The 138,193-nt window shown below is 51.1% G+C and overlaps 7 protein-coding genes, 1 long non-coding RNA gene and 1 other non-coding gene across 34 annotated transcripts in view; 4 read left to right on the forward strand and 5 right to left on the reverse strand.

Moving 5' to 3' along the window:
* Nucleotides 1-3,485, forward strand: part of PFKFB4 (6-phosphofructo-2-kinase/fructose-2,6-biphosphatase 4) — a gene marked incomplete in the record, with an annotated part of 32,173 nt that extends 28,688 nt beyond the window's left edge. Inside the window, 2 exon segments of the mRNA XM_044933749.2 lie at nt 845-909; nt 1,554-3,485. Coding sequence (XP_044789684.2) covers nt 845-909; nt 1,554-1,613 — 125 coding nt within the window.
* A 1,395-nt stretch (nt 3,486-4,880) lies between these two features.
* Nucleotides 4,881-38,064, forward strand: SHISA5 (shisa family member 5). 9 transcript variants are annotated; one of them, XM_044933757.2, is made up of 9 exons: nt 4,881-5,975; nt 6,066-6,182; nt 7,418-7,623; nt 8,463-8,588; nt 15,539-15,695; nt 30,525-30,572; nt 36,462-36,577; nt 36,725-36,901; nt 36,982-38,064. In XM_044933757.2, exons 5-9 carry the CDS (start codon nt 15,556-15,558, stop codon nt 37,059-37,061), a joined length of 561 nt encoding a protein of 186 aa, XP_044789692.1. In that variant the 5' UTR covers nt 4,881-5,975; nt 6,066-6,182; nt 7,418-7,623; nt 8,463-8,588; nt 15,539-15,555; the 3' UTR covers nt 37,062-38,064. The 9 variants fall into 9 exon arrangements, with proteins under 9 accessions (XP_044789692.1, XP_044789691.1, XP_006065233.2 ...); XM_044933756.2 differs by having other exon boundaries at nt 4,881-6,182; XM_006065170.3 differs by lacking the exons at nt 4,881-5,975; nt 6,066-6,182; nt 7,418-7,623; nt 8,463-8,588 and adding an exon at nt 11,803-12,052.
* A 232-nt stretch (nt 38,065-38,296) lies between these two features.
* Nucleotides 38,297-40,940, reverse strand: TREX1 (three prime repair exonuclease 1). 2 transcript variants are annotated; one of them, XM_044933755.1, is made up of 2 exons: nt 40,807-40,940; nt 38,297-39,314 (listed from the first exon to the last, which is right to left on the reverse strand). In XM_044933755.1, the coding sequence occupies exon 2, from the start codon at nt 39,291-39,293 to the stop codon at nt 38,346-38,348; it is 948 nt and encodes a 315-aa protein (XP_044789690.1). In that variant the 5' UTR covers nt 39,294-39,314; nt 40,807-40,940; the 3' UTR covers nt 38,297-38,345. The 2 variants fall into 2 exon arrangements, with proteins under 2 accessions (XP_044789690.1, XP_006065231.2); XM_006065169.3 differs by lacking the exon at nt 40,807-40,940 and adding an exon at nt 39,606-40,188.
* Nucleotides 40,251-57,940, reverse strand: LOC102407265 (ATR interacting protein). Its single transcript, XM_006065166.4, has 13 exons — nt 57,582-57,940; nt 55,177-55,307; nt 54,349-54,519; nt 52,309-52,427; nt 50,224-50,381; nt 48,740-48,835; nt 48,293-48,422; nt 47,413-48,105; nt 42,413-42,549; nt 42,152-42,243; nt 41,283-41,363; nt 40,807-41,059; nt 40,251-40,400 (listed from the first exon to the last, which is right to left on the reverse strand). Exons 1-13 carry the CDS (start codon nt 57,820-57,822, stop codon nt 40,333-40,335), a joined length of 2,370 nt encoding a protein of 789 aa, XP_006065228.4. The 5' UTR covers nt 57,823-57,940; the 3' UTR covers nt 40,251-40,332.
* Nucleotides 57,941-60,515: 2,575 nt separating this feature from the next.
* LOC102409319 lies at nt 60,516-62,528 on the reverse strand. Its single transcript, XR_328132.4, has 4 exons — nt 62,441-62,528; nt 62,296-62,351; nt 62,125-62,212; nt 60,516-60,710 (listed from the first exon to the last, which is right to left on the reverse strand). It is a non-coding gene; the product is annotated as an uncharacterized LOC102409319 (long non-coding RNA).
* Nucleotides 62,529-62,549: 21 nt separating this feature from the next.
* On the forward strand, nt 62,550-71,923 carry CCDC51 (coiled-coil domain containing 51). Of its 6 annotated transcripts, none has more exons than XM_044933750.2 (5): nt 62,550-62,671; nt 63,023-63,101; nt 68,789-69,093; nt 70,256-70,420; nt 70,949-71,923. In XM_044933750.2, exons 3-5 carry the CDS (start codon nt 68,797-68,799, stop codon nt 71,699-71,701), a joined length of 1,215 nt encoding a protein of 404 aa, XP_044789685.2. In that variant the 5' UTR covers nt 62,550-62,671; nt 63,023-63,101; nt 68,789-68,796; the 3' UTR covers nt 71,702-71,923. The 6 variants fall into 6 exon arrangements, with proteins under 6 accessions (XP_044789685.2, XP_044789689.2, XP_044789687.2 ...); XM_044933751.2 differs by lacking the exon at nt 62,550-62,671 and adding an exon at nt 62,676-62,776; XM_044933754.2 differs by lacking the exon at nt 68,789-69,093.
* Nucleotides 71,924-73,277: 1,354 nt separating this feature from the next.
* Nucleotides 73,278-103,110, forward strand: PLXNB1 (plexin B1). Of its 11 annotated transcripts, none has more exons than XM_044933758.2 (39): nt 73,278-74,176; nt 74,282-74,418; nt 78,815-78,867; nt 79,528-80,640; nt 81,601-81,783; nt 82,104-82,232; nt 82,359-82,459; nt 82,737-82,869; nt 83,035-83,191; nt 83,452-83,560; nt 83,650-83,758; nt 84,196-84,876; nt 85,066-85,188; nt 86,038-86,160; nt 86,517-86,610; nt 86,695-86,867; nt 87,018-87,169; nt 89,038-89,143; nt 89,305-89,441; nt 89,749-89,925; nt 90,312-90,483; nt 90,637-90,879; nt 92,437-92,613; nt 92,691-92,839; nt 93,306-93,406; nt 93,502-93,719; nt 93,864-94,042; nt 94,197-94,263; nt 94,453-94,599; nt 95,454-95,622; nt 95,911-96,014; nt 96,097-96,181; nt 96,391-96,575; nt 96,724-96,884; nt 96,990-97,137; nt 99,417-99,481; nt 99,624-99,699; nt 100,699-100,773; nt 102,328-103,110. In XM_044933758.2, exons 4-39 carry the CDS (start codon nt 79,534-79,536, stop codon nt 102,463-102,465), a joined length of 6,453 nt encoding a protein of 2,150 aa, XP_044789693.2. In that variant the 5' UTR covers nt 73,278-74,176; nt 74,282-74,418; nt 78,815-78,867; nt 79,528-79,533; the 3' UTR covers nt 102,466-103,110. The 11 variants fall into 11 exon arrangements, with proteins under 11 accessions (XP_044789693.2, XP_044789696.2, XP_044789698.2 ...); XM_044933761.2 differs by having other exon boundaries at nt 74,282-74,407; XM_044933763.2 differs by having other exon boundaries at nt 74,282-74,370.
* A 1,308-nt stretch (nt 103,111-104,418) lies between these two features.
* On the reverse strand, nt 104,419-104,490 carry TRNAW-CCA. The gene has a single exon. It is a non-coding gene; the product is annotated as a tRNA-Trp (tRNA).
* Nucleotides 104,491-130,450: 25,960 nt separating this feature from the next.
* LOC123330937 overlaps nt 130,451-138,193 on the reverse strand; it is a 16,331-nt gene continuing 8,588 nt past the window's right edge. The window contains exons 3-4 of one of the 2 annotated variants that reach the window (XR_006547230.2): nt 131,564-131,693; nt 130,451-130,595 (exon numbers count right to left, since the gene is read on the reverse strand). Coding sequence is in view for 1 of the 2 variants with exons in the window: in XM_044933612.1 (XP_044789547.1) it covers nt 130,897-130,997; nt 131,564-131,693 (231 nt within the window). In the remaining variant the exon portion in view is untranslated. The other variant, XM_044933612.1, reaches the window with a different exon arrangement.

The following is a 138,193-nucleotide window of genomic DNA, read 5'->3' on the forward strand; positions in this document are numbered from 1 at the left end:
TGATCCCATGGACTGGAGCCCACCAGGCTCCGCTGTCCATGGGATTTCCTAGGCAAGATCCAGTTTGCTTTTTTTTTCCTTTGAAGGATAACACCCCAGTTTGCTTTTTAATTTTTTTGTTTTGATTTCTGTGGCCCCCTGGTGATCTTTTCCTTAACCATCACCCACCCACAGAAAGGGCTTTTCTACTGATTTTTCTAGAATCCCCTACAAAGCCCCATGGCACCCAGTACCTGAACCTTAGAATATGTGCCCCTGCCTTGGGCTCTGCCAGCGGAGGCCTCGGGCGGCTTCCTAACCTCCTCGGTCTCGATTTTTCCCCTTTAGCACTAGGAGAGGCACCCCCATACACGGTTGGGTCCTTGGGGAAATACTTGCAAAGCTCAGTGGTAGCCGATATCATTATGTGTGTGTTAATCCCCTCGTCCCCCTTTGCATTGAGCGCCTGGTACCATGGTGATTTGGCCTCGTGTGTGCGACAGGGCTGGGTATGGTGGTTTGGGGGCCCTGAGGACTGTGCATAATGACCCCTCACTGAGCTCGGCTTGTTGCTCCTTGGACTGTCCTCAGCCCCCAAGGAGGCTTCTTGTCCTCAGCGTGGCCCTGCCTGGTGCCTGGGCTCCTTGCTGAGCCTGCACTGGGCAGTCACATGGAGACTTGGACCTGACAAGGTGCCTCATCCTTCCCCAGGGGGCCCCCAGAAATGCCTAAGGTGGGAGGTCTGGGGTGAGGCTGAGGCTGTGCTCGGTCCCCAGCACCCCAAGCCACCTCCTCGGGGAAACTTCTACCTGAGGCCTAGTTGCCTTTCAGGAGGGGAAATGGATGTGTGTCTTCCCTTTGGCAGGTTGTAAAGTGGAGTCCATATTCCTGAATGTGGCAGCCGTGAACACACACCGAGATAGGCCTCAGGTACCAGCGGGGTCACTGCTGGGGTGGTGGGCACGTTCCTGGGGGTCCAGACACAGCCAGCACCACGGCCAGGCCCAGCTGGGGGCCTCCTGAGTGAGCTTGAGTTCTCTGTTGGTTTCGGCGGGGGCAGTGGTGGTTTCAGGACATGCAGGGGGCCCGGGGCCCCAGCTCTCAAGGGACAGATCAGCTGCAGACCAAGAGATGCCTACAGGCTGCTGGGCCCATATCTGACATCTACCCACTGACACAGCCAGGAGAAGGGCATCCCCAGGAGCTGGTCCCCTTCCTGCCCCCCTGATGAGGATATAATCCCCAGCTAGGTGTTTCTCCCCACCTGACCCAGACCTGAGGCAGGAGGAGGGGATGGCCTCTTACTGGGTAACTACTGACCTGTCTGCAAGGAGCACGCGGTAACTGGAGGTGTCTTCTCCCTCCCACCTTTGTTCTGGTGTCTGTCCACCCACCATGTGCCAAGTGACTCTTGACCCCTGGCTCTTAGGGACGGCTGGGCTGTAAGTCCTGCAGCTGGGGCTCCTCAGGGTGAGAATGTGAGTCCAGCAGCTGCAGTGATGAGCAGAGCAGACAGCAGTGTCTGTCTCTTCTTGGCACAGGGTCAATGCTCTTGTGTATCTATTTTTGTGCAGAATGTAGACATCTCTCGGCCTCCAGAGGAAGCCCTCGTCACGGTCCCAGCTCACCAGTGACCGTATCTCGTCCACTGTGACCCCCGGGCTGGCGTTGATCCCTGTGGACAGCGGTCATTCCAGGCCCACTGGTCTGTGTGACAGTCACCGCCCAGGAAACGCCCTCAGAGCCATGATTGGCTGGTGGCGCCCAGAAGCCCCGCCCCAGCCCATCTGTTTCCTTGTTAGCAGCCACAGGGCTGTATATGTGGTGTCTGACCTGCTGCTGAGCATCGCTGGCCTGACCGCGTCTGCCCCCAGCCGGTGAGAGGGCTCCCATACCTGCTCCTCCTGTTCTCTCTCACCGGCTGGGGGGCCTTGTGAAGCATGAAACCCCAAAAATGTGAAACGGAAAGCACTTGCTGTGATGTTTTCAGCCACCGAGGCTGCGCTGCCTGGGTGGACCTGGGGACCCTGTCAGGGTTCTGCTGACCTCTCTGCAGCCACTTCTGGAGCCAGAGGCAAAATCTTCAGGGAATCCTGAGCTGCTTCTGCCTCAGTCAGCAGGAGTAAACCCTCTCCAGCCCACGCTGCCAGGAGCTGAAGAGCCTCCAGCACGGCAGGCAGCCCCCTCCCTGGGCTAGACCCTGGGGTCCCTGTGTCTGCATTGGCAGACGCTTGGGAAGCAGTGTGTTCACTTCTGCACGTGGGGACACCCAGAAACACACAAGGAGGGGGGCATTGGCAGTCACCCTTTCCCAATGATGCCTACACTGGAATACTTGTAGGAGCCGGTGGCCAAGGCCACCCCTGCCCCAGCTGCTCTCATGGTGCAACATGTAAGCTGGAGCAACACAGAAAGACATACGGATAGAGCTCTTGTACGCATCCCCCTTCCCAGTGCTCGAGGGAGAGGCTGCCCTCTTCAGCTCCCAGCTGTGCCACCGGCTACCTCGACTGCTGCTGCCGGTGTCCACGCACGAGTATACACCGGTGGCCACACCTGCGTTTGCTGTGAAGGATTGAAAAGCCTGTCCTGGCATTCGTTGACTTCCACCTGGGGGATGAAGCCTGGGAAAGGCAGGAGCCGGAGTCAGCCCCTGGCCTGGGAGGATTTTCCCAGCCACGTCATCACTTTTGATTCTTGTACTAAAGAGCCTGATGAAAACGACCTCGGGAAGCCTGCCATCATGCCCCTGAGTTCTCTGGGGCCCAGAGAGGTGGGCTGGGCAGTAGATTCCAGCTCCATTTTGTAGCTGGGAGAACAGACTAGCCAGCACCTTGTGAGGCTGGGTGAGAACGTGTGTGGATTTGTAGTTGGATGTGCTGCTGTCCATGGGTGGTGGTCCTGGGTGAAGTCAGGCCCGAGGATCCCGTGACCCTGGCCTGGGCTGATGGCCTCAAGTGCCGCAGCAGCTCTGGCCAAACCCGGGTGGGAGATGCCCAGGACAGGGCTGTGGCCGGACGTTCCATCGGAGACCCAAGCTCCTTAGATCTGGGGCCAGTGGGCCACGCTGCTGCCTTTGAGACTCAGGGACTGCAGCCTTTGCTTCTGTGGCCGCGGGAGTCTTGGTATGCTTGCTTGTTGCCCATAGTGGGTCCCTTTGGTGAGTGGCATGAGCATCTAGATGTCACCACCTCTCCAGGACCTCAGGCTCACTGAGGTGAAACCAGCGAGGCCCCTCCTCTCTGTTCAGAGGGCCACCAGGGCCAAATGTGTCACGGGACTGGGACGGGGCAGAGGGAGGTCTGGGATCCCAGCAGGGGCTCACCCTGAGCTGGTTCTCTGCCTGGACAGCATCCACCTGGCCGGCTGCTCACTTACAGCCGGGATGGTCCATGTGGTCCTGTTGCAGATGTTTTTCCTCCTCGTCCTGGAATGGATGTTGTTGGAACTCAGCCACTCGTCACACTGTGTCCAACATTCTCTGCAATAAATACTTAAAAAAAGAACACTCCTAATGTTGTGTCTTGTGGCCAGGTCTCCCTTGGTGAGGTATTCTTTCCAACAGCTTACAGACCCCCATGCTGTGCTGTCTCCCAGAAAGTCTGGGTGGGACCCTTCGTCCAGCTCCCACTGCCATGCCTACTCATCCTGGGAGCAGAAACTGTTCTGCCCTGGAATGAGCCCTGGGCAGGGCCCAAGTTTTCTCTGGGCCGACCCAGGTTGCTGGGCCCTCACCACTGGGTGAGAAACAGACATAGTGGGGATCTGGGGTCCCTAGAAATGTGGGTCCCTAATACTGGCCTCCTTGGGGAGGGGTCGAGGATGGAGGGGGTACACAAGGCTGTGGGTGGAGCGTGTTGGCTGGTTCTCTGGTATGCTTTGTTGCTTCTGGCCTGGGGAAGATGGTGACAAGGGGCACCCTTTCCTCTGCCTCAGAATTTCTCACCCTTGTGGAATAAAAACAAATGTTTTTTCAGATTTTGGGCAGAATAGGGAAGAATATTTTTTTATAGTTGATTTATGTGTTTCAGGTGTACAGCGTAGTGATTCACTTGTGCATATATTCATTGTTCTCATGTTCTTTTCCCATTTAGGTTATTACAGAGTGTTGAGAAGAGTTCCCTGTGAACTACAGCAGGTCCTCGTTATCTATTTTATATATGGTGCATGTTAACCCCAAGTTTCTAATTTATCCTTCCCTCCCACGCCTTAGGATTTTGTTTGACTTCATACACCTTCTTCCCTGATAGGGCTTCCCTGGTACCTCAGTTGGTAAAGAATCCGCCTGCAAGGCAGGAGACTCCAGTTCAATTCCTGGGTTGGGAATATCCGCTGGAGAAGGGATAGGCTAACCCACTCCAGTATTCTTAGGCTTCCCTGTGGCTCAGCTGGTAAAGAATCCACCTGCAATGTGGGAGGCCTGGGTTCAATCCCTGGGTTGGGAAGATCCCCTGGAGAAGGGAAAGGCTACCCACTCCAGTATTGTGGCCTGGAGAATTCCATGGACTATAGTCCGTGAGTGGGGTCCAGACACGACTGAGTGACTTTCATTTTATTTATTTATACGCCTTCTGCCCCGGGGCTGGGGTGCTGGCAGCATGGTTCCTCCAGGGACATGGTGAAGCTGGGTGTGGCTGGGTGCCCGCACGTGCCTCTCCTAGTGTGTCAGGGCAGAGGATGCCTGTGTCACAGCGGATGACGGGAACTAGGCTCAGAGTGATGTCGCTATGACCATCTCCTGATATGTGAGGTTACTGTCCCCACCTTGTCCCTGGGCATAGAGTTCCTGGAGTGGATACCTGACCTCCTTGAAGGGTTCCTAGCACTTTTTTTTTTTTTTTTGAAGTTTTTATTGAATTTGTTACAATATTGCTTTTGTTTTATTCTTTGGTTTTTTTGGCTGCAAGGTATGTGGGAATCTTAGCTCCCAGACCAGGGATCGAACCTGTATCCCCTATGTTGGAAGGCAAAGTCTTAACCACTGGGCCACCAAGGAAGTCCCCTTCCTAGCACTTTTTGAAGAAGTTTTGAAGATTTTCAACAGCAAAGCAACCACAGAAGAAATGAAATATAACACTACCAGAATTTTAATTCAGGTCCACTAGTCTACCACACACACACCCAACCAATTTAGAAAGAACAATGATGTATGGTTATGCTAAAGAATTTTAAGATAGGATCAGAGGGTATTTGGATAGAAATGTTACAAAGACATAGATTTCAACAACATTTGAATTATCTTTATAATTGGCTTGTATATTACATGTTAATAATATATAATTATCACCTTTAAGGTGAGTGTTGCCATGTTTGGTTTAGACCAGTCACTATTCAACCCCTGAGGCTGGGCACATTTGTTGTTTAAGCAAAAATTGTTTCATTAAAAGTGGAAAATGGCTTTGTGGTGGACCAAAAGTGGTGTCTGCCAAACCCTGGCGAATGGCCACAGGTTGCTTTGGGAAGGCTTGTGGGGAAAGTGCTGGCATGAAGCTGGGCCGTTTTCACAGGGCCACCTTAACGGGCACCCACCCTGCTTCCTTCTAGGACCTCTGGGTTTGTGAACTGACCTGATCTGGAAAATTAGTGAGGGAATCTTCTCCTCCGCAGTTAGGTCTCTGGTCGTCAGACCTCTGGTTCTCTTGTCATACATATCCAGTAGGATTCTACTGGCTTCCCATCAGTTTTGGTCCTAGGGGTCTGTTGATCCTGGCCAAAGGCAGGTGTCGTAAATTAAGATGAAGTCATACCGGAGTCGGCTGTGACCCTAAACCAAAATTCCCTAGCACCTTCAGAGACAGCAGGGTCTGACTGACATCTTGGCTTCAAACGTCCAGCCTCCACAACTATGAGACGGTAAGTTTCCGTGGTTGGAGCCACTCAGAGTCTAGTACTTTGTTATAGCTGCCCTAGCGAATGGAAACTTCTCAGCAATGAACCTTCCAAAGCCTCGGTGAAGGGAGTATCTCCTGGGTCCTCTCCAGGGACTCAGGGAAAAGGTGAGTTGTCCTGGATCAATTCCGTCCAACATTTATTTTGAATGAATGTGTGAATCTTTCTGAAGCTTTGGATTCTTTACATTATACCAGGAAGCAACTGTCATCTCAACTGCATTTAGTGGGACCCAGTTTTCATTCAGTCAAGCAACCAGACTTGCAGAACAACCTCCAGTAGCTTATGCTAGCACATTGAATCCCAAGTTCCGGGTAAGATCACCTATATTGATAAATTCTGCCCTCTTTAAGACGCCTACATAAAGTCTCTGCCCACGTAAAGTCTGTATATTTTAGCTAATGTAAAATACCAAAGTCTTAAGATTCCTTTGATATGTAAGCCCTCCCCGGGTTTGACTTTGTAATAAGGTCTCCACACATGCTGGAATCCATCTCTAATTTAAGGAGTTAGGGAGAGGGGCTTGAGAAGACTTGACTCCCCTTGCAAAGAAACGACGTCATGAGGTATCAGGGGAGAACACCTTGGTTAGGTGGGTAAGGGACATGGAGAAGGGGTGGAAGTTGGTGGCAATCTGATTGCTCTGATTCTTTCATATGCATCTTCATCTCACTTAATTCATCAACTTGGCACATAAAGTACCTGCTATGTACTAAGCAGTAGGAATATAGCAGTAAGTAAAAGTGTTAGTCACTCAGTCTTGTCTGATTCTTTGTGACCCCATGGACTGTAGCCCGCCAGGCTCCTCGGTCCATGGGATTCTTCAGGCAAGAATACTGGAGTGGGTTGCCATTTCCTTCTCCAGGGAATCTTTCCAACCTGGGTCTCCTGCATTGCAGACAGATTCTTTACCATCTGAGCCACTAGGGAAGCCCCACAGGGGCAAACCCCCTGCCTCACAATGCTGACTTTCTGGTGTTGGGAGACACAGCAAAGAGATGAGTGAAGATGTAGTACATTAGGACGTCCCTGGCAGTTCAGTGGTTAAGGCTCCATGCTGCCAGTGTGAGGGGTAGGGATTTGATCCCTGGTCAGTGAACTAGGATCCTACATAACACGGGGTGCAGCGAAAAGTTTAAAAACAGAGAAAGATGTAGTAGAGGGTGCTGGGACAGAGCGGAGGGCTTGGGACAGGGTTGTAAGGATGTAAGAAGGCCTCACTGAGAAAGCAGTCAATGTCCTGAATGTATTAAGTACATTTTCGCCTTATGACATTTTCAACTTACAGGGGGTTTATCAGGACGTAGCCCCATCGTAAGTCAGGGAAGACCTGTCCCACACTGGCAGTGATGGCTGTTCTGGTTTTGTCTCAGCCTGCCAAGGCTGCCAAAACCTCTCCCTTCGTCCTGGCTGGATTTCCACTGCCTCTGGCTCCAACCAGGCAAACGTCCAGTCCTGATGCACCCCCATTTCCCTGGTCACCTGCTGACAGCTTTATCAGGTGGAAGAAACTGTGGAATTTATGAAAAGGACCGTGTGTTCCTCCCAGGACCACCGAGGGTGCAGGAGGACAAGACAGAGAGGTCATGCCCACATCACAGTTCTTCTCTGGCAGACACTGTGGGCTGCTCCCCAGCTGCCAGGACCCCCACCACAGCAGAGGCTCTGCTGTCCTGCCGCTGGTCATCAGCCCTCTGAGCATGCCTCATGGAAGGGACCTCTGACTCCAGGGAAGGGACATCTGACCCCAGGAGGGTACGTCTGATTGGCTGGACAAAGGAAGCTGAAAAGTGGGTCTGGCGTTTCTGCCTTCCGATATGGAGGAAGCCGGGGGGCAGGTGCTGGTGAAGAGGAACAACATGGGCCCTGGGCTGCGCTCCACCTAGCTCTCACGCTCCTGGCATGACAGTCCTGTAGAGCACGGGTTTTCTGGGCATCACTGGGTATTGCTCTGGCCGCAGGCAGAGTTCCCATCTATAGTGTGGCTGCCACACTCTGTGTGTAAAAGTTCCAGCAGAAAATAGTCATTCTTTTTTTTTTTTTTAATGTTTATTTATTTTTGGCTGCGCTGGGTCTTCGTTGCTGTCCAGGGTTTTCTCTGGTTGTGAGTGTGGGCGACTTTCTCGTTGTAGTGCACGGGCTTCTCATTGTGACGGCTTTTCCTGTCGCAGAACATGGGCTCCAGGGCACGTGAGCTTCAGCAGTTGCAGCACACAGGCTTGGCTGCCCCGCTGCATGTGCAAGCTTCCCAGACCAGGGATTCAATCCATGTACCCTGCATTGGCAGGCAGATTCTTAGCCACTGGACCACCAGGGGAGTTCCTTTTATTAAAAAGAATTATTTATTTGGCTGTGCTGGGTCTGAGTTGCAGCACGTGGGATCTAGTTCCCTGACCAGGGATTGAACCCAAGCCCCCTGCATTGTGAGCATGGGATCCCAGCCACGGGACCACCAGGGAAGATCTCAGGAAATAGTCATTCATAACAATGCACATTAGAAGAGAGCTCGCTAAAAGGGCCCTTTACAGAGCTGTGGGTGGATCTGGGTGACAGCACTCAGGGCTAGCATCATTGGGAGCCTTTTTCATCCCTAGGCTGTGTGGACTGAAGAAAAATGCGCAACCTGAAAGTTGTGAGTTAAATTTTATTTGGGGACCTTAATGAAGACAAAAGCCCAGAAGACAGCATCTCAGAAAGCGCTGAGGAGTTGCTCTGAAGAGGTAAGGGAGGACCCAGGATATACAGGCATATTTTGCTAGCAAAAACAAAAACATGTAGATTACTATCACAAAGAACCGACACCTCAAATGAATGATTCCAGCCCTGGTTTTTCTATGTAAGGGAAGATGCAAGGACTGGGTTTGTTGGAATTATTCCTTTGATATGCATCTTCACTCTGCAGAGTCAGTATCCAGAGCACAGAAGGCTTCTTGATTTTTTCATCTCGAATTGTCCTCAGGTGCACTGCCCATGGTCTGCTGCAGTAGCTAATGGCTAGATTCTTGCAGAACTGGGATGAAAGTGAAAGTGTTAGTTGCTCAGTTGCATCCGATTCTTTGTGACCCCAAGGACCTTAGCCCCACCTTGTCCATGGGAGTCTCCAGACAAGAATACTGGAGTGGGTTGCCATTCCTTTCTCCAGGGGATCTTCCCAATCCAGGGATCAAACCCTGGTCTCCTGCATTACAGGCAGATTCTTTACCACCTGAAGCCACCAGGGAAGAAGGAAAGAGAACTGAGATAGTGGGCAACGTTCTTCACAGGAGAGTTGGGTAATGTTTCTTGTCCATAGCCTGCAGGGCCAAGGCTCAGGAGGGAAAGGGTTACTGGAACCTGGTGGGAACCCCCCTTTCCCACTGGCCCCTGATCTCCTATTCAGTTGCTATGAGCTGAGTTACAGAGGGGTCTCTTCAATCAGTCCCTCCCTGGGGCTCTCAAGATAAAATCTCAGTTTCTCAGATTGTGGCTCTGAATGGAAGGAGGCGGGAGCTGTAGCTGAGGGAGTGGGGTGGAGGGGTGTCAGATTGCACCCAGGAGCTTTCAGCAAGGATTAGGGAAGGAAGAGCCCCACCCATGTACTCTCCTCCCACCTTGTGAACTCCTGCCGCTGCCTTCTGTTGACTCTAGAGGAAGGGAGATAGAGAGGCAGCCCCAGGACAGGGTAGGGTAGAGGAGGGATGCAGAGGGACGAGGAGAAGACAGGCTCACTGGCAGAGGTAGATGCCCCAGCCTGGCGAGTGCTGGGGCAGTGAGGGTGGGGTCAGTGCAAACCACAGAGAGGACTGTGGGTGCTGTCAGCCCATCCCCTGGGGGGAGTGATTTCCCGGCTGGTGCTCAGGGGAAAGTGGTCCATGGGCTAAAGGAGATCTTTTATTTCCTTTTCCAGTTGTTATCAAGCACCCTCTGTGGGCATGGCCCTGTGCTGGATAACAAGACATAGTCCCAGCCTCACTTAGCCCCCAAAGTAGCAGAAGACACCCACATAACCCAAGGTGTGGTGCTGGGCTGGGGGTCACAAGGGCTGTGGGAACACCTAGGGGAGTCCTAACCCAGACTTGGCATCTCCAGAGTCATCTTAGAGTAGGAGCTGTTTAAGTTGGGAGCCAGGGAGGGTGGGGGAATGTGCCTTAAAGGAGGAGCTGTTTAAGTTGGGAGCCAGGGAGGGTGGGGGAATGTGTGTGGTGGATGCACAGAGCAAGGAGGCACATGGAGCCCCAGTCAGTGCAGGAACCGAAATCAGGACTTTGTCTTAAGAGCTGTGGGCTTCCCAGGTGGCTCAGTGGTAAAGAATCCACCTGCCAATGCAGGAGACCTGGGTTCGATCCCTGGGTTGGGAAGATCCCCCTAGAGAATAAAATGGCAACCTACTCCAGTATCCTAGCCTGGGAAATCCCATGGACAGAGGAGCCTGACGGGCTACAGTCCATAGGGTCACAGAGTCAGACATGACTAAGTGACTAACACTTGCACAGCACTTTCACATGGTCAAGCTAGGTCCACAAATTAGTGTTTGGTTTTTTTTTTATTTATTTTGGCTGTTCTGGGTCTTTGTTGCTGTGAGGACTTTTCTTTCATTGTGGAGAGAAGGGGCTGCTCTCTAGTTCTAGCTCTCATTGTTGTGGAATGGGCTTCCCTGGTGGCTCAGACTGGAAAGAATCTGCCTGCAATGCAGGTGGACCCAGAACGGATCTGTGTGTTGGGAAGGTCCCCTGGAGGAGGGCGTGACAACCCACTCCAGTGTTCTTGCCTGGAGAATTCTATGGACAGAGGAGCCTGACAGGGTCGCAAACCAGTCGGACACGACTGAGCGACTAACACTTTTCACTTTTCAGTCTTGTGGAGCATGGGCTCTAGAGCACAGGCTCAGTAGTTGTAGAGCACGGGCTTAGTTGCTCCGCAGCATGTGAGATCTTCCCAGATCCGGGATCAGACTGGTGTCTCCTGCATCACGGGTGGCTTCTTTACTGCCAAGCCACCAGGGAAGCCCCTCAGCAAAGTGTTTTCAAAGGCCAGGTGAAGGACAGAATCGCAGGATATGTGATCAGCACATGTGCAGTTCGGATTGATGGATGGTGAGGTAACAGGGTGGCCTCACAGGTGTTAACCATCCTGGGGCTACCTGGGCCTGATCATCAAGTGGTTACTTTCTCCCATTTGGTGGTAGTTTTAGCAACTGTAAAACAACTCAGGAAATGTGGATCAGATAGTATTATCTAGGTACTTCTGAGAAGAGTGACGCAGCAGAGGACATGGGGAAGAGGTCTGTCCTGAGAAGTCCCCATTGGGTCCTGTTCCTTTCCATCCTAACCCACAGTGAGGGGGCAGTCAGCCTGGACCCCAGCTCAGGGTGCCCTGTGAGAGCCCAGTGCTCCGGCAGCCGGCAAGGATTTGGGCCAGCTGGCCCAACCCTGAGGCAGGTGGTGGCTTACAGTGTGTCTGGAAGCAGCTAGTTCCTTTCCCTCAGGCTGAGCCAGTCGAGCCAGGCTTGCCCTGAGGCAGGGGGTGATCCTGCCTGTCGGCAGGGTAAGGAGACCTCCGGGATAGGGGTGTCACCCTAGGAGGCAGGGCGATGGAGTATCCTCAGAGATGGGGTCTCCCGGAAGCCTCCGAATTAGGCTTTCAGAAGGGAACCTGTGTCTGTTGTCTCTGGGCGCTGTCGCGGTCCCACTCCGTCCTCAGGTAGCTCCCGAGGGCCGAGGATGTCCGGGCAGGTGGGGAACCGCAGGGGCGGGGAAGGGCTCCGTCCGGGCTTAGCCCGCAACACCCAACGGGCGCTCAAGTGTTAGGAAGCTGATTCCCGCGAAGACCCCTCTGCGGACCCGAGGGCGGGGGCCCGGGGTCGGGGCGCGCAAGGGCCAGAGTCGAAGGCAACTTGGGTGGTCTCCTGCGTCCGGGAGCCTGTCCCCAGAGGGGCCGACACCGGACGCGTCCCAGGCCCCGAGGCTGGGAGGCGCGTCCGCTTCCCCTCCTCCCGTCCCTCCTCTCGCCCCGGGCGGGGTTCCCGGAACGGCCGGGGCGGGGCGAGGAAGCCTGCGGCCGCGCGGGTCGCTGAGGTTTGCGGCCACAGCGGGACCGTCTGCCGGTCCGTCCGTCCGTCCCCCTCCGCTCCCAGCCATGGCCGCGCCGGCCCCCGCGCCCCGCATCCTGGTGCTCTTGCTGTTGTTGCTCCCGGCGCCTGAGGGAGGTGAGTCTTGGCGGGTGCCGGGGAGTTCGTCCCGGGCAGGCAGGGGAGGCGGCCATGTCCGCGCCGTCCCTGGTTGCAAGCCCAGGCGGCACCGTCCCCCCAGGGACCCCAACCGAGCTTCATAACCCCGAGGCAGTGTGCGGACCCCACGACTAGTCTGTCCTCCACCCCAGCCTCTCTCCTGTCTGCACTGACACTGCCCAGACCCCGGGCATCTGCCGTCATTGTTCTGCCCTGGCGTGGTGGTGGTGGTTGCGGGGGAGGTCTGTCCTCTAGGGTCCCAAGGGCTTGCCTTCTCAGAGGCTGGGGTGGGATTTCCTGCCTGGCCTTAGCGAGGGGTGGTGGCTGCAGGGAGGCCTGGCCGCTGCAGGCCCCTTCCCTGGCCTCAGTTTATTGGCTGGGAGCCTCCACCTTCTGCCTCCATTGCTCTGGCCTTCCTGGAGACCACTCAGGCTGGTCCCCAAGGTTGGTTGAGACACTTAACTGTTGTAGGTTGATTGTAGACTGATGAATCCCAGACGGTGGAGGCCTGGCTGGGGAACTTTTAAAGGTAGGGAAGTAGAAGAGTGCCCTCCCCCTGCCCCACCCATCTCCCTAGGAAGCTGAAGATCCTTCTGGGGTGGGTGTTTTTCTCCAAGGGAAGGACTTTATTCCTGGGGACTGGGAGGAATCTGGAGGGCTTGGGGTGGGAAGTTCCAGTGAGGACTGGAGACTGGTTCAGAGTGTCTGGGGTTCAGAAGAACATTTGTGTCATGGACTTTTGGCTCAAACACTTAACCTGTCTGTGTTTCAGGCCCAGCTTAGAAGCTTGGGCTGGGCTGTGGCTGGAAAGTCTGTAAAAGGAGGTAGGTCACCTGAGCTACCCAGTAGGATGGGCTGTGCTGGCCTTACCTGCGGCCAGGTGGACGGCTGGCTGGGTTGGCCCTGTTGGTGGGCCTACCCTCTGCCCTGCAGCTTTGCCCAGAGCACCACCTACCACCTAGTTGACCCTTCTCAAGGAGGTCAGTCAATGCCTCTGTCTTTGGACTTTGCTCCACCAGTGGCCCCAGGGTGCTTGATACTATTGGGATGGAAAGATTTCCTCTTCTTGCCCTGTAAGGTTCTTTGGCTGGTTTACTAATTACATTGACGTGAGACAAATGAAGGCAATGGCACCCCACTCCAGTACTCTTGCCTGGAAAATCCCATGGATGGAGGAGCCTGATAGGCTGCAGTCCATGGGGTCGCTAAGAATCGGACACGACTGAGCGACTTCACTTTCACTTTTCACTTCCATGCATTGGAGAAGGAAATGGCAACCCACTCCAGTGTTCTTACCTGGAGAATCCCAGGGACGGGGGAGCCTGGTGAGCTGCCGTCTATGGGGTCACACAGAGTCGGACACGACTGAAGCGACTTAGCAGCAGCAGAGACAAATGAACAGGAGCAAAACAAAAGTTTAACAACATTCCAGGTATGCCTCTGGAATGCATGAGCGATCCAAAGAAACTGAGTAACTTGGTAAAATGGTGGACTAGGTCTTTCCTGTAGCTCAAACGGTAAAGAATCTGCCTGCAATGCAGGAGACCCAGGTTCGATCCCTGGGTCGGGAAGATTCTCTGGAGAAGGGAATGGTAATCCACTCCGTATTCTTGCCTGGTGAATCCAATGGACGGAGGAAGGAGCCTGGCAGGCTACAGTCCATGGGTCACAAAGAGTCGGACATGACTGAGTGACTAACATTACCACTATACCTCCGGTATGCATGGGAGACCCAAGGAAACAGTAACTTGTCTAAATGGTGGAAGCCCTCACCTTGAATGCTGTCTTGAACTAAAGGTGAAAGAGTCACGATATTGGGAGTCACAAGGAAAAACCCAGTAAAGAAGGGGTAAAATTGTTCCACAGATTGAAATCTGTGCCTGCAGCCTTGATAGGTTTCTAGAGATATGGTCCTTACCCTCTTCCTAGTAAGGCAGTGAAGTTGTTTCTTAGTTTCTTTTGTGACCCCCATGAACTGTAGCCTGCCAGGTTCCTCTGTCCATGGGATTTCCCAGGCCAGAATACTGGAGTGGGTTGCCATTCCCTTCTCCAGAGGATCTTCCCTGCAATTGCAAGTGGATTCTTTACCACTGAGCCACAAATGGAGATTTCCTTAATACTTGCAAATATCTATTACAAAAGGGTAACTCCTACTCAGTTTTCAGAGCTTCTCCTTTGTTTGCAATTGCTTAAAAATAAACTGCTGAAAATCATCCTTAGCCCAAAGAGGAATGTTTGGGAGTGACAAATATACTGACCAGGCTGGGTCTCCAGATGCTGCCCGCTGCCCTGGGGGTGAGGTCAGACAGGGTTCTTAGAGTCCCACTGCTGTGCCAGGACTTTCTACCTCAGGGTTTATCGTCAGGACCATCCCCAGTCTACTGTAGTTGTCTGGGCCTTGCTGGACTGGGTGTTCCATTTAGGGTCTGTCAGGGTGGCATCCGGGACCGTTCTCTCCTGCTGGTGGACACCAGATCTGTGCTGATGTAGCCCAAGGATGCTGGAAACATTTGGCTGTAGCAGCTTCCTGGAAGTTGGCAAACTGTGGTCTATTTCCACACCTGTCAGCCAGGTGTACTTAAATCCCAGCCCTGGCTAAGAGCCGTGTGATGGTTCTGAGGCTCCACATGGTGCCTGGCTACTGAGGGCACGGACATTTCCTAGCTGCCTGCTGCAGGCCCAGCAGGAGTGCTGGGACACGACCTGGACACTTCTGTGGTGGGAGTGACTGTGGCCGATGGTGAACTGGTCAGGAGACAGCCTGCTGTAAGGCTATGGTCTATGAGGGCTGGCCCCTGGAGTCGGAGTGTCCAGCCGGGGCCGAGGCTGCCATGGCTGAGCAGTGGGGACAGGACGTGAGGATTAAGAACAGCTCAGTCCACTCTGTGCTTCCAGTGCAGGGGTCATGGGTTCGAACTCTGGTCGAGGAAGTAAGATCCCACATGCCATGTGGCATGGCCAAAAAGAAGAAGAAAAAAAGAACGTGTCAGTCTAGTCCCCAGCTTACAGGGGGGACTGCTTTTTGGGGGTGTGACTGCTGGACTTGGGTGGCTCCCATAGAAGGGGGCCTAGAGGAAGACCTCGATGGGTGGTAAGTTGATTTGAAGGTGGAGGATGGGGTGACCTTCAAGGTCCTTTGTAGTCTGGATGCTGCTTTGTGGAGCCTGGGCTTGATCCCCTGGCTTGAGGCTGAGGAGTGGCCGAGTCAGACCCACATGTAGAAAGTTCACCATCCCATCTGGAGGGCAAATGGACTGATGGGAGAGGGAGGGGGCCCAGGTGGGTGCCTCTGCTGTGGCCCACGGGAGAGGGCGAGGTTGGTTGGGGCAGTGGCCAGAGGATGCTGCGGAGATGGCCCGGCTGGCTCAGGCCTACTGGCCTTGCTGGGGAAGGGGCGGTGTGGGCTGGACAGGGCTGAAGGCTGACCCTGTGGCCATGGGTGAACAGTATTTTTATGTGTTCCAGCCCAGAGTGAGCTGTGTATGATTTCTCACGGGCGCAAGGTCGACCCTTGGGTCTGTCCTGATTTCTGCTGCGGCAACTGTAACGACCAGTACTGTTGCTCGGATGTGCTGAAGCAGGTTATGTGGATTGAGGAAGATTGCCATGCTCTGGAGGCCAGGTGAGTGCACCTGAGGTCACGAGGTGGGCAGCCTGAGCCTGTCCATCCAGCCTGTCAGTCCTCTCGAGCTGATGGTGGAGCACTCGCTGGACTCCTCCGGACCTTCTGTTCCCGTGAGCCCTTGCGCCTCTCCCCCAGCCTCGAGTGCTGAGCATGTTTCTCAGGGGTTGGTGGCCTCAGCCAGCCCTGTGGCTTACCCCTGGTGTGTACCAGCATGTCCTCAGGGTGGCCCCCTTGGCGCGAGTGTATCCCGCAGTGTTTGCACGCACCTGGTGGGGGTTGTGTGTGATTTGTGCAGGTCTGTGTGTATCCCACTGTGGGCCATACTTGTGTTCTCTTGCCATGGCCCATGGATTTACATTGCATCTGGGGTTTGAATGTTTTGTAGGCAGGAACCAAGGGGCTCCCATGTGTGTCTTCCTTTGCCATTCTGTGTTTCTTGTGTTTGGCCCCAGAGAGTTGAGGTGGTCACACGCCTCAGCTCATGGCAAGTGATCATCGTTGGTTTTGGGCAAGTCCAAACCCCCACCATCTTACACATCTTATTTTAATCGTCCATGACCATTGCATTCCCTTCGTTCCATAGGCAACCACTCAGTCTGTTGTGTTCTTTCGTTTCTGTGTGTTGCAAAGTTTATAGTCTGTGGGCAAAATGAACCCCCTTACTTTTTATTCTAAATTTTTATTTATTTATTTTTGGCTGTGCTGGGTTTTCATTGCAGTGCACAGGCCTTTTTTTTTAGCTGTCCCATGGACAAAGGAGCCTGGTAGGCTGCAGTCCATGGGGTCACTAGGAGTCGGACACAACTAAGCGACTTCACTTTCACTTTTCACTTTCATGCATTGGAGAGGGAAATGGCAACCCACTCCAGTGTTTCTGCCTGGAGAATCCCGGGGACGGGGGAGCCTGGTGGGCTGTCTCTGGGGTCGCATAGAGTCGGACACGACTGAAGCGACTTAGCAGCAGCAGCAGCAGTGGGGGCTAGTCTCTAGTTGCAGTGTGAGGGCTTCCCAGTCTGGTGGCTTCTCTTGTTGCAGAGCATGGGCTCCAGGGCATGGGGGCTTCAGTAGTTGGGATTCCTGGGCTCTAGAGCCAAGACCCAATAGTTGTGGTCCACGGGCTTAGCTGCTCTGAGGCATGGGGGATCTTCTCAGACCAGGGATTGAACCTGTGTCCCCTGCATTGGCAGGTGAATTCTTATCCACTGCACCTCCAGGGAAGAGGACTGCAAAATCTATTCTGATAGCTTTAAAAAACAGGAAGATTTATTCCATTAAAGTTTAAGGTAATTATTGGATTTCTGGGATTGTATTCAATATTTCCTGTCTTATTTTGTGCTTTATATTTGTCCTCTCTGTTCTAAATTTCTTTCTTTCTCACTTACTGTATTGCCTTTTTTTTTTTTAATTCCATTTTTTCTTCTACTGTTTACTTCTTTTTCAATTTGTATGCTTTCATTGTTTTTTTCTTGCCTTATCACACTGGTCAGAATCTCCAGTACAATGATGAAAAAAGTGAGAACAACAAAAAAAAGTAATAAGAGACATCATTGTCTTGTTCTCCATTTCAGGGAGAAAGCATTCACTATTAGGTACATTAGCTGTGGCTTTCCATGCTACTGCTAAGTCGCTTCAGTCGTGTCCAACTCTGTGTGACCCCATAGACCGCAGCCCATCAGGCTCCCCCGTCCCTGGGATTCTCCAGGCAATAACACTGGAGTGGGTTGCCATTTCCTTCTCCAATGCATGAAAGTGAAAAGTGAAAGTGAAGTCGCTCAGTTGTGTCTGACTCCTAGTGACCCCATGGACTGCAGCCTACCAGGCTCCTCCGTCCATGGGATTTTCCAGGCAAGAGTACTGGAGTGGGGTGCCATTGCCTTCTCTGTGGCTTTCCATACCTGCCCTTTATCAGGTGGAGGAAGTTCCTTTCTGTTCCTAGTTTCCTTGGACTTTTAATCATGAAGTAAGTTTGCATTTAGTTAAGTATTTTCTTGCATCTTTAGAGATAATTAGATGATTTTTCTATTTTTATTCTGTTAATATGGTAAATTACATTCATCTCATTCTTAAGAAATATTTTCTCTGAGCTGGATTTAAGTTGATGGTTATTTTCTCTGGCTTCCTTTATCTCTGTAGAGGTACCAGTTCAATAGTCAGTTGTCCAGCATTTAAAAAAACTCTTTTTTCTTCCCCTTTGACAGATTTGTAAGATTATTTTTTTTCTTGACTTTGGTATTCTTCAGTTACACCATGATATATTGAAGTATAGATTTATTTTTATAAGATTTTTTTTTTGATGGAGACCATTTTTTAAAAATCTTTATTGAATTTGTTACAATATTATTGCTTTTATTTTATGTTTTGGTTTTTTGTGAGATCTTGCCTTCCCAACCAGGGATCTAACCTGCTCCCTCTGCATTGGAAGGCGAAGTCTTAACCACTGGACTGCTAGAGAAGTCCCTAGATTTCTTTTTATTTATGCTATTGTGGATTTGGTGAGCTTCTTAAATCTGTGGTTTAGTGTCTTTCATTAGTTCTAGAAAATTCTCTGCTACTCTTCAATATTAGCCTTCCTTCTCCTTTCCTTCTGGAACTCATTTAGACATGCTGCATCTTCTGCTCAAGTGTCCACATTTCCTAGTCTGTCTCTTCCATATTTTTGTCTCTGTGTTGCATTCCAGATTATGTCTTCTAACCTTTTAGTTAATTTAATTCTTCATATATGTTTAATCTGCTATTAAACTCATTCCTTGAGGTTGTTTTTTATTCTGTTGTAACATAAAATTCACATGCAGAAAAGTGCATTAAAATAAATGTACAGCTCAGTGATTTATCATAAAGCAAATATCTATATAACCACTATTCAGGTCAAGACAGCAGATGTCCCCTTGAGCTCACTCTCAATCACTGTCTCTCATCCCTCTAAGATACTGTTGGTTCTGTTATATATAGCCTTGCTTTTCTTTAGAGTTATAATACCCAAACATGCATCTCTAAGTTCTACAGCTTAGTTTTTTTTTTATGTTTCTTTTAATTTTATTTATTTGTCTGCATCAGGTCTTGGTTGGCTGGGTCTTAGTTGCACCATGAGGGATTTTTTTATGCGGCATGCAAACTCTTAGTTGTGGCATGTGGGATATGGTTCCCTGAGCAGGGATCAAACCCAGGCTTCCTGCGTTAGGAGCATGGAGTCCTAGCTACTGGACCACCAGGGAAGTACCTATGCTATGCTACGCTAAGTCACTTCAGTCGTGTCTGACTCTGCGCGACCCCATAGACGGCAGCCCACTGGGCTCCCCCGTCCCTGGGATTCTCCAGGCAATAACACTGGAGTGGGTTGCCATTTCCTTCTCCAATGCATGAAAGTGAAAAGTGAAAGTGAAGTCGCTCAGTTGTGTCCGACTCTTAGCGACCCCATGGATTGCAGCCTAACAGGCTCCTCCGTCCATGGGATTTTCCAAGCAAGAGTACTGGAGTGGGGTGCCATTGCCTTCTCCAGAAGTCCCTATAGTAGAGTTTTTATTGGGGTTGGAGGCAGTATATATCATACATTCATAAAAGTACACAAATATAAAGCATACAGCTCAGTAAATTATTGAAATTTAAACACATTTAACTCCACGAAGCCACCACCTGTCTGGGGCAAGAATTAACACATCATGGAATCTTGGAAACCCCCTCCGGTTACTTCCCAATCTGTATGCCCTCTGTTATCCCCAAGCGTAACGTTTAACTGCTCTGTTACTCAACACTCATAGACATACACGTGACATCATACCTCTGTTTCTTATCTGGTTTCTTTCACCATGTGAGTTTCATCCATACTGTGTTGTTTGTTCCTTTCCATTGGTGTATGTTAGGTTTTTAGACCACAGTTGATTCATTGTAATGTTGGTGGATATCTGGATTGTTTCTTTTTTGGGGAGGGGTATTGCAAATAATGCAGCTCTGAGCATCTTTGTACATATCTTTTGGTGCACATATATATGCATTTCTGTTACTTTTAAAATGATTTTTATTTATTCATTTATTTTTTGGCTGTGCTGGATCTTCCCTGCTGTGTGGACTTCTTCTCTAGTTGCAGTGGCAAGTGGGGGCTATTCTCCAGTTGTAGCGCGAGGGCTTCTCGTTGTGGTGGCTTCTCACTGCAGAGCACAGGCTCTGGGCGTGTGGGCTGCAGCAGTCGCTGCACATGGGCTTCGTAATTGTGGCTCCTGGGCTCTAGAGCATGGCCTGAGCAGTTGGGGCACACCAGCTTAGTTGCTCCTTGGCATGTGGGATCTTCCTAGACCAGGGATCAAACCTGTGTCTGTTTTGATTTGGCAGGTAAATTCTTTGCCACTGAGCCACCACAGAAGCCCCTGTATGTTTTAAGTACGCATAGTAGTAGTTGTATAAGTCAGTAGAGATCGTTTCATTTGTTAATACATTATTGACTAGAGACGTATCAATACGTTTTTAGAAAATGATACAATCACTGTGTGAAGTTGTTGGAGCTTAAAATTGACCAAGGGTTTATTATGTGACTTAGGACTGTTGTTACCATTCACATTTTGCTTTGATTTTGTTCCAACCTGTGTATATTATAAACACAAAGTTATTATTGTGAAATTTTCAGAACTGACACATCACGAAATTTTCAGTGAAGAATTTTTCAGTGAATTTTATAAAGATACTTTCTCTGATTGTCCAAGCAACATGTATACTATAGTGTCTCAGAAAATGATAGTTCTCTCACTCTACAATGACAGGTTTGCTACAGATTGAGTATCCACATGTGTAGATGTCTCTAGGCTCCCTATTACATTATGTTGACTGTCCTTGGGCTAAAGCAGACTTATAATTTCTGTGTCTATATTATGCTTTGATAGTCTTCAATATTGTCTTAGTTATTTTTAGTCTTTTGTATTTCCATGTAAATTTTAGAATCAGCTTCTCAAGAAAACCAGCTTAGATTGCATTGATTTATACTGTTTTTGTAGAATTGACTTTTCAATGAGTTTTCCAGTCCATCAGCATAGCATATCTGTCCATGTATGTAGGTTTTCTTTCGGTTATTCATTTTTTCTTCTTCTGTTTGGCAGCTCAGTGTGGCTTGTGGAATCATAGTTCCCAACCAGGGATTGAACCCAAGCCCTTGGCAGTGAAAGCACGGAGTCCTAACCGCTGGGAGTTCCTGGCTTCTGCTGTTTTGATAGTGATGCTAAGAACCCTCTTTTATAAATCTCTGGTGCCTTTTAAAAGGAATATCTTCCTTGTGGGAAAATATCTAGGAGTAGAAATCCTGAGGCACTGGGGGCATGTGTCCAGTTTTGACAGATACATCCAGCACTTGTTACCATTTACACTCCCACCAGCCAGATGAGAGCGTCAGATTTGCTCCACACCCTCTCCAAACTTGGTATTGTAAATGTTTCTTTAAAAATTGAGGTGTAAGTACATAAATGCTTCATTTGAATCAAGTTTTAATAAATGTATACTTCTCATATTTAACACTTTAGTTAAGATACTGTTTAGTTGCTAAGTCATGTCTGTCTCTTTGCGACTCCATGGATAGTAGCCTATCAGGCTCCTCTGTCCGTGGGATTCTCCAGGCAAGACTACTGGAATAGGTTTCCATTTCCTTCTCCAGGAGATCTCAACCCAGGGATCGAACCTACATCTCCTGCATTGGCAGGAGGATTCTTTACCACTGAGCCACCAGGGCACCAGGCAATAAGATACAGATTATTGCTGATTCCTAGAAAGGTTCAATGTCTGCGGTTTTGGAGGCTGGATAGTAATATCTCATTGTGTTGTTTTCTTTTAAGATTTTGGTTTTTTGGGACTTCCCTGGTGATCCAGTGGTTAAGAATCCGCCTTCCAATACAGGGGGTGCAGCCTTGATCCCTGCTTGGGGAACTAAGATCCCCCACGTTGTGGGGTGACTAAGCCTGTGTGCTACAACCAGGACCTGACGTGGACATATAAATGAAAACTTTTTTAAAAAGATTTCAGTCTTTTGAAATTTATTGAGACTCAGTTTATGGCTTAGAATATCCTGTACCTTGGTGAGTGTTTCAGATATATTCTGCAGTTGTTACTGCTACTGCTACTGCTAAGTCGCTTCAGTCGTGTCCGACTCTGTGCGACCCCATAGACGGAAGCCCACAAGGCTCCCTCGTCCCTGGGATTCTCCAGGCAAGAACACTGGAGTGGGTTGCCATTTCCTTCTCCAATGCATGAAAGTGAAAAGTGAAAGTGAAGTTGCTCAGTCGTGTCCGACTCTTAGCGATCCCATGGACTGCAGCCTACCAGGCTCCTCCATCCATGGGATTCTCCAGGCAAGAGTACTGGAGTAGGGTGCCATTGCCTTCTCCCTGCAGTTGTTAAGTGTACTCTTGATAAGTGTCAGTTAGGTCAAGTTGTTGATAATAGTGTTTAGATCTTTTTTATCCTTATTGGTTTTTGTTATTCTTGTGTTGTTGATTACCAAGAGATTACAGATATGTTTATTCTTTTAGTTCTATCAGTATTCCGCTTCATGAGGTCTAATACTTTGTTATTAGGTGCATACGTATCTAGGATTGTTTCTACTTTCTGATGAATTGCTCATTTTATTATGTCTGATACTCCCTTTATCTCTTGTAATACTATAAACCCCAAAGACAGTATTTTATTCCCTTTCTTTTTTAAATTTATTTAGATTATAGTTGATTTACAATGTTGTGTTAGTTGCAGATATTCAGCAAAGTGATTCAGTTATACATATACATATATACCTTCTTTTTCAGATTCTTTACCCATATAGGGTATTACAGAATATTGAGTAGAGTTGCGTGTGCTGAACAGTAGGTCCTTGTTGGTTATCTATTTTATATGTAGTAATGTGTATATGTTAATTTCAAGCTCCCGATTTGTTCTTCCCACCCTGATTTCCCCTTTGGTAACCATAAGTTTGTTTTTGAAATCTGTGAGTCTGTTTTGTATATAAGTTCGTTCAGGTTGTTTCCATGTCTTGATATTATAAATAGTCGTGCAGTGAGCATTGGGGTCCATGTATTTTTTCGAATTGTGGTTTCTTCCAGATATATATCAAGGAGTGGGATTGCTGGATCATAGAGTAGTTCTGTTTTTATTTTTTTAAGGAACCTCCATACTGTTCTCCATAGTGATTGTCCCAATTTACATTCCCATCAACAGTGTAGGAGGGTTCCCTTTTCGCCACACCCTCTCCAACATTTATTGTTGGTAGACTATTTTTTTGGCCATGGGGCGTGTGAGATCTTACTTTCCTGACCAGATTGAACCTGTGCCCCTACAGTGGAAGTGCAGAGCCCTCACCCCTAGACCATCAAGAAAGTCCCCCGCATTATTAATTCCATGTTGTTTTTGGCCGTACTACACGGCACGTGGAACTTCCCTACCCAGGGACAGAACCCGTGCCCTCTCCCGTGGAAGCCTGCAGTCAACTCCTGGAACACCAGGGAAGTTGCTAGACCTTTCAACGATGCCCATTCTGACTGGTGTGAGGCGAGACCTTGTTGTAGTTTTGATTTGCATTTCTTTATGATGTTGAACATCTTTTCATGTGCTTTTTGGCTATCTGTATGTCTTCTTTAGAGAAATGTAGAATTTTTTTCATGGTTATCTAAAAAAATTTTATACAATTTTTAAAGGTTACTTTCCATTATAGTTATTACAAAATATTGGCTATATTTCCCATGTTGTACAATACAACCTTGAGCCTATTTTATATCCAATAGTTTGTACTCCCACACTGCCACCCGTGTGGTGCCCCTCTCCCGTCTCCCCACTGGTAACTACTACTTTGTTCTTTGTATATGTGAGTCTGCTTCTCTTTTGCTGTATTCACTGCTGCTGCTGGTGCTAAGTCGCTTCAGTCATATCCGACTCTGTGCGACCCCACAGACAGCAGCCTACTAGGCTCCTCTGTCCCTGGGATTCTGCAGGCAAGAATACTGGAGTGGGGTGTCATTTCCTAGCTGTATTCACTAGTTTGTTGTATTTTTAGATTTCCGCATATAAGTGATATCCTACAGTATTTGACTTATCTCACTTAGCATAATGCTGTCCAAGTCCATCCATGGTACTGTAAATGGCAAAATTTCATCCTTTTATGGCTGAATAGTATTCCATTGTGTACATGTATGTGTGCACACACACATGTATGCACACACCACATCTTCATCCATTCATCTGTGGATGGACACTGGTTGCTTCTATACCTTAGCAATTGTAAATAATGCTGCTGTGAACACTGGGGTGCATGTATCTTTTTAAATTAGTGTTTTTTTTTTTTGTTTTTTTTTTGATGTATACCCAGGAGTGAAACTGCTGGGTCATATGTTAGTTCTCTTTTCAGGGTTTTTGTTCTTTTGTTTTGACTATGTCGAGTAGCATGCAAGATCTTATTTCCCCAACCGGGCGTAGAAGCCCAGCCCTTGGCAGTTAGAGCCCAGAGTCGTAGCCTCTAGACTGCCAGGGAATTCCCTATTTTTAATTTTGTGAGAAACCTCCATACTGTTTACCACAGTGGGTACACCCATTCCCAGCAATAGGGCCAAAGAGTTCCCTTTTCTCCGTATCCTTGCCAACATTTTTTATTTGTGTTCTTTTGATGATAGCTGTCTGGATTGGTGTGAGGGGATATGTCATTGTGGTTTTGATTTGCATTTCCCAAAGACAGTATTTTAGTTGTCTTTTTTGCCTTTATCAGTATATTTTTCTCTTCCTTCATGTTCAAGTTTCATCTGAGACATCTTCCTTCTACCTTTCATACAGGTAGACTGGTGTCAAATTTTCTTGGCTTTTGTTTGTTTGAAAATGTCTTTGTTTTACATTCCTTCTTAAAGGATTTTTTCCTGGTATGGATTAATAGGTTGGAAGGTATAAAGTTTCAGCAAAGTTCAGCATTTTGCAGCTTTCATTCCATTGTCTTCTAACATCTGTTGTTTCTGTTGAGAAATCAGATAATGGTTTTATTATTGCTCCTTTGCCAGTAGCATGTCTTTTCTCTAATTTTCAAGTTTTTTCTCTTCATGTTTGGTTTTTGCGTTTTACTGTAATGTACCTAGGTGTGTTTTTCTTTGAATTTTTGCTGCTTGGGGCTTAAGATATTTCTGAAATCTGGCTTGGTTTTTTTGTTTGTTTTCCGCCAGTTTTGGAAAATTTGCAGCCATTATCTTTTTTTGTTTTATCATTTTTGCTAGGAGAAAAATAATTTTAATAGCATGCATACCTCTTTTTAAAGATTGCTTCTACTCCATTCTCACATTTCTTCCTCTGGGACTTTAATTACACATATGTAAAACCTTTTCTTTGAGTCCCTTGGACTGCAAGGAGATCCAACCGTCCATTCTAAAGGAGATCAGTCCTGGGTGTTCTTTTGGAAGGAGTGATGCTAGAGCTGAAACTCCAGTACTTTGGCCACCTCATGCAAAGAGCTGACTCATTGGAAAAGACTCTGATGCTGGGAGGGATTGGGGGCAGGAGGAGAAGGGGACGACAGAGGATGAGATGGCTGGATGGCATCACTGACTCGATGGACGTGAGTCTCAGTAAACTCCGGGAGTTGGTGATGGACAGGGAGGCCTGGCGTGCTGCGATTCATGGGGTCGCAAAGAGTCGGACACAACTGAGCGACTGAACTGAACTGAACTGAAGACCTTTTCTACAGCTGTTTTCCATATTTCACCTATTGTCTTCTGTATGTACATTTACCATCTTTTGTGTCTCTAGGCTTTAGTGTATATATATTTGTTTGGGTTTGTCTTCTAGTTGATTGATTATATTGAGCTGTCTAATAAATTACTGATTTTTGCATGATTTTTTAGTTCTAGAATTTTTATTTGTTTCATTTTTGTTTGCAGTACTTGTAAACTGCTGCATCTTTTTTCCTTTGATCTGCTTGAACAAAGGTCAGAGTCTGAGAACGGCAGTGTTTGGACCCCTGTGGATATTTCTCCTGTCGGTTGTTTCTGTTGTTTCTTGTTGTCTAATGTTCTCGTGTTCCTGGAAATCATCAGTTGTGTGCCAAACATTGTATTTGCAGAATGAATTATAGCCATTTGGAGCTCAGGACTTCCTCCAGGAAGGACTGATAACTGCTTTTGCCAGGGACACGAGCAGTCTAAGGTCATTTTGGCCTGATTGCAGAGACTGAGACGAGTAGAAGCTGAGCTCCTTGCAGAGTTTCTCCTTGCTGTTCAGGACCTCAGTGGTTAAGGATCTTCCTGCCACTGATTTATGTCAATGTATGGAAAAAACCACCACAATATTATAAAGTGATTAGCTTCCAATTAAACAAACTAAAAAAAAAAAAACCCAAAAGAAAGGCAGAATAGAATGAATAAACATGTGAAACTTTCGGCTAGATACAGAATTTATATGGAACAGAGAAAAATCTTGATTTATGATCTAAAATATAAAATTATCTTAAAGGCATTTAAAATAAAATTTGAATTAATAATTAAACGAATTTAAACTGTAAGTAGGTTAGACCTCAATAAAATAGTTTTGTTTTAAAAACAAAAAAGAAAAAGGAGAATCTACCTGCCCCTGCAGGAGATGAGAGTGCAATCCCAGGAAGATCCCTAAGAGTAGGAAATGGCAACCCACACCCGTCTTCTTGCCTAGAGAATTGCCCTTCTGAAATAGGCTGGTGCCCCTAGGAGAAAGGAGGCTTTAAATGCCAGGCCCACCTCCATGGAAGTCTCTTCCCACTCCGCCCCTGCCCCCCTTATCCCAACTTGGTGTGCTTTACTCTGTTATTGCTGGCCAAAGCCGGCACACTGATTTTTTTGAAAATATTTTTTCCTTAGCTTTACTTGTCCTTCAAATTGAGGATATAGTTATGCCTAATTCTCTTGACTTTTTCTGTTTGTTTCTCAATTCTTTTTTTTTTTTGAGAATTTTCAAATACATACAAAAGCAGAGAGAATAATAACCCCATATACCCATTGCTTGCCCCTCTGGTTAGCAATACTCTGCTGCTAATGTTCCACCTACCTCCCACTACTTTTGTTTCCTGGGTCTTTTAAAACCGATCCCAGACATGAAAATGTCTCCTTAAATGTTAGTTTTTTTTATCATACAAGTGAGTCCTTTATTATGATTATTTTTTAAATAATTATTTATTCAGCAGCGTTGGGTTTAGTTCCATCATGCATGATCTTCTGTCGGGTGTGTGGGCTCTGTAGTTGTCGTGTGTACTCAGGCTTAGTTGCCCACCACGGCATATGGGATCCTAGTTCCCCGCCCAGGGATCAAACCCATGTCCTGTGCATTGCCAGGCAGATTCTTAACCGCTGGACCACCAGGGAAGTCCCAAGTGAGTCCTTTAAAAAGAAATATGATCGTATATCTGGAATACACTTAGCACAATTACCACAGTTTATTTAATAGCTTTTAATATTAGTCTTCAGTTGCCTTCACTTGTTTCCCAAATGCTTTTTTTGCAGATGGTTTGTTCAGTTCAAAGTTAATATTATTTTTTTGGGGGGTGGGATGCTGCGTCACACAGCTTGCAGGATCTTAGTTCCTCTACTAAGGATTGAACCTCGGGCCACAGCAGTGGAAATGCCAAGTCCTAGCCACTGGACCTCCAGGGAACTTCCAGTTACTACTTTTTTTAAAGCTCTGTTGTACTTATTGCTATTTCAGTTCATTTCAGTCGCTCAGTCGTGTCCAACTCTTTGCGACCCCATGAATCGCAGCACGCCAGGCCTCCCTGTCCATCAGCAACTCCCAGAGTTCACTCAGACTCACGTCCATCGAGTCAGTGATGCCATCCAGCCATCTCATCCTCTGTCGTCCCCTTCTCCTCTTGCCCCCAATCCCTCCCAGCATCAGAGTCTTTTCCAATGAATCACTCTTTGCATGAGGTGGCCAAAGTACTGGAGTTTCAGCTTTAACATCATTCCTTCCAAAGAAATCCCAGGGCTGATCTCCTTTAGAATGGACTGGTTGGATCTCCTTGCAGTCCAAGGGTCTCTCAAGAGTCTTCTCCAACACCACAGTTCAAAAGCATCAATTCTTTGGCGCTCAGCCTTCTTCACAGTCCAACTCTCAGATCCATACATGACCACGGGAAAAACTATAGCCTTGACTAGACGAACCTTAGTTGGCAAAGTAATGTCTCTGCTTTTGAATATGCTATCTAGGTTGGTCATAACTTTCCTTCCAAGGAGTAAGTGTCTTTTAATTTCATGGCTGCAGTCACCATTCGCAGTGATTTTGGAGCCCAGAAAAATAAAGTCTGACACTGTTTCCACTGTTTCCCCATCTATTTCCCATGAAGTGATGGGACCGGATGCTATGATCTTCGTTTTCTGAATGTTGAGCTTTAAGCCAACTTTTTCACTCTCCACTTTCACTTTCATCAAGAGGCTTTTGAGTTCCTCTTCACTTTCTGCCATAAGGGTGGTGTCATCTGCATATCTGAGGTGATTGATATTTCTCCCAGCAATCTTGATTCCAGCTTGTGTTTCTTCCAGCCCAGCGTTTCTCATGATGTACTCTGCATATAAGTTAAATAAGCAGGGTGACAATATACAGCCTTGGCGTACTCCTTTTCCTATTAGGAACCAGTCTGTTGTTCCATGTCCAGTTCTAACTGTTGCTTCCTGACCTGCATACAAATTTCTCAAGAGGCAGGTCAGGTGGTCTGGTATTCCCATCTCTTTCAGAATTTCCCACAGTTTATTGTGATCCACACAGTCAAAGGCTTTGGCATAGTCAATAAAGCAGAAGTAGATGTTTTTCTGGAACTCTCTTGCTTTTTCCATGATCCAGCGGATGTTGGCAATTTGGTCTGTGGTTCCTCTGCCTTTTCTAAAACCAGCTTGAACATCAGGAAGTGCATTGTTCATGTATTGCTGAAGCCTGGCTTGGAGAATTTTGAGCATTACTTTACTAGCGTGTGAGATGAGTGCAATTGTGCAGTAGTTTGAGCATTCTTTGGCATTGCCTTTCTTTGGGATTGGAATGAAAACTGACCTTTTCCAGTCCTGTGGCCACTGCTGAGTTTTCCAAATTTGCTGGCATATTGAGTGCAGCACTTTCACAGCATCATCTTCCAGGATTTGAAATAGCTCAACTGGAATTCCATCACCTCCACTAGCTTTGTTCGTAGTGACGCTTTCTAAGGCCCACTTGACTTCACATTCCAGGATGTCTGGCTCTAGGTCAGTGATCATACCATCGTGATTATCTGGGTTGTGAATATCTTTTTGTACAGTTCTTCTGTGTATTCTCGCCACCTCTTCTTAATATCTTCTGCTTCTGTTAGGTCCATACCATTTCTGTCCTTTATCGAGCCCATCTTTGCATGAAATGTTCCCTTGATATCCCTAATTTTCTTGAAGAGATCTCTAGTCTTTCCCATTCTGTTGTTTTCCTCTATTTCTTTGCATTGATCACTGAGGAAGGCTTTCTTATCTCTTCTTGCTATTCTTTGGAACTCTGCATTCAGATGCTTATATCTTTCCTTTTCTCCTTTGCTTTTTGCTTTCTTCTTTTCACAGCTATTTGTAAGGCCTCCCCAGACAGCCATTTTGCTTTTTTGCATCTCTTTTCCATGGGGATGGTCTTGATCCCTGTCTCCTGTACAATGTCACGAACCTCATTCCATAGTTCATCAGGCACTCTATCTATCAGATCTAGGCCCTTAAATCTATTTCTCACTTCCACTGTATAATTATAAGGGATTTGATTCAGGTCATACCTGAATGGTCTAGTGGTTTTCCCTACTTTCTTCAATTTCAGTCTGAATTTGGCAATAAAGAGTTCATGGTCTGAGCCACAGTCAGCTCCTGGTCTTGTTTTTGTTGACTGTATAGAGCTTCTCCACCTTACCTTTTTCATTCTGTATTTTTGTCTTCTTGCATCTTTTCTCCTTTTCTTCATTAGTCTGGCCAGAGGTCCACCAGCTTTGGTTCTGTTCATCTTCTCCGTTATTTTCTGTGGCTACTATTCTCTTTGACTTTTTCACTTATGTTTATTAATTCCTTCCTTATTTTGGGAGTCTGTTCTATTACGTTTTTCCTGTCTTCTTTGGTTTCCTACCATATCACTATCAAAGCTATAAATTTCCTTCTAAGAATTCTTTAGCTGTGTGTCACCCGTTTTGACCAGCGGTGTTTTTATTTTCATTTGGTTTTACAGATTTCTCAATATCTTCTATGATTTCTTATTTAAGCTACAGCTCTTCTGTTGTAATCTGTTGCTTTCTCAAGGTATGCGAGTTTTTGTTTTTAGCATTTTGTTTTTAACTTTATGACGTGGGTCTTTTGTTATTGATTTATAACTTCATTCCATTGTCGTTGGAGAAGATAATTTGTATGATAGCTATCTTTTCAGATCTCGAGACTGGTTTTGTGGCCTCAAACGTGTTAGTGTTTAGTTACTCAGTCGTGTCCGACTCTTTGCGACCCCATGGACTGTAGCCCACCAGGCTCCTCTGTCCATGGGGGTTCTCCAGGCAAGAATACTGGAGTGGGTTGCCATTTCCTTCTTCAGGGGTCTTCCCAACCCAGGGATTGAACCCAGGTCTCCTGGATTGCAGGGTGGAGTCTTTACTGTCTGATCCACCTGGGTGGTCTCTCCTAGAGAATGTCCCATGTGTGCTTTAGAAGGATGTGTGGCTTTCTAGCCTGAAATCCTGGTATGTGTGATATCTGGCCTCTGGAGGCCACCAGGGCCCCACCTTTCTGGCCCATTGTGGGGTTGGCTTTCGTGCATGTTCTGTGTGTGTGTGCTAAGGTTGTGTTTGTTCCTGGTGTGCTGAGTGGGGTGCAGGTGGTTAATTGTGAGATTTCCTGTTTGCAGTATCCTCACTGAGTTCGACTCCAGCTTCGACAGCGAGCCCGTGGCCAGGTACGTAACCTGCAGTTTCGGTACATCTTCCTGGCAGAGGTGACGGGGGCTCAAGAGGGCTGCAGGGACTGGGGTGGCACAGAGTCCTTGGGGTATGGCCCCGGAGAAGCTGTCACCATGTCTGAGCTCCAGGAGCTTTGATTCTTGTGTTGGGAAGTTGTCTTCACCATTGTGCTGGGGATTGGGGTGACGGGTTGACAATTGAAACGCTGAGGGTGGAGGTTCACATTGAGCTTGGTGATGGTGTGGGCTGTAGGTGTAAGTGATGGGAAGGGGGTGACCGTGATGGGGGCGATAGTGGCAAAAGGTGCTAGTGATCAGGTGGTGGCAGCAGGGAAGAGGTGTTGGCTACAAGGCTGAGTGTGTGGTGATGGCACAGTGGTGGTGGGCATAGAGTGGTGATGAATGATGGTGGCCGTGTGGTACTGGGGCAGGCATGCGTGTTCATGTTGATGGTGGAGAGGTTGATGGTAACGGCCGCTGTGGTGGCGTGTAGTGGGGTGACAGGCAGATGTATGATAGTAGGTCGGGATGTGGCGATGGGGGACAGTGGCAGGGAGGTGTTGGCGTAATGATGGCGGTGGTGGTGGTGAGGGGGCAGTGGTGGCGCCGGGGGCATAGTGATGGGGGGTACAGGTGTGGTAAAGGTGCTAGGATTGCGGATAGTGCACCATGGCATCTCACGGTCTGACATCCAGCCAGTGTGGGCCTCTTCCTGGGGGGGCACCAGGGAGGGCTCGGGGCAGTGCTGGGGTCTGAATGGCATTTCCGATGAAGACCACCACTTCCTGGAGGATGACAGGAACGGGTGGGGCGGGCGTGTTAGGGTCGGGAGGGCGTGGCAGGCCATGTGGGAGGCAGCCATGGTTTCCCGGTCTGGCCAGAGGGAGGCTGCCTGCTAGCCTGGAGGGGCTGGGGGAGGGGCCGGGGTGGCGTGCCCTGCCCTCCACCCTGCTCGGGGATCCAGGACAGAGAACGAATGGGGTTCGCATGAAGGGCTTGGGTTTGGGTGGGATTGAGTGTGTTGAGGGTCGGTGACATTTGAAGAATGGCTGTAGGAGGTGCTGAGAGAGAGGGTTCAGAGAAGGGCAGGAAAGAGTAAGGTGGCCTGGTTGGTGAGTGAGCACTGGGCCCTGTGTGAGAAATGTGGATTCCACATCGCAGAACAAGGTCCCCCGGGAGCAGAGGAGATGTGGGTTCCTGGGGGAAGCTCAGGGGCACCCTCCCTGCCCTCCTTGAGGTGCCCGAGCCCTGCAGCCTCCCCACTGGGCCATCTTGCCTGTCCATTGGGCGGATCCTTCTCCCCTCTCTGGGCCTTCTCCCCATCCTGCCCCGCCTCTCCTCTGCTTCTGAGCGGAGCCCCAGCGTAGAGTCCAGCGCCTCCCTTACAGGGTTGAGTCTCCAGGAGCAGGTACTGGGAGATGGAGGGACAGGGGTGTGTCTCCTTTGGGTGCCCCCTTGACCACCCATCAGGGCCCTAAGGGGCCACCCTCTCGGGTGAGCATTTGTGTGCTGCCTCCTCAGCCGGGGGCACCATTGATTGTCCATTGGTGCGATGGTTCCTTGTGGGGGGTGTCCAGCCCTTTTTGGAAGCTTCTGCGAATGCTCCACAGCGGAAGGACCCGATGTGCTGAGGGGTTCTGGGCCAACTCCACCCTTTCCCCACCTCTGCCCGCTCCTTCACTCTTGGTCCGCCCCCACCCCGGCTCTTCGTTTGAGCAACTCCCTGGGTTCCCCAAGAACAAGGCAGCAGGTCAGAGCACAGCAGTGCAGTTGGGACTCCATCTGCCTTCAGAACCTAGGCTCTCCCTGTGCTCCCCACAGAGCGGACATGTTATTGGTGGGTCTTCCTGCCACTTTAGTAGGTGACTCCTGTCCTGCCCTGCTGATGCTCGGTGGCTGGTCCATGTATGTAGTCCCCTCCGACCCCTGAGCTATCTTGGTTCCCCATCACGGTCCTTTTGGGTTCTGATGTCATTGTCCCTTCCCAGCTCCTTTCACTCACAGGATCATCCAGCAGGAATGGCGTGTTTTGAAGCACCTGAGCGGTGGAAACTCGGGCTGAGGGCCCCAGGCTGGTCACTGCTGACCCTCTATGCCATCTTTGCCGTGACAATACACCAGGAAGGCAGGGAGGTCTGGTAGCTGAGGAATGGGCATGGCCAGCCTGTGTTAGTTCTTGGCCCTCACAGCACCCTTCCCGCAGTTCTTATACCCACTGGGTCACGACCATGTGCTGCCTGGCCAGTGTGGTGGTGGGAATGCTGGTGTCCAGCTCCAGAGACAGCCCTTTCACTTCTGGGACAATGAGGGTCTTCAGCCTCCTAGGGACTGTCCCGTTCAGCCCTGCTGCAAGCTCCTTGCCTGGGCTCTTCCTCCCCTGCCCTTCTGTCCCTTCCTTTCTAGGCCAACTCTCGCCTTCTGAACTTGACCTCTGGGGGGTAGCCTCAGGCTTCAGAGGTGTGATTCTGTTCGTATGGTGGCTTTGTTGGGGCCACGGATCCCTGCCCCACCCTGCAGTCACCCCTCATATATTGCTGTTCCTCAGGGCATCAGGCCTTGCTGTCCTACTCGATGCTGCCCACGGGATCCCTGAGTGACTTGATTCACTTGTCAGATACTTCCTGAGCACCCACTGTCTCGGCCAGGAATTGGAGACACAGTAATGATCCAGGGCTGGTTGCAGTCTGTGCCTCCATGAATCCATAGGCTGGAGGCAAGATGCACGGTAATCCAATGCTCACACAATCCAAAGGAGTGTACGTTGATAAACTGAAGTAGACAGGCAATTGATTCTGTAAGAGCATTTATCAAGTAGTCTGACCTTTTCTGCATGGTCAGGGGCGGTGTCCTAGAGGCAGTGATGTTTTGATCTGAGATGTGAAAAGTGACCAAGAATGAATTGTATAGGAATGGGAAGAGCCAATGGGGTGGTTTTGTAGTAAGAACTGCCTGTATGAAGGCCCTGAGGGAAGACAGAGCGCACAGTGCTTCCAGAAGCTAACAGGAGGACTTCCCGGCAGCCTAGTGGTGAAGACTGTGCGTCCACTGCAGGGGGCACAGGTTCAATCCCTCGTCAGGAAACTAAGATCCCACATGCTACATGGCACAGCCAAAAAAAAAAAAGCTGAAAGGAGGGTGATGTGGCTGGATCATACAGGAGGGAGGGTGGGAGTCCCCCCAGCCACACAGGGAGTTTTATTTTATTTAGACTTTTTTAAAAAAATTAATTTATTTATTTATTTATTTATGGCTGTGCCTGGTCTTCGCTGATGCTCAGGCTTTTCTCTCGTTGTGGGAAGCAGGGGCTACTCTCTAGTTGCGGTACGTGGGGTTCTCATTGCAGCGACTTCTCCTGTAGTGGAGCGCGGGCTCGGGGGCACACGGGCTTCAGTAGTGGCTCCCGGGCTCTAGAGCACAGGCTCAGTAGTTGTGGTGCACAGGCTTAGTTGCTCCGTGGCATGTGGGATCTTCCTAGATCAGGGATCCAACCTGTGTCTCCTGCATCAGCAGGCAGATTCTTTACCACTGAGCCACCAGGAAAGCCCTTTATTTAGACTTTTAATTAGAGACTGACATTTGCTTTATTGTGTTACTCTCTGATGAGACAAATGCTAGATTTTTTCCCCTCTCTTATCACACTATTAGTTGTTATGTTAGTCACTCAGTTGTGTCTGACTCTTTGTGACCCCGTGGACTGTAGCCCACCAGGCTGTTCTGTCCATGGGATTCTCCAGGCAAGAATACTGGAGTGGGTTGCCATACCCTCCTCCAGGGGATCTTCCTGACCCAGGGATCGAACCCGGGTCTCATGCATTGCAGGCAGATTCTTTACCATCTGATTCACCAGGGAAGTCCAGAGAAAGAGAGAAGTACAGATACACACACATTACACAGAGTTTACAAAGAAATTATAAAGCAAATTCCTGCATGATCCCAGGAGCCATACTAGTCTCTTGAGCAGGAGCAACAAGATCAGACGTGACAGGCTGGCCAAGGGGACTTAGGTAGGTAGGTTCAGATTTGAGACCTCCAGCATGCACTGGTGGGAGAAGAGGAGCTGAGGGGAGTGGCCGGCGGGCCCTGGATCTGCTGGTGGGCTCAGATGGCTGAAGGTACCCACTGAGTGGACGGCTGGAACAGGGCTGGTGGGCTGAGCCAGGCAGAGCAGGAGTGTGGTTGGGGACCCCATGGACAATGGGGTGGGGAGGCAACTCCGGGAGCTCTTCCCTCCCCCATCCTGGCACCAGTTGGGAGCGCAGCTGGGGCATCCTCTGCACTGTGTCTTTAAGAGGCTCTGTCCTTCCAGCTTCTGACGTCAGGGCTAGGGAGGGCCCAGGAGCTTCCTTTACTTTTCCTGGAAGGGGAGGAGATTGAAACTGAGTGGCCTCTGGATGGAATGGGGAAGCCCCCGGGGTGCAGGAGGCCCCTGAGTGAAGGCAGAGACTAACATGGGGTGAGCTTCTGTGCCAGTGCTGTGTGTCAGAGATAGAGACAGAAGAGAGGAAGAGAGTGGGAGAGAGAGATTAGAGATTGGTGGCGGCGGCCCTGCAATCATGTGTCATTCATCGCGCTCCTGCGTGTGTGTGCGTGTGTGTGTGTGTGTGTGTGTGTGTGTGTGTGCGTGTGCGTGTGTGTGTGCGCGCGCAGGCGGCACCTCCTGACTCCCACTGTTCCTGTCTTGGGGCCTTGGTCTGGGCCGCACAGTGGCCAGTGGCTCCTGTTTTATGAATGCAATTGGGTATTTTGAGTCTGGGGTGGGAGGGTCTGTCCTTAGTTCGTCCCAAAGCTGTGATGTCAGCTGGCCTATGAGATGGAAGACCCTCCACCCAGGGTGAGGGGGTTGAGGAGGGTGGGAGGGTGGGGACCTTCCCCTTGACCTTCCCCCAGGCCTCAGGGGCAGGGGAGCCTATAGCTCACAGCTCACCAAGCCCCTTCCATGTTTAATGGAACAGCTGGTTGGTGCAGTTCCCTTTTACTGGAAGGAATACTGCTTGGCCTCTGGGAACAGCAGGGGGCTGTGGCTGCCCTTGAGAATCGGCTTTGGTGGACTTCCCGCCCAGGGACAGTCTTCTCAGGTGGCAGACTCTCCACTCAGGCCTGGGCCTTGCTGAGGGTTAAGCCCGCGTGGGCAGGGAGGCTTCCTCTTGCCTGGCTCTTGGTTGACCTGCCTGCCTGCCCCTCAGGTTGGAGTGAGGGTGTATGACACCTGGCATGGTGCTTGGCACCCCGCAGGCTCACCGTCACTCCAGGGGCCTGCAGCCATACCACTCCCCACCATCCTGGCCACACTGGCCTCTCCCCACTCCTGGAAACTTCTCCCTGTGATTCATTACCTGTGCTTCCTGAGCCATTTTCCCTTCAACCCTTGCCTCCTGTAATGGTCTGTGGGCTCCCAGAGGCCATGAGTTGGTCTGTCGCACCCACGTCTGAGTTTTGGATTCAAGCCACCCAAGGCCTGGCTGGTGGTGGATACGGGGTGTGCATGTGCTTCTGGCTCGTTGGAGGTGGATAAGACGTGTGTATGGGAGAAGACACCTGAAGAGCCGTCTCCCAAGCTCCTGAGGGGCATCCCAGGGGCAGCCAAGGTCAACCCCATATACTTGAGGGTGAAACAGGTTCAAGCTCCACGCCCCAGAAGTGGCTTTATCTGTGTTGCCCAGTCTCCTCCGGCTAGAGAGGTGCCGTCTGGGAGTGGGTGTGGTGTGGACTGCTGGTCCTGGGTGGGGGCGAGAGGCCCTGGATCTTGACTGGCTTTATTTAGGTTCTTTTTTTTTGGCCGTGCGCGGCATGTGGGATCTTCGTTCCCTGACTAGGGATCGAACCCATGCTGCCAGCAGTGGGAGTGTGGAGTCTCGACCCCTGGAGCGCTGACTGGCTTTCTGTCAGGTTCGGCACAGTGATCGCCATCGGGGTGACCCTCTTTGTGATCGCCGTGGTCACCGTCATTGTCTGCTGCACCTGCTCCTGCTGCTGTTTGTACAAGATGTGCCGGCGCCCGCAACGTGAGCATCTCCCCTCTGCCCCACGGTGACCCCTTGGGGGCAGGTGCAGACCCCGGGTGGTGGCGGTGGGTTTATCGGGGCCCTGACTGGCCTGAGCTGGAGGGAGGGTGGCCAGCTCAGCAGTCCTGACTGGGGCTCTCTTTGCAGCGGTTGTGACCACTACCGTGGCCACCACGGTGACCCACACCCCTTACTTGCAACCGCCCAGCTACCCTGGACCAACGTACCAGGGCTACCACTCCGTGGTCCCCCAGCCGGGGATGCCAACAGCACCCTACCCGACCCAGCCCATGGGCCCCCCTGCCTACCACGAGACGATGGCTGGTGAGTACGCCTGCCGACTCCGCCATGCGTGACCCCCTGCAGCCATGGCCACAGCTAATTGGTGTCCTCTCTGTTTTCAGGAGGTGCAGCCCTGCCCTACCCTGCCAGCCAGCCTCCTTATAATCCGGCCTACATGGAGCCCCCGAAGGCAGTCCCCTGAGCACGCCCTGGCATCTCTGGCTACCAGCTGATCTGTCCTGCGTGTGTGAATGGGTGTGCGGGTGTGGGCCTCTCTCCCCGGGTGTGGTGTGTGTGTGTCCCGTTTGTACATGAGGCTTCTGGTGATGGCGACAAGGGGTGCGGGAAGCAGTCCATGTCAGAGTTGCCGGGACCATGTTGTGCTCCCCTCCTCACTTGAGATTATGCTTCCTGGAACCCCAAAGAACGGTTTTTTTCCAGCCACCCCAGCGAGACCTGGGGCTGGAGCAGGGATGCTTGTCGTACTAGGACAGCACAGCTTTTGTGTGGGCAGGATGCACTGTCTTCCGGTTTCTGTGGCATGCCTAGCCGTGGCATGAGGCCAGGGCTTGTCCCTAGGTTTGTCTCTGAAGCACCAGACCCACGGTGCGGGCGAGTGGGTGGCCTCCTGATTATCTGAACGCCTCAGGCGGAGCCCCACCCTCCCTGGACCCTTCTTGCACCCTTCCTGGGACCACCTGGAGGCCCACACTTACCCACGGTTCTGGTTGCCCCGGTTGGCCCTGGACCCTTTCACAGGTGGACAGGGCAGCCTCTGACCACTTGTCCACTCAGGTGTCCTCCCTGCAGCGTTTTAATTTTACTGTTAGCTTAATATTTTACCTGTTTTGTGTTCCAAAATGTGTGTAATGGTCGCTGTGAGGCTGAAACCGTTGGGTCCTAGAGGGAGACTTCCCCAGAGAGGAGAGGGACTCTGAGTCCCTGCTTCCCCATCACCAGCCTCACAGGCTACCCGGCTGCTGGACCCCAGGCCTAGGTGTGTCCTGGCAGCGGGCACACCTGGGCCAAGGTGTCGTCTGGACCAAAGGTGGAGGGGACCCCGAGGGGGCTCCTGTGACCTAGACACATACCTCGGTGTTGCCCACCCCTCTGTCCATGTCTTACCATGTCGTAGGTCAGGACTGCGTAATGTGTTTGGAGTCTCGGGTCGGCACCCTCGTTTGTAATAAATGCAGATGTTTCGAGTGTTGCCTCCTTTCATTGTAGCCCTGGCTGCTGGGATTGGGGGTGAGGCTAGCTATCATTTCCATCCAGTATTTGAAGTTCACGGTCTCCTACTTCTCTTGGACTCAGAAGTCTGACCCCGTCCAGGTAGGAAGAGTGCTGGACAAAGACTCATTTTCTGTGCCCCTGGCCCCAGGTCTCTGAGCGTGGGCAGGAGGTTGTAAGGCCACCACGGAGGGTAGAGGTGAGTGATTGCTCAGTGCTGTGGGGGGTTTTTATTAGTCAGACTTCCCTTCCTGGCCTACTGCCCGGGCATGGCCAGGGACAGTCCATACAGCATGGCTACCGCCAAAGTCAGGAAGGCCAGCAGGCCCAGGGGGGCCAGCAGCCCTTCCCCGGGTGGGGCTCCAGGGTGCATCACTGCGGAAGGGGCTGGCTTGGGGCTCCTGTCACTGCGAAGGTTGGGGCCGGTGTCGCTGGCTCTGGCCAGGGGCACAGTGGCTGTGAGAGCAGATGGCCTCGGGTTGGTTCCAGTAGAGGTTGTGACCACATACATTGGCTTGACGGTGCTGAAGGGCTTGGCGTGAGCATCCACCCACCGTAGCAGGGCCCGTGGCCTCCACTGACAGACGCTCAGCAGGGCGAGCACGTCCCCCTCGGCGGTGTGCGAGTCTGGCGGGGCCTGCCCGTACAGGCGTGTGTAGACGCTGCCCAGGCTGTAGCTCTTCCTTGGGCCGTGCTCCGAGGAGCTGCCAGTCGGCTCCAGAGCCTTCAGGGCAGTGATGCTGTCCGCACAGAAGGCGTCGTCCAGAGCACTGGCCAGGCCCAGCAGTACCAGCTCGGCCCGGAGCAGGGGAAAGTCGTAGCGGTCACCGTTGTGGGCCACGAGGCACCAAGGCTGCGGCTGGCGCTGTAGGAAGGCGCGGATCAGGTTGACCAGGTCAGCGTCAAAGGCCCGACGCCCATGTGCAGCCAGCACGGCGGTGCTCAGGCCCGTGATTTCGCTGGCCTTGGGGCTGCACACCTTCCCTGGAGCCACGCACAGGGAGAGCTTGTCCAGCACCCGGGGCGGCAGGGGTACCGTTGGAGAAGGCCCCTGAGGGGCAGAAAGGCCCTCCAGGGCATATCTGTGGACGGCCAGCAGGCACAGCTCGGTGATCTTGGGCTGGGAGAAGGGCAGGCCGGTGGCCTCCAAGTCCAGGAAGATGAGGGTCTGCACAGGCCCCGGGGGTAGGGCCCGCGAGCCCATGGTGGGTGTCTGCTGCTGAGCCTGGGGAGGAGCAGGGAGTCGGGGTGGGAGAGTGAGTGTCTGCTGACGGGCTGTAAGGTGGGTGGGGTGGGAGCACCTCTGGCCTTCCCTGCCCCATTAGATCCTGTTGCTGAGCTCCAGCACCCACTATCAGGCAGGAAGACAGAGAAGGTAGGGTGGCTTCCTTAGTGGGACCCGCTCACTCAGCTGTCCAGGGGAAGGCTCAGCTCCTCCCCTGGTGCCCTCTTAGTGTGTGTGAGGGTACCCATGGCCCGCCCACCCTGCCTCATCCCCTTAGGGGTTCTCACTTACCGAGGAGCCAGCAGGCAGCAATGACTCGGGGTGCACACTCTCTGCCTGGTTCTTGCTGCCGGCAGCAGCAGTGGCGGGAAGTGAAACTTAGCCTGAGCCCGCCCAAGGGCTGCTGTGAGCACGGCCCGCCCCTCGTCAGCTGGCTTGGGCCGTCCCTCCTGATAGCACCTGTCCCTCCCCAGGCACCCGCAGGGCCGCCCCAAAGGCCTCAGATCTCTGGCTGTGGGCCCGCTGGCTAGCACGGTGCACCAGGGCCCTCGCACGCTCACGGTGGGAGGACCAGGCTAGGGGGGGAAGCTGGCTACATGACTCGGCCTGCTGGGAGCCCCCTTGCCATGGCCATTTTACACCCAGTCTGTGGCCCCACTTTCCCAGGCCTCCCTGTAGGCCTGGGCTGAGGGCCGCCTCCACCCCTGTGCACAATGGTTTCTTCCAGTGGCCTCAGGAGAGAGGGATGACTCAGGGCAAATCCACAAGGGGCAGGGCTCCTTCCCCAGGGCAGATTCATCACCGTGGGGCTGGAGCTCTCCTCTCTGGCAGGGCCCAGCAAGGATCTCAGCCTTTCCCAGGTCCCCCTCCTGCTCTGCCCCTCCCACTCTGCCGACACGGAGCAAACTCAGGAAACACAAGGCTGGCACGCTCTCAGCCAGTCAGTGCTTTTAATCAGAGGAGGAAGGAAGGACGGGAGTGGCTCTGGTGCCACCGTGTGGCTCGGTGCTCACAGGCCTCAGCCACAGTCCATCTCGGGCTCGTCCACGTCGGTCTCCACGGCACAGAGATCCTCCAGGGCCGCCTCTGAGCCAAAACCCAGAAGGTTCTGTGGTGAAGGCCCAAAGGCGCCGGGACTGGGGGTGGCCCCACCACTCCGTCCGCCCCCACAGGCCCGCAGGAACTAACCAGTCCCTTCCACGCCCAGGCCTCGCTCCCTCAGCTACTGCAAGCAAAGTGATACAAAGGCGATTCAGACAGGGATGTTTCTGGAAAAGCCATGGCTCTGCCAGGCTGACTCAGTAGATACGAGCCAAAGGCAGGCTGATATACTGCGAGAGGAGCCAGAGCAGGAAGGGAAGGGTGCCCGGGTGCCGGCAAAGGCTGTGTGGATGGCGGGCCGCTGACTTAAGGCCAGGGGGTCTGACTCGCCCGGGGACTTCAGAGCCGACCCCACGTTGGGGCTGGGTTGGGGGGCCTCCTGCAGGCTCACCTTCACAGTCGGTCACGTCAGGAAGCCCTCGAATCAGCGTGCTGACCCCGGGCATGACCTGGTCGTACTGGTGCAGGACCTCCACGCAGTGCACCGTGAACAGCTTGTCCTTCTGGGACAGGCCGTGCAGCAGCAGCACGGTGTCCCGCAGACACCGCACCGTCCGCCTCTGCTGCTCGGTGCGCGGGGGCCCCCCTGCCCGCCGCACCGTCAGCCACTGTCTGTGCAGCACCACCGTGAGCGCTCTGACCACCTGCGGGAGGGCGCGGGCGGAGGTCAGGGCATGTGGTCTCTGCACCCGGACCACCAGCTTGGCGGGGCAGCCCCGGTCCTAGCCTCACCCCGGGGTGAGGAGGGTTCTGAGTGGCAGCACCAGGGTCCAGCCCTGGTGAAGGAGCATGGAATGCTCTCCAATGGCCCTGTCACCCACCAGCAGGGCTGCCCGCTGCCAGCCCCCTTCTGCCCCTGGCACTCACCTCCACATTGCACTGGCAGCTGGAGCCAGTGACTGGGGAGGAGGGGCTCTGCACACCCAGCTTGGCCAAGAGCCACACGGCCTAGAACGAGAACAGACTCGGTTACATCCATGCCAGAACACCACCCTGGTTCCAATCACGGTGAGGGCTTTCTCAGGCTTCTCGCAGAGCTCCAGTGGCCTAAGCAACTGCCTGTCTAGAGAGTCCCTTGGACTGCAAGAAGATCAAACCAGTCCATCCTAAAGGAAATCAGTCCTGAATATTCACTGGAAGGACTGATGCCAAAGCTGAAACTTCACTACTTTGGCCACCTGATTCGAAGAGCTGACTCCTTAAAAATGACCCTGATGATGGGAAAGATTGGAGGCAGAAGGAGAAGGGGACAACAGAGGATGAGATGGTTGGATGGCATCACTGACTCAATGGACATGAGTTTGAGCAATCTCCCGGAATTGGTGATGGACAGGAAAGCCTGGCGTGCTGCAGTCCACGGGGTCGCAAAGAGTCGGACACGACTGAGCAACTGAACTGAACTGTGTGCACTGATGGGATCCAAGAGGTGATGGTATCCTGGGCCTTCCCAAGAGACGCTCAGGACCAAGACCTGTGTCTCACCAATGACTTCCTGCCTCCAGGCCCACCTCCAGGTACCAGGCCACCCTGCCAAGTCCCAGGATATCCTGGGTCCATGTGTGTTATATCTGTATAGTAGGGGCCCCCCCAAAACGAGTCTTCCTTGTTAGTCTCTAAACACGTCACCGATGTGAATGAAAGCCCCTTTTGTCCCCTAGGGAGGAAAAGCGTCCCTCCGGTGGGGTGGCGTGGGGTGGGGTGGCAAGCCGTCCACAAAGGGGCTCTGGTTCTTTTACCTCTTGCTCCAGCTGCAGCCACTGTGTCTCGGAGGCGGCTCTGTCAGGCCTTGACGTGATGTACATGTACAGCAGCAGCAGGAGGCAGCCTTCTGGAAGGGAGGCCCCAGCTCGCACTCAGGCTCCGCCCTCCCATCCACCGCCTGAGGTACAAGCTGCGGGAGGCCTCAGGAGGTGCCTGGCCCGTCCCTGCCACCTCCCTCCCCTCTAACCAGCCTGAGCTGTCCGGGCGCGTGCCCCCCACCCCCTGGCCTGCTTTACCCGAGTGGGAGCAGAGCTGAGGTGCGAGCTTCTCATGGTCCACCAGGAGGGACAGGAGCTCAACCGTCAGCAGCACGCTGGGCAGGGGCGTCTCTGGGCGCAGGCACTGCGGCAGCACCCTGAACACGCACTGGAACCTGAAACACAGGGGCCCAGAAAGACGTGATGCCTCCAAGGCAGCTCCGTAACTCACCCTCCTTTTTCAGTCGGTAATGGGAAATTGAAGAGGCCACGGAAGAGGAGCCTGGATTCAGGCAGACCTGGGTCCAGATGCTAGCCTGCAAACAAGTGAGTTACCCTTCACTGCGGGGCTGCCATGGCTGAAAGAGGACAGGACCTTGCCTGGCCCAGTGCCACCTCAAAAATACAGGATGCCTCCCTGGACCTGGGGAGCTGGCCTCTACACTGCTCCCAACTCCTTCCCGCCTCTGCTCTCAAATACAGAGCCATGTCTTGAGCTGAGTGTGAGAGGAAAGTCCTAAACCCACCACCAAAGGACTAGCCAGACTCTGGTCGGATCTCATGACATCACTTGCCAAGCAAGGAAGACTTCATTTTCTCCGCTTGTCAGGAAACACTAGCTCCTCTGCAGCCAAGTATATGAAGGTACCCACTCGAGGTGTGCATGGTGAGGGGCTCGGGCACTCTTCCCCCCAGTCTCAGGGGCAAAGAGCTGGCCCATTCATTATCAGGGAGCCAAGTCCCAAGATAAGCACTGCTGTTTGCTCACCCACACCTCCTAGGTGGCGGGGGAGTTCTATGGGTGTGTCCCCTTTTATATAAGGAGGTTAAGAATATTACCTGTGTACTATTAGGGAACAAGGTCTATTTGGGGCAAACTCATTTGAGAGCAAATCCTGTACGATAGACAAGCTGAACGTTTCTAGCCACCAGGGAGTATGGAACTTGGTGGGAAACTGGAATTTTCAAGTATCCACTAACAAGTAACCTAATTTCATTATTAGGCTAGAAGTGGCCCACTGAAACTAAAATAAATACATCTGTCTATATATACAACACAGTTATTTCCAAATTACTTTTTTTATAACATCAGAGCCTTCTTTTAAATGCTTTTTTTTCCCCTCCAGAGCCCCCAAATGCACAATAAATAACAGTCGTGCTAGTCTGCATGAGTTGGGGATAAGTCCTTTTTGTTAAAAAAAAAAAAAGCACCTGTCAGAAAAAAAAAATGCCCCTGCCATGCCAGTACCTGGAGAGCAACCCTGGACCACCTAAATGCTACACCAGATGGGGTAGAAAGACAAAACTCTGAGGGGATGACATGCCCTCAAGCCTAGATGGGCAGTGGTACCCTTCCTGAGAGACCACAGGCTGCCTGGCCACTTGTGCTGTACCACATACTGCTTTGAGCCCTGGTAGCACCTGTGTTAGGCTTCCCTGGTGGCTCAGACGGTAAAGAATCTGCCTGCAGTGCGGTTCAATCCCAGGGTTGGGAGTGGGCACGGCAATCCACTCCAGTATTCTTGCCTGGAGAATCCCCATGAACAGAGGACCCTGGCAGGCTACAGTCCATGGGGTCACAGAGTCAGACTGAGCGACTAAGCACAGCCCAGCACCTGTCCCTGGCTTTTGCTTTTACTCCAAGGTGAACAGGAAGCTGTGTGGTAATGGGGTTCAGCTTGTAAGCATGAAGGAATTTGGAAAGGAAGTACTGTGTGGGAAGTGGCATCAGACAGTCACTTAGGAGCCTAACTGGCTTGAAACCATCTAATACACTCCCTCTGGCATTTCAGACAAGATTCCCTAACTCAACATAGAGTTTATTCACTCCGCAAACACTGAGTGCTCACAGACAGCCAGGCTCTGTGCTGGGCGGGAGGACGCAGGGCTCTGAGGGTGCCGCCTGGGCTTGTGAACAGAAGGCACTTGGCTGGCCTCCCGTAAGCACCCATGAAACGGCTGTTGTTTCACATTACAGGTAAGGTCAACAGGAATAGAATGGTGATCTATCTACCAAGATAACTGGTAAAAATGTGGTTCCTGGAATTCATTCATTTAAAAAATAAGAAACCAAGATGCAAGGACTTTTCACTTATCCACAGATCAATGTAACAAGCTGCATTAACAAAGTGACTAAAAACCATATGACCATCTCAACAGATGCAGAACTTTTGCTAAAGTTCAGCATCCATTTTTGATAAAAACTTCAGAAAGCAGGCATAGAGGAAACTTAGGTCAACATACCAATAATAAAGGCCACATATGAAAAACCCACAGCTGACATCATATGCATTGGTGAAAAGCTGAAAGCATTTTCCCTAAGATCAGGAACAAGACAAGGATGCCCACTCTCACCATTTTTATTCAGCATAGTTTTGGAAGCCCTAACCACAGCAATCAGAGAAGAAAAAGAAATAAAAGGGAACCCAAACTGGCAAGGAAGAAAAAAATGTCACTGTTTGCAGATGACACACCGTACATAGAAAATCTAAGATGCCACCAGAAAATGACTAGAACACATCAATGAATTTGGTAAAGTTGCAGGATACAAAATTAATACACAGAAGTCTGTTGGATTTCTGTACACTAACAATGAGCTATCAGAGAAATTAAGGAAACAATCCCACTTACCATTGCATCAAAAAGAATAAAACACCTAAGAATAAGCCTACCTAAGCAGGCAAAAAGGCCCAGACTCCAATAACTGTAAGATGCTGATGAAAGAAACTGAATACAACACAGATGAAATGACAGACCCTGTTCTTGGATTGGAAGAATCGATACTGTCCAAGTGACTATACTACCCAAGGCAATCTACAGATTCAGTGCAATCATTATCAAATTACCAATGGCATTTTTCACAGAACTAGAAGAAAAACATTTAAACAGGCAGAACACTCTTTGACATAAATTGCAGCAACTGATTTTTAGACCCATCTCTTAAAGCAAACAAAAGCAAAAAAAAAAAAAAAGCCAATGGGACCTGCCTAATTAAATTTAAAAGCTTTTGCATAACAAAGGAAACGGTGGACAGAATGAAAAGAGAACCCATTATTGTGGGAGAAGATAACTGCAAGTGATATGACTGATAAGGGGATCATATATTCAGCATATATAAACAGCTCGTACAACTCAACGTCAAACAAACAACCCAATCAAAAATGAGCAGAACTGAACAGACATTTTTCCAAAGAGGACAGCCAGATGGCCAAGAGACACATGAAAAGATGCTCAGTTATCACTCATCACCAGGGAAACGCAAATCAAAACCACAATGAGACATCACCTCAAACTGGTTGAATGGCTACCACCATCAAGAACACCAACAACAAATGCTGGCAAGGATGAGAAGAAAAGGGAATCCTCCAGTGCTACTGGTGGGAATGTACATTAGTGCAGCCACCGTGGAAGAGAGTATGGGAGTTTCTCAAAGAACTAAAACGGAGTACCACATGATCCAGCAGTTCTACTTCTGGGTTATATCCGGGAAGAAAAAAACAAAACAGTAATTTGGAAAGATACATGCACTCCGACATTCATAGAAGCATTATCTGCGATTGCCAAGGTGCTGAAGCAACCTAAGTGTCCATCAGCAGATGAATGGATAAAGAAGTTGTGATACACACACACATACAATGGAATACTGTTGTCAGTCGCTAAGTCAGGTCGGACTCTTTGGGACCCATGGACTGCAGCATGCCAGGCTTCTCTGTCCTTCACTATCTCCTGGAGTTTGCTCAAATTCATGTCCATTGAATTGGTGATGCTATCTAATAACCATCTCATCCAATGCCACCCCCGTCTCCTTTTGCCTTCAATCAACTCAGCCATAAAAGGAACAAAATTTTGCCATCTGCAACAACATGGATGGCCTTGGAGGGCATTATGATAAGTGAAATAAGACAGAGAAAGGCAAAAACTGTATGATATCATGTATATGTAGGATCTAAGAAATACAGGAAACTGGTGAATTAAAAAAAGATAAAGACTCATAGACAGAGCAAACTAGTGGTTACCTTTGGGGAGAGAGAAGAAAGGAGGGGCAAAATAGGGGTAGATTGTTATGGGATTGTTGTTATGGGATTATATGAAATCATGTGTGTGAAACTTCTGAAAATTGTAAAGCACTATGGAATTTTAAAAAGAAAAAAAGGAAAGAGAAGACTCAAAAGAAAAAACAAAATCCAAGCAACCAGCCACTGTGAGCTGGGCCTGCCTTGCTGTCCCCACTGCTCTGCAGTACACTGTGTCGAGCCCTGAGCACCACCTGTAGGATGGATCAGGCGGGAATGTATTCATACAGCAACCAGGATCCAGAAATGTGGTTAATAAACAGGTATTCTGGGCTCAGAGACGCAAAGACTTAAGATCTGTGCAGCCAGTGGAGTCATTCCAACACAGCAACTGGCCTCTGGGTGGAGTGCTGAGGGGGGAGATGAGATTCTAGGACTAACTGGAGGACTGGCTGGGTAAGGTTTACCTTCCCAAGTGTTCAAGGTCTGCAATCCCAAGCTAGGAATTTATTATAATGGTGTTTTGCAACAAACTTTAAGAGGAACAAGTGACCTGTGGCTCATGCCAGTGGTGGGCACCTTGCAGATGGGCAGATTCCCAGCAGTCAGCTTGTACCTGCACACCCTCTGCCTCCTCAGGGAACCCAGCAAACTCAACTTCAACATGCCCGTGATGTGCGGTCTTCACCTGACGCACGTCCCAGGTCCAAAGGTCTCTGGGTTCGGTCTTTGTCTTGGGGTCAGGACGCTCTTCCATAGCGACTAGCAGCCTTCTTTTAACACATGTGTGTTTTGCTTACCTACTGTCTAGAGGCAGCACTAAGCCAAATAAACCACTTGCTTGGTTCTAAGACCTGGCCCCATTTCCCATGACTTCAGAACTCCCTGAGCCAAGAACCTAAACCAAGGCTTAGAGCCGAGCAGTATGAACGCGGCAAGATGGGAGCAAGCTCAGGGGCCACAGGACAGACCTCGAGAGGTCAGGTAAGACCCACAAGGAATCATGACTCCCATGCTGCAGGATACCTGGGCAGGAAATCAAAGGAAGCATTTTCAGCTAATTTCACCAAAACCTTAAGGCACTGGCTGAGGACACTGGCTTGAAGGTGACCTGTTGCTGCAGAAGAGGAAGCCAGAAGGTGAAGGAGCATCTTCAAGAGTGGATGCTGGCCTTGGTCCTTGGCAAGCCCCTCTGGGGCTGAGGTCGCATCCCCATGACTATGTCCATGAACCTGGCTCTGGTCTCCTTCTCCTGCAGCAGGCTCAGTGCCCGCTCCTGACAGTAACAGGCAGACGACTGCTCCGCTGTGGCACACCAGGTGCTGGAGGACGCTAAGTGCCGCCACCGAGAAGCCTTCCAGGTTACAAACAGAGTCCTCGGGGCTGGCCTCTACCCCAGGGCTCCCATGGGAGGGGTGTGTCGGTGGGTCCGCAGGCGCTCCGCTTCTCTTGGCTGCTGCCAAATCCTGCAGAGCCTGACAGTGTAAGCCAATGAAGAACTGTACCAGGGGGAGGAGATGCACAGCCCCAGGGAGCCTGCGGAGCGGGAAGGCCCTTCCGCCGCCCTCTGCTGGGTCTCTGTCGCTGGAGCCTTCCTCATTCCTGGCCACTAGGTTCAGTCCGGTGAGCGCCATGTGCTGCGCTTCTCTCAGGGCTGAGACGGGAAATGACCCATCGCGAGGACCTGTGGTCCTCAGGCTTGAAATCCCAGTCAAGGTACTAGCAACAAACACAAAAGAAAAGACACAAGTGTGAGAGGCAGATATGGTCAAGCAACCCAGAAAGCCTACAGCAAATTCTCTCATCTCCCTGCCCAGAGCAGATGTCTGAGGCTGGTCAGGACCAGATGGGGACTTGCTTCCCCCAAACTCCTTCCAGACAAGCTTTTTAGGAGTCTTGTGCTTACCTGCCAAGCCCCGGTAGCTGGAACTGGGTGCCAGCAGGAGCCTCAGGACAACTGCTCAGGAGATGGCACAGACCCAGGGGGGACCCGGGGATCAAAGGCTGCTTCAGGAGAAGGTTTATCAAAATGGAGCCTGCAGAAAGACAGGTGACATTAGAGTGCTTTTCTATAATGCCAACTCTCCTCTCAATGGCCACTGAAGTCCCCTGAGACACCGGTGGGTACTGAAGGCTCGGGGGCATACTTGCTCTTGGCCCTCCCAGTTTATAGTCACATGCTTCAATCACAGATTCCTATTCCCACTTCAATCACAGATTCCTATTCCCACTGACCCTCTAAAGCACTGCCTGGTTCCCACAGCCCAGGACAGCTAGGCAATTCTGGTGCAGCCTCACAGAGCACGATCAGAGCCGGGCAGGCATCCAGCAGAAGGGGCACGCCTTCTGGTACCTTGATTGTTTGATCTCCAGCTGTCAAGAAGACTTTTCTGGGGCTCTTCCTGCTTTATGGGGCCACCTCCCAGACTGTGGGCCTTATTCTCTGCAACTAGATAAATAAAATGTTAATCAAAATTAGAACATGAAAGCATGCATCTATCAGAAACCCTTTAAACATGACGAGTTTCAAACATACATTGTTCTATTTTTTTCAACTCTGGATCAAAACAAGAGCCAAAGCAACTCATGAACCTTCGCATCTTTGCCTTCCTCATATAAAATAGGAACTTGCATAAGGAAAAGAAAATTAAATTGTGTGCCCCACTCCTAAGTCAGGCAGTAACATAAAAGCTGTAACCTTAACATTTATGTGATTCTTATTACATGATTCTAAGAGCTTTATACCTGCCAACTCTCTTGTTCTTCACACCAGCCCTCCCAGGAGGCGTTATTAGTGGCTTTGTTCTATATATGGGAAACCTGAAGCACAGAGGTTCGCTGTGTGTCTGTGTGTTTGTGTGTGTTCAGTGTGTCAGTGTGTGTTCACTGTGTGTTCAGTGTGTGTGTGTGCTTAGTCGCTCAGTCACGTCTGACTCTTCGCGACCCCATGGACTGTAGCCTGCACCAGGCTCCTCTGTCCATGGAATTTTCCAGGTAAGGCTACTGGAGCAGGTGGCCATTTCCTTCTGCAGGGAAATCTTCCCAACTATAACCGCTTCTCAATTTGCTCCAAAATGTGCGTAGCTGTAGTTGGCAGGGGTGCCGTGATGCTAATGACTTGAAAGAGCTGATGGTGGCGGGACAGAGGCGGTGGATCTGAATGGCAGGATAAACGGGCACAGCACAGTCTCCCAGTGAAAACTACCAACGCTAGATGGCTTCTCTCTAGAAAGCAGGAGCACTGTCTCCGTCTGGACTCAGCCTGCCTACGAAAGGAGCACATATTCCTGCACCCTAGTTGTGTTTCTGGCCTGTCGATGGATGCTGACTGTGGAGGTTTTAAAATACGCCTGCAAGTTCTTTGACACGCTTGCACTCAAAGGGCGCAACCTAGTTTCCTTCCCCTTGAACATGGCCCAGACTCAGGGACTCAGGTCTAATGAACAGAACTTATGCTGAGTGATGGAACTGACGCTATGTGACTTCACGGTTCAGACACAGAAAGGATAGATTCCGCTTCCACCAAGCTCTCTGAGTTTGCTAGCTCTTTAGGAAGCCATCTACGGGGTGAGGAGGTCAGCCAAGGACCCCTGGGGAGAGGCCCACATGTGAAAAGGAATTCCACTGCTACACATGTGAGTGCACCACCTTGAAATAGATCCTCCAGCCCCCGACAAGCCTTCAGTGATTCCAGTACCCTTAGAGACAAACCATCCCCACTATGCTGTCAGAACTGTGGGCCCACAGAAAGGAGGAGAAAATAAACACTCAATTGTTTCAAGGCTCAAGGTCAAGTGGTCTGATATTGAGTTGTAGATGATAGAGAGATGGACTTACCCTCTCTGCTCATCGGGGATTTGTATGCTGGCTCTGTCTGGCAGGGCTGGGGAAGGGACTTGTTAGCACTAAAAGACTCCTTTGTAGGGAAAGATGGTTTTCCAAATTGTGGAGAACATGCTTCTGGCTTTATAACCACAGAAGGGCTTTTCCTAGGACTGGAAAAAGTTAATTATGAAAGCAGAGTAATGATTCTGCTAACCCTATGTAAAATTCCTGGTTATAAAACTTCTAACAGGCTTTAAACTTTTCATGTTCAGGTGATTTGACCAAAAGATTAATCTATTCCACATTTGTTAGTCTTTGTCAGGACAGCAGTGTAAAAGTCAAGGCATTTTCATCCAAACAGTAGAAAAAAATCTTTCCTTTGTTTCTACCTTCAAAAGTATTGGGCAGAATTCAAGTACTATTTCCAATTCCACCAAAACATATTTTCAATTTGTAACCTCTTTTTTTAAAAAATTTAATTGGAGGATAATTCCTTTACAATGTTGTACCGGTTTCTGCCATCCAACAGTGCAAATCAGCCATAAGTATACATGTCTCCTCCCCCTTGAACCTGCCTCCCACCGCCCACCCCATCCCACCCCTCTAGGTTGTCACAGAGTGCCAGGTTGAGCTCCCTGTGTTATACAGCACTGGTATGTATGTCTCAGCGCTAGTCTCTCAATTTGTCCCACACTCTTCTTCCCTGTGTCCACAAATCTGTTCTCCGTGTCTAGGTCTCTATTGTTGCCCTGCAAATAGGTTCATCAGTACTATTTTTCAAAATTCCATATATATATATACATACACGATACTTTTTTTCCCCTGAATTACTTCACTCTGTATAACACGCTCTAGTTTATCCACCTCACTAGAACTGACTCAAATGCATCCCTTTTATGGCTGAGTAATATTCCATTGTATATATGGACCACAACTGTTTATACTTTTATCTGTGGATGGACATTTAGGTTACTTCCATGTCTTGGCTATTGTAAATAGTGCTGCAATGAACACTGGGGTACATGTGTCTGTTTCAATTATGGTTTTCTCAGGGTATATGCCTAGTAATGGGATTGCTGGGTCATATGGTGGTTTTATTTCTAGTTTTTTAAGGACTCTCCACACTGTTCTCCACAGCGGCTGTATCAGTTTGCATTCCCACCAACAGTGTGAGAGGGTTCCCTTTTCTCCACACCCTCTCCAGAATTTATTGTTTGTAGATTTTTTGATGATGGCCATTCTACCTTATATTGTCCCTCTCCCCACTGGCAACCACTAGTTTACAACAACCTCTTTTTTAATAGCCAGGGACTGAATTAAAAGATTTTCAGTAGAAGGAGCATCTAGTGAGAGGTGTGTTGTTTCTTGCAACTAGGAGACGGCTGGTTCCTTGGTGCCAGGGCTTTTACGTTAGAGAAGCAGTCTTAACCCTCTGATTAGATCAGACAATGCTGAGGCTGTCCTGTGAGTAGAGTATGAAGAGGTAAGGATGGATTCCTTCTGCTGTCCTCTGTCTTACCTGGATTATGTAAGGCCTAAAGAGTTCAGTTTCAAACCCTGCCCATTATAAGCAAAGGCAGCAGAATGCTGAATACCAGAAAAAGACAACCTGACCCACACTGTCCAAGTTTCAAGGCTGATACTGACAGACTTCTCACAGGACAGACCATTAACAAACTGATTATATCTGCAGCAAAGGTGGGCACCGTTGGGCAGCAAATGAGAAAAAATGTTCTAAGCAATTGGGACTGACATACAGTTGGGACAAAATCATTTATTTGAAACGAATTACATAAAAATGAAGACTGGTCCACTCTAAAACTCTAGGTCATGTTTCCAGCCTTTTCTCATCCTGAGAAGTTGTGTTTATAAAGTCCTACAGGAAGAAGGCACTTTCAGAGAGTGTGGGGCCCTTATGCTACGACCCCCCAAACCATCCCAGCCTCATCTGAACCACCTTTGAGGCCTCTGGAAAAGAGGATCTGTGCCCCAGTGGCAGAGTCTAAATGACCTTTGTTCACGACTAGCCTGATACCGTCATTCAGACTTTTTAGGAAACGATAACAAAACTTTTCCTCCCTCTAGCGCCATCATTACCTGACATGGGAAACGGTGGGTACAGCTAGTTTATTAGCTCGTTCACTGCTCTGAAGCTTCGTTCTTAATTCATTCATCTCTGCATCTTTAAACTGGAGTTCAGACTGCAAGGACTGGAGCTGGAAGGCAAAAGAAACATAGAGGATTCATCACATATACAGAAACAGCTCTGGGGGACTGCCCTGGCAGCCCAGTGGTTAAGAGTCCACGTTTCCAATGCAAGCAGTCCAGGTTTGATCCCTGGTCTGGGAACAAGGATCCCACCACCAACAACAATAAAAAATAGTTCTGGGCTTCAAAAATCTCAAGCTAGTAAAAGAAAAACAAACAATGAGAAATAGTATAAAAGTCTGCTAGTGACATAAATGGCCCCAAAATATCAAGTTTTAGCTTTCTTACTGAAAGATGGCATGGTATTCTAGAAAGATATTTTGACCTGCTTATTGCTAGGTGGTATGTGAGGATTCAAACACCATTTACTCGGCCTCTCTGAACTTCAGCTGATGTGTAAGATAAATACCTGTCTTCATGACTGGGGGGATTAAGTAAGAATGTAACTGTAAAATGCCCAGCACAAAGCTTGCCAGGGTGCAGTATCTCACAGTAACATGGACACCTTGTAGTGAACCTGCTGTTGTGCTTTAGTCACTCAGTCGTGTCTGACTCTTGGCGACCCCATGGACTGTAGCCCCCCAGGCTCCTCTGTCCATGGGATTTCCCAGGCAAGAATACTGGAATGGGTTGCCATTTCCTCCTCCAGGGGATCTTCCCAACCCAGGGATCAAACTCACGGCTCCTGCATTGGCAAGTGGGTTCTTTACCCCTGAGCCACCAGGGAACATGGCGGTGCACAGTCCAGGTCTTCCTGAAGCTCTGGGCTGAGACTCTGGAATAGTTTTACCAAAACCCTGAGCAGTGTGGGGAGACCTGCTGCTCTGGCCGACAGTAACTGCTGCCATTCCCCGAGCACAGTCCATGCCAGGCATAGCACCAGACACAAGTGCAGGACCATTTAAGTCTCACAACAAACCTTCTGGTTATTTTCGGGAACAGATAAAGGAGATGAGTCATAGAGCATGACTGATCGCCCTGAGGTCACCGCTTGAATGTGATAAAGCCTGGCTTCAATCTCTGGCTTGTTGGTACATCCCTTGGTCTTCACTATGCATATGGAAAAGCAACTACTGCTGTTAGTGTTAGGCACAGGTCAGCGCTTCTTCAAAGACTGCCAAGTCTGCTGAATGAAGTAATGGCAGAGTAAAACCCATGTCCTTATTTGGGAAGTGAAGGAAAGTAATATATACCTGGCACCCAGTTTTTCTCCCCACAACAGTGTCTCCCTCCCCTAAGAAACATCATTTTCCTGCCTCTGAATATATGATTTGAATGGGAGCTATTATCTCTTTGGTTCCAGTGACTAGTTCCGGGGTAGGCATGTAACTCAGGTTAGACCAATTAGAGCCTTCCCCAGAATTTTAAAACTTGAGATGAGGACCCCTAAGTCTTCAGTCTGTTCTGGAGCTGTGAAATATGAGCCCTGGAGCTCTTGGAGAAAACATCCTCAGCCATAAGGATGGAACTTATCAACAGTACAGAGAATAAAGATGAGTTTTGGCAAATCTCGAGTCATTTGAGACTGCACTACATCTGTTTTCCCCAGACTTAGTTACAGAACGCAATCCTTTTTTTGTTTGTTTGATTGGCCTAAGCTAGGTCAGTTGAGTTTCTGATCAGCCGCCCCCACCCACCCCCCCCCCCAAAAAAAAAAAAAAGGAAGCAAATAATTTAAGCCTGTTTCTGCAAAGTGTTAGCCAGTGACTTAGGCAACCACAGCAAAGCAGAATTTCATCTACGTCCTTTTCCAACCCACACAGCCTCAAAGAAAAGTACATGTAATTAGTTGGTAGCCAAAGTATTTTCAGCAAACAACTGCTGAAGTCTTCCTGGGAGATTATAAGCAACTTTAGGCATTGCTTCCAAAGGAACTCAGTAAGCAGGCAAAGCTGATGTCCATACAAGCAAAACATATCTCTGGGTCACCTTTTTGGAGAACTCCTTTTCTTTTTCACTGAGTGCTTGAGTTTTCTCTTGCTCAAGAAGGAAATGAGATCTTCTCTGTTCCTCTAGCATGGATTCTGTCTGATGCAATGAGTCCCGCAAAATTTTAATTTCTCCATTTTTAATGAGCACTTCTTCTTCCATTGCCTTCATCTGGAAATTCCAAATTGATCTCGTAAAACATTTGTAAGGGAAAATTGTATATAATATATAATGTGCTTATTTGCATTATAATTAATGCATATATGCACTTATTTCAACATGTAGCTGGGGAGGTGAAGAAACACATTTAAAACATGTCCAAAGGGTCAATAAGTGCTCAGAATACATGCATGCCAACCAGACCATGACCTGCTAGGTCCATTCCTGGGACAGCAGGTTTTCAGCAAATAGCTTAAAGACATACTTGTCACTTCTGCATGCATATTCCAAAGGCCCTAGGGACCTACAGATAGTCATATGAAAAATGTCTGCTTTTTTGCAAAACTGTTAGTGAAAATAGCAACCATTAAGATGTTGTGTTTCTTCTATAAGACACATGCTATAAATTTATCTCAGTACTATAACAAAGTTTGTATCTCTTTTTGTATAAGTTTACAAAGTGTTTCTTTTCTTGTCTTGGCTGTTAGGAATCTCAGGATTTAGTTACAACCAAAATTTTCTGGCTTTCTTTCCCCAGCTTTCTCCCAATTCATGGGGATGAATCTGGACTCTTGTCTTAAAACTTTTCTATATTTTATTGTATAATGCTTTCTAACACATGCATAAGTGAATGCATTAACTACAAAAACTACAAGTTAAATCCCTTACCTTTTCTTTAAGTTCTTTGTATTGTGCCTGAAGTACCTCTAATTCAAAATTGTCTTTAACTGCAACACTTTCTCTGTTTTTCCCTGCAGGATATTTTGACATCCCATCTAATCTGGTGACCTTATGAACATCTGTAAAAAACAACAATCAAAAAAACCCAGTTCCCATATACTTTTTAAGACTCAGGGTTTTCCACTTTCACCAGCCAGTGCTGAAAACAATCACTTTTGAAAGCAAATTAGAGAAAGATCTAGTAAGTAGAATACGTATTTTCCAACATAAGCACATGATTCAATCGTTATGAAATAACAAATTCTGCCACCCCCTCCCCATTCTGCACTCAGTTTCTTGTTTTTTTCCCCTGCATCCAGTTTTAAGGGTCTCAGCTAAAGGCTGAAAGGTGCTGTGGGAACCTCACTGTTCGAATCTCAGTGATCCATTATTCAACATTATTTACTCAGCATCTACAATATGTCAGGCACAATTTAGCCTCTCAAGAAAGCTATAGTGGTGAGAAAAATGGATACAGTCCTTACACTCATGGAGCTTACACGGCAATCAAAAATATAAGAATAAACATAAAATTACAACTGTTATAAAAGCTGCAGAGAAGAACAAATAGAGGGATGCCTGTAACAGGGGATTTCATCCACAAGGATGACTGGAAGCCTTCCCTGCTGCTAAGTCACTTCAGTCGTGTCCGACTCTGTGCGACCCCATAGACGGCAGCCCACCAGGCTTCCCCCGTCCCTGGGATTCTCCAGGCAAGAACATGGGAGTGGGTTGCCATTTCCTTCTCCAATGCATGAAAGTGAAAAGTGAAAGTGAAGTCGCTCAGTCGTGTCCGACTCTTAGCGACGCCATGGACTGCAGCCCACCAGGCTCCTCCATCCATGGGGTTTTCCAAGCAAAAGAGTACTGGAGTGGGGTGCCATTGCCTTCTCCGGAAGCCTTCCCTAGATAAGTGATAACTGAATGGAGAGCTGAAGAACAAGCAGGAATTAACCAGAGGAGTGGCGATGGGCAATGGATGGAAAGAACATTCAATGTGTAAGAAACAGCCATATGGACTTCCCTGGTGGTCCAGTGGTTAAAACTTCACATTTGCACTGCAGGGAGGGTAGGTTTGATCCTTGGGAACTAAATCCCACATGCAGTGCAGCAAAAAAAAAAAAAAAAAAAAAAAGACAGCGATGTGCAGTTTCTGTATTGTAGGGAAGCAGGGAGAATTCAAGGAATGAAGGAAGGTCAGTGTGGCTAGAAACCCGAGAGGGAAAGGGTCAGGCCATGCTGGGTCTTCTGGGCCATGTTAATGATTTTAATCTTTATACTAGAAGAAGTGTGACGTCATTAAAGGCTTTCAGTAGGGATGTTCATTGTGCATCTGTGTGACAGAGATTTTAGTTTTAAAATGATCACTCTGGCTGTGGTGTGAAGTCTGACTTGTAGGAGTCATAACTGGAAATGTGGACACAATTTAGTGGACTTTTGTCCAGGGGAGGGGTGATGATAACACAGATCAGGGAGATGGCAGAGATGATGCAGAGGATGGATTCTCGAGATGGAAGAAAAAGGTAAAGTTACAGGATTTGGAAGGGGCCAGGGGGATGTTGGCTTGTGGTACGGGATGGAGAGTGGTACCAGTCTCTGCCAGGCAGAACATGTGTTCATCAACATGTCTTTTCTGAATGTCTGCTTTGCCAGGCACCAAGCTGGAGATGCTGGTGGATGACTGGATTTCCAGGAAATGACTGTGTGGAATTTAACATGCCTATAAGACATCCAAGTAGAGATTCAAAGTACCCTCAAAATCTTTCTCTTCCAGGGAGCCCCATAATATGTCACTAGAATGAATGTAAGCTCCAAGAAGGTGGGGGCTTTTCTTTGTTGCTAAGTGTCTGTAGCTTCTAAAGTTTGGGCACCTAGTATAATTTATTGGTTGTATAAAAGGATAAGTCTACCCTATCTCTTGCCTCTGCCAGATCCCTCTTGTGCTCAGGTGGTCCAAAGGAAAAGGTGGTCTTCATTCGATCTAAAGCCTCCCAAATATGTCATAAGAATGGGACCCCACGTGTAGGTAAAGATGGTTCTTATGGCTATGGTAGTTGTGTTGCAAGGATCTCTGCTGAGAACTAAGAACCCAGTGGTCCAAAGTATAGAAACCCAAGTAAAATGTTAACCTAGCTTCCTATATTCGAAATCGGCTGTTTGGCATTCCTGATACATTTCTCCCCTCAAATCAAAAGACCTCTTAGGAGACAACCGCTGCTTAAATCAAACTGTTCCTAGGAAGAGGCAGTGTGGGTGCAAGACACCGGAACGGTCACCGCGGGGTTCCGAAGGCACAGCCATCTAGGGGGTCTAGGGAAGTCTGCACCACTCTCAAGAGGAAAAGGCGAACTCACTGGACACGTCCCGAGCCGTGGTCGGGCACTGGCTCAGGGCCTGGGACGCAAGCGTGTCGAGTTCCTCCAGGTCGTCGGCGGTGAAATCCCCATGAAGGCCGAATGGGTCTTCGGGGTCCGGGGTGGCGGGGATTCCTCGGGCCCGCTTGCTTGGAGGGTGCCCGGTGTTGGGCGGAGGGCCAGGACTAGGTGCCGGGGGCCCACTCCGCCTCCTGCTGCCTGACGCGGAGATTCCCGCCATGCCTGCCGCCGGCTGATCTCTAAAGACACTGAACCCGGCCTATACCCGCGTGGAAGGAGGGATGGACCAACCGCCCGCGCGCCGTGGCTCACCTCAGCCGCCGGGACACGCCCCCGAAACAATGAGCCAATCACCTGCCAGTTGGCGGGCGCGGAGGAATGACATCATCAGAGCGCGCCGCGGTGCTCCATTGAGTGCACGCTGAGCCCTGTTGCTTCCCGCCCTTCTTGGGCCCAGCCTCGCCTGGCGCTCTGGTATCGACTGTTAGGACTCGGTAGGCCACTACGGTGGTCTAAGCGCAGCGAACTGAGTTACCTAGCCAAACTCACCAGCCCCACCACGCAAGTGAGCTGTGTGCCGGCTCCCTGACATGCCCTGGGGTACACAGCAGTGCTTGCTGGAGTTCGCCCAGATAGATATTCACCCGTGCAGTGTGAATCTATGGCAGGCAGCAGCATTCAGACTTTTGGTTTTTGTGACCTCGCTGTCCAGCCAGACCCACTTCTCAAATACCCCAGGCTCTTTTGAGGAGGAGTGTGGAAGAATGGGGTTGGGCTAGGAGTTAGGAATAGAGCTGTTATGAGCACACATCTTTGACTACAGTAAATGTTTTGAATGTGTACATTTGGTGAAAGTCTGAGAAGGGTGTGCTTGTGTTGAAGGGTATAGGAACTGCTCAGGCTGTTAATATTTATTCATTTCTCTGGGAGCTCTTAAAAGTGTTTTTGTTCCAAGTGCTGGTCATATGGAAATGAATGAGACTCAAGAAGTCAAGGAAGGTCCCATGGAAGTAGCAACTGGGCTGTCCTACAGGCTAAGTGGGAGTTATGAAGAGGTATTAAGGAGGATGGCATCAAGATTACTCAGACAAGAATACAACACTGAAATGGAGGCCACACAAGTGCCAGGTAGGCGTTATCAATGGCAAAATAGGAAGGAGAGGAGCAGGGATTCAAGCTGGGCTTGAGTAGCTGACAGGATTTTACTGGCAGGCTGCAGTCCCTAGGGTCACAAAGTGCCGGCCGGACACGACTGGGTGACTAAGCACGGCACTGTGGTGTGCAGGACATTTAGCAGGAACAAGGTGTTGGAAAGTAACAGGGGCAAGACTTTTCATCCGTGTGTGTCGCTCAATCGTGTCTGACTCTTCGCAGTCCCATGGACTGTAGCTCGATAGGCTCCTCTGTCCGTGGAATTCTAACTTAGCCTATGAGTATCCTATGAATGTTTGGGAGGGCAGTAAATGAAAGGGAGATAGTTGTCAGGGCCTAGAGGGTCTTCAGTACCTGGCTTTAATTTTTTGAGGTAACTGGTAGGTTCCCTCAGATAGTCACCCAAATATTGGATGCTATCTTAATTGCTCCAAGTTTCTGCTCTGGTAAAAACACAAGATTATACTTCATAAGTGCAGACTGGGTTTCATCAAATAGAAGAGCAGTAGATTCATCTCAGGGGCAGTGTGCTAGCTCTGGCTCTCCGAAGGGTTATTCTCAGCAGCACAGGGATGGGTGCCAGCTGGCAAGTCCCATAGGGAATCCCTGAAGTCCAAAGAGGATGCTACTGGCTGTGGAACTTTCCGGGAGACAACCAAAGTGGGACGTTTATCTTTTACGACTAGTATCAAGTACATTAGAGTGGTAATACAAGCTTCAATCTATGAAAATCTTTTCCAGTTTTGACTCAGCAAAATCTCAGGGCCCTTCTGGAAAACACATTCTCAAGAGAAAGCTTAGTGTTATTAGCATTATTGCCATAGTTGTGTCTAGATCCTAGAAATGAAATCTAGACTTGTGTATCTAAACTATTTCAATACATATGCATTTAGCACATTATGGTCTCTGTCCTCCAGGAATTTACCCTTCCTGGAGTCAAAAGTGGTAGATAATAACAAGTGTCAGGAGAAAAAAAGGAAACAGGGTTAAGAGACTTGAGGACTAAGGAAGGGTTTCTAGTAGGTGAAAACAGTGAAGAGAAAGCTTGCTTGGAATGTAGGTCTCCATGGCTCGAGATGGATCAGGGGGATGAACTGTAGATACCAGAAGGTAGGGGGCAGCATCCAGACCCCTTAGTGCCTCACTGGTCATTGTGGGGATTTTTTTTTTTCCCCGCTCTAAGAAGCTACTGAGGAATTCTCAGCCTAGGAGAAACAAAGTATAACTTTAAGGTTTAGAGATTACTCTAGGTCCTGAGTAAGCACTAGCTGTTGGGAAGCAAGGGTAGGGAGGGGAAGACAAATTTTGACTTCACTATAATATTCAGGTGAGGGATTTTAGGGTTAGAGTGAAGATCTGGTGGCATGAGAATTAAGTATGAAGGGTCTAGATTTAACTTTGCTGATGGATTGAGTTGGGGGTGGGGGAGATAAGAGGTGGGAATCTAGCAAAGATCTTCTAAAGCCCTAGTGGAAATGCAGACCTGGGTGCTTCAGAGTAAGCTTAGTCCTTACAGACTCGCTCCCCTGCAACAACAGAGAAGTGCCTTGACAAGAGGAATTGTTCACTGGCAGATGTTCAACTTGCACACAGCAGGTTCCTTATATGAACAGATGTACAACCTTATTAAGGTGGTACAGAAATCAGGATAGCACACAGACTTAAGACACTTTGGCAGGATTCTGGACTGGGTTTATATGGATCTCATAGCTAAGGTAGAAATGGCTGAGAAGAACTAAAGACAAGATGAGCCAAGTGTACTTTTTTTTTTTTTACAAAAGTTTATTCTTAAATGTACAATAGGTTCCAAGACAACACTTCATTCTAGCTATAGGTGGCAACAGATACTACGGCAGGGAATCCAGGTGTTTAAACAGGAATGGAACTAAGGGTCATCATTGCCTCAGGCACAAGGAACAGCTTACTTTTTGCCAGATTTCTTAATTCCACCGGTGGCTGCAAAAGAAAAAAAAAGTCTCAACCAAGGAAAAACACAAGCTCTATGGTTGAAGCCTCAGGGGCCTACCATGGATCCTATTAAATAATAAGGGCCAGCTCTTGTACTGGGCATTTTTGTGACACAAGCATGCACAGGGTTCTACCAGTATTATTTCTGGGCAAAAATGAATAAGGTGGTGAATGAGAATAAAGGCAGAGCACAAGTAATGGCTATACACTGATCTGCATCTCAACTGTGTTGGGTATTTCAGACTGGCTCACTTAATCCGCATCCCCTCAACCCATTTTACAGATAACAAAGTCTCAGTGTTAGATATTGTTCAGAGTTATAAACTGGTAATGTAACAAAGAAAAGATTCCAACCTAAGTAGCATGCCTTCCAAGTCCATATTCTTACCTGTCACATACCACACTACTGTATGTATTACGATCCTGGGATCTGATTTACTCAATATCTTTACTTCAGCCAATTTACAAGTAACACATGGCAGGTAATTTAACAAACAGTTATAGAATTAAGCATACCTAATATAGGAATGAAAGTCCAATGGGCTGTGACAAAATAGACTTTAAATGTGCGTGCTGCTCGTGTTCCATCACGTCATGCTCTACGATCCCACGGACTGTAGCCTGACAGTTTCCTCTGTCCGTGGGATTTTCCAGGCAAGAATACTGGAGTGGGTTGCCATTTCCTACTCCAGGGCATCTTCCTGACCCAGGGACTAAATTCTCCTCTCTTGCATCTCCTGTGTTGGTAGGAGGATTCTTTACCACCGGGCCACCTGTGGAGCCCCAGTGATCCTGTAGGGTATAGATAACTGCTGAGAAAACAATCCCTATTTTGATGAGTGTAAACAGGATTAAAGAAGCACAAAATACAATGACTGATGAGTTTTGAAAAATATTTTGATATGTAATCAATTCCTCTTACACAAAGGGAGAAGAGACAGAATGGTAGAGAATTAAGTTTAAAAACACGCCAAGAAGCCTGGACTTTATCCATCAGCCTGGGCGCATCCAGCAGTGAAAACAGGGTGCAAAAGTATTTGCTAGACTTTTAATTACATGAGTAGTCAAGAAATGTTATAAGCAACAAAGTAGTAGTGAAGTCCGGATTTGGAGCAAGAAACTATAGAGAATATCTGGAACTCAACTATACGAACTTGTGTGAGATACATTTCTGTATTTCCATTTCTGCCACTTCTCTAAGCAAAAGAAGCCCATACCGGGTCTGGCTCTCACCCCGTCCAGCTGCTGCGAATCCAAGCCTGGCTAGGACCATCCACCGCAGTGGACAGAAGCAGAGACCTTGCAGCTTATCCACGAGGCAGGACACTGACCTGTTCGGGACCCTATCCAGACTGATGCTCACGCGTTTGTCCGGTTTGATCTCTACCCCGCCCTCACTTACCCAGAGGGCCTTTCCCCGCGGCCTTTGCTTTTAGCTCCTCAAGTTTCTTCTGCTCCTCCTTTTGCTTCTGCTTGAATGCCTTGTCTTCCTAGGGAGAGGGGAAAGCGGGTTCACTGCAAGCGGATTACCCAGTCCCTCCGCGCCCGCCCATGCCTCTGCGCCCGCCCTCACCTCGTCCATCTCCTTGGCTTGCTTCTTGGGCTGCTTCAGGGGCTTCTTCTTGCCACCTGGGTGAGACACGAGCCCGCTCAGCCTGGCCCCCGCCGGCTCTCGACCCTCTCCGCCCTGACCCACTCCATCGTTCCTGCACACTTACCTTCGCGGCCCGACATGGCGCCTGCCGCCCCTTCCCCAGACCCTGCCACCGGAAGCGGAGCTCCCCGTTCCAGCTCCCTGCGCCTATACCTCCACTCCGGCTCGCTGATTGGCTCCTGATGCGGAAGTTGCGCTCTTGCCGGAAGTGGTCCCCCAGAAGGCGGGCCCTAAAGGGTCGGCGATCAACTGAGTGGCGGGCGCTCCTTGGGGGTTGAGGCGCAAAGCGCGTCAGGTACTGGGGCGGCGGGATGTCCTTCCCGGGGAGAGTCCGGAAGCCGCGAGGGGTGCTTAAGCGCAAGCGCTAAGCTTGGAAAAAAGCACAGGGAAAGTACTGCAGGTAGAGGGATGGGCTTGTGCAAAGGCCTTGAAGCTCGGTGCATCGCTGGAACCTAGAAAAGCACAGTGTGACTGGAGGGAGATGTGAGGGAAGTAGGAGCGGCTGGGGGCTGGGGTGAGGGGGGGGCTAGATCACCGGTTCTAGAGCTTTGGAGGCTCCCGGAAGGAGTTTTGTAATATAGCTCGGAGGGCGACATTTTGCAAATTCTGTTTATTCATCCAGTATTTTTTTTTGCTGGGCGTGTAGTACACGCAGGTAGTACTTTAGGCACTGAGGCTGAAGCAATGAACAAAACAGTGCCTGCCCTGGCAGAGCGGCCATTCTGGTGAGTAAGACAGACTATCAGTGAATACGTGAATTGCAAAGCACGGGTCCTATGATAGGTGTCTGGGGAAAAATAAAACAGAGTGGCTAAGGCGTCCTGGAGTGGGAGTGCACGGCTGTGACATTTGAGCAGGACTTGAAAAAGGAGAAGAGCGCAAGCACACAGATAGCGACCAGGAGGTGTCAGGGTCGTGAGGTGGGAATAGCTTAGTGTGTGGGAGCAGCGTCAGGAAGCCTGGAATTATATGGGAACTTGTGAAGTGAAAGATGTGTCAGCTAAGCTTATTGTGGTAAACATCTAGCTATCTATACATTTGTCATGTCATCACATTGTACATCTCAAATTTATGTAATGGTGTATGTCAATTTAATCTCACAAAAACTGGGAGAAAAGGTCCACATGACTGGAACAGAGTGGGGAAAGGGAGACTGATGGGTGATGAAGTGAGAGGAGAGAAGGATGAGGGCCAGAAGGTGGATGCCATGTAGGCCTTGGAAAGGATTTTGGCTTTTACCTTGAAAGAAATGGAGAAACCATTGCAGGACTTCAGCAGAGAGAGAGATAGTCTGACCTGTGTTTTGAAAGGACCACTGCCTGCTCTGACAGTAGGGGCTAGAGTAGAAGCACGGACATCTGTCAGAGGCTCTTAGGATAACCCAGGCAAAAGACGTTGGTCTTTGGGACTAGGGCTTCCCTTGTGGCTCAGCTGGTAAAGAATCCACCTGCAATGCTGGAGATCTTCCCTGCTTGGGAAGATCCCGTGGAGAAGGGAAAGGCTACCGACTCCAATCTTCTGGCCTGGAGAATTCCATGGACTGTATAGTCCATGGGGTTACAAAGAGTTGGCATGACTGAGCAACTTTCACTTGGGCACTTGGGGTATCAGGGGAAGGGGCAAGAGGAAGAGGGAATCTGAATTTAGTTTCAGAGGTGGAGGTGACATTTGCTAATGGACTGGCTGCGAGGAGGGAGAGAAAGCAAAGTCAGGGATGATGTGAGAGTTTGAGCCTGATTGGGACTTGGGGTTTCCATCCGCTGAGATGGAGAAGGCTGTGGTAAAGGCAGCTTTGGGAGAGGAAGATTCTCATCAGCCTTCCTAGCAGAGACTTGGATTGGGCAGTTTGGTAAATGAGCCTGGAATTCAGGAGAGAGCTGTGGACTGGAGAGGCCCGAAAACAGTTTGCTTGCTTGTTTTTTTTACTTTATTTTTGGCCACACCATGTAGCTTTCTGGATCGAAGTTCCCCAGCCAGGGATTGAACACAGGCCCTGACAGTGAAAGCTCCCAAGTCCTCCTAACCACTGGCCCACCAGGGAATTCTGGTGTTTTTTTTTTTTTGGCTGTGTTGGGTCTTCTTGCTGCACGGGCTTTTCTGTAGTTGAGGCGAGTGGGGGCTACTCTCTAATTGTGGTGTTCGGGCTCTAGTGCGAGCGGGTTTGCGGGTTTCAGTAGTTGTGGCTCCCGGGCTCTAGAGCACTGGCTCAGTAGTTGTGGTGCACAGGCCTACTTGTTCCTCGGGATCTTCCTGGACTAGGGATCGAACCCGTGTCTCCTGCATCGGCAGGCAGATTCCTCACCACTGAGCCACCAGGAAAGCCCTGTTTGTTTTCCAGTGACAGCTTTATTGAGATATGATTTACAGAACCCTAACCCTACACTTCCGGCTTCCCTGGTGGCTCAGTGGTAAAGAATCTGGCTGCAATGCAGGAGCCGCGGGCTTGATTGTGGGGTTGGGAAGATCTCCTGGAGAAGGACATGGCAACCCACTCCAGTATTCTTGACTAGAGAATCTCATGGGCAGAGAAGCCTGGTGGGCTACAGTCCGTGGGGTCACAGTCAGTCAGGACCGAAGTGACTCAGCAGGCACGCAGCCGTACAATTCACCTACTTAATGCGTACAGTTCAGTGGTTTTAATGTATTTACAGTCTTGCACAGCCATCCCTACAATCAATCATAAAAGTAGCCGGTTTTTCAAGTCACAAGACTGGATCAAAGAGGAGCCTGAGGACAGAGCCCTGGGGCACCACGTGGAGAGGTTGTGGAAATGAGTGGGGACTGGAAGCCAAGAGGAGAAGGTGGTTTAAGAAGGAGGAAGCTATCGTAAGGCTCAGGCTGCCGACAGGGCAAGTGAGATGAGGAGGAAACTGATCATTGGTTTTAGGCACGTGGGAATGACTGGAACAAGAGCAGTTCCACTGACCCGGTGGGAGTGAAGGCCAGATCAGAGAGGCGGTTAAGTGTGACCAGGAGGAGAGGAGCTGCAGACAGCTGGTGCAGGTGCTCTGTCACGGAGCAAAGAGGCGCAGAGAAGTGGGGCTTCTCTGCTGGGGTGGGGGTGGGGTGGTCGCATCAATTCCTGAGCCGTGTCTGAGGAGGGGAGAGGGTATGGGACCTGGAGCATGGCATGGCCTTCCCTACAGCAGGACGTTTTCATCCTGAGGAGCGAGAGAAGGTGGGGATGAGACAGACACTGGCAGGTGCAAAGATACAGTAGGAGTTTATGGACGTTCTCTTCCAATTTTAAAACATTTTCTGGGTGAGAAATGAAGCCGACCATCAGCTGCAGGTGAGCATGAGGTGCTGGTGATGGAGGTTTGAGGAGAGGGCAGTTGGTAGGAGACAGTCATCTGGCTGGAGCAGGAGAATGGATTTGGAGAGGCAAGGTTCTGAACCTGACCCAGACCCTGCTCACTTTGGCCTCGGTCCAGCCCTCCCCAGTCTCCTCTCCTCTACTGCTTTCCAGCTGCACAGGTAGCCCTGCAGATTTTAGACGACGTCAAGCCCTGTTCCACTTTTTCTCTCTGCCAGGAATGTTTTCCCTTCGCTGGTCGAGGGGCCTATGAGACATCTCAGTGGGAAGGAGCTGGGAGTCGGGGGCAAGGGGGTGGTAGGAGGCTGAGAGGAGGGCCTGGAGTCAGGGAGCCACTTGGGAGTCATTGGTGCATCCCCTCCCGAAGCTGTGTCCCTGCTGTCTCTGAGCTTCTGTTCTGGTGAGGGGCGAGGCACACAGGAAGAAGGCAACATGTGTGTCTGATGGAGAAAATGCGGGAGCCTGATGGTGGCGAAGGAGGGAGTTGTCAGGAAAGGCCTTCTCAAGAGGTGATGTTTGAGCAGACCTAGGTGTAAAGTGGCTGGACTTGTGGAGGAGGAGTGGTCCATGCAGAGGAAGTGGCAGGGCACAGACCCTGCGGTGGGATCGTGTTCAGTGTGGTGGGGTTGCTGGAGTGGGGTTCTTACAGTGATGGAGAAAAGAAAGGGGATTGGGTTGAGAGGACCAGGCCTTGTTGGTTGTTGGCAGGACTGGCGTTCACGCCAGCTGACTGTGGAACTCGCAGGGTTTTCACCCGAGGGGTGTGATCTGACTTACAAGTTAATAGAGCCTCCCCTGTGAAGTCGGCTGTGAGGGGCAGGGGAGGAAGCCAAGACCGTGTAGGAGGCGGGGGCTGTCTTCTCTGCCTGGGATGATTGACCTTCCTGGGATCCAGGAATGTGCTGCTGATAGAGGAGGAGCCGGGACGGGAGGTTGAGAAGGTTGGAGGAATCTGAGGAGGCGGGGTGGTGATTTCAGAATGAGAGGGTGCTGAAAGCTGCAGAGGTGCTGGAGGAGAAATCCGAGTAGCAGCTGCTGGATGCGACAAGGGGGCGGTTCTGCAGGGCTTCAGGAGAGCAGGCTTGCTGGTCAGGCGGGATCAAGAGAGAAGGGGGCTAGGAAGTAGTGACAGCCAAAGGGACACCTTTCCGCTGGGTGCGGCTGTGGGCAGGTCCACGAGGCTGCATGCTTTGTTTTGACTGGGGCGCACCTGTAGGAATGTTGTGGGGCACAGTCTGTGAGCAGTGAGCACTGGCCTTGAGGTCCTGGAGGCTTACCCGACCTCTGGGGCATGGGTAGCCTGTGCTCCTTTGGGCCTTTGGGGTTTGGGTGCAGTGCCAGCTTGGACCCATTGTCATAGGGATGTCCCTTTCTGTGGCTCTCAGCTCAGGCTTTTGCCAGGACGCATGCCCCGACCCAACCAACTATGTTTCCAAGAGGGTCTGAGCTTCTCTATGGTACCGTGGGGAGGGGGCCGGGGTGGGAGGCTGAGATCACCTTACATCCGGAAGCACTTTTCTCTGTAATTGGAGCTCTCCTAGTCTGTCTTCTGGTCTGGCCCTTTGACTCCCAGGTGTCGCTTGGATAGCCAGAGTCAGTACTTGGGGGCGGGGTGCTCTGGAGCAGGGTTTGCCTGAGAGGAAGGGTCCCCTGGCTCTCTCTTCTGGGTCCTCAGCATCATTCCTGCACTTGGGCTCGGGCCAGGCCTGCCTGGCTGGAGGGAGACTCCCTGTGCTGTTCAGGTACCAGAGGAGCAGGCATTGTGGGGCCCAAACATCAGAGCAAGGCTGAAAAGGGAAAGATTAAAGAAACCTAACCTGTTGGGCAGTTCCCGGGGTTGGGGAGGAGGAAGAAAGCTTATGGAAAGAGAGACATGTGAGACTGGGAGTTGGTCACCTGGAATGTCTGCGCTTGGAGGGCAGAAGGAAGGTTTGCTGGGAACCTCAGAAGAGCTGTCCTCTAGGAAGCAATCCGAGCGGTTTGGTTTTGCTTTGTTTTTACCCCGGAATTGTCTCAAGGCGGGAGCTTTCTGTCCTGGGACATGAATGACCTGTGTCCTAGAACAGAAATGAAACTGCTTCCCCATTTGGAGACAGCCCTCAGGGAGTCCGGGAAGCTGGTTTTGATAGTCATTTACAGAAATCTTTCCCCAAATCCCCTCAGTTAATTCCAGTTTCCCTGGCAGTCTTTGTGAATCCTTGCGAGGCTCTATTAAGCATGGACACAATACAGGTTTCAGAATTTTCTGTGAGGGATTTCCCTGGTGGTCCAGCGGCTAAGGCTTCACCTTTCAATGCACGCGGTGCAGGTTGGATCCCTGGTCCTGAGCTAAGATGCCACATATCTCATGGCCAAAAGAGTGAAACAGAAAACAGAAGCAATATTGTAACAAATTCAGTAGGCCAAAAAACCAAAGCATAAGGAATATTGTAACAAAGTCAATAAAGACTTTAAAAATGGCCCACATCAGGAAAAAAAAAAAAAAAGGATCTTTGAGGTTATCCGGAAACTGGCCACCAGGCTTCTCATGCAGACCTGGGGATGCAGGCAGGTGGGTGGAATGGGAGGGTCTGGCTCCTGGCGTCATGGAGGGAAGTGGGAGGCTTGGGTTCCTATATATGTTCTTCCCTTACATGCTCTATTCTCCAGGAGAGCACCTGGCAAAGCCTGACCCTGGTGGCTGCCCTCTCCGGGCCCAACAGTTTGGACTTAAAAAAAATATATATACTGTTGCTTTGTGCAGGCTTTTTCTAGTTGCGGAGAGCCAGTTACTCTTTGGTGCAGTTTGGGGGCTTCTCATTGCAGTGGCTCCTCTTGTTGCGAAGCACAGGCTCTAGGCTCACAGACTTCAGTACTTGCTGCACACGTGCATACATACTCGTGTGGCACACGGGCGTAGTTGCTCCAGGGCATGTGGAATCTTCCCGAATCAGGGCTCAAACCCGTGTCTTCTGCATTGGCAGTTGGATTCTTAGCCACCGCGCCACCCGGGAAGTCCCCAGTTTGGACTTTCTAAAGGAAACTCTCGGGGATGAGACCCGACTTGAGCCTTGCCTGTGTCAGCTGTCAGCCGATCTGTCTGGCCTCTCCCCACAGATCTCCGGATGACAGGGCGCAGCCGTGTGTTGGCCATGCGGCACGTCGGGGGTGTGTCTCCCGTACTGGTGCGGAGGGACCTCTTTCTGACCAGGACTCTCTGCAGCCACGGCCCCAGCCAGCCCAGAGAGAAGAGGCCCGAGGAGGTGGCCCTGGGGCTGTACCACCGCCTCACCGCACTGGGAGCAGCCCTGGGGCACAGCATTCGGCAGCGGGCGTCCTCCACGGCCAAGACTTGGTGGGACAGATATGAAGAGTTTGTGGGACTCAATGAAGTTCGAGAGGCCCAGGGAAACGTCACTGAGGTGAGGACGGGAACTGGGGTTTGGCCCAGCCCTCTCACCTGGATGATGTGGCCTGGAGGCTCCTGCCAAATGAATGACCAGCCACAGGTGCTGGGAAGCCACGTCCAGACTGGTCTGTCCTTGAACACGTACTAGGACGGGGAGCTGAGTTGTTTCTTACATGACGGCTGGGTTTGATATCGCCGGAGTGAAGGACCCCCCTGTTCCCCATTGAAACAAATTGCTGTGTATGCTGTGTACCAGGGGGTCCTGGGCCATTAATATCCTTTCTGTTGGGCCAGCAAACACTTCCTTCATTGACTGTTTTAGGGGTTGGTGGTAAGAGTTGCCTGGAGGGTTACAAGGTCCTCAAAGTCCCGACTGTGGTTAAAACATCCCTCGAGAAGGTGGAGGCCCTGGGAATTAATCAGACTGTGAGGTGGGGAGAACTGCCTCTGGTTGTCCAGTCCTCTGTGGCAGGGGAAACGTGTTCCACCATCTCTGGCATCATCGACTCAATGGACGTGAGTTTGAGCAAACTCTAGAATGTAGTTGGAGAAGGCAATGGCACCCCACTCCAGTACTCTTGCCTGGAAAATCCCATGGACGGAGGAGCCTGGTAGGCTGCTGTCTGTGGGGTCACACAGAGTCGGACATGACTGAAGTGACTTAGCAGCAACAGCAGCAGCTAGAAGATAGTGAGGGAAAGGGAAGCCTGGCATGCTGCAGTCTATGGCGTCTCAAAGAGTCAGACATAAGTGAGCGACTGAACAACAACAACAATTTTGTTTCCCACCCTGGCACAGACGTGTAGCGGGGTGGGAAGAACCCGGGGCTCAGCCAGAGGTATTGAGGTGCAGTGCTGTCTCTCCCCTCGGAGGTCATGACTCTGGCTGAGCCAGGGTTTCTCAGCCTGTTGACTGGAGGCCTGGCGATGCCTGTCATGGCGTTCAGTGATGTTGGGAGGTGTAGCTAAGGTAACACCCAGGAAGCCAATAAAAGGCCCGGGGCTGCACCCTGAGGACCACTGGGTGAGCCAGAATTGTGTGTCCGAGGGACTGTCTTTCCATCCTGTGCACTGACACCCCCCCAGACCTCTTCTCAGCCACGTCTGGTTGGGAGTGGAGAGCACCCTGGGTGGCGTGGAGAAAGGGGTGGGTGACTTCTGTTGTTCTCACTGCAGGCAGAGAAAGTGTTCATGGTGGCTCGAGGGCTTGTCCGGGAGGCTCGTGAGGACTTGGAAGGTCAGCAGACCAAGCTGAAGGAGGTGAGGGACCGCCTGGACCGCATCTCCAGAGACGATAACCAGTACCTGGAGCTGGCCACTCTGGAGCACAGGATGCTGCAGGTAGGCTCCTTCCTCACCTGCATGGGACCCTAGCCTGCAGGGTGTGGAGGGGCGAGGTGGGGGCTCTAATGGGTTTGGGGGTCAGAGACCTGGTGAGGAGGTAAACCAGAAAACCCTGGGGAGAGACTGGGCTCTGGTGCCTGTCCACCCTCTCCACTCCTGGACAACTGGGATCAACGGTCTAGTATACTCTGGGCCCCGGATTATTGGGAGGGAGCACCATGGACAGGGCCTCCCGGAGACCGCCAGACACTTCCCTTCTGACAGACACAGTCTGGAGACCCCCGTGCATGTCCGCTCAGACCCACAGCTGCCCGGGGAGGATAGCACCGCGCTCACCTGGACCATCCCCGGTTCCTTTGCTCCCCCCACCCGTCCAGACTTAACGCTGTCCTCACTCACCCAGTGTGTTTATGGAGCATGTAACCTGTGCCAGGCCTGAAGCCAAGCCCCAGGGATGTGGTTGTGGGACTTCCGCTGGAGGCTGCTGGGCCAGGTCGCTGCTACATGACAGCTTTGCTTCCGCAGGAGGAGAAGCGGCTTCGTGTGACCTACCTGCGCGCAGAAGACTCTGAGCGAGAGAAATTCTCCCTCTTCTCTGCAGCCGTGCGGGAAAGCCATGAGAAGGAGCGCACCCGGGCGGAGAGGACCAAGAACTGGTCGCTCATCGGGTCAGTCCTGGGGGCCTTGATCGGTGTGGCTGGCTCCACATACGTGAACCGCGTGCGGCTCCAGGAGCTGAAGGCTTTGCTCTTGGAGGCCCAGAAGGGGCCTTTGAGCCTCCAGGAAGCCATCCGAGAACAGGCGTCCAGCTACTCGCTCCAGCAGAGGGACCTCCGTGACCTCGTCGCAGACCTGAAGGGCCTGGTGCAAGCTGGGACCGGGCAGGGCTCTTTGTCCCAGGCAGGTTCTTCCCCCACCCGAGACAGAGACACAGATGTCCTTTCAGCTGCCTTGAGAGAGCAGCTTAGCCATTCTAGACAGGTCCGTTCACGTCTAGAGGGTTTACGAGAGCAGCTTGATGGCCTGGAAAAGACCGTGAGCCAAGTGGCTGGGGTGGTTCAGCTTGCAAAGGCTGCAGCACACCCGGGCCTGGAGTCTGCAGACGGAGCTCTGCCTGGTTCCCTGCTGGAACAGGGGAGTATGATCATGGCACTGTCGGACACGGAGCAGAGGCTGGAAGCCCGGGTCAACAGGAACACCGTTTATGGCACGCTGGTCACCTGTGCGACGTTTGTGGCCGTCCTACCTGTGCTTTATATGCTGTTCAGGGCCAGCTAGCCCACTGGACCCTCCTCCAGAGGGAGGGGGTATGGATGTGGATTTAGTAAGAGAATGAAGTAATGAAGTGAACTTCCAGGGGTGTACTCAGCCTGAGTCTGCCCTCACCGGCAGATATCCTTTGCTTTTTAGGCAACACTAATTGACGTTAACTAGCAAATATTTGTGCTCACGTCTTTCAATTTTGTCTTATTAAAACGTCTTTCATTTTTCTTATTTAAAGTAATGTATGTGAGACTGAGTTTTGTCCATTGAACATTCAGATTTGGAACTCAAGGGTTGGGCCTGAAAGTAAGATAATCGCCCCCTTATAGTTCCTCTCTCATCTCTTGATCTGGCCCTTGGTTCAAGACCATTTTGGATACACTGGTCCCCCACTACCCACCACCAGGCCTTGATTTTCATTTCGGATTTCCTGGCCTGTCCTCCACTTGTCCAACCCACCTGTGTCGGATGGCCCATGATTTCCAGTCAATAAAACTTGGCTCGCTGCCACTCACTGGTGACCATGGTCACGGCCCGTCTTTTGGATCACTTGCTCTGCCATGTTGGAGAGAACTTCTTGGTTCTAACACTGGAGGATTGATCAGAGGAGAGCAGGGAACAGGGATTGGGGGAATGGTTGGTAAATACCACTGGGGACAGAATTACAGGGATTGGCAACCAATCTGGTTCCCTGCTGGAGTGCCCCTTGGGTGGGCTGTCATCTTACACACAGCCTAGGGATGGCCTCTCCAGCCTTGGGCAGAGCTCAGCCCGCCAGCAGTGTGAGCGCTGAGGCAGTGACGGGGAGGGACCTCTCAGAGGTGGGAGGTACGGTTGGGGGGCATGGAGGCATACTGCACTGAGAACCCTTGACCTCTTCCTTCTCAGTGGAGAACAGCAGCCTTTGACCTCCTGGGTTGAATGGCCATGGGTGGCCTTGTGTGTCCTTGAGTAAACAGGAGCAGCGAGGAGGCGCTCTGCTTGCACTGTGGGTCTGAAGAACCCACCCTCCTTTCCGGATGCAACGAGGTGGGTCAGCAGGTTGAGCAGAGCTGACGCACGGCAGAGGCCTGTGGAAGCAGAAATACTTCCATGAGATCCCGCCCTTCTTGGGAGCCTGTGCTCAGCCCTGGCCAGTGGCCCCATGGGTGCAGTGAACCTCTGATTGTCTGGTCACTCCATCCGTGGCCTTGTTTTCTTTTTGTCATGATTCCTTTGGAGGGTGTGGGATGAAATGACCTCTACACTTGGGATGTTCATCTTCCTGGTTGGGTAGGAGACGCCATATCTGCCTATAGATGAGGGGTGTTGTGGGGTTTGGAAATCTAGGTCCTAAACATAGGTGAGGAGAAGGCAATGGCACCCCACTCCAGTACTCTTGCCTGGAAAATCCCATGGATGGAGGAGCACGGTAGGCTGCAGTCCATGAGGTCGCTATGAGTTGGACACAACTGAGCGACTTCACTTTCACTTTTCACTTTCATGCACTGGAGAAGGAAATGGCAACCCACTCCAGTGTTCTTGCCTGGAGAATCCCAGGGACAGGGGAGCCTGGTGGGCTGCCGTCTGTGGGGTCGCACAGAGTCGGACATGACTGAAGCGACTTAGCAGCAGCAAACATAGGTGAGGTAGGTCCTAAAGGGTGTGCACTTGAATGAATGGGTCTGGGGAGGGGAGGAGTCCAGGTATATGGACGGTCCACCCCACACCCCCACAAGCTGCACAGGAAGGCAAGGCAAGGTGGCTGAGGGCCTTGGGGCACACCAGCTTGACTGAGGTGGTGATGGGTGTGGAGCATAAGGTTAGGGAATGGAGTGGGGCACCCCAGAAGGCCAGATAGCACCTGGGGTCTGTGATGTCCATAGACGAGGGAACTGGGGAAAGGGTGCCATCCTGGTGCAGACAGGGTGCTGAATCCTGGACCCAGATGTTGGAAGATTGGTTGGAGGTCCGGGGAGCAAGCTGAGGTGCTGGGGAGGGACAACTTGGAAGGCAGAGTCAGGTCTGTGAGTGAAGGCACACTGGTGGGTGGAAGGTGGGAAGAGGGTGCCTGAAGTTTAGCTCTTTAGACAGCAGCCAGTGTGGATGGTGTAAACCTGATTGAGGTTCCCCACAAGCCTTGCAGAGGCCCTGGGAGCTTTCAGGGTGTGTGACAAATTTTGCCTCCCAGGCGGCTGTCCCAGTGGCTGAGAGCCAAAACCCTCCGGAAGTCCTAATAGGATGGACTAAGTGCTGGCTCCTGAGTTTGCAGGGAGCCAAGCCTGAAGGGCCCTGCAGAGGGCACACCTGGGCCTCAGGAGAGAACCCAGGTGTGCCTTTGGAAGGGTGACGTATTTACGGGTGAGGGAGTCTGGACTTGCCCACAGCTTCTCGGCTTGGGGCGGGTCCAGGTACAGGTTTGGGAGGAAATGCGCCCTAGCTTGTGCACATTTGCAGCGGTGGGCCCTCCTCTCCCAGCCCGGCTAGGTGTGGCATCACCTCCACTTGACGGTGAGCAAACAAGCATGTGTGTTTGGGGGGCAGGGGTCAGGTTTCTTGGCTCAGTGATGGCGCAAACCCAGGCCCAACCCCAAAGCCAGCGCTCTTCCCGCACAGCCAGAGGTGGGGGCCGGAAGGAGAGCTTGGCCGTTTGAGAGTCCCAGGAGTAGGACCGGTGGGCAGAAACCAGGCGCCCCGGAGTTCAGGTAAAGAAAGTTGGAGGAGGATGACCACAGGAGCCAGGTACCGGACAGGTATGAGGGGCCCCGGAGAGCGGGGGTGGTGGTTGGCGGTGGTTGGTGGGGCAGGTGAGGGGCGTGGGTCCCACCGGGCGCTGGCAGGCAGGCAGGCGGAGGTCCGGGCGGAGCACCACCACACGTCGGGTTGGAGAGCGCGACCCCCACCCCCCAGCCCCGCCGTCCGGCCCCTCCCGTGCCGGAGGGCTCCCAATTCCGGCTCCAGCGCGGCGCACAGGTGAGGCCCGGCGGGGACTGGGCGGGGTGGGGCAGCCGGTCCCGCGGCTCGGCTCTGCGCTCTCCTCCCGCCGCCATCCGCGTTGCCTTGGCAACCGCCGGGGTGCAGCCCTTTCCCCTCCCCTCCCCCCACCGTCCGCCCCCCTAGCGAGCGAGGTCGAGTCCCCCGCCCTCGGCAAGTGCAGAGCCGGGAGGGCTGGAATGCGGGGTCCCGGGCGGCTCAGGGCCGCGCGCCCGGCTCTCCCGGCTGCTTCCGGCCTGGCCTGGGCGGCGGGCGGGGGGAGGGCGGCCCGGCGGGCGCGGCGGGGGAAGGAGCGGAGCCGGGCCCGGCCGACGCGGCTTTGTCTCCTTTGTTCCCGGCGGTGGCAGCGCCGCGGCGGGCGGGGCGGGCGGCGGGCGCAGTTTTCCGCCCCTCGGTCTCCGGGTAACAGCTGCGGCTCCGCCAGACCCACCTCCGGGGGGTGGCGGAGCAGGGGGGGGTGGCGAACAGGGGAGGGGGGGAGGCCGCCGCGCGCGCAGATTCCGAACCCGGAGCGGCCGGCGCCCGCCTCGGCGCGCTCGTCCCGCGGGGCCCGGCCGGGTGGTGAGTGCGGGGCCCGGGGCCGGGCGGTGGGGCCGGGGCGACGCGTCCCCGGGGTGGACGGGCCTGGAGCCGCGATGCCGCCGGGCCGAGGCGGCCCGGGGTGAGTGGTGGGCGGCTTCGATCCTGAGAGTTGGGACCACACTTCTCCGCGCGAAGGGAAACTCTGGCGGCTCCGCCTGTAACGCGATTGGGAGACAGAGGAGGTGGAGCCGCTCCTCCGCGCCCCCTCCTCGCCGCCGCCGCCTCAGCCGGGGACCGGCCGGCCTCTTCCCCGCCCTCCCAGGACCACTGGGGGGGTCCTTGCCCTGGTCAGGGAGGAGGGAGGAGGGTCGGGGAAGAGCAACAGGGAGGTCCAAGCTTCCCCTCCGCAGTAGCAGCCCTTCCAGGCGGTACTCGGCGCGACTGACAAAGGCAGACTGGGATCCCCCTGCCACGCACCCCCAGAGGGGGAGCCCCCACCCCGCACCCAGATGGTGGGTGATTGATGAGCGCTCGTTGAGTCCTCACCGGTAAATGGTGCCCCCCACCCCGCCCCTACGCCGGCTCAACACAGACAACAGGGCCGGCACTCTGCACTCTGATGCTGTCAATGAGTAACTTCTGGGTGCACCCTGGGAGCCCAGCGAGAGGGCCGAAAGGAAAGGCCGGTTTCGCACCATTCCCTACGACTCCGGTGAAGAGGGCTGGGATATGAGCACTCTCCCAGTTTCAAGGGCAGACTTTATATGCCCTTTTGGTTGGCCAGGACAGCCCCAGGTCCAGGAGACTGTGCTTGTTCTTTGCAGGCAGAAGTTAGGCAGCCTTGGGCCCTGCTGAATCGGTCCAGAGATGGGGGGCCCAGAAGAGCTAGGCTTTGACTCTAGTTGGGGCTTGAGATGTTGGGGGTGAAGAAGAGATCTTAGTTGTATAAGTTGGGGACTGGAGGCCCAGCTCCAAAGCACCCTTTTCAGTCTGCTCTGGCCTAGTCATTAATAAAAGTGGGGCTGACAACTGTGTCCTTCGAGAAGCCGAGTGGCTTGGAGCGGGTTGTGGGCTCTGCATCTCCCCTGCTGGCTGAGTTTTCTTGGCTGTGAAATGAGGGTTCTTTTCAACATTCAAGGAGCACCTGCTCAGTGCTAACGTCTGTTCGGCTTACTGGGGCCTCTGAATTAGAAGTCACATTCTCTGCCTTTAAGGAATTTCAGGATAGGAGCGTGGAACAGGGAGAAAAGTGGCCTTGGCTGGTGCCTCGCGTGCCAGGCACACACCGTATCACGTTGAACGATCAGAGCAGTCCTGCCTCCCATTCTCCAGATGGGAAATCTGAGGCTCAGAGAGCCCAAGGCAGAGCTGCAATGTACACCAGGGTGGTGGCTGGGGATGCCTGCCGATCACACGTGGTGGGCTTCTCTGGAGCCTGGGGGACAGTGAGGGCTTCTCTGGGAGGTGATGGTTGGGCACCTCATGTAATAGGGAGTGAGCGTGGAGGAGTGTGATGAGCAGTCTGCAGTTCGGCCTGGCAGGAACGAAGAGCATGTGTGGGGGAGCCCTGGCAAGGATCCCACAGGAGAGCGTGTGGACGGGAGGGGCTTGACCTTTATCCTCCAGCCCCCAGGGGGTGCCTCCAAAGATGCTGGAGAGAGGGACATCCTCAGATTCTGCTTAAAGTCCCCCTGAGGTGGGAGGAGGTGCACCGGAGGGGCCAGAGGCTGTCTGTGGCCGAGGTGAAGTGAAATATGTGGCCGATAAGGAGAAAAATGTCACCACCCTTCTTTTCTTCCCACCCATGGTATGTGGGGAAGGGCGAGGGTGGCTCGGCCCCGTGGCAGTGATTGAAGAAGGCTGACACTTTTCCCAGCGGGGGTCAGCCTCCAGCCTGCGATGTGACTTTGCCAGAAGCTGTTTGGGTCCTGCCCATTGGCTTCCTGTGGGCCACTCGACTCAGTTGTGATTTTACATGTAGGGAGTGCCTTGGTGGCTGCCCCTTGAGGGTTGGAGAACTCTGGCATGAAGTCCGCACTGAGCAAATGTTTGTAAGCGAATGGTGGGGGAGACCCTCTGCCCAAGGCGCGTCCCTGGGAGGGAGGCGGTGGGAGGGGCCGAGCAGTAGCTGAGTGTAGCAGCCAGCCTTTGCCCATCCTCAGGCAGACCCCATCTTCCCGGGGTAAGAAACTTTCCCCACCATGCCTTGGGCACAAGGTGGGGGGCTCCTGAGAAGCCTGGCCTTGCCATAGTACTGGGCTTCTCTCCGGGTTCACGACTCTCCCTGCCGCCCCCCTCCCCCTGCCCCCTCGGTGGCAAACAGTGGCTGCCTTGTTCCCGCTCCCATAGAGCTGCCCTGTTCTCTGCACACTAAAAATGGAAACCCCCAAGCTATTTTGGGAGCAGTGCCCAGCCGGGCTGTGGCCACAGATCCTCGCTGGACCTTCCTCCAAGCCTTACGCCCAGCCCTGCTCCCTCTGGGCCAGCCTCAGGAGCACCCAGCTGGGGGGGGCCTCGGCTGGGAGGAGCCAACCTGGACCCTGGGAAGCTCTCGGAGGAGCACTGTGCACCGGCAGACTGGCAGCTGGGTGGCAGGAGGGGCTGGGCCATGTGGCCTGGACACAAACAAGCAGGGAGAACATCTCACAGCTTGGGATGCGCTGCCGGTCCCCAGCACTTTACCCACCCTGGTGCTCCAGGCTAGAGACCAGCCAGGTTTTAGCAAGGTGGTGTCATGGTTTCCTGGTCTCCCCAGGCTTCAGATGGAGTCTGCAGGGAGGGGGTCTGTGAGGATAGCAGGCCCTCAAGGTCTGGGAAGGTTCAGGGGATGTGGGGTACTTGTGTGGTGACTTCTTCTAGGACCACCCCTCTGCCCCCTCCACCTCCCACTCTGCTCTGACCTGCGGGAGAGGAAATAGCAAGAGATGATGGCCTGGCTTCCAGAGCCCTTGAGGACGTAGGGCTCGAACCAGGGAAGTGTGTGTGAGTCTGTGTGTGGGGTCAGGATGTGGGTGGTGGTATGTATGTCTTGGGTGGGTGGGTGGGTAAGTGTGTCTGTGTGGGATGTGCTTCCGGGTATGTGTCTCTGGCTTGTATGTACAGGCGGTGTGTGCATGCATCTAGGTGTGTGCTCACGCCCATGTGTTTGGGTGTTGGTGTGTGCATGCAGGGTGGGTGGTGTGTATACTTCTTGGTGTGTGCGAGCATGAGTGTGCTCATGTGCTGGTGGCAGCCTGGGGCAAGGCTTGGCCTGGGCCTGTGGGCAGGGCATGTACCTGGGTGCCCTGAGAGGGCAGAGTTTGGGCAGAGGGCAAGGATGGGAGATGCTGAGGGCGGGCTGTAGGGGGGATAGGGCCAAAGTGGGGGCCAGACTGGGCCTACCGGCCACTCAACTCCTCCATAGCTGCCCTTTCCCAGGCCCTGAGGATGCCTGGTTCCGCTGCCCTCCCCCTCCATGGGCTCCGAGGAGGCGTCCCCTGTGGAATGTGTTTGGTGGCAGAGGGCCAGACTGGGCCCAGCTCCACTAGCAGACTGGGCAGCGGGGAGGGGTACCTTTGTGCTGCCTCCATGATGGGGGGCCCACGTGCCTGCCGCCCAGCCCCCAGCTCCATGCTCTGCTCTCTCCCCGGCTAGGTGACTCCCGTTTGGGGCATGCCGTTGTCTCCTGATCCAGCCGGCCCTGCCAGGTGAGCCTGGCCTCACACCCAAGTGTGGGACTCCCACCTTTACTAGGGGCTCTCCAAGCTGGGGTCCAGCCATTTAGGCCCTGTCCATGGCAGCCTTGACCCCCTCATCTCTCTGGTCTGTTGGTTTTCTGCTTATCACCCTTCTGGATTCCTAGCCTGAAAGGCCCTTCACCCACTTCTTGCCCTGCCCTAATATGCAGGTGGCCCATGGGATCTCGCCCTCTCGTTTCCTGCTGAGGAAACTGACATCCATGCAGAGGGGCGTTCTGGGTCCCTTCTTCCCATTCCCTGGCTCTCCTGCCCCTTCCAGGACCTGGTCCCTAGGAGCAGGATGTTTCCCGCATCCCTGCCTCTCTAGCTCCTCATCCTTGGACCCTGTGTTGACAATGGGCAGTCTAGGTGAGGGGTGGGGGTTGCCAGTCTCTTGAGAGAGTGATACTTGCAGAGAACGGGCAATGTTGACGTTTCCAGGACAGCGTCTGCTGAGCCCTTGCAAATGTGTGGTCCTGTGGTCCTCGTAAGCGCGGTGCCATCTCAGCCTGGTCCTCGCTGGCTTGGGAGGGGCATCTTGGCAGTCTCACAGCCCTGTTTCTCACCAGTGGTCCCATGGGGCTCAGGCGGCCGCCTGAGCCCTGCTCACGCTTTCTGTCTCCCTGCCAGGTGACCATGCCTGCCCTCGGCCTAGCTCTCCTCCAGGCGCTCTGGGCCGGGTGGGTCCTTGGCCTCCAGCCCCCGCCACCGACAGCTTTCACTCCCAACGGTACGCGTCTGCAGCACCTGGCTCGAGACCCCACCTCAGGCACCCTCTACCTCGGAGCCACCAACTTCTTGTTCCAGCTGAGCCCTGAACTGCAGCTGGAGGCCACTGTGTCCACTGGCCCTGTGCTGGACAGCAGGGACTGTCTGCCCCCCGTGATGCCGGACGAGTGCCCCCAGGCGCAGCCCACCAGCAACCTGAACCAGCTGCTCCTGGTTAGCCCGGGGGCCCTGGTGGTGTGCGGCAGTGTACACCAGGGGGTCTGTGAGCAGAGGCGCCTGGGGCAGCTCGGGCAGCTGCTGCTGAGGCCAGAGCGGCCCGGGGACACCCAGTATGTGGCCGCCAACGACCCCACCGTCAGCACGGTGGGACTGGTGGCCCAGGGCCCGTCTGGGGAGCCCCTCCTGTTTGTGGGGCGAGGCTACACCAGCCGAGGCGTAGGGGGCGGCATCCCGCCCATCACCACCCGGGCCTTACAGCCCCCGGACCCCCAGGCCGCCTTCTCTTATGAGGAGACGGCCAAGCTCGCCGTGGGCCGCCTCTCGGAGTACAGCCATCACTTCGTGAGCGCCTTCGCGCGCGGGGCCAGTGCCTACTTCCTGTTCCTTCGGCGGGACCTGCAGGCTCAGTCGCGAGCCTTCCGCGCCTACGTGTCCCGCGTGTGCCTCCGGGATCAGCACTACTACTCCTACGTGGAGCTGCCCCTGGCCTGTCAGGGGGGCCGCTACGGGCTCATCCAGGCTGCGGCAGTGGCCGCGTCCGCGGACGTGGCCCAGGGCGAGGTGCTCTTCGTGGCCTTCTCCTCCGCGGCTCCCCCGAGCGTGGGCCGGCCCCCATCGGCAGCTGCCGGGACTACTGGTGCATCGGCGCTCTGCGCCTTCCCCCTGGATGAGGTGGATCACCTTGCTAATCGCACCCGTGACGCCTGCTACACCCAGGAGGGCCGCGCCGAGGACGGGGCGGAGGTGGCCTACATCGAGTATGATGTCAACTCCGACTGTGCTCAGCTGCCCGTGGTAAGTCCTGGCGCTGGCCAGCCCTTCCCTGTCTCTGAGGCCACTGGGCAGGCATTTACTGGTCAGGTCAGCGGATGTTAAGTGATTCCTTTGTGTCTGGGCGATGGAGGGATACCTTATAGGAAGAGTGGCATACAGGGGGAACAGACAGCCAGCTGTACAGGGCTATGCTTGGATCTGGCACTGAAGGGATGGCATTTGTGTAGGTGGACTGACAGGGTGTTTGAGGGTTTAGGGTACTGGGCAGGGACCCAGAATGTGGCAAGGTTGGACTCTATTGTTTAAAGTTTCTTGAGAGGCAAGTGAGGTTCAGGCTTGGTGAGACTTGTTTGGCTCTCGTCTCAGGATGGGCGAACACTTCCCAGATGGTGTTAGTGGTAAAGAATCCGCCTGCCAATGCAGGAGACATAAGAGATGCAGGGTCAATCCTTGGTTAGGGAAGATGTCCTGGAGGAGGTATGGCAACCCACTCCAGTATTCTTGCCTGGGATGTCCCATGGTCAGAAGAGCCTGGTGGATTACAGTCCATGGGGTCGCAAAGAGACGGACCTGACCGAAGCGACTTAGCACGCATGCAGGTTGGATGAAAAGGGTAGAAGCTGCATATAGGTAGACTGACTCAGTGAGAGGTGGGAGGGGACCCAGGTTAGTGGACATGGAGAGAAGGATGCAAGCTGGAAGAAGTTTTGGAAGAATGGTCCAGGGCAAGGCTTGTGCATGAACTGGAGGAAGCAACTCCCAGGCCAGGGATGGGAGAAAGTGGGGCCCCCAGACATGTGGGGATCACAGGAGGCGATGGAGCTGCTGCAGACTGTGGAGGGAAGCCACTGAGGCAGGACCAAGGATGCGGCTATGGGAGAGCCAAGAACTGGCAGAGATGCTGGGAGAGGGGATGGGGTTGTTTAGGGAGGATGGAGGAGATCTGGGGAGGGCTTAACTTGGGCTTCTGGCTGTCTGCAGGACACTCTGGATGCGTATCCCTGTGGCTCAGACCACACGCCCAGCCCCATGGCCAGCCGTGTCCCCCTGGAAGCCACGCCGGTTCTGGAGTGGCCGGGGGTCCAGCTAACAGCTGTGGCAATCACCGTGGAAGATGGACATACCATTGCTTTCCTGGGCGACAGTCAAGGGCAGCTGCATAGGGTGAGTCCACAGGAGGTACTGGGCCTTGCCTCAGATCCGGAAGAGATGGGCTGCTGGGGACCCAGCCTGGGCAGAGCTATGCCTGGGACCCCCTGGGGCTGCGATGTGAGATCTATGTATCTCTGGCCCCAGGCTGGGGGAGATGACCTGTGTTCCTCTTTCTGGGGCCGGATGGCGTTTACCCGTGATACCCCTGCTCCCACCCTGGGGCTGGGTGGTAATGACCTGTACTGCCTAGGAGGAAATTCTACCTGTAAATTGCTTTACTGGGGTGAGCAGGGCGGGCCTTGGGCCTCAGACCCTGTGGTCTCTGATCTCAGGTCTACTTGGGCCCAGGGAGTGATGGCCACCCGTACTCCACCCAGATTGTCCAGCAGGGGTCTGCGGTGAGCAGAGACCTCATCTTTGATGGGGCCTTCCAGCACCTGTTTGTCATGACCCAAAGCATGGTGAGTGCTAGGTGCCCCCAGGGAGGGCGTGGCAGCTGGGAGGGCCCTTGAGGGAACCGGGGCCCTGTATGTGGGTGAGCTGCCGGCACTTGGATCGTTGGCCTCAAGTCTTCTTTGCTGCTATAGCTTCTCAAGGTTCCCGTGGCCTCCTGTGCTCAGCACCTGGACTGTGCGTCCTGCCTGGCTCACAGGGACCCATACTGTGGGTGGTGTGTGCTCCTCGGCAGGTCAGTGCCCCCCCCATCATGCCCACCCCACACCCAGCCTCCTGCCCGCAATGCTCCTACCCACTTGCCCTGTCTCCAGGGTTCCCGGTCCTTGGCCCTTGACTCTCCACCTTTGACCCCTGAATGTGCCAGTCTCATCCTCCACCCTGACTTGCCAGGCATGTCATGGCCCCTTTGAGGATCTTGCCCAGGTCCCTAGGATTGCATGTGTCCCTGCCCCGTGAACTGCCAGTGGCCCCCTGAGGGTCACACGTGGACACTGGTCCTTCTCGTCCAGGTGCAGTCGCCATTCCGAGTGCTCTCGGGGCCGGGGCTCAGAGCGGTGGCTGTGGAGCTTCCAGCCTGAGCTGGGATGTCTGCGTGTGGCAGCCTTGAGTCCTGCCAACATCAGCCGTGAGGAGAGGAGGGAGGTGAAGACCAGAGCAGGCAGGGCCCTGTTACTAACCCAGGCTGGGAGGGATGCTTGTGACCCCTGGGGGCCGGTGGCCACAGGTGCCTGCCCACACTGGGCGCCTGTACACAGAGCCTGATCTGCTGCCTGGGGGCTCCAATGGTGTCCCGGCCTCTCTTGGCAGGTTTTCTTGTCCGTACCTGACCTGCCCGCACTGTGGCCAGGGGAGTCTTACTCCTGCCACTTCGGGGAATCCCAGAGTCCTGCCCTGCTGACCAATTCTGGGGTGATGTGCCCCTCCCCGGACCCTAGCGAGGCCCCAGAGCTGCCAAGAGGAGCCGGTGGGTGAGAGAAGGAGCCCCGCCATCTTCCCATTTTGCTCCAAGGGGTGTGATGGGGATGAGGTGTGAATGTAGGCAAAGGACGCTGAAACGGTGCCTTTCTCTGCGTCCTCTGTCTGTTCCCGGGTCCCCTCAAGTCCCTCTTTCCTACTCTGTGGACTGTGTTCCTGACCTTTGGAGTGCTGATCCCAAACTCCGTGTGGTCTCGGGATCCGGGTGCCCCTCCCCTGTTCTCAGCCCAGCCCCTCCCCTCTCTGCAGACCACGTGTCCGTGAGCATGGAGCTCAGGTTTGGCGCTGTCGTGATCGCCGAGGCTGCCCTCTCCTTCTACGACTGCGTGGCCGTCACCTTGCTCCGCCCGTCAGCACCGTGAGTTCCTCACCCCGACCCCTAGTGCTCCCCACAACTGTGGGCTGCCCCGTGGCGCCCCCGCGCCCCCATGACTGTGCTCTGTGCAGGTGCCAGGCCTGCGTGAGCAGCCGCTGGGGGTGTAACTGGTGTGTCTGGCAGCACCTCTGCACACACAGGGCCTCGTGTGATGCCGGGCCCACGGTGGTCGGCCAACAGGTGAGACCATCGCCTTGCTGGGTCTGGGTGGGAGGGCGGGGTGGGGCATGGGGGTCCCCGTCGTGAGGGTTTCTCTGGTGGCCCGGGCTCTGTGTGTCTGCCTGCCCAAGTGCTCCGTTACAAGCACCTGAGCTGCCGTGTGGGACCTGCTCCCTGGAGGATGGCTATCAGCATCCCACCTGTTTCGGGAGAGGCTGTTAGCGACTGAGAGGCAGGAGAGGTCTGGGCATTGCGCCCCACCTTGGCACAGATGCCCCAGAGCCTACCCCCTGCCCCCTCCCATCCCCTCTGGAGAATTAATGGGCTGTTTTTGTCTCTCTTCTCCTTGGTCTCCTTTCCTTTTAACATACCCTTTTCCTGCCTGCCGCCTGCTCCCGCGCCTGCCTGCTGAGTGGCCCTTCCTGTCCCTTCCTGTCCCTCTCTGCCTCCCCCTCTAGAGCCCGCTTCTCTCCCTGGCCCCTCCTGCCCAAGATGCACCCACCTCCTTCCCACCCACAGCCCCCCAGGCCATGGTCACTCCCATCCCTGACACCCTGCCTGTGGACACTCCTTCCATAGCTTCCGATGTCCCCCCTGGGGCCAGGCCTTCCCCGCTCAGCTCCTGGGTGCCATGGGCAGGAACTGGCCCCACCCCTGCCCCGGCTCCCACGGAGTCGCCTCTCCCCGAGGACCCTCCTCCTGCCCCCTCCAGCCCCCAGAGCACGCCTGGACCCGCTGTGCCCGCCCCCTCGGCCTTAGGACCCCTGGCCACCCCTGAGGACCTGCTGGCCTCACACCTACCACCCTCTGAGGCAGAGGCCCTGCCTCCCGCCCCTGTGGAGCCTGGCCCCGAGGCCCTCCCCTCGGCGGGCCCCCAGGACCACCCCCCCGGCTCTGCCCCCACCACCACTTTCCCAGGGGCCGCTGGCTCCACGAAGCCCGCTCTGGACTGGCTCATGAGAGAAGGCGGCGAGCTGCCCGAGGCAGACGAGTGGACGGGGGGTGATATGCCCGCCTTCTCCACTTCCAGCCTCCTCTCAGGTGATGGAGACTCCGCTGAGCACGAGGGCCCTCCCGCCCCGCTCATCCTCCTGTCCAGCTTGGACTACCAGTACGACACTCCTGAGCTCGGGGAGCTGGTGAGACCCGGCCCAGGAAGGGTCCTCAGGGGAGGGGATGGGGGCCCACCTCGTGATTCTGCCGAGGGATGGGGCGGAGGGTGGGGTGTGCCGCCTCGCGCTGGCCTGGGCCCCCCGGGGTTTTGCCTGGGGAGGGGGCGCTGTGACAGCGGGTGGGTGCCATAGACTGCCTTGCGCTTGGGGCTGCAGGAGGAAGCGACTTGGGGGGCAGCCTCCTGCCCTTGTGTGGAGAGCGTGCAGGGCTCCAGCCTGATGCCCGTCCACGTGCGGCGAGAAGTGCGACTGCTGGGCCGGAACCTGCGCCTCTTCCAGGTGTGTGTGGCCCGTGTACGGGTGTCGCCATGGCCTCCTTTCTGTGTGTGTGTGTGTGTGTGTGTGTGTGTGTGTGTGTGAGTTGCTCAGTCATGGCCGACTCTTTGCAACCCTGTGAACTGCAACCCTCCACCCTCCTCTGTCCATGGAATTTCCCAGGCGAGAATACTGGAGTGGGTTGCCATTTCCTTCTCCGGGGGATCTTCCCCACCCAGGGATTGAACCTAGGTCTATGGTGTTGCAGTCAGATTCTTTTTTTTTTTTTCTGGAAAGGTTTACTGTGTTTGGAGGGGAAAGGTTCAGTCCTTTTTGGCTACTGCGTTCCTCATGGTGGCTGAGACGTCGCTCAGCTCCTCTCTTCATCTTAGCATGGATGCGTGTCCCCACCCTTTTCTTGATCAACTTGAGGGCCCGCTTATCCTTGGAGACCATGAGCAGCTCCCTGGCCCGCCGCTCATAAGGGGCGAAGCCGCACGCCTCCCAGGTCATGTTCCGCACGAACTTGGTGTGTTTGGTGAGGTGTCCGCGGCAGCGGCAGCGTGCCTCAGCTTGCTCACGTCCTTGTGGCCCTTCTTGAGGCCCACGGCCCCGGGGTAGCCCAGAGCCTTGGCTGTTGTTCTTCACTGGCTGTCGTGGCGGGAGTGCAGGCAGATTCTTTACTGCCTGAGCCACCAGAGGAGGAAGCAGTGGCCTCCTTGGCTGTCAGCGAACTAGACACAAGTCCCGGGGAGGAGGGGAGAGCGTGACCTCAGGCCTCGATCCCAGCCCAGGGACTGTGCTGGGGGCCCCGCAGAGCTCACCAGGCCCGGATCCTGAAGCTGCCCCCGCCGCCGTGTCCTCTGCCCCCAGGACAGCCCAGGAGAGCACGAGTGTGTGATGGAGCTGGAGGGTCGGGAGGTGGTGGTTGAGGCCCGGGTCGAGTGTGAGCCGCCTCCAGATACCCGGTGCCACGTCACATGCCGGCCGCACCAGGTACACCCCCGAGTCCTGGGCGCTGGCCGCAGGCTGGCCTCAGGGCGGCTACTGAGCTCGCTGGCTGCGCCACGCTCACCCCAGCTCACTCTCTGACCATGTGACCCCAAGGGAATGCTGTACCCCAGCTCTGACCTCTGACCCTGTGCTCGAGGGTTCTTCTCTGACCTCTGACCCTGTGCCCCAGGGGTTCTGCTCTGACCCTGTGCCTCGGGGGATCCTGTACCCCACCTCTGACTTCCGGCTTTGTGTTCCCACAAAGGGAACACACACTTTGGTCCTTTCTCTGACCACCCTCTCCCCAGGCCCAGTGGCTCCCCTAACCCCGGGTTCTGACCCCACTCCCGTTTCTCCAGCTCAGCTATGAGGCTCTGCAGCCAGAGCTCCGCGTGGGGCTGTTCCTGCGCCGGGCTGGCCGTCTGCGTGTGGACAGCGTGGATGGGCTTCATGGTGAGCCACCTGGGGCTGCAGGGACTGGCTGGAGGGACGGGCTGTTCCCAGCCTGCCTGTCACTCTCGTCTCTCCACCCCGCAGTGGTGCTTTATGACTGTTCCGTGGGCCACGAGGACTGTAGCCGCTGCCAAACTGCCCTGCCCCAGTACGGCTGCGTGTGGTGCAAGGGGGAGCATCCTCAGTGCATGGCCCGGGAGGCCTGTGGCGAGGCTGAAGCTGTGGTCACCCAGTGCCCAGCACCTGTCATCCACTCAGTGAGTTAAAATACTGGCGCATCCCTTCAAGAGTGGGGGTGTGCTGCTGTGGGTTCAGGGGGCGGAGAGGTGGAAGAGGCTGGGCTGTCTCTTGTCTCTCCAGGCTGGTCACCAGGTCCCCAGAGGTGACCAGTCCCTGTCCTGGAATAGGTGGAGCCACTGACTGGGCCTGTAGATGGCGGCACCCGGGTCACCATCAGGGGCTCCAACCTGGGCCAGCACGTGCAGGACGTGCAGGACACGGTCAGAGTGGCTGGAGTGCCCTGTGCTGTGGACGCCCAGGAGTACGAGGTGTCCAGCAGGTGAGTGGGCTGCACCGGGAGGAGCAGGGGACACCCCGTGGGCTCCGTGGCTGGCTTTCCGGCTAAGCGCCATCCACCTGCGGCTTGTCTGCGCGCCCCTCTCCCCGCTTCCCTTGGCTCTGGTCACAGCGTCTCAGGGCTGGGGTTGCTGTGCAGGCCTTGGCTTGGTGCACGAACCTGCAGTTTCCTGGCCTGCAGCCCAGTCCCTGCCCAGAGCTGACAGGCAGCTCTGCTTCCCGGCTCAGCCTCGGTGTGCTTCCGGCTTTCCAAGTGACCGTGCACGTAGTTGTGGCAGCTGGTGCTGTGCTCCGGGGCTGACCTTCCTGCCCTCTGGCACTTCTTGCCCAAGCACTGCCCCTGGCGGACTCCTCAGTGGACAGGTTGACTTGTGACACACCTGCTGAGTGCCAGGCTCTGGGACCCCTGCCACCTTCCCGGAGCTTGTGGCTTACAGGCTGGTAGTTACAGGGTCGCAGAGGCACACACAGAACAAGGCCAAGGAGACATCTCTAAGCCACAGGTCCCCAACCCGCTGGATGTCAGGGTTACCTGGCGAGTGGGTCCAAAACCCCCAGAGCAGATCCTCAGACCACCTCCCCCACTTCCTGCAGAGGTCTGCATCTGTAGGCCCCGTGGTCTGGTTTTCAACAAGACTTTTCTAGAGCTTGTCCTTGCGGCCAGAACGTACTAAGTGTACTATAACCAGCAGCTTGGGGTGACTGTTAATGATCCTAGAACCACGAGACTTAAGTCCTTTCTGAACTGACGTACAAAATGATCAAAATGCATTCCAGCGGAAGCCTCTCCCGGGGAGTTCACACTTTGGTGGTTCTGCTCCCTGGGGGTATTTGCAGTGACCGCGACAATGTCAGAGTCCAGCTGCTACAGGCTTCACATTCTGGAGAGTGATTGGCCTCGAGCTTCTGTTTCCTGGCTGAGAACTAACATTTCTTAGATTGTTCACTTTCCCTTCACGTCCAACCCCAGACCTGACTAGAGGCATTCGGAAGTTTTTTGGGGGGGAGTCAAGTTTGTATCACCGTGGTGTTTTTTTTAAAAAATATATGTATATATATATACACACATACATATAGGCTTCCCTAGTGACTCAGATGGTGAAGAATCTGCCTGTAATGCCGGAACTGTGGGTTTGATCCCTGGGTTGGGAAGATCCCTGGAGGAGGTCATGGCAACCCACTCCAGTATTCTTGCCTAGAGAATTCCATAGTCAGAGGAGCCTGGTGAGCTACGGTCCATGGGGTCGCAAAGATTTGGACACGACTGAGCGCTAACACTCACACACACACACACACATATTTATTTAGCTGTGTTGGGAATCTATCATTTTGGTACATGAACTCATGGACTCTTGTAGTTGCGGTGAATGGGTTTAGTTGCTCTGAGACTTGTGAGATCTCAGTTCCCCAACCAGGGATTGAACCGGCGTCCCCTCCATTGCAAGGCAGATTCTTTACCACTAGACCACCAGGGAAGTCCCAAGGTATCACCACCTTGTAACCGGTGCTGTGCGCCGCAGTGAAGGTCACTAGTCAGGTCCGCTCAACTCTCAGCTCACCCCTGCCCCCAGCATTACAGGGTCCCTTGGTAAATCTGTGCCCCAAGGAGAGAGAAATTCTCCTCGTCCGTGGAGGTCTGGGGTTGGGCTTGAAGGATCGAACCATGAATATTAATTCTCAGATGGCAGAGCCTTCTGGCAAGCTGTTAAGGAATTCATTCCAAAGCCAGAGAATCTGTCAGTATCCGGAGCAGGGAGACCACCTGATGTAGTGGGCCAGGGAGGGGGCAGCCGGGTCGGTTTGAGGGGTCCTCAGTGTGGCCCAGCACCTCAGCTTGCCCTGTGCCCACAGCCTCGTGTGTATCACTGGGGCCAGCAGGGAGGAGGTGGCAGGCGCCGTGACGGTGGAGGTACCAGGAAGAGGACGTGGCGTCTCAGAGCATGACTTTGCCTACCAGGTGCCTGGCTGCCCGGTCCCCACCCCATCATGCGGCTCCTTCCAGCTCCCTGGTTTGCCTTTGGGGCTCCCACCCCAGGGCCTCTGCGCTACATCCGGGTCCCTCTGCCTCCCTGTTTCTGGCCTCAGGCCTGACTGTTTCTCCCTTTCCCCTTCCTACAGGATCCCAGGGTGCAGTCTGTCTTCCCAGCCCGGGGCCCCAGAGCTGGGGGTACCAGCCTCACCCTGCACGGCTCCAAGCTTCTGACCGGGCGGCTGGAGGACATCCGAGTGGTGGTGGGCGACCAGCCTTGTCACCTGTGAGGGCTGCTTCCTCATCCTGCAACCATCCTTGTGCCCCAGGGAGAAGATGGAGGGGGTGGCCTGCTGGGGAGAGGAGAAAGGGGGACAGGGACCGAGTCAGGAAGCAGCCAGCCCCTCCTGATGCGGGGTTGTTGGGGGGCAGGGGGTGGTGGTGTGCACCTCCAGGGTCACCCGTGGAGACAGCAGTCAGCACTGAAGGGGAGTGAACTGAGGCCTGAGCAGGTCTGAGTCCTGCAATCCCCCTCCCCACTCCGGTGTCCCCTTTGGCCCGGCCCGCCTCCCACTGCTCCCTCCCTTCCCCAGGCTGCTGGAGCAGCAGGCTGAGCAACTGCAATGCGAGACCAGCCCGCACCCCACGCCTGCTACACTCCCCGTGGCTGTGTGGTTTGGGGCCGCCGAGCGGAGGCTTCAGCACAGCCAGTTCGAGTACACATCGGACCCCAATGTCACGTCTGCCAGTCCCACCAAGAGCTTCCTCAGGTGCTGGGCCAAGGGCACGGCCGCGTAGCAGTGGCAGCGAGGTCTTTGCGGCTCCAGTCCTTGGGGCTTTGTAGGGCTCTAGTAGGGGCTTCACCTGCAACAGCGCTGGTAGGGAGAGGGGTTGTGGGGCTTTGGGTATATTGTTCAGTCGCTCGGTGTGTCTGACTCTTTGCGACCCCATGGACTGAAGCTCACCAGGCTTCCCTGTCCTTCACCATCTCAGAGCTTACTCGAACTCATGTCCACCGAGTTGGTGATGCCATCCAACCATCTGGTCCTCGGTCACCCTCTTCTTTGGGTTTGGGATGGGGCTGACCTAACATCGGGGCCTGGGCTGCGCCCGAGGTTCACATGAGCCACAAGTGGTTCCTGGGCTGTGTTTTCAGTGGAGGCCGCGAGATCCGGGTCTGTGGCCAGAATTTAGATGTGGTACAGACACCAAGAATCCGCGTCACCGTGGCCGTGAGAGCGTCAAGGCTGGGCCAGGGGCTTGAGCGGAGGCGCCGAGTGGTCCCAGAGACAGCGTGCTCCCCCGGCGTGTCCTGTGGTGGCCTTCATGTAAGACCCCCATGGGCGTCTCCCGCCTGCACCAGGCTCACCATCACCCAGCTCAGCCCTGGACGGCCGTGGGGGGCGGGCACCAGTGGAGGCTGTGCCCACCTCGCGTGTGCTCTCAGCGGTCCCTCCCCGTCTTCCCTCCCTCTGCCCTAGTTTGAGGAGCCTTGCCACGTGAACTCCTCCCAGCTCATCACGTGCCGCACGCCGGCCCTCCCAGGCCTGCCCGAGGACCCCTGGGTCCGTGTGGAATTTATCCTTGACAACCTGGTCTTTGACTTTGCGACACTGAACCCCACGCCCTTCTCCTATGAGGCCGACCCCATCCTGCAGCCCCTCAACCCTGAGGACCCCAGCGCACCGTTCCGGCACAAGCCTGGGAGTGTGCTCTCTGTGGAGGTACTGCTTCAGATGGGACTGGGTGGGGCCCCAACCCCCTTCACTTTGCCGGGCAGTACTGCTGTGTATGGCAGAGCCGGCACAACAGCAGAGCAGGGGCTGGGGCATGGACCCAGCGGCTGCTGAGGGGGCTGGTGCTGGGGTGCCTGGATTGGGTCCCGTGGCCTGGGTCCTGACACGCTCTGTGGCAGGTGTCTGAATAACAATATGTAAATGGCTTGGTGCACACTGTGGTGGTCAGGTACGCAGCAGGTGCCTGGGCTGATTGCCACTTGGCAGCCTGTCTCATGCAGACACGTACTTGCCACGTGTTCTGATACACACAGTAGGTGGGGACCCTGAAAGGCCATAGGTAGATAGCCCATCATTGCCCACCCAGTGAACCAGCAGACACCACAGGGGCTCTGCTTCTTTAGGTCCCTGGGCAGGATTTGGGCCCAGCTTTATGTTCTCCAGACTTTTTAAATGTTTGTTTGTTTGTTTGTTTGGCTGTGCTGGGTCTTCGTTGCTGCATGGGATTTCTCTAGTCGCAGCAAGTGGGGACTAACTCTCTAGTTGGAGAGCGCGGGCCTCTCATTGCGGTGGCTTCTCTTGTTGCACAGCATGGACTCTGGGTCTCATGGGCTCAGAAGTTGTGGCACATGGGCTTAGTTGCTCCACGGCATGTGGAATCTTTCCAGACCAGGGATTGAATTCATGTCCCCTGCTTTGGCAGGTGGATTCCTCTTTTTTTTTTTCCCCACAGATCATTGCATCTTTTTAAAAACATTATTTATGTTTATTTATTTTTCAAAAATATTTATTAATTTATTTGACTTACCTGGTCTTGGTTGCGGCATGGCAGGATCTTCCATCTTTGTTGCAGCATTCAGATTCTTTAGTTGTGAATGTGAATTCTTAGTTGGGGCATGTGGGATCTAGTTCCCGCATTAAAGATGGAACCTGGGCCCCTGGCATTGGGAGCACGGAGTCTCAGCCACTGGACCACCAGGGAAGTCCCTATATTTATTTTTAATTGTGCTGGATCTTCTTTATTCTGTGCAAGCTCCTCCCAGTTGCAGAGAGTGGGGGCCACTCTTTGTGGTTGCGGGGCTCGGGCCTCTCATCACAAGCTCCCCCCACGCCTGTTGCATGGCACGTGGGCACAGGGGTTCAGTAGTTGTGGTCCATGGGCTTTAGTTGCTCCTTGGCATGTGGAATCTTCCTGGACCAGGAATTAAACCCATGTCTCCTGCATTGGCAGGTGGGTTCCCATCCTCTGGACCACCAGGCAAGTCCTATTCTCCAGATTTTTAGCTCTGGAAAAGTTTAAGACTTTTCCAGGAAGAGAAAGGAAGATAGAGAGGGGCAGAAAAGGTCAGGAGGCAGCTTGGAAAACATCATGGGGTTGTCAACCCATGTGCATGGCAAGAAGTGCCGAGACACCATGAACCCTGCTCCTGCGGGTGGGTCTCAGGACCGTCCTTCCCGCGTTTGGGGAGATAAGATCTGAGTGACCATCAGCTCCTCCCTTTAGGGAAGAGTTCTGAGTGATCGATCAGTGACTCCGTGTTCCAGGGGGAGAATCTGGACCTCGCGATATCCAAGGAGGAGGTGGTGGCCATGATCGGGGACGGCCCGTGCGTGGTGAGGACGCTGACCCGGCACCACCTGTACTGCGAGCCTCCCATGGAGCAGCCCCTCCCCCGGCACCACGCCCTCCGGGAGGCACCCGACGCCTTGCCCGAGTTCACGGTCAGTGGGCAAAGCGCTGGGCTGGGGCGGGCCCTGGGCGTGTGCTGAACTCGCGCTCACGGGGGCTCCCCTTGCAGGTGCAGATGGGGAACCTTCATTTCTCCCTGGGCCACGTGCAGTACGATGGCGAGAGCCCCGTGGCTTTTCCCATGGCAGCCCAGGTGGGCTTGGGGGTGGGCACCTCTCTCCTGGCTCTGGGTGTCATCATCATTGTCCTTATGTACAGGTGAGTATAGCCAGGTGTGGCTGGTCTGGGCAGGTGGCAGGGTGGTTGGACTGGGAAGGGGCATACTAGACCACTGGTCGGCAAACGCCTCCTAGAAAGGGCAGGAGACTATTCTGGGCTTTGTGGGCCAGGTGGTCTCAGCAGCAGTGGCTGAGCTCTGCCATTCCAGCCTGGCAATGGCTGCAGACAGTGTACAAACACAAGCGTGGCTGTGTTCCAACAAATCTTTATTTACAAAAGCTGGCCAGGGGCCGGACTTGGCCCTGTTACAGTTTACTGATCCCAGGCTAGGCTGGGTCACGGGTGGGAGTGACTTGCCTAGGATGGGACAGGTTGAATTATTCTAACTAGACCCTGGCTTGCTGGGCATGGCTGGGTTAGACTGGGGTGGGCCCGGGCCTGGTGGGACCCTGCAAGGGCTCAGGCCTCCCCTGGCCTTCCCTGCCTTGACCTTGGTGCTGAGCAGGAGGAAGAGCAAGCAGGCCCTGAGGGACTATAAGAAAGTGCAGATCCAACTGGAGAACCTGGAGAGCAGCGTGCGGGACCGTTGCAAGAAGGAGTTCACAGGTGAGGCTGCCCAGGCCCTGCGCCCCAGGGCTCCGCACCCAGCCTGCTCCTGTCTCCTGGGATCTGCGCCCACACCTGCCTCTTGTGCTGCACAGACCTGATGACCGAGATGACCGACCTCACCAGTGACCTTCTGGGCAGTGGCATTCCCTTCCTCGACTACAAGGTGTATGCCGAGAGGGTCTTCTTCCCTGGGCACCAGGAGTCGCCCTTGCACCGGGACCTGGGCGTGCCTGAGAGCAGGCGGCCCACTGTGGAGCAGGGGCTGGGGCAGCTGTCCAACCTACTCAACAGCAAGCTCTTCTTGACCAAGGTGCCAGCCCCTCTGGCCCCTCCATCCCAACCCTCCAGGGATGGGGAGGGAGCCCCCGAGCCCTCCGGCCCCGCCCCTTCTCAGTCCCTCTGTTTCTGAATCTGCCCTCCCTGCCCACCCATTGTCCCCTTTCCCTGGCACCAGTTCATCCACACCCTGGAGAGCCAGCGCACCTTCTCAGCCCGGGACCGCGCCTACGTGGCATCTCTGCTCACCGTGGCGCTGCATGGAAAGCTGGAGTACTTCACCGACATCCTGCGCACCCTGCTCAGTGACCTGGTGGCCCAGTATGTGGCCAAGAATCCCAAGCTGATGCTGCGCAGGTCTGTGTGTCCGCCAGCGGCCACGGGGCGGGGTGGCCGGGGACAGCAGGAGGCAAGACCTGAGTCAGGCCCTCCAGGTGTGGGGTCTGCCAGATAGACAGCCCTGGGTGCCCCTGCACTTGCTGACTCTGCCCTGCCCTCCTTGTCATCCCAGGACAGAGACCGTAGTGGAGAAGCTGCTCACCAATTGGATGTCCATCTGTCTCTACACTTTCGTGAGGGTGAGCGAGGCAGAGGCAGACGAGGCTCCCCTCCAGGGAGGGTCGGGATTTGACCCGCACAGCTTCTTGGCCGGCACGCCCCTGCCCAGCACGTCCTGAGTCACCTTTAGCCTTCTGTGGCCTGCACCTTGTCCCTTCCCCATGCTTGTCACCCACCCCGGGAGCCCTAACTGCCTGCTGCTTCCCCAGGACGCAGTAGGGGAGCCTTTGTACATGCTTTTCCGTGGAATTAAGCATCAAGTGGACAAAGGGCCAGTAGACAGTGTGACCGGCAAAGCCAAATACACCCTGAATGACAACCGCCTGCTCCGAGAGGATGTGGAGTACCGTCCCCTGGTGAGAGAGAGAGAGAGAGAGAGAGAGAGTGTGAGTGTGTGTGTGTGTGTGTGTGTGTGTGTGTGTGTGTGTGTGTGTGTGTGTTTGTACGCGCATGCGCATGCATGCCTGCTGGTGAGTCAGTCTCCATGAGGGTGAGCAGGGCGATCACGTGTGATTGTCTGCATCTGATTGGAGCCAGCCTAACTTCCGGCTGGCTACAGGATAGAGGCTTGAGGGCCAGACCTTGAATATTCGGGGCTCAGAGGTTCCCCAGGTTTGGAATGGAGTCAGGGTACCCACAGCCAGGGTCTAGGGAGCAGCCAGCCCAGGTCCTTACTGTGTCGGGGCCTGAGTGTCTGCCTGACCTGTGTCTCAGCCAGGGGTGTGTGGTTGAGCCCACCAGGCTGGGAGTCAGCCTGGCAGACCTGCCCATCCTTTCCCTCTGGGTTTGCTTTCCCCTTGGTGCTCTGCCTGGAGTTGCTTTGGGGAAAATCCCATTCAGACTCTGCCTACCTGCTCCTCTGGCCAGCTGGCAGGAACTCCACTTCTTACTCATGTTTCTTAGGTTTTCTTAGGTTCCTTGGCCTGACTGGCTGAGCCAAGGAGCCTGGGGATCCGAGTGCAGAGGGACTGGTGCTCTCCCATTTTTTTTCTGCCATTCACCCAACAGACGCTAGCACACTGGGCACAGGGTGGAGGGCACCGCTGTCCGTGGGGAGGCAGGCAGGTGAAGAGACACGAGTGGGTGGCTGTGTGGTGCCTTAAGGTCAGAGGCGGTGGCCTCCTCACGGGTTGTCCCTGTCCTTGGCCTTGACATCTTGGTCGTCCCACGTGTGCCGTGAGCCCTGACTGCCCCCACGTGTCGTGCACAGACCTTGAACGCGCTGCTGGCTGTGGGGCACGGAGCAGGAGAAGCCCAGGGCGTGCCCGTGAAGGTCCTGGACTGTGACACCATCTCCCAGGCCAAGGAGAAAATGCTGGATCAGCTTTATAAAGGAGTGCCCCTTGCCCAGCGTCCAGATCCCCGCACCCTGGATGTCGGTAAGGGTGGAGGGGATGGGTGGTCTGGGTACCCCGAGGCTAGGGCTGGCCCTAGCCCAGCTCTGCAGGGTCATCTTATCACTAGGGGGCAGGGGGAGGCAGGTTGACTCTGCAGCATCTCTGCAGGGATGACCTAGCGCCTGGTAGGGGCCCCTGTTTATGCTCTTCCGAGAAGTTGGGTGAGGTTGCTCCTCACAGAGGGGCCAGTGCCTCTGGGAAGAGGGGACAGCACCCGCTGCAGGAAGGGTGTTCTGAAAGCCCTGGACCGAGCCCGCCTTGTCCCTGCAGAGTGGCGGTCTGGGGTGGCCGGGCATCTCATTCTTTCCGACGAGGACGTGACATCTGAGATCCAGGGTCTGTGGAGGCGCCTGAACACCCTGCAGCATTACAAGGTGGGAGGGGTGCGAGCTGAGCGGGGGTTGGGGGGGCGCGGTGGGGCGGGCTGGCGGAGGGGTCACCAACTGTGGTCAGCAGGTCCCCGACGGAGCAACTGTGGCCCTCGTGCCCTGCCTCACCAAGCACGTCCTCCGGGAAAGCCAGGACTACGTGCCAGGAGAGAGTGAGTACCTATCCCCCTGCCCCCCTCCCCCCATCACAGTCCTCTGCCCTTGGTTTGCCCGGGGTCCAGTAATGGGAGAAGGTCCTCTGGATCTCAGGGTGGGCTTCCCTTCCACCCGGGGCGGGGCTGGGGCCCCCACACTGCTGGGTGTTGGCAGGACCCCAGGGGCCTAGGGCAGCGGGCACTGACAAGGGGTGACAAGCTGTAAGGTCTCGGCACAGGGACCCCGATGCTGGAGGATGTGGATGAGGGGGGCATCCGGCCCTGGCACCTGGTGAAGCCCAGCGAGGAGCCGGAGCCGCCCAGGCCTCGGAGGGGCAGCCTTCGGGGCGGGGAGCGGGAGCGGGCCAAGGCCATCCCGGAGATCTACCTGACACGCCTGCTGTCTATGAAGGTGGCACTCAGGGCAGGGACGGGACAGGCAGTGGGATGGGGTGTGGGGCGTGCGGGGCTCACGTGGTGTCACCAGGCGGCTGAAGCCGGGCTGGGCCGAGGTCCCCTGCTGACCGCACCTCCTGTGTGTCCGCCCACCCCTCCCACAGGGGACCCTGCAGAAGTTCGTGGATGACCTGTTCCAGGTGATTCTCAGCACCAGCTGCCCGGTGCCGCTCGCCATAAAGTACTTCTTCGACCTGCTGGACGAGCAGGCCCAGCAGCATGGCATCTCGGACCAGGACACCGTCCACATCTGGAAGACCAACAGGTGGGGGCGGGGCGGGCCGGGTGGGCCTGCTCAGTGTGGGGCCCCGCCTGCCTCCCCGCATGCGGCTCATCGGCCCCTCCCATTCCCCCACCCCACCCCTTGCAGCTTGCCCCTGAGGTTCTGGATCAACATAATCAAAAACCCGCAGTTCGTGTTCGACGTGCAGACGTCCGACAATATGGATGCGGTGCTCCTAGTCATCGCCCAGACCTTCATGGACGCCTGCACCCTGGCTGACCACAAGCTGGGCCGGGTGAGCCGGTCGGGGTGGGCCGAGAGGGCGTGGCGGGTGGGTGGGGCGGCCTGGCAGGGGGTGGACCCTGCTGTGCGCACTCGCTGATTCCGGCTTTCTGGAGGATGTTTGGAAGGAGGATATGGGAGGCCTTTGACCCCGGCCCTGGGCCGGGCTTTGTCTCTAGGCTCCCTGGGAGGAGGCCATGCCTCAGCCTTGTAGCAAGGCTGATGTAGCAAGGGCCGGGGCCACGTGTGCCGATTCACAATATCAAGACAAGGCAGCAGGTGCTGGTGGGTGTGGCAGGAGGCCAGGGCCACTTGGCAAGGGCTCAGCCTGAGGGTGATGGGGAGCCACTGAGGGCCTGGGGACAGGGGTGGGGGGTCAGACCTGAGAGTTAGGCGGAGCCCCCAGGTGGTCGCCAGTGGATGAACTGGAGCCCGGTGTCCAGAGCAGAAGCTGTGCTGTCCCTGGGATGAGCAGTGGCCGCGTTCAAGCTGGATTGAGAGGGTACAGGGCGGGCAGGAGCTGTGGGGTGGATGTGGGGGATGAGGAAGAGGGAGGGGTGCCTTCTGACCCCTGGGCCTCTGGCTGTCGTGAGCTCAGACTTGGAGGAGGGGCCGCCGGGTGGTCTCTAGGCAGAGACTTGGATTCTGTAAACACCGAGCATCTCCTGGCTGCCTGGGGGGCTGGATTCCAAGGGCAGCGGAGGAGGTTTCCACCAGTCAGGGCAGTACAAGGGGGAGAGTCCGGGGAGGGCCAGGCGAGCAGGGATGTGCGGATAGGGGAGCCAGGAAGCATGGAGGGGGAGCTGACCGCTGCTGCCTGGTGGCACAGAGGGTGCAGGTCAGTTGTCACAGGGGTCAGAACCCAGAGAGTCCGTGACTGATACAGGGTCCCCACCGGGACTGCACAGGTACCCAGCAGGGAGGACCCTCGTGGCTCCTCAGGCCTGTGATCAGAATCTGCTTATCCTGGTCTGCTGGGCCACAGTTGGCCTGGGACCTCTTGAGAGATCTGTCTCTAGCCCTGTATGAAGAAGCGAGATGGAAGGCTCCAATCCGTAGAGCTGTCTGTTGGGAGCCATTTTTTGGTCTGTGAGCTCTCATCACTCTGCCCATGATGAGCTGAGACCCACAGGGCCACACCACCACTCCAGGGTGTGTGCTCTCTGGTGTCCGGTTCTGATGTCTGATCTTCACACAGCCCCTGCTTCCTGGCAATACTGCAGGTGCTTCCTGGGTGAGTCAAGAATAGGGCAAACCAGGATGCCGAGAGCGCCCCTGCGGAGAGCGGCTGAGAAGCAGGCATCTGGTCTCAGACCCTGGCTCTCAGCGGGCAGTGCAGTCTTGCCCCACCCTCCCTGCAGCTGTAGGATGAGGCAGCAGGTCCCGAGAACGGAAGTGTGCTGTCTGCAGCCACCGGGACAGAACTGGGACTGGAGCCCAGTGCGGTGGTAGAGGACGTGTCTGGTCCTGTTAGACTGTGGGCCCTGGTTGGAGAGAGACCTGCTTCAAATCCCAGCTCAGCCATGCACGAGTGAGATGGTCTGGGACAATGTAATTAAATTTCCGGGTTAGTTTCCTGAGTTTTAAGATGAGTCTGTGGAGAATGGACAGCACATGGAGAAGCAGTCTTAGGGCTCCACGCGGCTCGCCAGTTCCCTGCTGGGTCTGGGTGGAGGCACGTGGAGCTGAGAGATGACCTTGGAAAGAGAGATGGGGAGAAGTTCAAGGTGATGATGGCAGAGGTGGGGACAGCGGGGAGGGGTGACAGAAGGAAGGAGCTGGGGTGACCAGCCGTCCGGCTTGCCTGGGACTGAGGAGGCTTCCTGTGATTCAGGACTTAGTTTTCTTTTAATTTGTGTTCATTTTATTTATTTATTTTCGGCCGTGCTGGGTCTTCCTTGCTGTGCGGGCTTTCCCCTTGTTGCAGCGAGTGGGGTGCAGGGTGTGGGCCTCTCTGCGGTGGCTTCTCTGGTTGTGGAGCACGGGCTCTAGGGCGCCTGGCCTTCGGAGTTGCAGCACGTGGTCTCATAGTTGCGGCTCCTGGGCTCTGGAGCACAGGCTCAGGAGTTGTGGCGCAGGGGCTTAGTTGCCCGGAGACATGTGGCATCTTCCCGGATCGGGGAACCCGCGTCTCCTGCCATTGGCAGGCAGAGTCCTTACCATTGGGCCACAAGGGAAGGCTGAGGACTGGGCTTTAAAACTGAAGCAGTGCTGGGGACAGTGGGACAGCTGGTCACCCTAATAGGGCTCTCATCCTTCTTTTGCTTTGGCTGCTCACCTGCTGTTACCCAGGACTCCCCCATCAACAAACTTCTGTATGCTCGCGATATTCCCCGGTACAAACGGATGGTGGAAAGGTACGAGGCAAAGGAGTTGGGTATGGAAGATAATCAGTGGATGGATGGGTGGATGTTTACAGCAGAGGCCCCCGGGGTGGGCCTGGGGGGGTGAGGAAGGGTTTGTTTCCCTAGTGACTTTTGGACCCATAATCTCTGGTAGGTACTACGCAGACATCAGACAGACCATCCCCGCCAGTGATCAAGAAATGAACTCCATCCTGGCCGAGCTGTCTCGGGTATGGCCTTCCTTCCACTTCTTGGGTTGGGCATAGGCCTTCTGCCCCAAGGGTCCTGCCTGCTTCACACTGCTCCTTTACAGGGAAGTCTTGGGGCCTCCGAAGAGTGTTCCCGCTGCCTCTGTAAAATACCAGGGCTCCCAGCATCTCATCAGAGAGCAGCAGGGTCTTGTCCCGGCAGCTACCACCTGACCGGACTCAGCTGGGTGTTAAGATGTTTGCAGCCCTTCAGGGTTTATGGACCACGGTTCCCAGGCAGCGAGGAGGCGGGGATTGAACCCCAGGACCGTCTGGCCCAGCCTGTCCACATCTTGCTGCTCTGCTTCCCAGGCAGTGTAGACCTGCCCCCGCCTACTCCTAAAACAGCCCCCAAACACACACTCCGGGGAATTTATGAACGATGTTAAATCTGAAACCTAGATGATGAAGATCACAAGCGCAGAAACAATAGCGGCTACAGTTGGGGGTGTTGCTGTGGGTGGGGTGCTTCGATTCCCTCTCACTGCATTCATAGAAGAGCTCTACAAGTTAGGCGACATCGACTCCATCATCCTGAAGAGGAGGCTGAGGCTCAGAGAGGTCCCCAGGGAGGGGCCCGGGTGTGACCTCAGGACAGACTCCAGTGAGATCGGAGCAGAGCGGGGCTGGGTCACAGGCTGTGAGCAGTGTCCATCCTGCTGGGCTCTGTGGTCCCCTGGAGTGACAGAGGGTCCCAGCTGGAGCCTGGAGCGGGAGAGAGGCAGGGCCCCAGTGGAGACCCCAGGGCCTGGTGGAACTGCAGAACCAGGGTCTCTTCACCCAGGAGGCCCTTTTTGGCTCTATCCTGTGCCCAGCTGAGCCTGGCAGCCCCTCATCAAGAGAGGGGCTCCGCTTCCCCGACACCAGGCTCTGCTCCTTCCTCTGCCTCCCGAGCCCTCTTCCCCACTCCCCATCCCTGGGGTCCCCTAGGGGCTGGCAGCACCCCTTAGCTCTAAAACCTCTTGTCTCTCCTCCTCCTAGAACTACTCTGGAGACCTGGGGGCTCGAGTGGCCCTGCATGAGCTCTACAAGTATATCAACAAATACTATGACCAGGTGAGCAGAACCTGGGCGTGGTCAGAATGACGTGAGTGGGTGACTGGCTCCGTGTCTCCCCTAGGCACAGAGCAGTGGGCTCGGGCAGTGTTTGTTCTTGCCGTACGCTTCCTGGTATTGGCCTGACTCTTACCTACGACCACCCTCCCCATCTGGGCCCTTTGGCAGGGCTCCTGGGCCTGGTGGCAGGGGTGGCTGGGGGTCTAGCAGGGCCTGGAGATGGTGTGCAGGATGTGCTGGGGTGGGACACATGGCAGCCACGTTGGCCCCAACTGTGCGCTGACTCCCTCTCCCTGACTCCCCCATGACTATAAAATGAATTCACATACCCTCCAGGGTTGAAAAATCCAATTGATGGACCACTCACTTAGTTCAGGCTTCCCTGGTGACTCAGACAGTAAAGAATCTGGCTGCAATGCAGGAGACCTGGGTTCGATCCCTGTGTTGGGAAGATTCCTTGGAGAAGGGAATGGCTACCCACTCCAGCATTCTTGCTGGAGAATCCCATGGATTCTTCCAGAGGAGCCTGGCAGGCTACAGTCCATGGGGTCGTGAAAAGTTGGACACAGCAGAGAGACTAAAGCTGATTAACTTGTACTCGCTCAGACCCCTACCTGAGGCCTCATGTGGCCATGTGGTGTGTAGGCCATCTCTGTGGGCATGGGCCTGGCTGGGCTGCAGGTTGCAGACAGAGAAGAGGGTCCAGACGTAGGGTCTGGGGCAGGTGAGGGCACGATGGAGCCAGTGAGGGGGCTTTAGGGGGGATTCTGGGCTAGGCCTCAGGATCAGAGTGTCCATCAGTCTGCTGACGGATGCAGCAGCCCACTGAGTGCCTGCTGGAATTATCTGCGCAGACGTCTGCATGGCCTCGGGGATGTGGCCATTGCTGTTGAGAGATGAGGACCTGCCTCCTGGCCCAGGCCTGGAGTAGAGACAGGCAGTGAGCAAAGGCGTGGTGTGCAAGCGTGACTTCCAGGTGCCGCAGCCTTGTGTGGGGAAGACGGGCCTGTGTCTCGTGCCCCCATGGAGGCGTGGCCAGCAAGCCTTCCTGTCCCTGCCCCCCGCACCGTCTGTGTTTGGTCAGTAGCTGTCTCCCCTCCAACGAGCCCCACGACACCAGGGATCGTATCTGTTGTCACATCACAGGTCTCTGCTCCTTGCCCTATACCTGGCACGTGGGAACTCAGATTTGCTTGTTGGCTGGTGGATGTGGAATCAGGATGGGTGGAGCTGGGCTTCCAGGGGGCCTTGCTGGGGAGAAGACCAGCATGGTGGGCAAGGCTGGCCTCCATTGAAAACGATTTTACCAGGGGAGGTGATGCTCCTCGGCCCTGAGTGCTCGGTCCTGAGTCTGGCACTCCATCGCCCACTTCAGGAATCCTTAAAACCCCGCAGCGACTCTTCTGTCATTTTCCCTCCCTCCCTCCAGCCGGGCCCTGAGGAAGTGAGTGAGGCAGCCCACAGGGTTTCTCGGGCCCCTACCCTCAACTGCTGCAGCATGGCCACGTGAGGCCTCAGGTAGGGTCTGAGCGAATACAAGTCAATCAGTTTTAGCCTCCCCCTGTCGAGCTGGTCTCTGCGTTTCAGATCATCACTGCCCTGGAGGAGGACGGCACGGCCCAGAAGATGCAGCTGGGCTATCGGCTCCAGCAGATCGCGGCAGCCGTGGAAAACAAGGTCACGGATCTGTAGGCTCTGCAAGAACGCGGGCCGGCCGTGCCCCAGCCCTGCCTGGACAGCCCCGGGACTGCGCAGGAGAGGCCGCCTTCTTAGATCCCGTAGTGCCTGAGCAGCAGAGTTAGTGGAAGGTGCCTCCCGGGCTCCCGGTGGCTCTGGCCCGGGCCCCGCTGGACTCGCCTCGCAGGCCAGGGGCCTTGAGGCTGGCGGCGTGGTGCCCGGTCTGCCGCCCGCGCCTGGCGACCCTGTGGGCTGTTGCCTGTGTGATGTCAGTCTGTAGGGAGCCAGGACTAAGGGCTTCCAGGGCCAGGCCAGAAGGGCCTCCAGCCCCTGGAGAGACTGGACTGTTGTGAGCTCTGGCTTCCGTCCCAGGGAGATCCAGAGAGAAAGGAGGAGAAGCCCCACTTCCCATCCCGCCCTCCTGCTCCATCAACCCTGACCTCGTCAGCCGCCTCTGGCCTTGCTGCTGCTGCCACGTTCCTGGGTCCGAGAGACGAATGCCTTTCGAGGCCACCGCCAACTCACCCCTCAGCAGGGCTGGCTGCCTCAGGGCCACCCTGCCACCGAGGCCGCCAGGAGTGAGGGGTGTCTGCTGCAGGGGGGCCTGCAGGAGAATGGGGGCCCCACTCACCCGGTTCTTCATTAAAGGATAACACACTGTCTCGTGTCTGAGATGTGGGCTCGGCCCAGCCTACCTATGTTGGACGGTGGTGCCCGTGCCTGGCAGGAACCAGGGGGAGGTGGGGTCTGCAGCCTCTGGCCCCCATGGAAGGCTCTGGAATACAGGGCGGGCTGGGCTTTCCTTGACTCCTGGGCCGGGCTTGCTGGGGTCAAAGCTATTGTGAAGGAAGTGAGATCCCACCCAGGATGGGGCTGGGGGGCCTGAAGCCCAGGGTGGAAGGGTCTGTGGGCTCTTGACGCAGACCTGCCTTGTCTGCACTCTGGGTGTTCACATTTCTCCGTGCCTGTTGGTTTGTTTTGAAAGGAACTGGGAAAGGATGGCATCAATGTCATGAACTCCAGGCAGTGTGGGTCTTAGGGTTCCTTCCTCGCTAGTTTCTAGACTCCCCGAACCCCTGTAGCCTGCGATATTCTCTGGGGCTCCTGGTCACTGGATTGTCTTCTGAGTCAAGGTGTCTTGGGTGCTGCGATAGACTCGTGTCTGTGTCAGGGGCTCCGACCTCTGCAGGTTCCAGGAGGCCTGGAACGAGGTAGGTGAGGGCTGTGGGGAGGAGAAAACCATGTACCTGCACACCTGGAAGCCTGTGAGTATGGAACACGTCCTGCACACGGAACACTTCGACGTCTTGGCCCTCACAGGATGTTCTAATAAAGGGTACAGAGAACACAAAACCTATGCAGTGAGGCAGGAACTTCTAAGTCTTCATTCAAACTCCATGGCTGCAAGTGGACATTCTAAACCTGCCACAACTTAAGGGTTTCCACCTGGGTCTTGGCCACAGTGTCCGTGTAGGATACTCTCATTCAGGTTGATCAGTCTTTCCCTAATTGTTTTCTGATCAAGATCGCAAACGTGCCCTCACATATTACATTTAAGTATTTTTTATTTTGTAAATTATGAAAGCATGGTAACACATTTACCCTCACACATTACATTTCCCACAAACATGTTAGCATGCAAGAGACCTTCGTTTCTCATCACCGGGGACATCTTAAGGAATCTAGGGAGTGACTGACTTTATTAAAAAAACTTGCACCAACTTAAATATTGGAGTAATTGTTCAGTTAGAAGACCCAGGAGTACTGTATTTCTTTTGTTGAAGTATAGTTGATTTGTAATGTTTCATGTGTACAGCAAAGTGATATGAGTGAGTGAGTGAGTAAAGTCACTCAGTCGTGTCCGACTCTTTGCGACCCCGTGGACGGTAGCCTACCAGGCTTCTCCATCCATGGGATTCTCCAGGCAAGAATACTGGAGCGGGTTACCATTTCCTTCTCCAGGGGATCTTCCCAACCCAGGGATCGAACCCGGGTCTCCTGCACTGGAGGCAGACGCTTTAACCTCTGAGCCACCAGGGAAGCCCAAAGTGAGATATATATATATATATATATATATATATATATATATATATATATATATATTCAGATTCTTTCTGTTATAGGTTTTTATGAGATACAGAATATAGTTCCCCATGCTATACAGTAAGTCTTTTTTATTTTATATAGAGGAATATGTATCTTTTAATCCCTAAGTCTTCACTTATCCCTTCCTCCTTTCCTTTTGGGTAACCATAACCTTGTTTTCTATGTCTATGAGTCTGTTTTGATTTTATAAATAGGATCATTTCCATAACTTAAAAGTTCCTCATATAAGTGATATCATATGATATTCTCTCAGGATAATAATCTCAAGGTCCATCCATGTTGCTAGAAATGGCATTATTTTATCCTTCATGGCTGAGTAATACTCCAGTGTGTGCGTGTATATATGAAAGTGAAAGTCACTTAGTCGTGTCCAACTCTTTGTCACCCTATGGACTATATAAAGTCCATGGAATTTTCCAGGCCAGAATACTAGAGTGGGTAGCTGTTCCCTTCTCCAGGGGATCTTCTCAACCCAAGGTTCAAATCCAGATCTCCCGCACTGCAGGCAGATTCTTTACCAGCTGAGCCAGAAGGGAAGGCCAAGAATACTGGAGTGGATATCCTATTCCTTCTCCAGTGGATCTTCCTGACCCAGGAATTGAACCAGGGTCTCCTGAATTGTAGGCGGATTCTTTACCAACTGAGCTACTAGGGAAGCCCGTGTGTATGTATGTATGTGTGTATATACATATATATACACACATGCACACACCACATTTTCTGTATACATGCATCTGGAAATATTTACATTGCTGTTTCTTGCAAATTGTGCTGTTATGAACATATGAACATTGGGTGTGAGTGTATCTTTTAGAATTAGATTTTTCATTTTTTCTGGATCAATGCCCAGGAGTGTGATTGATGGACCATATGATAACTCTATTTTTTATTTTTTGATCGACCTCCATAACATTCTCTGTAGTGACTGCCAGTTTCTATTTCCACCCATGATATGGGTATGTTCCCATTTCCCATTACCTCTCTAGCATTTATTTTTGATAGACTTTTTAAAAATTATTTTTTTATTGAAGGATGATTGCTTTACAGAATTTTGTTGTTTTCTGTCAAACCTCAACACGAATCAGCCATAGGTATTCGTATATCCCCTCCTTTTTGAACCTCCCTCCCATCTGCCTCCCCATCCCACCCCTCTAGGTTGATACAGACCCCTGTTTGAGGTTCCTGAGCCATACAGCATTTCCCGTTGGCTCTCTATTTTACATATGGTAATGTAAGTTTCCATGTTACTCTCCATACATCTCACCCTCTCCTCCCCTCTCCCCATGTCCATAAGTCTATTCTGTGTCTGTTATTCCGTTGTTGCCCTGTAAATAAATTCTTCAGTACCATTTTTCTAGATTCCATATATATGTGTTAGAATACTGTATTTATCTTTCTCTTTCTGACTCACTTCACTCTGTATAATAGGTTCTAGATTAGTCCACCTCATCAGAACTGACTCAAATGTGGTCCTTTTTATGGCTGAGTAATATTCCATTGTGTATATGTACCACAACTTCTTTATCCATTCACCTGTTGATGGACATCTAGGTGGCTTCCATGTTCTAGATATTGTAAATAGTGCTGCAATGAACAATGGGATACATGAGTCTTTATTGTTGACAGACTTTTTGATGTTGGTCATTCTGACCAATGTGAAGTGATACTTCAGTTGTTTTGATTTGCATATCTCAGACATGCAACAACAGACTGGTTCCAGATAGGAAAAGGAGTACGTCAAGGCTGTATATTGTCACCCTGCTTATTTAACTTATATGCAGAGTACATCATGAGAATCGCTGGGCTGGAAGAAACACAAGCTGGAATCAAGATTGCCAGGAGAAATATCAATCACCTCAGATATGCAGATGACACCACCCTTATGGCAGAAAGTGAAGAGGAACTCAAAAGCCTCTTGATGAAAGTGAAAGTGGAGAGTGAAAAAGTTGGCTTAAAGCTCAACATTCAGAAAACGAAGATCATGGCATCTGGTCCCATCACTTCATGGGAAATAGTTGGGGAAACAGTGGAAACAGTGTCAGACTTTATTTTTTGGGGCTCCAAAATCACTGCAGATGGTGATTGCAGCCATGAAATTAAAAGACACTTACTCCTTGAAAGGAAAGTTATGACCAACCTAGATAGCATATTAAAAAGCAGAGACATTACTTTGCCAACAAAGTTCTGTCTAGTCAAGGCTGTGGTTTTTCCTGTGGTCATGTATGGATGTGAGAGTTGGACTGTGAAGAAGGCTGAGCGCCGAAGAATTGATGCTTTTGAACTGTGGTGTTGGAGAAGACTCTTGAGAGTCCCTTGGACTGCAAGGAGATCCAACCAGTCCATCCTAAAGGAGATCAGTCCTGGGTGTTCATTGGAAGGAATGATGCTGAGGCTGAAACTCCAATACTTTGGCCACCTCATGTGAAGAGTTGACTCATTGGAAAAGACCCTGATGCTGGGAGGGATTGGGGGCAAGAAGAGAAGGGGATGACAGAGGATGAGATGGCTGGATGGCATCACTGACTCAATGGACATGAGTTTGGGTAAACTCCAGGAGTTGGTGATGAACAGGGAGGCCTGGCGTGCTGTGATCCATGGGGTCGCAAAGAGTCGGACACGACTGAGCAACTGAACTGAACTGAATAATTAGCAATATTGGCTGTCATTTCATGTGCCTGTTGGTAATCTGGATGTCTTCCTTGGTGAAATATCTATTAGGTCTTCTGCCCATTTTTTGATTGCATTCTTTTTCTGATGTTGAGTTGTATGAGATCCATGTATATTTTGGAAATTAATGCTTTGTAGGTTACAGTTTTTGCAAATACTTTCTGTATACCATAGATTGTCTATAGTGTATTTATGGATGCCTTTGCTGTGCAAAGAAGTTTGTTTGTAAGCTGACTTATTTACTTACATACTTAATGTTAAATTTTTATTGCAGTATAGTTGATATACAATTTCCTGCTAGTTTCAGGTATACAGTAAAGGATTGATTACATATATAGGTAGATGCATTCTATTTCAGATTTTTTTTCACTTATAGCTTATCACAGAATATTGAGTAGAGGTTCCTGTAATATACAGAAGGTCATTGTTGGTTATCTTTCTTATATATAGTAGTGTGTGTATGTTAATCCCAGGCTACTTTTATCCCTCCACCCAAGCTTTCCCCTTTGGTAACCTTAAGTCTCTACTCTAAGTAGATTGTCTGTTTCTGTTTGGTAAACTAGTTCATGTGTATCCTTTATTCCATTTCACTTTGACATGATATCATGGGATATTTGGCTTTTTCAGTCTGACTGACTTAGAGTGATCATCTCCAGATCCATCCAGGTTGCCACAGGTGGCATGATATCATTCTTTTTCGTGGCCGAGTAATCGTCCATCTGTATGTATGTAGTCCACCTTCTTTATCCATTGGTGAATGGATGAGCATTTTGGATGCTTGCATGCCTTGGCTGTTGTAAATAGTGCCGCAGTGGATGTTGGGCTGCACGTATCTTTTTTAAAGACGGGTTTCTCTGAATGTATGCTTAAGAGTGGGATTACTGGACGGTATGGTCATTGATGTTTTAGTTCCTGATGCCGCCTCTGTAGCATTTTTTATAGTGGCTGTTAGCAATCTACATTCCATCGGCAGCATAGGAAGGAGTCCCTTTTCCCCATGGCCTCTCCAGCATTTATTATTTGTAGACTTAGTGCTGACTGCTCTCAGATAACCTGATTCTCGTTTTGCTTTGCGTTTATTTAAGGATTAGGAATGGTGAAGACCTTCTCATGTGTGTTATTACTTTTTAAGGATGCTTAAATTAACTTGAAATTGGCTTTTGAAAGTCATCTCTGATTGGAATTCTCTATTACCTCCTTCAGGCTATTTTTCAAGCATAGGACTTAGCGCTTGCAAGGCCATGTGAATACTCACTGTCCTTAAGCACTGGTTTTCAAGTTGTCCCTGGCTCAGATGGTAAAGAATCTGCCTGCGATGCAAGAGACCCGGGTTCGATCCCTTGGTAGGGAAGATCCCTGGGAGAAGAGAATGGATATCTACTCCAATATTCTTGACTGGAGAATTCCGTGGACAGAGGAGCTTGGTGGGCTACAGTCCATGGGGTCACAGAGAGTAGAATGGACTGAGTGAACTTATCCCTTGAAGCACTGATTTTCAAGTTGTCGTTACCAGAAATGGCCACAAGATGGCAGCATTTCTTCAGGCCCAGTTCTGGTCCCTGGGGCAATCAGAGCCTTAGTGAATCAAAGTTGGGTTCCTGGGTTGTAAATTAGTGTGCAAATTGCTAGAAGAAACACCCAAAGGCTTGTATCTCACTACTTCTTTCTTAAGCTTCACCCACCAGCCAAACCTTAACTCCAGAAAGGTGCTTTGCTAGGGGTGCTGCCATAACTTGGTGGAGGGACGCCAAAAAGGAGGCTGAAAGCGGGAATCCCACCACCAGAAGATGTCCAAAAAAGGTGACTTTTCACAGCTCTTCAAGCCCAGAGCGTCCACCAGTTTTGGGGTGCTGTGGGCTTGCAGTGGCTGTGGGAAGGTTGGATTGCATCTGCAGTCTGGGGTGCCATGGGAACAGGACCAGGCACTGAAGTATCATGGGCAGCTCACTGGCTGCCACATATCCCAGCTCCCTCAGCCCACGACAGTCCAGCCCTGGGACCCAAACCTACTCAGGCTGCAAGGATGTGACAGCAGCCCAGGTCACTGAGGCCTGAGGGGAATAGAGTAGGCATGCGTTTCTATTTATTTTCTTTTAAAGGGATTTCCATTTTCTGTTAGAGCAGAAATGCTTAACAATGTTGTGTGTGTTTGAGATTTACAGCAACATGATCCAGCTATTCATATATACATATGTAGATTCTCTTTCACCTTCTGTTTTCACACAGGTCATTACACAGTGTTGAGATTTCCATGTGCTGACCAGTCGGTCCCTGTGGCTTATTAGGTAGTACACATATGTGTTCATGCTAAATCCCTTCAGTCGTGTCCAACTCTGCCACCCTGTAGACGGTAGCCCACTAGGCTCCTCTGTCCATGGGATTCTCTAGGCAAGAATGCTGGAGGGGGCTGCCGTGCCTTCCTCCAGGGGGTCTTCCCAACCCAGGATTGAACCTGCATTGGCAGGCAGGTTCTTTACCACTAGTGCTGCCTGGAAAGCCCTAAGTATACATATCTAATATAAAAATATGTTTATATAGATATAATATGTATATATATACTACTACTAAGTTGCTTCAGCCGTGTCCGACTCTGTGTGACCCCATAGATGGCAGCCCACCAGGCTCCACCATCCCTGGGATTCTCCAGGCAAAAACACTGGAGTGGATTGACATTTCCTTCTGCACTGCGTGAAAGTGAAAAGTGAAAGTGAAGTTGCTCAGTCGTGTCCGATTCTTTGCGACCCCATGGACTGCAGCCCACCAGGCTCCTCTGTCCATGGGATTTTCCAGGCAAGAGAACTGGAGTGGGGTGCCATTGCCTTTTCCAGTATATATATATATAGATACACGATATGTTACTGTGTATGTTTTAATCTCAACCTGTACATTTATATTTCCTCCTGCCTCAACTTTCCCTTTGGTGGGTCTAAATTTGTATTCTAAGTCAGGAATTCAGTTTCCATTTCATAAATTAGTTCATTTATATCCATTATTCTGTTTCACCTCTATGCGATCTCACAGGATATTTGCATTTCTCAGTCTGATTTAGTGTGATCATCTCCCGATCCAAATAGGTTGTCACAGATTCCTTCTTTTTTATGTATGTATTGCTACATACATTGTATGTATGTAGCACACCTTCTGTATCCGTTGGTGTGTGGATGGACGTTTTGGAATTTGCATGCCTTGGCTGTTGTAAACAATGCCCTGGTAAAAAGTGGGGTGTGCCTGTCTTTCTGAAGGATGATTTTCTCTGGATGTTCGCCTAGGAGTTGGAGTGCCAGATCATCGTCACTCGTGTTTTAGTCCTTGAAGCCACATCTGTTCCTTTTGTTGTTGTTGCCTCTTTATAGTGGCCGTTAGCACTTGCCTTGGGAGAAGGCGATGGCACCCACTCCAGTGTTCTTGCCTGGGAATCCCATGGACAGAGGAGCCTGGTGGGCTGCCGTCTATGGGGTCGCACAGAGTCGGACACGACTGACGTGACTTAGCAGCAGCAGCAGCACTTTACTTTCCTCAGAAGCAATGTGGTAAGCTTCCCTTTCCTCCGGGGACTCTCCAGCATTTATTGATTGTAGACTTTATGCTGACTGCTCTCAGATGATACCTCCTCATTGATTTGCAATTCTTTAAATATTAGAAATGGTGAAGAAGAATTCTCATGTTTGTTTTTATTTTTTAAGGATGCTAAAATGTACTTCTTGAAATTGGCTGCAAAAGTCATCACTGTTCTGGAATTCTATCACTATTACCACCTCAGGTATTTCTCAAGCGTGGGGGTCATTTTGAGCCCCTCAGGCCTTGGGAGTATCAAGTGATTTTTAAGGACCAGTGTACTCAACTTGTCTACTGGGGTCTGAGATCCAAAATTGGAGAAAGTTATGCGGCTTGGGGGGCGCCTGCAACTTCAGCAACAGCAGCAGCAGGAGGGCCTAGAGGAGCTATCCCACATTGAAGGTCAGGAAGGGTGGCGGTGAGGAGATACCCCTCGTCCAAGGTAAGGAGCAATGGCTGCGCTTTGCTGGAGCAGCCGTGAAGAGATACCCCACGCCCAGGGTAAGAGAAACCCAAGTAAGACGGTAGGTGTTGCAAGAGGGCATCAGAGGGCAGACACACTGAAACCATACTCACAGAAAACTAGTCAATCTAATCACACTAGGACCACAGCCTTGTCTAACTCAATGAAACTAAGCCATGCCCGTGGGGCCACCTAAGATGGGCGGGTCATGGTGGAGAGATTTGACAGAATGTGGTCCACTGGAGAAGGGAATGGCAAACCACTTCAGGATTCTTGCCTTGAGAACCCCATGAACAGTATGAAAAGGCAAAATGATAGGATACTGAAAGAGAAACTCCCGAGGTCAGTAGGTGCCCAATATGCTACTGGAGATCAGCGGAGAAATAACTCCAGAAAGAATGAAGGGATGGAGCCAAAGCAAAAGGAATACCCAGTTGTGGATGTGACTGGTGATAGAAGCAAGGTCCAATGCTGTAAAGAGCAATATTGCATAGGAACATGGAATGTCAGGTCCATGAATCAAGGCAAATTGGAAGTGGTCAAACAAGAGATGGCAAGAGTGAATGTCGACATTCTAGGAACCAGCGAACTGAAATGGACTGGAATGGGTGAATTTTACTCAGATGACCATTATATCTACTACTGTGGGCAGGAATCCCTCAGAAGAAATGGAGTAGCCATCATGGTCAACAAAAGAGTCCAAAATGCAGTACCTGGATGCAATCTCAAAAATGACAGAATGATCTCTGTTGGTTTCCAAGGCAAACCATTAAATATCACAGTAATCCAAGTCTATGCCCCAACCAGTAATGCTGAAGAAGCTGAAGTTGAACAGTTCTATGAAGACCTACAAGACCTTTTAGAACTAACATCCAAAAAAGATGTCCTTTTCATTATAGGGGACTGGAATGCAAAAGTAGGAAGTCAAGAAACACCTGGAGTAACAGGCAAATTTGGCCTTGGAATACGGAATGAAGCAGGGCAAAGACTAATAGAGTTTTGCCAAGAAAATGCACTGGTCATAACAAACACCCTATTCCAGCAACACAAGAGAAGACTCTATACATGGACATCACCAGATGGTCAACACCGAAATCAGATTGCTTATATTCTTTGCAGCCAAAGATGGAGAAGCTCTATACAGTCAGCAAAAACAAGACCAGGAGCTGACTGTGGCTCAGATCATGAACTCCTTATTGCCAAATTCAGACTGAAATTGAAGAAAGTAGGGAAAACCACTAGACCATTCAGGTATGACCTGAATCAAATCCCTTATAATTATACAGTGGAAGTGAGAAATAGATTTAAGGGCCTAGATCTGATAGATAGAGTGCCTGATGAACTATGGAATGAGGTTTCTGACATTGTACAGGAGACAGGGATCAAGACCATCCCCATGGAAAAGAGATGCAAAAAAGCAAAATGGCTGTCTGGGGAGGCCTTACAAATAGCTGTGAAAAGAAGAGAAGCGAAAAGCCAAGGAGAAAAGGAAAGATATAAACATCTGAATGCAGAGTTCCAAAGAAAAGCAAGAAGAGATAAGAAAGCCTTCTTCAGCGATCAATGCAAGGAAATAGAGGAAAACAACAGAATGGGAAAGACTAGAGATCTCTTCAAGAAAATCAGAGATACCAAAGGAACATTTCATGCAAAGATGGGCTCGATAGAGGACAGAAATGGTATGGACCTAACAGAAGCAGAAGATATTAAGAAGAGGTGGCAAGAATACACAGAAGAACTGTACAAAAAAGATCTTCACGACCCAAATAATCACGATGGTGTGATCACTGACCTAGAGCCAGACATCCCGGAATGTGAAGTCAAGTGGGCCTTAGAAAGCATCACTATGAACAAAGCTAGTGGAGGTGATGGAATTCCAGTTGAGCTATTCCAAATCCTGAAAGATGATGCTGTGAAAGTGCTGCACTCAATATGCAAGCAAATTTGGAAAACTCAGCAGTGGCCACAAGACTGGAAAAGGTCAGTTTTCATTCCAATCCCAAAGAAAGGCAATGCCAAAGAATGCTCAAACTACCGCACAATTGCACTCATCTCACACGCTAGTAAAGTCATGCTCAAAATTCTCCAAGCCAGGCTTCAGCAATATGTGAACCGTGAACTTCCTGATGTTCAAGCTGGTTTTAGAAAAGGCAGAGGAACCAGAGATCAAATTGCCAACATCGCTGGATCATGGAAAAAGCAAGAGAGTTCCAGAAAAACATCTACTTCTGCTTTATTGACTATGCCAAAGCCTTTGACTGTGTGGATCACAATAAACTGTGGAAAATTCTTCAAGAGATGGGAATACCAGACCACCTGACCTGCCTCTTGAGAAATTTGTATGCAGGTCAGGAAGCAACAGTTAGAACTGGACATGGAACAACAGACTGGTTCCAAATAGGAAAAGGAGTTCATCAAGGCTGTATATTGTCACCCTGTTTATTTAACTTATATGCAGAGTACATCATGAGAAACGCTGGACTGGAAGAAACACAAGCTGGAATCAAGATTGCCGGGAGAAATATCAATAACCTCAGATATGCCACCCTTATGGCAGAAAGTGAAGAGGAACTCAAAAGCCTCTTGATGAAAGTGAAAGTGGAGAGTGAAAAAGTTGGCTTAAAGCTCAACATTCAGAAAATAAAGATCATGGCATCCGGTCCCATCACTTCATGGGAAGTAGATGGGGAAACAGTGGAAACAGTGTCAGACTTTATCTTTCTGGGCTCCAAAATCACTGCAGATGGTGACTGCAGCCATGAAATTAAAAGACGCTTACTCCTTGGAAGGAAAGTTATGACAAACCTAGATAGCATATTCAAAAGCAGAGACATTACTTTGCCAACAAAGGTTCATCTAGTCAAGGCTATGGTTTTTCCTGTGGTCATGTATGGATGTGAGAGTTGGACTGCGAAGAAGGCTGAGCGCCAAAGAATTGATGCTTTTGAACTGTGGTGTTGGAGAAGACTCTTGAGAGTCCCTTGGACTGCAAGGAGATCCAACCAGTCCATTCTGAAGGAGATCAGCCCTGGGATTTCTTTGGAAGGAATGATGCTGAAGCTGAAACTCCAGTACTTTGGCCACCTCATGCTAAGAGTTGACTCATTGGAAAAGACTCTGATGCTGGGAGGGATTGGGGGCAAGAGGAGAAGGGGACGACAGAGGATGAGATGGCTGGATGGCATCACCGACTCGATGGACGTGAGTCCGAGTGAACTCCAGGAGTTGGTGATGGACAGGGTGGCCTGGCATGCTGCGATTCATGGGGTCGCAAAGAGTCCGACACGACTGAGCGACTGATCTGATCTGATCTGATCAAGCTGTCGTTACCAGAAATGGCCAAAAGATGGCAGCATTTCTTCAGGCCCTGCAAAGATCCCTGGGGCAATCAGAGCGTTAATGAAAGAAATTGGGTTCCTGGATTGTAAATCAGAGTGCAGCTTGCTCAAAGAAACGACCAAGGATTTGTGTCTCACTATTTCCTTTCCTTACCCTTGATCGGCCAGGCAAATCTTAACCCCAGAAAGGTGCTTTGCTGGGGGTGCTGCCATAGTTGGGTGAAGGGACCTCAAGGAAGGAGACAGGCTGGGAACCCCAGGGATGGATAAAAAGGGTGACTTTTCATAGCTCTTTAAGCCCACTCTGTTCACCCAGTTTGGTGAGGTAGCTGTGAGTGCCAGATTGGACCTGGAGTTTGGGGTCCCATGAAGACAGAACCAGGCACTTCAGTATCATTGGGGGACTCGCTGGCTCCCACATACACCCCAGCTCCCTTAGCCCCCCAACAGCCCAGCCCTGGGACCCTGGCCTGCTTATGTGAGGATGTGACAGCAGCCCGGGTCACTGTGGCCTGAGGGAGATGGACTAGGCATTTGTTTCCATTTATTTTCTTTTAAAGCAATTTCTGTTTTCTATTAGAGTAGAGTTGCTTTACAATGTGTGTGTGTTTGAGAGATATGGAGCATGATCTAGTTAAGCATATACATACGTCGATTCTTTTTCAGATTCTGTTTTCATATAGGTCATTACAGAGCGTTGAGATTTCCATATACAATGCAGTTGGTCCTTGTCACTTAACGTTTTTACATAGATATTATATATATGTATCATATACAAAGAATATGTTTATATAACTAGGGGGCTTCCCAGGTGGCTCACACGGTAAAGAATCTGCCTCCAGTGCAGGAGACCCGGGTTCAGTTCCTAGGTCAGGAAAATCCCCTAGAGAAGGGATTGGCTACACACTCCAGTATTCTTGCCTGGAGAAAGCTAGGGACAGAGGAGCCTGGCGGGCTACATCCCAAGAGATTGCAAACAGTCGAACATGACTGTGCAACTAACACTTTATATAACTAGCATTTTATATATATACATACATATGATATACATATATATACAGATGATTTATTTCTGTGTATGCTTTAATTGCAAACTTTTCATTTATATTTCCCCCAATTCCCTTTGGGGAGTCTAAATTTGTTTCTGAAGCTGATGAGTCTATTTCTGTTTGGCAAATCAGTTTGTTTGTAGCCATATTTCAGTCCTCTATCAGTGACATCAATGGGTATTTGTCTCTGTCAGACTTAGTGTGATCACTTCCACATCCGTGCATGTTGCCGCAGATGGCATGATTTTATTTTATTTTTATGGCTGAGTTATAGTCCATTGTTTGTATGTAGCAGACCTTCTGTTCCATTTTTGTGAGTAGATGGACATTTTGGATGCTTGCATGTTTTGGCTATTGTAAATAGTGCCACTGTGAACACTGTGGTACACATGTCCTTTTGAAGGATGCTTTTCTCTGGATATATGCCTATGAGGAGGATTTCCAGACAGTTTAGTCACTCTTGTTTGAGTTCTTGAATCCACCTTTGAGCCTTCTGTATAGAGGGTGTTAGCAACTTGCATTCCCAGCAGCAGCGTAGGAGGGTTTCGCTTTCTCCATGGCTTCTCCAGCATGTATTGTTTGTAGACTTTGTGCTGACTGCTGTCAGATGATACCTCTGTCATTTTGATTTGCATTTCTCTAAGAATTAGGAGTGTGAATATCTTGTCATGTACATTTTTCTATTTTAAGGATGCATAAAATTTGCCTCTTCAAGTTGGCTTTTTAAAGTCTTTAATTTTTTTAAAAAACTTAACATGTGTATGGAGAAGGCAATGGCATCCCACTCCAGTACTCTTGCCTAGAAAATCCCATGGATGGAGGAGTCTGGTAGGCTGCAGTCCATGGGGTTGCTAAGAGTTGGACCTGACTGAGTGACTTCTCTTTCACTTTTCACTTTCATGCATTGGAGAAGGAAATGGCAACCCACTCCAGTGTTCTTGCCTGGAGAATCCCAGGGACGGGGGAGCCTGGTGGGGTGCCTTCTATGGGGTCGCACAGAGTCGGACACGACTGAAGTGACTTAGCAGTAACATGTGCATAAAAGGAAACCAAAAAACATATGAAGCAAAAAGTAACCCATTCATAATCACAAGCAATTTACCATTTGACGTGCCCTTCTAGGTCTCATGTGGTCGGGTACTTGATTCCTGAACTGCTGGAGGAGGGCTATGAGGAAGGGTGAGGGGAGGGGGCCTTGGCTAACATCTAGGAGACAGTTTAGGTTATAACTGTCTGTCTGTATGTTCATTTTTTAAAGCACCTATGTTTATTTTGGACAAGGTTCATCCTTCACTTTGCAACATCTAGGCATTTTAGATGTCTTGAGGTGACAAAAAGTAGAGCTAGTGGTTTAAGCAATTTGTAAATATTTTTGTTATAATTGTTTTTAAAAAGCAGCGCCTTAGGTATGGAAATGTTAAAACTGACTTTTGAAACTGATCGCTGAGCTGAATTCTTTTGCGATGATCTACCGCGCGTCGTTTCTTAAGCATAGGGGTTATGTAGAATGCAGCTGACCTTGAGAATATGAAGTGTTTTTAAGCACCGGTTTCAAGCTGTTGTTACCCGAAACGACCACAAGACGGCAGCATTTTTTCAACCTCTTGTCTCTGGGGAGATCAGAGGTTTAGTGAAGAAAACTGGGTTTCTGGCTTGTAAATTAGAAGCAAACTGCTCGAAACACCCAAGGGCTTTTGCCGCACTACTTCTTTTCCTTACTCTTGATCCTCCAGCCAAATATTAACCCCAGAAAGGTGCTTTACTGGAGGGAGCTGCCGTAGGTCGGCAGAGGGACTCCAAGGAAGGAGGCTGAGAGTGGGAATCCCGCAACGAGCGATGGAAAAAAAGGGTGACTTTTCACAGCTCTTCAAGTCCAGAGTGTCCACCAGTTTTGGGGTGCTGTAGGCTTGCAGTAGCTGTGGGAGGGCCGGCCTGGATCTGGAGTTTGGAGTCCCATGAAGACAGGACCAGGCAGTTCAGTATCATGGGGGGCGCACTGGCTGCCACATACACCCCGGCTCCCTCAGCCCCACACTCCAGCCCTGGGACCCAAGGCTGCTCAGACTGTGAGGATGTGACAGCAGCCCAGGTCGCTGAGGCTGGAATAGAGTAGGCACGCGTTTCTACTTATTTTCTTTTAAAGGAATTTCTGTTTTCTGTTAGAGTTGGTTCATGGGGTCGCAAAGAGTCGGACACGACTGAACTGAACTGGATGGTCCACTGTATGTACGCAGCACGCCTTCTGTATCCGTTGGTGTGTGGATGGACATTCGGGATGCTTGCTTGCCCCGACTCTTGTAAACAGTGCTGCGGGGGACGCTGGAGTGCACATGCCTCTGATGGATAGTTTTCTCTGGAGGTTGCCTAAGAGTGGGATTGCCAGATCGTATGGCGACTCTTGTTTCAGTTCTTGGTGCCACCTCTGTAGACTTCTGTACACTGAATGTTAGCAGTTGGTACTCCCAGAAACCCCATAGGAGGTTCCTTCTCCCCATGGACTCTGCGGAATGCCGTTTGTACTCTGTGGAGACTGCTGTCACGTGATACCCCGCATCATCATTTTGATTTGCATTTCTTTACATATTAGGGACGGTGGCGACGTCTCATGTTAGTTTTTTTTTTTTTTTTTTTTACTTTTTAAGGATGCTAGAATTTAATACCTGAAATGGGCTTTTGAAAGTCATTGCTGATTGGAATTCTCTTACTCTTACCTACCGCAGGCTATTTCTCAAGCTTAGGGGTCATTTTGAGCCCCACAGGCCTTGAGAGTTAAGTATTTTTAAGCACTGGTTTCAAGTTGTCATTACCAGAAATGGCCACAAGATGGCAGCAATTTCTCCAGGCCCAACTCTGGTCCCTGAGGCAATCAGAGGCTTAGTGAAAGAAAGTTGGGCTCCTGGGCTGTAAATTAGAAGTAAATTGCCGGAGGAAACCTCCAAGGCCTGTGTCTACTACTTCTTCCTTATCCTTCACCCGCCAGCCAAACCTTAGTTCCAGAAAGGTGCTTTGCTGGCAGTGCTGTGTAAGTTGGTGGAGGGACTTCAAGAAAGGAGGTTGAAAGCGGGGACACCGCCCCTGGGACATAGCAAAATCAGGGTGACTTTTCACAGCTCTTCAAGCCCAGAGTGTCCTGCAGTTTTGGGGTGCTGTAGACTTGCAGACCACACACAGACACAGACTTGCGGTAGCTGTGGGGGGGCTGGCCTGGTTCCGGAGTTTGAGGTCCCTGGGGACAAGACCAGGCACTTGAATCTCATGGGGGCTTGTTGGCTGCCACATACACCCCAGCTCCCTCAGCCCCGTGACAGTCAAGCCTTGAGACCCAAGCCTACTCAGGTGGCTGTGATGTGAGAGCCACATGGCCTGAGGGAAACGGAGCTGGCATTTGTTTCCATTTATTTTCTTTTAATGGAATTTCTATTTTCTTTAGATTTGTGGAGCCTGGCGGGTTACAGTCCATGGGGTCACAGAGTCGGACAGGACTTAGCACGCACATGCATGCAGAGTGGGTTTACAATATCGTATGCGTTTCAGATGTATCCAGCAACATGATCCAGGAAATACACACAACTATTCTTTTTCCAATTCTATTTCCATATAGGACTTTATAGAATGTTGCAATTTCCATGTGATATCCATTCAGACATTTTTTATATGTAGATATTATATATATAGATCATGTTCTTTATATATATGATATATATATTATATAGATACATAATAGATACATTATGTATATTTACACATATATATGATATATATATGTACATTATATAGATACATATAGAATGTATATCTATATATGTATATATATGATATTTTATTGTGTGTTTTAATCCCAACCTTATCATTTGTATTTCCTCCTGCCCAAACTTTCCATTTGGTCAGTGTACTAGCTACCCTGGTAGCTCAGACGGTAAAGAATCCACCTGCAATGTGGGAGACCTGGGTTCAATCCCTGGGTTGGGAAGATCCCCTGCAGGAGGGCATGGCAACCCACTCCAGTATTCTTGCCTGGAGAATCCCCAGGGACAGAGGAATCTGACGGGCTACAGTCCATGGGGGTCTCAAAGAGTGGGACATAACTGAGTGATTAAGCATAAGTTTGCTTCTAGTGTTAGGGAGTCTGTTTCTGTGTGTTAAATTATTTCAGTTGTGTTCATTTTTTGGATAGTGCCTATAAGTGATATCATAGGATATTTGTCTCTCTCTGTCTGACTTACTTAGTGTGATCATCTCCAGATCCATCCAGGTTACTGCAGGCGACATGATTTCATTTTTTTTAATGGCTGAATAATAGCCCATTGTAGGAATGTAGCATACCTTCTGTATCCACTGGTGTGTGGATGGACAGTTCGGATGCTTGCGTGCCTTGGCTGTTGTCAGTAGTTTTGCAGTGAAAGTTGGGGTGCCTGTGTCTTTTTGAAAGGTGGATTTTCCATATGTACACCTGGGAGTGGGGTTGCCGGATGGTGTGGTTGCTCTTGTTTTAGGTTTTGCAGCCTCCTCTGTTGCCCTCTTTATAGAGGCTCTTAGTTGCGTAGGAGGGTTGCCTTCTCTCCTAGGCGTCTCCAGCATTTATTCTTTTTAAACTTTGTACTGACTGCTGTCAGATAATACCCCATTCTTGTTTTGATCTGCATTTCTCTAAGATTTAGGAATGGGGAATTAAGAATCAGAAATTTGTGTTTTCAGTTTGGATGCGTAAAATTTATGTTTTGAAATTGACTTTTGAAAGTCTTCGCTGATTTGAATTATTGTACTGTTACCTGCCACAGGCTATTTCTCCAGCACAGGCGTCATTTAGAACCCCCCAGGCCTTGTGAATATTAAATATCCTTTGTTGTTGCTCTTCAGATTCTCAGTTGTGTCCAACTCTTTGCAAGCCCATGGACTGCAGCGCTCCAGGATTCTCCGTCCTTCACCATCTCCCGGAGTTTGTTGAAACTCATGTCCATTGAGTCAGTGATGTTGTCCAGCCATCTTGTCCTCAGTCGCCCCCTTCTCCTCCTGCCTTCAATCTTTCCCAGCATTAGAGTCTTTTCCAATGAGTCAGTTCTTCGCATCAGGTAGCCAAAATATCGGAGTTTCAGCTTCAGCACCAGTTCTTTCAATGAACATTCAGGGTTGATTTCCTTTAGGATTGACTGGTTGGTTTTCAGGTCGTTGTTACTAGCAATGGCCACAAGAGGGAAGCATTTCTTCAGACCAGCTCTGGGTAATCAGAGCCTTAGGGAAAGAAAGATGGGCTCCTGGACTGTAAATTTGAGTGCCAAGTGCCTGAGAAACACCCAAGGGCTTGTAGCTCACTACTTCATCTTCCTTTCCCTTCACTTTCCAGTCAAATCTTAGTCCTAGAAAAGTGCTTTGCTGGGGGTGATGCCACAGATTGGTGGAAGGACTCCAAGGAGGGAGGCTGGAAGTGGAAACCCCACCACCAGGAGACATCAAAAGAGAGTGACTTTTCATAGCTCTTCAAGCCCAGAGCGTCCACCAGTTTTGGGGTGCTGTAGGCTTGCAGTAGCTGTGGGAGGGCCGGCCTGGATCTGGAGTTTGGGGTCCCGTGGGGAGGGGACCAGGCACTACAGATCCAAGGAAGGCTCACTGGCTGCCCCAGACTGCCCAGCTCCCTGAGCCCTGGGACGGTCCAGCCCTGGGACCCACGCCTGCTCAGGCTGTGAGGATGACAGGAGCCCCGGTCACCGAGGCCCGAGGGGAATAAAGTAGGCATTTGTTTCCACTTTTTTCTTCTAAACAATATTCTATTTTCTATTATAATAGTTTACAATGTTGTGTGTGTTTGAGATATACAACATGATCCAGGTATATATAAACACATATCTATTTTTTTTCGGATGATTTTTTCGTATAGGTTGTTAATGCATGTTGAGTTATTCAGTCAGTCTCCATCACTTATCTTTTATGCATAGATATTATACATATTTATATATAGAATATGTTTATATAGATAAAATGTGTAGCTATATATGTATATATTATATATTACAGTGTATGTTTTAATCCCAACCTTTTCATTTATATCTCCCCCTGCCCAAACTTGTCTTTTTGTTCACTTCAGTTCACTCAGTCGTGTCGACTCTTTGTGACCCCATGGACTGCAGCACGCCAGGCCTCCCTGTCCATCACCAGCTCCCAGAGCCCACTCAAACTCATGTCCATTGAGTCAGTGATGCCATCCAACCATCTCATTCTCTGTCGACCCCTTCTCCTCCTGCCCTCAATTTTTCCCAGCATCAGGGTCTTCTCCAATGAGTCAGTTCTTCACATGAGGTGGTCAAAGTATTGGAGTTTCAGCTTCAACATCAGTCCTTCCAATGAATACTCAGGACTGATTTCCTTTAGCATGGACTGGTTTGATCTCTTTGCAACCTAAGGGACTCTCAGGAGTCTTCTCCAACACCACAGTTCAAAAGCATCAATTCTTCTGTGCTCAGCTTTCTTTATAGTCCAACTCTCACATCCATACATGACTACTAGAAAAACCATAGCCTTGACTAGACCTTTGTTAGCAGAGTAATGTCTCTGCTTTTTAATATGCTGTCCAGGTTGGTCACAGCTTTTCTTCCAAGGAGCAAGTGTCTTTTCATTTCATGGTGCAATCACCATCTGCAGTGATTTTGGAGCTCCCCCAAATAAACTTGCCCTTTGGTGAGTCTATAAAACTTCCAAAGTTGGGGAGTCTGTTTCTTTTTGTTATATTAGTTCATTTGTATCCACTACTCCATTTCACCTATACATGATATCATGGGATCATTTGTCTTTCTCTGTCTGACTTAGTGGGATTATCTCCACGTCCATTCAGGTTGCTGCCGATGGCATGGTTTCATTCTCTTTTATGGCCGAGTAACCGTCCACTGTATGTATGTAGCAGATTTGCAGGATCTGTTGGTGAGTGGATGGACATTTTGGACACTTGCATGACTTGACTGCTATAAACAGTGCCACAGAGGACATTGGGGCGCACGTGTCTTTTGGAACAATGGGTTTCTGCATAAGTACACCCAGGGGTGGGAGTGCAGGATGGTATTGTCACTCTTGTTTTAGCTCTTCAAGCCGCCTCTGAGCATTCTGTATATAGGCTGTTAGAAACTTATATTCTGAGTAGGAGTTCTCTTTTCTGCACGGTTTCTCCAGGATTTATTGTTTGTAAACCTTGGGCTGACTACTGTCAGATGATACCTGGTCATTGGTTCGATTTGCATTTTCTAAGAATTAGGAATGGTGAAGGGCTTGTCATGTGCACTTTTTACTTCATTTTCCTCTTAAAATGGGCTTCTTAAAAAGTTTAAAAAATAACTTTTATTTCTTAAAATTTAACATGTGTTTAATAGGAAACCTTATTGCCAAATTCAGACTTAAATTGAAGAAAGTAGGGAAAAACCACTAGACCATTCAGGTATGACCCTGGAGGGCCTGGCTTCTGGATGGGACCTTAACCTCCAGACCCAGGCTGGCACTCCGACAACTGAATGAAGCCAGGTGCGCCCAAATGCGGTGGACTTTCTGGGTTCGGAAGAGCGTCTTCCACTCTTCAGCCGTGCTGCTGCTAGGTCTCCCATGTCCAGGCTTTTTGCCTGGAGTGATCACAGCTCCTGACATATCACCCTAAGGGTGCCAGTATTACAGAGGTTAGGATCAGTCTTGGAGAAGGCAATGGCACCCCACTCCAGTACTCTTGCCTGGAAAATCCCTTGGATGGAGGAGCCTGATGGGCTGCAGTCCATGGGGTTGCTAAGAGTTGGACACGACTGAGTGACTTCACTTTCACTTTTCACTTTCATGCATTGGAGAAGGAAATGGCAACCCACTCCAGTGTTCTTGCCTGGAGAATCCCAGGGACGGGGGAGCCTAATGGGCTGCTGTCTATGGGGTTGCACAGAGTCAGACACGACTGAAGCGACTTAGCAGCAGCAGCAGCAGGATCAGTCTGGAAGGTGAAGGGTAAGTGGTAGGAAGTCAAGAGACCAAGTTCTTGGGTGTTTCTTCTGGCACATCCCACCCTACTTAACTACCCAGAAACAGGACTGTCCCTTTGGCCCTAGTTGCCCTACTCATCTGAGTTTGTAATGAGGAAATGCTTCACCTTGTGGCTGTTTCTTGTAACAACATATGAAAACTAGTGCTTCTGGGCACGCAGTATTCAGTCACAAGGCCTGTGCGGCTGTACATGACACCTCCGCTCAAGAACTGTCTAGGGGTGGGTAATCGAAAGAGAATTCAAAAAAGCAGCTGACCTTCCAGAAGCCTTTTTCCATGAGTAAATTTTACTGGCACTGTTTGAACCTAAATTCCAGGAACAGATGCTTGACATGCTACTATGCAACAATTCAGATAAAAAACAAGGCATCATTACCTCTTCCCAGTCAGAATAGCCATCATCAGAAAGACTACAGCAATGAATGCAGGAGAGGGCTTAGATAAAAGGAGACACACCTCCGATGTTGCTGGGAATGGAAACTGGAACCAGGCACTATGAACAGTAGAAGTAGGTTCCTGAAGGCACTCCAAAGAGACCCAGTGTAAGGCCCGACCATCACACAGCTGGGGGAATATCTGGAGAACACCGCCCCTTGAGAACATCCTTGCGCCCCATTGCTCACTGCTTCTCTACTGACAGTAGCCAAGACTGGGGAGCAACCAAAATGTCCAGGGACGGGTGAGGGGGTAAAGGATCCTGGTACAAATATTCAATAGAATATTACTTTTTCACACGAAAGAATGAAATCAGGATATTAGCAGCAACATGGATGGATCAGACATAATCATACCATCTGAACTTATGCAGACAGAGAAAGACATATGTCACATGATAGCCACAAGAGATAGAATTCATAATTTGATAGAAATGACTTCATTTCAGAAAGAGACTCACAGACCTAGAAAACAGACTGATAATTCCCAGTGGAAAGAATAGTGGGCAGAGTGGAGTGATGCTAATTTTAACACAGACACAGCAAATAGAAAAGGAAAGAGCTAGTTTATAGCAAAGGGTACATATTCAGCACTTAGTAATTATGTCTAGGGAAAAAAAAACCAACACCACACACTCACACGATACAATTATGGGCATATGTGAATTCAGCTTCTGCACAATGAAATAAAACACATTAGAGTAAATCCCCTCAACGCAAATATAAAATACAGTGAATACTCTCTATTTGAGTATCAGATCAAGATACAGTTAAAAAAGAAAAAAGAAATGCCTGCTATATTCCCCTCAGGACTTGGTGACCTAGAGTGGTGTCGTAAGCGTGGATCCCGCCCAGGCTTGGGTTCCAAGGAAAGACAACAGGGGATGGCAGAATTTCAAAAAAACATGAGGGTAAATGAATCCTCTCGGACCTGGAGTTTCTGTCTCCCCTAGATGGGGCCACAATCTCCAGATCCTGACAGGCTCTCCAACAGCTAAATGAAGGCAGTTGCACCCAAAATGTTGTGGATCTTCTGGGTTTGGAAAAGTGTCTTCCGCTCTTCAGATCTCCAGATGGCTGTCTCCCACCTCCAGCCTTTTTATTTGCTTGACCACAGCTACAGACATTAGCCACCTCAGTTCAGTTCAGTTGCTCAGTCATATCCGACTTTGCAACCCCATGGATTGCAGCACGCCAGGACTCCCTCTCCATCGCCAACTCCCGGAGCTTGCTCAAACTCATGCCCATAGAGTCGGTGATGCCATCCAACCATCTCATCCTCTGTCGTTCCCTTCTCTTCCCACCTTCAATCTTTCCCAGCATCAGGGTCTTTAAAAATGAGTCAGTTCTTTGCATCAGGTGGCCGAAGCCACCTCAGGGCTCCGGTATTCCTGAGTTTTGGATTGATCTGAGGGGTGAAGGTTTAGCTGGAGGAAGTCAAGAGACACAAGTCCTTGGGTGTTTCTTCTGAAACACTGCACTCTAATTGATAACGCAGGACCAGGACTGTCCCTAAGGCTCCCATTGCCCTAATAAACCGAGTTGGGAATGAAGAAATGCTGCCACCATGTGGACATTCCTTGTAACAACAACATGAAAACAGGTGTTTCTGCCGCTTTTCTGCAATACCGGTGCACTCAGTATTCATTCACCAGGTGCGGGGCTGTAAATGGCAGAAGTTATCATGAAATGTCCTGTGGTAGGTAATCGAAAACGAATTTATAACAGGGCCGGCCTTCCAAGAAACTTTCCATGAGTAACTTTTACCGGCACTGTTTGAAAAAAAAAAAAGCCTAGGAACAAATGCTGGACATTCTACCAGGCTGCCGCTGCTGCTGCTGCTAAGTTGCTTCAGTCGTGTCCGACTCTTAGCGACCCCATGGACTGCAGCCTACCAGGCTCCTCTGCCCATGGGATTTTCCAGGCAAGAATACTGGGGTGGGTTGCTACCAGGCCGAGAAATGCAAATAAAACAACGAGGAGGTATCATTCACCCAGGTCAGCATAGACATCATTAGAAAGGCTACGAGCAACAAATGTGGGAGATGGTGTAGGTAAAAGGGACAATCCTCCAGGGTTTCTGGGAATGGAAATTAGTACAAAGCACTATGGAGAACAGAAAGTAGGTTCCGGAAAGCACTATAAAGAGACGTAGTGCTTGGCTCCCCAGTCAATACCAGGGAGTATATCTGGAGAACACCATCGCTTGAGAGCACCCACGCACCCCATCGATCACTGCATCACTACTGAGAGTAGCCAAGATTGGGGAGCAACCAAAATACCCCAGGACAGGCGGGGAGATAAAGAATATCTGGTCCATGTATACAATAGAATATGAAGTTTTCATATAAAAGAATCAAATCAGGACATTAGCAGCAACATGGATGGACCCAGACACAATCATACTAACTGAAGTTCTACAGATGCAGAAAGACACGTTTCACATGATACTCACAAGAGGAGGCATTTCTAATTGGATAGAATTGAATTCATTTACAAAACAGAAAGAGACCTCACAGACCTAGAAAACAAACTCAGGATTCCCAGATGGAAAGAATCGGGGGCTGGAGTGGAGAGCACAACTGTGAAGCTGGTTTTCACATGCGTGCGTGTGTGCGGTCTAAGTTGCTTCAGTCATGTCTGAGTCTTTGCGAGCCTTTGGACTGTTCATGGAGACACGCTAAAATACCTACAATAGGTGAGCAGAATGGACCTGTCATTAATACAGGCAACGTATTCAGCACTCTGACTGTACCAGGAAACCCCATCTCGAAACACATACATGCGCAAACTAGATCAAGTTATAGGCATAGATGAATAAAGCTTCTGCACAACGAAAAGACACAGAATAAAGAGAATCCCCTCAATGCAAATAAAAGATTAAAATATAATTTTTAAAAAGGGGTGGGGAAGAAATGCTTACTATATTCCTTTCAGGCCTGGGGGAACTGGAATGGAGTCATAAGCATGGAGCCTGTGCAGCCTTGAGTTCCATGGAAAGACAGCCAGGGGGGATGGTGGAATTTAGAAGACTATGAGAGCAAATGAACCTCATCCTACCCCGGACCTGGAGTGCCTGCCTCCTCCGGGTGGGACCACAATCTCCAGACCCATGCAGGCCCTCCAACAGCTAAGTGAAGGCAGGTGCACTCAAAATGTCATGGATCTTCTTGGGAAACAGTCTTCTGGCCTCCTGGTGCTGGGTTTCCCACCTCCAGCCATTTGTCTTAGAGGGACCACAGCTATGGATGTTAGCACCCTCAGAGCACCTGTATATCAGACGTTAAGAATGACTGGAGGTTGAAGGGTAAGTGGGAGTAAGTCAAAAGACACAAGTCCTTGGGTGTTTCTACTGGCACATCCATCCCACTCTGACAACCCAGAAAGAGGACAGTCCCTATGGCTCCGGTTGCCATTGTAACCATAATTGCCAATTTAGAATTACTGCCACCTTGGGGTGGCTTTTTGTAAAAACAACACGAAAAGCGGTGCTTCTGGCCACTCACCAGGACTCACCACCACTCAACAGGACTATGGGGCTGTCGATGATACTTGCCCTGAAGAAATGTCCTGGGGTAGGTAACAGAAATGAATTCAAAACAGAGCCAACCTGCTAGATGCCAATTTCAATAGGTAAATTTTAGTGTTCACTGTTTCAAACAAAAGCCTATGAATAGCAGCTGCACATATTAATAAGCAGAGAAACTCAAATGAAAACAATAGCAAAGAATCATCTCCCTTCAGCCAGAATAGCCACCATTATTAAAAAGGCTATAATCAATAAATGCAGGAGAGAGTGTAGATAAAGGGAACACTCCTCCTGTGTTGCTGGGAATGGAAATTGGTACCAGATGGTATGGAGAACAAGAAGGAGGTTCCTTTAAAAGCATTAAAAGGAGAGCTGGTTTATGACCCAGTTACCCCACACCTGAGATTTGTATAGACATGCAAATCAGGGCTTCCCTTGTGCTCAAGTTCAGGGGCCACCTGCCAACGCAGGAGACTTGGGTTCGATTCCTGCTCCAGGAGCATCCCACATCTGCAGAGCGACTGAGCTGTGTGCCCCATCCATTCGGCTGTGCTCTAGACTCTTGAGAGTCCCTTGGACTGCAAGGAGATCCAACCAGTCCATTCTGAAGGAGATCAGCCCTGGGATTTCTTTGGAAGGAATGATGCTAAAGCTGAAACTCCAGTACTTTGGCCACCTCATGTGAAGAGTTGACTCATTGGAAAAGACTCTGATGCTGGGAGGGATTGGGGGCAGGAGGAGAAGGGGATGACAGAGGATGAGATGGCTGGATGGCATCGCTGACTTGATGGACGTGAGTCTGAGTGAACTCCGGGAGTTGGTGATGGACAGGGAGGCCTGGCGTGCTGCGATTCATGGGGTCGCAAAGAGTCGGACACGACTGAGCGACTGAACTGAACTGAACTGAACTGAGAGTCTGGGAGTGATAACAACTGAGCCCATGAGTCACAACTAGTGAAGCCCTAGAGCCCGTGCTTCATAACACGCGAGGCCACCGCAATGAGGAGCCCGCGCACTGCAACTAGAGAGTAGCCCTCACTCATCGAAACTAGAGAAAAGCCCACCCAGCAAGGAAGAGCCAGCCCAGCCAAGAAACGCAAATCAAAACTGCCATGAGGTACTAGTCCACACTGGTCAGAATGGCCATCATTAAATGGTCTATAAATAACAACTGCTATAGGGTGTGGAGAAAATGGGACACTCCTAAATGTTACTGGGAATGTACGTTGGCACAGCCACTATGTTGGAAATTAGTATGGAAACCTGATGAATATTCGTCACAAAACTAAAAACAGAAATGCCAAGTGACTTAGCAAGCCTTGGCATATATTCAGATACAACTCTAATTCCAATAGTTGTATGCGTCCCTTATGTTCATACCAGTAGTGTTCACAACAGCCAAGACGTGGAAACAGTGTAAATGTCCATCAAAGAGCAAAATGGTAAAGAAGTGGTACATATACGCAATGGAATACTACTCTCCCATAAAAAAGAAGGAAATAATGCCATTTTCAGCAATGTGGGTGTAAGTAGAGAGTATCATACTAAATGAATTGTCAGAAAGACAAATACTGTAAGTTATCACTTATATGTGGAATATTAAATATGAGCCAAATGAACTTACCTTTGAAATAGATACAGGATCAAGGTCATAGAGAAGAGGCTGGTGGTTGCCAAGCAGGAGGAGATTGGGGGAGGGATGGATTGGGATACTGGGTTTAGGACATTAAAGCAATTATATATAGAATGGATAAACAAAAAGCTCCTACTATATGGCACAGGAATCTATATTCAATATACTATGTAAACTATAATGGAAAAGAATATTTTAAAGACTGTATATATATATATATTTGTAACTGAATCACTTTGCTGTACAGCAGAAATTAACACACCATTGTAAATCAACTGTACTTCAATTTAAAAATTGATTAAAAGATTTTATATGAATTGAAAAATATGAAATAATTGCAAGGCAATAAATTTTTATGATTTAGAGTAGGCTAAGATTTCTTATGTATGATACAGAGAGCAAAAGATTTGAAAGGAGACTTCCCTGGTGGTCCAGAGGTTGAGAATCCACCTGCCAGTGCAGGGGACAGGGGTTTGATTCCTGGTCCGGGCAGATTCCACGTGTTGCAATGAAGCTTGTGTGCCACAACTTCTGAGCCTGTGCTCTAGGGCCCCTGAGCTGCAACCACTAAAACCTGTGCTCTGCAACAAGAGAAACCACTGCGATGAGAAACCCGCTCTGCACAAGGAAGAGCAGCCCCTGCTCACCGCAGAGAAAGCCTGTGCACAGCGACAGAGACCTAGTGCAGTCAAAGTAAAAATAAAATCATAACGAAGACTTGAGAGGAAATCTGCTAAGTTTACTCATATATTAGTTCCTCATATTTCACAGTATAGTTTTACCTCAAAAACACTGGAAATAACTTCTCATCTAAACGGAATTCTCCCATGTTAAGAAAAATGAAAGTTGCACAATAGTCTATTGTGTGGCTGTACCATAGTAACTTAAACAGTCTCTTAGATTTGGGCAGTGAGGTGGTTTCTAATATTTGGCAATTACAACTAATGCTGTAAAAAACAACTAGTCTATTTTTAATCATTGAAGGTGTACTGTCAATAAATTCCCTTTGTGGCATAGGTAGTTCAAAGGATCTAAGTATATACAATTTGTTAGATATTGCCAAAGATAATGGAGAAGGCAATTGCACCCCACTCCAGTACTCTTGCCTGGAAAGTCCCATGGACGGAGGAGCCTGGTGGGCTGCAGTCCATGGGGTCCATAGAGTGGGACACGACTGAGTGACTTCACTTTCACTTTTCACTTTCCTGCATTGGAGAAGGAAATGGCAACCCACTCCAGTGTTCTTGCCTGGAGAATCCCAGGGATAGGTGAGCCTGGTGGGCTGCCGTCCATGGGGTCGCACAGAGTCGGACACGACTGAAGTGACTTAGCAGCAGCAGCCAAAGATAAACTTGAGAAGGGCAGGCAACAATCTGGAAGAAAATATTTGTAAAGTATGTAAAAGATAAGACCTGTATGCACAGTATGTAAAGATCTCAAGAAAAGCAACTTAGATGAGGGCAAGCAAGCAATTTATGAAAATAAAAGACAGCTCCATGAAGATGGAACCCAAATGACTAATGAACTCAAAAAGCATATATACTTTGCAAGTAAAGAGAGGATACTGAGGATGTAAATCTTTCATACACTGCTTTTGGGAATATAAATTGAGAGCCAGTTTGGAAAGACTTTTGAAATCTATTGCAAGGACTGTGGACAAACTCCAAAATCTGGCTATCCTTTTATACACTTATACTTCCCTGGTGGCTCAGTGGTAAAGAATCCGCTTGCCAATGCAGGAGATGTGGGTTTGATCCCTGGGTTTGGAAGATGCCCTGGAGAAGGAAAAAAAAAATGCATTCCAGTATTCTTGCCTGGGAAACTCCCATGGATAGGGGAAACCTGGTGGGCTACAGTCCATGGGGTCACAAAGAGTTGGATACAACTTACAACAACTATATATAAACAACTTAATATATATATACAACTTAATATATATATACAACTTAAAACAACTGTATATAAACAACTTAATATATATACAACTTAATATATATATACAACTTAAAACAACTGTATATAAACAACTTAATATATATATACAACTTAATATATATATACAACTTAAAACAACTGTATATAAACAACTTAATATATATATACAACTTAATATATATATACAACTTAAAACAACTGTATATAAACAACTTAATATATATATACAACTTAATATATATATACAACTTAAAACAACTGTATATAAACAACAACTATGTGTGTATATATATATATATACTTCCTCAAATAATCTTTTGAAAATGGCTTTTATCCCTTCATTAATTTTCCTATATAGAAATTTTAAATCTTTAGGGAAAGATTAAAGTCACAAAACAGGACTTACCAGCTTGCTGTCTGATCACTCTGTGCATTCCAAGCGACAGCAGCTCTTGAGGTATGGATAACAGCTTCCCTCTCCCCACGTGAACACATGCAGAGTCATCCACGGATGGGGTCAGGACATGGAGAGAATCCTGCAAAGGATACCAGGGGGTGAGCAGCCCAGAGTCAAAGTCAGAGCAACGACTTGCCGATGATCCTCTTGTGCTCAAATCGTTGCAGCAGGAGGCCGTGGATGGTGAATGGCAACAGGTATGTCCCAGTTTCAGAAATAATCATGTTTACATCTCTGATGCCCATTCCCACCAGGACTCTCCGTATGAACGGACAGATGGAAACTTGCAACCAAATGAGCTGTTTTAGAGAATGATAGAGAATGCATGCATACATTGGCAGGCACACTTTGGATCACTGAGTCAGAGCACTATTCTTGCAGTGAATGAAAAAACCTGCTCCCATGGGACTTCAGCCCAGTAAGGAAAAGGAAGGGCAGGCCAGCGCCTGACGAATACCTGTCACTGATGGCGCTGATAGGTGCTCCGATACAGGAACACAGGGCTGGATTCTTAGCTCAGGGGAATCCAGGCCCTAAAGCATCATGGGAATCCAAACCTGTCTGCTCAGAGAGCTGGGTGGAATGTAGAGTGTCAAGGTCTGAGTGTGGGTGGGAAATGAGTGTCCAGACAGAGTATTTCAGAAAGGAGTGAGTTTATTAAGAACAAAGAGCAGACATACCGAGGGTGCTGTAAGCACCCCTGATGGACTAGGGAGAGCCGACCTCTTTCGTGGGTTAGTAGCCAATTTTTGAAGTCTTGAGACAAAAAAAAGTCCTGTTGGAAGGGTGGCATTAGGTAATTGTTTAGCTTGCTACAGGGTGAGTACTAGGGTGGGTACTAACCCTAGTGGGTGGGTAAAAACTTTCTGGAGAAGGAAACGGCCCACCCACTCCAGTCTTGTAGCCTGGAGAATTCCATGGACTGTATAGTCCATGGGTGTCAAAGAGTTGGACACAACTGAGTAACCTTCACTTTCGTGGGGTCAGGGAGTTGGCTGGTTTAGATCAGGGGGCTCATGGCAATAGCTGCTAAGGTGCTTAGTTCCAAAGATGACTTCGGTGTGGGGCTCTGCATCTATGGCCTTGGTACAAATGCCCTGCATCTGTGGCCGTGGTACAGGGCTCCATATTCTCCCCTCTTTTTATCTATGGGCCAAGTCTTTGACCCCTGAACACCCTGCACATGATCAACTGATTACCTATCCTTGTCTTGGGTCATGGGGACCCAGGTCATTGGGCAAAGGGTGAAGACTGCTCCTAGATTCTTCATGCTGGACAGGGATATTGTAGGGTCCTAGCTCCCAATGTCTACTCTCTGTTGGGGTGCATTTACAGAGGGAGATGAGAGCCCGTGAACGACAAGGTGGCCTAGTCCTGTGTAGTCTGTGTGCCAACCAGCTACTCTCCTTGCAGCATCATCTGGGGATTTATTTTTTGTATTCTAGAAGATACAAACTTAACAAGAAGGTTAAAGATGCATGGCTTGAACATTAATAGAAGTAGAAAAGCTGCCAGGGGGGCTAGAAGAGGGACTAGCCAGAAGAACTAGGAGCAGACATTGGTCCATGATGTAAGTGTTTCTCTAGGTATGAAAAGATGCAAGAATTGGAGCTCATGAAAATCTTTATGTGAAAACAACTATCTGAAGGCCTGTTCTGCCAGTTTTTCCCAGAGCACAGCGGGCCTCATTTCTGATCTCCACCCTGAACTCCTTTCAGGGTGCACTTTCAGCAGCTGCAATTGCTCTTGATTTAATTCTTAGTAGACAGTGAAAGTGTTAGTCACTCAGTCGTGTCGTACTCTTTGTGATCCCATGGACCATAGCCTGCCAGGCTCCTCTGTTTGTGCGATTCTCCAGGCAAGAATACTGGAATGGGTAGCCGTGCCCTCCTCCAGGGGATCTTCCCAACCCAGGGATTGAACCCGAGTCTCCTCCATAGCAGGCAGATTCTTTACCATCAGAGCCACTAGGGAAGCCCAATCTTTGGAGAAACAGAAGACAAGTGCCAGTTTCCAGTCGGCAGAGCCCCTTCAGGGTCATAAATCAGACCATTATTGGGGGCCTTTTATAACTATTTTGTCCCACATTGCTAGGAATGCCCATTCCCAGATATTCAAAGATTTTTCTAATTGGCTACTCAATGTGCCATTACTGAACTGTACCTTGCGAGTAGCAGAAGTTCTACACCATACTGCCTCACTAGTAGTCTCCGGTTCAGGAAAATAGTCCCTCCTGATGCTTCTTCCCATATCTAGAGTTACACTGTTATAATCATTGATCTCATATGGAAGTATATATCATCATTTTATCAAAGACTCAGTCACACATTTAGTAATGTAAGAGACAACAATTTTGTAAAACAGGCAAAACAAATAATATAGCTAGCAGTATTAGTAAGTAATAATTAAAATCAAGAACTTCCATGAGATGTATTCCAGAATATACCTAGGTTATCTGACTTAGTCTGTTGAATGATTATAGCCTGGTGTTAATCTCCTGGCTGTAGATCATGTAGTATCTGATCTTTATCCAAAGATTGATTGTGAAGTTAGGCTTCAGAAACAAGCTTAGAATGTCCCTTTTAATAACTTAATTAAATTTAGTAACAAACAATATAACATAATATCAAAGAACTGTCTCAGAAGTGAGTCTTGGTAAACACAGACCTCAGTGAACAAAACTAGAGTTTAATATTTAGTGAAACTTATTTTTTCCATTGTGAGGGCATTAACCCTGCAACCAGGAAAGCTTTAACCCATCAAATAAAAAATGAGATTTACCAAGGAGCCAGGAAAAACCAAGCACCCATCTTGGAATTCCCATAGCTTCTGACTGTTTGATTTACAGTTATTGTTTATCCATTTCAAATTCCCTGACTTAAGAGTAGGCTGTTGACATGTTTTAAGGACATTAGGATAGCAGAAGTCTGACAATGAGGGGTCAATTTTTGTAGCAGTAGAATGAGCTTTATCTGCATGTGCCATAATCTTCATAGATCTTTCTGAAAGCATGATCTTTGGCGTCATGCTTTCTTTAGCATCAATTCTTCAAAAGCATCAATTCTTCAGCGCTCAGCTTTCTTTATAGTCCAACTCTCACATCCGTACATGACCACTGGAAAAACCATAACCTTGACTAGATGGACCTTTGTTGGCAAAGTCATGTCTCTGCTTTTTAATATGCTGTCTAGGTTGGTCATAACTTTTCTTCCAAGAAGCAAGCGTCTTTTAATTTCATGACTACAGTCACCATCTGCAGTGATTTTGGAGCCCCCCAAAATAAAGTCTATCACTGTTTCCCCATCTATTTGCCATGAAGAGATGGGACCAGATGTTATGATCTTAGTTTTCTGAATGTTGAGTTTTAACTTTTTCACTCTCCTCTTTCACTTTTATCAAGAGGCTCTTTAGTTCTTCTTCACTTTCTGCTATAAGAGTGGTGTCATCTCAATATCTGAGGTTATTGATCTTTCTCCCGGCAATCTTGATTCCAGCTTGTGCTTCATACAGCCCAGCATTTCGCATGATGTACTCTGCATATAAGTTAAATAAGCAGGGTGACAATATACAGCCTTGATGCACTCCTTTCCTGATTTGGAACCAGTTTGTTGTTCCATGTCCAGATCTAACTGTTGCTTCTTGACCTGCATACAGATTTCTCAGGAGGAGAAGGGGAAGACAGAGGATGGGATGATTGGATGGCATCACTGACTCGATGGACATGAGTTTGAGTAAGCTCTGGGAGTTGGTGATGGACAGGGAAGTCTGGCGTGCTGCAGTCCATGGGGCTGCAAAGAGTTGGACAAGACTGAGCGACTGAACTGAACTGAACTTTACCGAAGTAATAAGATTTTAAAAACAAATATAAATTGCGGGGAGCCGGTGAGAGACATTCCACTTGTGACAAAGGTCATGAGGAAGGAGGCTCGGCATACGCAAAGGCAGGATCGAGCCTCGGGAGTGCCCCCGGATATTCTCGAGCATCTACCCCCAAAAAACCAGAGTCTGCCTACTTTATTGCTTTGTGCTCTCACCTCTGACTTTACTGGGGGCTGTCCCCCACCACCATTTCACTCTCTCTGTCAAAGAGTTAACTTACAGCTCCAATTAATAAAGTTCCTGGGCAATTAGGAGTGTTTAAATCCAAACCCCTCAGATGGCTCTCTAACTCGCCTGACAAGTTTACCCGGACACCTACAGCTATGCATACGATTGTTTACAGTCTCCCAGCCTTGAGAGGCACGGGAAGCTTAAGATATTCAAATAACTTAGAGCCTCTCAGAGAGTTAGAAACTGTCAGAATAAAACTAGTAAAAGATTTCATTGATGAGCCAATGTTTGTTGCCAAGTTTCCACATCCCCTGAATTGTATCCTTGAATGTGTATTAATTAATATAGTTGCTATGTAGAAAAAATAAGTAGTGGCCTTGGTGTTAGTAACTTTAGACCCTTAAGGTAATAAATTCTTTCCTTTGTAAACCCATTACACCTCCACCCTATAGGAAGGCAATTTTATCTTCGAAAGATGGCGCCAAACCTTAAAATAATTACTCTTAGAGAAAATAAGTCTTTGTTGATAAGTCCTTGTCAAGAGTCATAAAATGTTAATAGGCCTTCTGGCCAGAAGATGATGTAAATCACCTAAACCATTTGTATACGATAAATTTGCAGGAAAGAAACCCTGGTTTTTGATAAGCATCAACGACTGCTGACTTTGCATCCCCTATTATCCTCTATGTGTAACTTAGGGTATAAAAGCCCCTGTTAAAAATAAAGCTATGGGCCTTGCTCACCAACGCTTGGTCTCCCCGTGTCATTCTTCCCTTTAACTTCCAGCAGAGTCTCCATCTGGAGCGCAGAACCCACCATGCTTACTAATTATGCCTGGGCTTCTAAGATCCGACCGGGGAGGCCTCAGTGTCTCCTCTCCTTCGGGAGAACGGAAGGACGCCTGCGGCCTACGTAAGTGGTGCAAACTTCTTGTCTTGAAGTTTTATTGTTCTCCCACGTAAACCAAGCTACTCAGCTTCTTTTCTCCACTGAAATTTCCTACTGAGCTATCCTCATTCTATTATTCTTTATATCTCTGAATAAATAAATAAATAAATAGGTCGCCTACTCCGTCTCCCCTTCGAATACCCTGGATCAGCCGGGGCTGGACCTCGGCAATAAATCACTTAAAAGCAAATAAATTCACATATTTTGCTATCAAAAGTTAACACTCCTAGAAAACTTTGTTCTCTTAACAGAGAGAGAAAACCAAATTCCAGTCTGGTACCAGTTTGTAGTTACTGTGAAACACTAATTTTTCACTTAGCTACAGTCACAATAAAAAAATTTCAAAGGCAGTTCGATGTCTTTAGAAAACTTGTACTATGCACCTACTTTTCTTAAGCAACAATGAAGTGTCCTTTATATCAGCCCTCTGTAGACTGGTAAATGTTAATCACCCAAAGCTCTCATTTGCATTTTTTCCTTAAAAGTTTCTTCACAGTGAGTTACTTTCTTTGCTGACAAATTTGCAACAGATATAATAAGACCTTCCTGCTGGAAGGGTGGCATTTGGTGATTGGTTAGGGTTACTATAGGGTGAGTAGTAGGGTGGGTATTTTATTTAATATGGGGTCAGGGTCAGGCCAGTTTAGATCTAGGGGGCTCATGGCAAAGGATGCCATGGGGCTCAGTCAGTTCCAGAGATGACCCTGGTGTGGGGCTCTGCATCCATGGCCTTGGTACAAGGCACTGCACCTGTGACCTTGGGATAGGGCTCCACAAAGAGGTCAGAAGCATGGACCTTAGGGTCAAGTTGGCAGGGGTCAGCCACCAGGTGAGGAAATCTTTGGCACCCTTAACACAGATAGACCTATTGACACACATTTATAGATAAAAAAAGAAGGCACGTGTGTATCGGGGGAGAAAACCAGCACCTCTCATGTGGCACAGCCTACCTGGGATGACTATCCAGCCCCTAATCATATCAGATGTCAGATCAAAAGTAGCAAATTCCATCTTTCTGAAACATCAGTGTTACCCTATGTGTTCTCCTTGGGATCCAGCAGGCTCTGCAGCATGATGAAAATGAGAGGGAGACAGGGGAGCTTTATCTTCTGACTTCTCAGTAAGCACTCCGTGAAAAATAGCTATGGAGAGATGACTGCCCATGTCGGCAGATGAAGGGGGCAGTCGTAGTATCTCAGGACAGGAGTGACTCCAGAACAGCCTCCTTCAAAAGCCTGTTTGTAGCAGAGCTTTATTCTGAATCTCAGGAAGCACTGAGTGGTCACTTCTTGTCATTTGGTAACAGCTTGCCAACCCTGCCTGTCGTGGACAGACATAGAGCAGTGTCCCTGAAGCGTCTCTTCTTGCCAAGGTGGACCCCTGATCACGAGGTTGGCTGAACAGAAGGGAAGATCTTGGAGAACAAGTCAGGTCCTATTTTGCTTTCGTGGCCTTCTCTCTTAGCTCCTTATTCTTTGGCACCCAGTCCACATTAGCCATGCTAAAAATGGCCTGCTTACAGGCTAGAGACTTTCTCAGTGACATTCAGAGCTCATGCATTTTTGTTCACTTCTGGACTTC

The sequence above is a fragment of the Bubalus bubalis genome, chromosome 21 (genome assembly GCF_019923935.1).
Source record: "Bubalus bubalis isolate 160015118507 breed Murrah chromosome 21, NDDB_SH_1, whole genome shotgun sequence".
Classification (NCBI taxonomy): Eukaryota; Metazoa; Chordata; class Mammalia; order Artiodactyla; family Bovidae; genus Bubalus; species Bubalus bubalis.

Excerpts from the sequence above, each read along its gene's own strand:
- SHISA5 (XM_006065170.3), top strand. The coding sequence starts at position 11,983 with ATGGCCGCGCCGGCCCCCGCGCCCCGCATCCTGGTGCTCTTGCTGTTG. Across the intron at positions 30,573-36,461 it reads GACAGCGAGCCCGTGGCCAG|GTTCGGCACAGTGATCGCCA; the intron begins GTACGTAACCTG and ends GCTTTCTGTCAG. Across the intron at positions 36,902-36,981 it reads CTACCACGAGACGATGGCTG|GAGGTGCAGCCCTGCCCTAC; the intron begins GTGAGTACGCCT and ends CTCTGTTTTCAG.
- TREX1 (XM_044933755.1), bottom strand. The coding sequence starts at position 39,293 with ATGGGCTCGCGGGCCCTACCCCCGGGGCCTGTGCAGACCCTCATCTTC.
- LOC102407265 (XM_006065166.4), bottom strand. The coding sequence starts at position 57,822 with ATGGCGGGAATCTCCGCGTCAGGCAGCAGGAGGCGGAGTGGGCCCCCG. Across the intron at positions 42,244-42,412 it reads TCAGCTCTGCTCCCACTCGG|AAGGCTGCCTCCTGCTGCTG; the intron begins GTAAAGCAGGCC and ends CCTCCCTTCCAG. Across the intron at positions 40,401-40,806 it reads TGACGTGACCGACTGTGAAG|AGGCGGCCCTGGAGGATCTC; the intron begins GTGAGCCTGCAG and ends GTTTTGGCTCAG.
- CCDC51 (XM_044933750.2), top strand. The coding sequence starts at position 68,797 with ATGACAGGGCGCAGCCGTGTGTTGGCCATGCGGCACGTCGGGGGTGTG. Across the intron at positions 69,094-70,255 it reads CCCAGGGAAACGTCACTGAG|GCAGAGAAAGTGTTCATGGT; the intron begins GTGAGGACGGGA and ends TTCTCACTGCAG. Across the intron at positions 70,421-70,948 it reads TGGAGCACAGGATGCTGCAG|GAGGAGAAGCGGCTTCGTGT; the intron begins GTAGGCTCCTTC and ends TTGCTTCCGCAG.
- PLXNB1 (XM_045163906.1), top strand. The coding sequence starts at position 79,534 with ATGCCTGCCCTCGGCCTAGCTCTCCTCCAGGCGCTCTGGGCCGGGTGG. Across the intron at positions 82,870-83,034 it reads GCCGTGAGGAGAGGAGGGAG|GTTTTCTTGTCCGTACCTGA; the intron begins GTGAAGACCAGA and ends CTCTCTTGGCAG. Across the intron at positions 97,138-99,416 it reads CTGACCACAAGCTGGGCCGG|GACTCCCCCATCAACAAACT; the intron begins GTGAGCCGGTCG and ends GCTGTTACCCAG.